At 32.4% G+C, this 142,825-nt stretch overlaps 16 protein-coding genes and 2 long non-coding RNA genes across 27 annotated transcripts; 12 read left to right on the forward strand and 6 right to left on the reverse strand.

Annotated features, from left to right (window-relative positions):
- Positions 1-2,286: 2,286 nt before the first annotated feature.
- On the forward strand, positions 2,287-7,444 carry LOC108319893 (gibberellin 2-beta-dioxygenase 8). Of its 2 annotated transcripts, XM_017551193.2 has the most exons (4): positions 2,287-2,431; positions 4,938-5,405; positions 6,487-6,808; positions 6,911-7,444. In XM_017551193.2, exons 2-4 carry the CDS (start codon positions 4,939-4,941, stop codon positions 7,160-7,162), a joined length of 1,041 nt encoding a protein of 346 aa, XP_017406682.2. In that variant the 5' UTR covers positions 2,287-2,431; position 4,938; the 3' UTR covers positions 7,163-7,444. The 2 variants fall into 2 exon arrangements, with proteins under 2 accessions (XP_017406682.2, XP_052725200.1); XM_052869240.1 differs by lacking the exon at positions 2,287-2,431 and having other exon boundaries at positions 4,643-5,405.
- A 3,699-nt stretch (positions 7,445-11,143) lies between these two features.
- Positions 11,144-15,296, reverse strand: LOC108319931 (uncharacterized). Of its 2 annotated transcripts, none has more exons than XM_052869241.1 (6): positions 15,044-15,296; positions 14,763-14,868; positions 14,517-14,678; positions 12,991-13,096; positions 11,909-12,134; positions 11,144-11,799 (listed from the first exon to the last, which is right to left on the reverse strand). In XM_052869241.1, the coding sequence occupies exons 2-6, from the start codon at positions 14,787-14,789 to the stop codon at positions 11,709-11,711; spliced, it is 612 nt and encodes a 203-aa protein (XP_052725201.1). In that variant the 5' UTR covers positions 14,790-14,868; positions 15,044-15,296; the 3' UTR covers positions 11,144-11,708. The 2 variants fall into 2 exon arrangements, with proteins under 2 accessions (XP_052725201.1, XP_017406738.2); XM_017551249.2 differs by having other exon boundaries at positions 11,145-11,799; positions 12,991-13,102.
- A 3,978-nt stretch (positions 15,297-19,274) lies between these two features.
- LOC108319947 (protein NDR1) lies at positions 19,275-20,269 on the forward strand. The gene has a single exon (XM_017551265.2). The coding sequence runs from the start codon at positions 19,510-19,512 to the stop codon at positions 20,227-20,229; it is 720 nt and encodes a 239-aa protein (XP_017406754.2). The 5' UTR covers positions 19,275-19,509; the 3' UTR covers positions 20,230-20,269.
- A 134-nt stretch (positions 20,270-20,403) lies between these two features.
- Positions 20,404-23,820, reverse strand: LOC108319946 (probable UDP-3-O-acylglucosamine N-acyltransferase 2, mitochondrial). Its single transcript, XM_017551262.2, has 10 exons — positions 23,614-23,820; positions 23,326-23,532; positions 22,721-22,797; positions 22,421-22,470; positions 22,203-22,267; positions 22,055-22,106; positions 21,910-21,980; positions 21,703-21,769; positions 20,754-20,825; positions 20,404-20,663 (listed from the first exon to the last, which is right to left on the reverse strand). The coding sequence occupies exons 1-10, from the start codon at positions 23,748-23,750 to the stop codon at positions 20,598-20,600; spliced, it is 864 nt and encodes a 287-aa protein (XP_017406751.2). The 5' UTR covers positions 23,751-23,820; the 3' UTR covers positions 20,404-20,597.
- Positions 23,821-24,972: 1,152 nt separating this feature from the next.
- LOC128194223 (uncharacterized) lies at positions 24,973-26,654 on the forward strand. The gene is made up of 2 exons (XR_008245569.1): positions 24,973-25,102; positions 26,489-26,654. It is a non-coding gene; the product is annotated as an uncharacterized LOC128194223 (long non-coding RNA).
- A 1,463-nt stretch (positions 26,655-28,117) lies between these two features.
- On the forward strand, positions 28,118-30,624 carry LOC108319898 (cysteine-rich receptor-like protein kinase 10). Its single transcript, XM_017551199.2, has 7 exons — positions 28,118-28,927; positions 28,999-29,099; positions 29,175-29,287; positions 29,388-29,598; positions 29,724-29,961; positions 30,045-30,195; positions 30,279-30,624. Exons 1-7 carry the CDS (start codon positions 28,122-28,124, stop codon positions 30,573-30,575), a joined length of 1,917 nt encoding a protein of 638 aa, XP_017406688.2. The 5' UTR covers positions 28,118-28,121; the 3' UTR covers positions 30,576-30,624.
- A 1,838-nt stretch (positions 30,625-32,462) lies between these two features.
- Positions 32,463-35,861, forward strand: LOC108319897 (cysteine-rich receptor-like protein kinase 10). The gene is made up of 7 exons (XM_017551198.2): positions 32,463-33,250; positions 33,948-34,004; positions 34,112-34,302; positions 34,399-34,609; positions 34,719-34,956; positions 35,223-35,373; positions 35,464-35,861. Exons 1-7 carry the CDS (start codon positions 32,512-32,514, stop codon positions 35,761-35,763), a joined length of 1,887 nt encoding a protein of 628 aa, XP_017406687.2. The 5' UTR covers positions 32,463-32,511; the 3' UTR covers positions 35,764-35,861.
- Positions 35,862-36,316: 455 nt separating this feature from the next.
- On the forward strand, positions 36,317-39,735 carry LOC108319944 (cysteine-rich receptor-like protein kinase 10). 2 transcript variants are annotated; one of them, XM_052869243.1, is made up of 8 exons: positions 36,318-37,225; positions 37,268-37,282; positions 37,534-37,671; positions 37,754-37,875; positions 37,969-38,179; positions 38,426-38,663; positions 38,879-39,029; positions 39,148-39,735. In XM_052869243.1, the coding sequence occupies exons 1-8, from the start codon at positions 36,454-36,456 to the stop codon at positions 39,475-39,477; spliced, it is 1,977 nt and encodes a 658-aa protein (XP_052725203.1). In that variant the 5' UTR covers positions 36,318-36,453; the 3' UTR covers positions 39,478-39,735. The 2 variants fall into 2 exon arrangements, with proteins under 2 accessions (XP_052725202.1, XP_052725203.1); XM_052869242.1 differs by having other exon boundaries at positions 36,317-37,282.
- A 2,104-nt stretch (positions 39,736-41,839) lies between these two features.
- LOC108319908 (uncharacterized) lies at positions 41,840-46,828 on the forward strand. 3 transcript variants are annotated; one of them, XR_008245571.1, is made up of 4 exons: positions 41,840-41,878; positions 42,581-44,130; positions 46,443-46,543; positions 46,652-46,828. XR_008245571.1 is itself a non-coding variant. In XM_017551209.2 (2 exons), exon 2 carries the CDS (start codon positions 42,639-42,641, stop codon positions 44,001-44,003), a length of 1,365 nt encoding a protein of 454 aa, XP_017406698.2. In that variant the 5' UTR covers positions 41,840-41,878; positions 42,581-42,638; the 3' UTR covers positions 44,004-44,217. The 3 variants fall into 3 exon arrangements, 1 of the variants encoding a protein (XP_017406698.2); XR_008245570.1 differs by having other exon boundaries at positions 46,443-46,828; XM_017551209.2 differs by lacking the exons at positions 46,443-46,543; positions 46,652-46,828 and having other exon boundaries at positions 42,581-44,217.
- Positions 46,829-47,866: 1,038 nt separating this feature from the next.
- Positions 47,867-49,599, reverse strand: LOC108319906 (uncharacterized). The gene has a single exon (XM_017551208.2). It carries the CDS (start codon positions 49,372-49,374, stop codon positions 48,127-48,129), a length of 1,248 nt encoding a protein of 415 aa, XP_017406697.2. The 5' UTR covers positions 49,375-49,599; the 3' UTR covers positions 47,867-48,126.
- Positions 49,600-52,771: 3,172 nt separating this feature from the next.
- Positions 52,772-53,635, forward strand: LOC128194326 (uncharacterized). The gene is made up of 2 exons (XR_008245747.1): positions 52,772-53,386; positions 53,469-53,635. It is a non-coding gene; the product is annotated as an uncharacterized LOC128194326 (long non-coding RNA).
- Positions 53,636-59,617: 5,982 nt separating this feature from the next.
- Positions 59,618-97,483, forward strand: LOC108319939 (serine/threonine-protein kinase TOR). Of its 2 annotated transcripts, none has more exons than XM_052869430.1 (56): positions 59,618-59,887; positions 59,986-60,324; positions 60,410-60,484; positions 60,712-60,884; positions 61,683-61,781; positions 63,078-63,237; positions 63,364-63,507; positions 63,651-63,820; positions 63,909-64,113; positions 64,240-64,434; positions 66,485-66,637; positions 67,367-67,488; positions 67,626-67,728; positions 67,807-67,893; positions 67,974-68,104; positions 68,409-68,511; positions 68,597-68,779; positions 68,863-68,955; positions 69,610-69,645; positions 69,760-69,858; positions 69,948-70,046; positions 70,130-70,292; positions 71,473-71,597; positions 71,724-71,776; positions 72,462-72,585; positions 72,696-72,878; positions 74,449-74,601; positions 74,679-74,831; positions 79,947-80,018; positions 80,201-80,335; positions 80,457-80,518; positions 80,624-80,721; positions 80,951-81,060; positions 81,130-81,303; positions 81,380-81,445; positions 84,123-84,191; positions 84,280-84,390; positions 86,802-86,942; positions 87,032-87,160; positions 87,242-87,407; positions 87,493-87,707; positions 88,681-88,887; positions 89,462-89,779; positions 89,897-89,977; positions 90,843-90,917; positions 91,000-91,066; positions 91,813-91,973; positions 92,096-92,269; positions 92,425-92,553; positions 92,641-92,724; positions 93,548-93,609; positions 93,689-93,761; positions 93,841-93,975; positions 96,540-96,713; positions 96,788-97,053; positions 97,256-97,483. In XM_052869430.1, exons 1-56 carry the CDS (start codon positions 59,774-59,776, stop codon positions 97,272-97,274), a joined length of 7,410 nt encoding a protein of 2,469 aa, XP_052725390.1. In that variant the 5' UTR covers positions 59,618-59,773; the 3' UTR covers positions 97,275-97,483. The 2 variants fall into 2 exon arrangements, with proteins under 2 accessions (XP_052725390.1, XP_017406745.2); XM_017551256.2 differs by having other exon boundaries at positions 67,629-67,728.
- Positions 77,834-79,563, reverse strand: LOC128194269 (uncharacterized). Its single transcript, XM_052869431.1, has 2 exons — positions 78,196-79,563; positions 77,834-77,959 (listed from the first exon to the last, which is right to left on the reverse strand). Exons 1-2 carry the CDS (start codon positions 79,208-79,210, stop codon positions 77,922-77,924), a joined length of 1,053 nt encoding a protein of 350 aa, XP_052725391.1. The 5' UTR covers positions 79,211-79,563; the 3' UTR covers positions 77,834-77,921.
- Positions 97,484-104,049: 6,566 nt separating the features above from the next.
- LOC108319928 (uncharacterized) lies at positions 104,050-105,905 on the reverse strand. Of its 4 annotated transcripts, none has more exons than XM_052869434.1 (3): positions 105,806-105,905; positions 104,927-105,046; positions 104,050-104,577 (listed from the first exon to the last, which is right to left on the reverse strand). In XM_052869434.1, the coding sequence occupies exon 3, from the start codon at positions 104,547-104,549 to the stop codon at positions 104,136-104,138; it is 414 nt and encodes a 137-aa protein (XP_052725394.1). In that variant the 5' UTR covers positions 104,550-104,577; positions 104,927-105,046; positions 105,806-105,905; the 3' UTR covers positions 104,050-104,135. The 4 variants fall into 4 exon arrangements, with proteins under 4 accessions (XP_052725394.1, XP_052725392.1, XP_052725395.1 ...); XM_052869432.1 differs by having other exon boundaries at positions 104,927-105,002; positions 105,805-105,905; XM_052869435.1 differs by lacking the exon at positions 104,927-105,046.
- A 3,789-nt stretch (positions 105,906-109,694) lies between these two features.
- LOC128194270 (tryptophan synthase beta chain 1-like) lies at positions 109,695-111,827 on the forward strand. Its single transcript, XM_052869437.1, has 5 exons — positions 109,695-110,042; positions 110,150-110,509; positions 110,592-111,025; positions 111,108-111,202; positions 111,289-111,827. The coding sequence occupies exons 1-5, from the start codon at positions 109,713-109,715 to the stop codon at positions 111,474-111,476; spliced, it is 1,407 nt and encodes a 468-aa protein (XP_052725397.1). The 5' UTR covers positions 109,695-109,712; the 3' UTR covers positions 111,477-111,827.
- Positions 111,828-117,589: 5,762 nt separating this feature from the next.
- On the forward strand, positions 117,590-119,139 carry LOC108319895 (F-box/LRR-repeat protein At3g26922). Its single transcript, XM_017551196.1, has 3 exons — positions 117,590-118,531; positions 118,618-118,776; positions 118,855-119,139. Exons 1-3 carry the CDS (start codon positions 117,590-117,592, stop codon positions 119,137-119,139), a joined length of 1,386 nt encoding a protein of 461 aa, XP_017406685.1.
- A 2,733-nt stretch (positions 119,140-121,872) lies between these two features.
- On the forward strand, positions 121,873-123,687 carry LOC108319924 (uncharacterized GPI-anchored protein At3g06035). The gene is made up of 2 exons (XM_017551242.2): positions 121,873-122,051; positions 122,925-123,687. The coding sequence occupies exons 1-2, from the start codon at positions 121,967-121,969 to the stop codon at positions 123,431-123,433; spliced, it is 594 nt and encodes a 197-aa protein (XP_017406731.1). The 5' UTR covers positions 121,873-121,966; the 3' UTR covers positions 123,434-123,687.
- A 13,398-nt stretch (positions 123,688-137,085) lies between these two features.
- LOC108319935 (protein FANTASTIC FOUR 3) lies at positions 137,086-137,814 on the reverse strand. Its single transcript, XM_017551253.2, has one exon. The coding sequence runs from the start codon at positions 137,812-137,814 to the stop codon at positions 137,086-137,088; it is 729 nt and encodes a 242-aa protein (XP_017406742.1).
- Positions 137,815-142,825: the final 5,011 nt, after the last annotated feature.

Consider the following 142,825-nt stretch of genomic DNA (forward strand, 5'->3'; position numbering starts at 1 on the left):
GGATATTTATGGAGGGTGGGTCCTGTGGGGAAACATTATTTAATTTCCCGAGGAAACGTAAGCGAGCAATTGCAGCCATGTCTATGAGGAAGCAAAAGGTGTGTGGATTTTCCAAAAGAAATGAAACATAAAGGCAGTTATACTGTTTGATGAAAAGTTATTAAAAAGATATTTTGATGGTTTGGAGGAGATGAGCCACGAAGGAATGAACATGCACATGTCCTTGCCTCAAACTCTGGTACTGCTGAAATGGAAATGTTGACGTGCATGTGACCCTATATGGAGCCATGTTTCTGTGCCGACATGGATTTTGGGAATAGGGTTAGGTCCCGCTTGTCAATTCATTGTCTTTCTTTAACTTTTACACTCACTCATAACCGATCAAAAATGTCACAAACTCCATTTCATACAGAGTATGGTTCTCATTCGTCCAAGTCTCTCCTTTACCATCTCTACTCTTCTTCTTCATACATCAAAGAGAGACGATTCATGATCAAGGAATAGATAAATGGCTTCATTTTCAAAGAAATTGACAACATCTAATCATCTATCACACCATATACACAATTTTGTTGTGTGGGTTTAATATAAACAAATTTATATATACTCAAAAGTTTTTTCTCCAAAAAAAATGTTTATAGTACGAGGCCGAACCTTTTTTATGTTAACAAAACTAGTTAATTTTGATATAGGAATGTTAGATCAACTGAATAGAACAATTGACAAGATAAATAAAGTTGCGTCTGAATACTTGTTTCAGTCATTGATCAATCGTATGTCCAACTGATTAAGAGCATATATAACAGTTATAAAAGATCTGATTAAGCCAAATAATTAGAAAAATTAAGAAACTGTTTGACTTCTCATTAATTTTAGAATTTCGTTTGGCTTTGGCGTCAAGGTTAATAATAAATAAAATAAACAGCAAATTACTTTTAGCCAAGAATTTGGAAGCGAAATGTTTGCTTATGGAATATACAAAAGAAAATTGAATTCAAGAAAACAATTAATCAATATTGGTGTATAAAATATACATAAAAGCAACGAGGGATTTCCTTCGATTTTCGAGATTGTTTTTGTTATAAGTAAATGCAAAAATTGATAGATATATGAGGGAGGCATTTGGGTGGCCCGACCAGAGATATAAAGGTTGTCTATATACTTACAAGATACGCTTGAAATTACTATTGCAAGATGCAAACGACTGAATCACATTAATTCAACGCTATAAATGGAAGTTGAAACGAAATTGCAAAACCACAAATGTTGTTTCCGAAAATAGGATTCCTTTCATGTCAGCCGCTTGTCAGACGTGTGTCAGCCGTGTGAAAAAGTAATAGGATTGTGGTGCCGCATAACAAATTGCTGAAAGAAAAACCGATTCTGATTGGTGAGAAAGTGTGATCAAGATGGTGAACATTGAGAGAGAAAAGTTGACGGTGGGCGACACTTCCTTTTCCTATATTTTTCTTTTTTTAAAGAAATTAAAACCTAAGAAAGTACAAGCATACCAATATAAGTATTCTTATCCGGTAATATGGTGCTCTGAATTAGCTTATAGTAATTAAATAAGAGTAATCATTCTTTCACATGTCTGAATTCTTTGTATTCATTTAATACTGTTCTATCTTATCTTTTACTTTTTTGTATTAAAAAATAAAAAATTATAGTTTTATGATATTTTATTTTATGTTATTTATTAAATGAATATTATATGTATACACTCAAAACCGTTTATTTACATCCGATCAGGACTTAAATATTAAACCGTGATAAACAATTCATAATTTAAGCATCGAAGTACTTTTTGCAGGTACCTCTCCTCATTAAGAATATAACCGAAGGATATCCAAAGTACAACCGAACGACATCCAGAATGCAATCGAATGACATCTAGAGTCCAAGTGAGCGGAGCATTCGATCCAGACGTTCGAAAGCAAAAAAAACACGTAAGAAAAGATTAGTATCTCGGTCTTACAAACTGTGGAAACAAATATAAAATTGTGTTATAATATTATTATTCTTTTTACAAATTAATAAAGAAACGGAAAACTGGGTGGGGCAGGAGAAGATGCAGGTCGACCGACTTGTGACCCATAGGATCCTTTCAATTCTTGAATGTTTCTTTACTTTTGTGTACTCTTCAAATGAAGTAAGTTCGCATGTTCTATAGTTATACATAAATGGAAAAGGAGAAAAAAATAAAAGAGAGGCAGACAATAGATATATTTTCTCTGATGGAGCCACGAGCCGCGTGGTCTTCTCTTCAGCATAGGCTTTCAATCATCTAAGTTTCCTTCACATTAATCTTCACAATAATTGATACACTTGTTGCCTATAAATTATCACCTTCTCCACCAATTCTCATACCACATTCTTCCTCACACACTCAATCGGAGCTTTATTTACTCATACGTACTATTCTTCTTCTGTAAGTAAACCCCTCCTTCTTCCTCTTTTTTCTACTTCAACTTTCTTTTCTAATTACTATGTCACACTGCAGAACAAAGTATTTATATAACATGTTTCTGTCATTCACGTGTTCAAATTCTCGCTCAGCATGTTAGTGTCAATTTATTTAATTATTTGCATGACATATCTGAAACTCTAGACGTCGTCATGCATGTAAAAACATTTATTTTCTACCAGCTTTTCGTCACAATTCATCGTAGGGTGTACTTGGGTATCACATGCTCCTCAGAACTTGTATGCAGAACCTCTGACATTAATGCAGCAGTCCGGCACATCTCATGGAACTTGCAATGTTAGCAAAAACATGATAAAGTAAACAGATTTAGGTCTCAGCTGATATATAGCTTCTAATTATAAATCCTCAACCGGGTATCTAATTTAGTTTGATATTATTTTGATTAAACTTCAACCTGACCTACAATTGATAAAACTTTTAAAGTCGAAAGTCAACGGATGGAGCAACAATTCTTGACTACCTAAGTCTGACCGATAAATCTACTTAGACGGGACCACGTGAATCTGTCAATTGGCTAACTTAGAAGTAAGACGTAATTAGTAATCGTATCTGATGTGTGTATTCGTAGATACGGTGTGTGAAAAAAAGAACAAAGTTTTCTTACTTCATCTGCAAAAAGTTATGTTCTTTTTGACCGATTAACACTTTTCATCATTATCGTTGTCTTGTTCTTACAAGGAATAATATATTTTGGGCATGGATAAAGAGTGGTCCATTACTGCTACCATGGGTTATCTGGTTTATATATATATATATATATATATATATATATATATATATATATATAAACAAACCCAAGCGGAGTGAGCGATAATATATATTTGATAAAAACAGACATTTCCACTTAGCCAATAATTTAACATGTTATGGAAAAATCCGAATCCATTGATTATAAATACAAAGAGAGAGGTTTGATGTTACCGTGCCTTGTCCAAGTTTCTTTTTAACGCTTCCATGGAGACGCAAATCTTTTATTCCTAGCTTAGATACAAAATACACCTGTCTCAAATTTTGCTATTTTCAAGCCACCACACATTAAATATTAGTTTGTTTCGTTGTAGTTGCCTGTTTTGGAAATTGGACCATGCAAATCAGAAAGCATGGCTGTTAAAAGGGTTTTTATTTCTTCAAATTTTTCGATAAGTTTTTCGGGAAAATATACTGTCTACTTCATTTTGTCAAACACCATAATATTTTTAATAACTTTTAGAATCAATTACAAGTTATCACGTATGTTCTGATAAAAAAATTTGTCAAAAAAAATTGTTAAAAGATACTTCTTTTTTTCCTTTTGAAAACCTACAGATATTTTTTGAAAGTGAAAAACTTGGTTGTAAAACCAACCCCACTATATATATATATATATATATATATATATATATATATATATATATATATATATATATATATATATATATATACGGATTCTACGCGCTAAAAGTGGGTCTCCGTGGCCTTCCAAAGGAGAGGGTAGATTCTAGGATGAAATCTTAGTTATAAAAATAAATCATTTATATTGAATAATAAAATAAAATCTAACTAAAGAATGTAATTAAGACCCTTGGATGATGACGGTAGAACCTTGCAATTACTTTTTAAATGCAAGGAATCTTGTACTGTACCAGCATCACCACTTAATTGAGCATATGCTCATTTGAATTGAATATATTCCTAGGTATTTCTTTTTTTAAATAAAGAATTTTTTTAGTCTGAAGAAAGAGAGACAGAGAAACATATTCATTAATGATTGAAAGAGTATGAATGCATGAAAAAGATGTGTAAAAGCAATAAAAGAAGAAGAAAAATTGTGCATAAAATAGGAGATGTTAAAAGAATATGTAAACCCAGTAGTTATTACAAGTGTTATACTAATATATATATAAATATATATATATATATATATATATATATATATATATATATATATATATATATATATATATATATATATATATATATATATATATATATATATATATATATATATATATATATGAAAGTGTATTACATTTATTAATGACGAAACATATACACAATCCTGCAATGGGTATAATGGTTGCTTGATTTATGAATTTAAAGAAGTTAGTTAGAAGATAAAGTAAATTGGAATAGACTTGAATAGGTCCGTCAGGGTTAGAACAAATTAATTGATGATCCTAAATAGGATTATATCCGTGGGTTAGAATTTTTGATATGTATTGAGTTTGAATTTGGCAGTGTGAAAGAGAAGATATAAGAATAAAGTAAATGAATGGATCTGTCTGAAGAAAAAGACATGAAGCTTTGCTTTGTCTCCAAAGTGTAAAGCGTTTTGATCGAAGGCGAAATAAACAGAAAAGTAGAAAGCAACCAAAAATCACCTGTCTTTATCTGTTTGTGGTGTTCATCAGAGAAACCCTCCACTCGTTTACTTTTTCTTTTGACATCCCCTTCTCACCTTTTCTATCAGAATGGATTCCGTTTCGGACCCACCCTTTCATGAAGCATACAAGATCCTATATGACAAGACCCGAAACACCATTCAAGAGAATAATGGGTTTGATAGCGATCTCCTGGTGGCTGCCGAGGAATGCGAGCTTCCGGTCATCGATCTCAGCCGCTTGGAGGACAGTGACGAGACTGTGAGAGAAGAGTGCAAGTCCCACATTGCCAGGGCTTCACAAGAGTGGGGTTTCTTCCAGGTGGTGAACCATGGTATTTCCAGTCATATTTTCAGCAGGTTGAGATGTGAGCAAGAGAAAGTCTTCAGGCAACCCTTTGAAAAGAAGACCAAAGAAGACAAGTTCTTGAACTTCTCCGCCGGAAGTTACCGTTGGGGAGCCCCCACTGCCACATGCATTAGACAGTTATCTTGGTCGGAAGCGTTTCATATTCCTCTTACTGATATACTAGGATCATCTGGATCAAACTCTCTCAGGTACGTCTCTTCACTCACTATACTCGCTTCTATAATCCATTCATTCATTAATCTTACCGTCCTTAAACCTAATATCAGTCCAAATATGTAAATTTCACTTTTTGCCGAAGCTGTTCTATACATGTTTAATTCATAGTAATGTACGGTATGCAGTTAATCGGGTTATGTGAATTCTTTTATGGGAGAACAACAATCTGTTTTCAAATAAAGTGAATCAATGAAATTTTTTAGGATTGTGACTACACATGACTACACATGTTGTTTAATATGCTTAACTTATGACAGATCCGAATTTTATTATTTAATTTTTTCTTGTAAAACCTGAATTGCATGTTGTATGAACACCAGTGAGAATTTATTTGGTGTGAATGAAGTTTGCACATATCAAGACCTATAGCTTGTTCTCTTTTGAGATTTTTCATAAACAAAAGCTGATATTTTCATTTGGCCTCTTTCAAACCTGTGTTAAAGTGTCATTCTCAAAGAGAGCAGAAGATCTTCTATTAGCGTTTCACTGAGCAAAGCAAAGCAAAGCCTAGATTTTACAAAGGTCGAATTTCTGTTTTGTCAACTTCTTCCGCCACCGCCATCACATAGGGCACCCTTAAAGCTGTTCGGTTCTGTAATGTGTTGACTTGCTTTATTACTGTTCTTAATCAGTTCCATGCATTTTTTATAATTATCTACAATGTAAATCCACATGACGCAGACATTGCTTTCTTCCTTGCCGCGAACTTGTTCACACAATTTTGGTATATGTGCACATGGCTGCTACTTTTATGGTTCCCTGACCAACACATTCCGTAGTGTCTCACGTGAATGTTGCCAATCAGCTGCAGCAGAAAACTCTACAGTCATGAAAGACTGACGACAGCATTCCACCTAAATTCTTGACTCTGTTAAAACATATACTATAACACACACACACACACACACATATATATATATATATACCCCACAAACAAAGAAAAAGTGGAATTAAAACAATACTATATAAGATATATTGTAATACGGTCATACTTTTAACATTCAGAGTGTAATAAATGAATTAAGCATGATTAATGAATTGATTTGGATGCAGTTGGACAATTGAACAGTTTGCTACAACAGTTTCGAGGCTTGCACAAACATTAGCCGACATACTGGCGGAGAAAATGGGTCACAGGTCAAGTTTCTTTAAGGAGAATTGTTTGCCCAACACATGCTATCTTCGACTGAATCGATATCCCCCGTGCCCTACAGCTTTTGGGATTCACGGTCTGATGCCACACACCGATAGTGACTTTCTCACCATACTACATCAGGATCAGGTTGGAGGTTTGCAGTTGGTCAAAGACAAAAAATGGATCGCAGTTAAACCAAACCCCGATGCTCTTATAATCAACATCGGCGATTTGTTCCAGGTATTTTTTTTTTTTTAATTATTCTCGTACAGTTTTGATATTGTTTGGTCTCGACTGAACGTTACTGGTTTTGGTTAACGTTGGCCTCTGGTGTGTGTATAGGCATGGAGCAACGGAGTGTACAAGAGCGTTGAGCATCGCGTTATGACGAACCAGAAACTAGAGAGGTTCTCCATGGCGTATTTCTTGTGCCCTTCAAATGACACCGTGATAGAGAGTTGCAGAGAGCCGTCTATTTACAGGAAATTCAGCTTTCGTGAGTATAGAAAACAAGTTCGGGATGATGTTCAGAAGCTGGGTTCCAAAATAGGCCTGCCCAGATTTCTCACACACGAAGGAAGTTCGAACGTATAGGAAGCACGTAATTATGAATGATTATGAAAGATATTGTAGGTTACGTTACTGAATATAAGAGTGAAGAAGGTTGAAGAGAGGGAGATGAATGTAGGTTTGCGTTAGCAATAAAAATTTTGCAGAGTGTGTCAGCATGGTAGCTGGTTTCAGTCTCCATGTTTGATGCTGTCTCGTTATGTCTGCTACCTGTAATATATATACCACAATTACAATTTCTATGTATTCAAATTCCGAAAATCATACGTGTTTATAAACCAAATACGTATTTATTTTGCATTATCATTGTGTTTTCATTATTGATAACATCTTTGTTTTGAAATACTACATGTAAAAGTTGGTGGACAGATTAAAGTGTTTTTTTTTTCAATGGAGGGATACGTAAACAATGAAAGTGAAAAATAACAATTAATAATAAAATCAAATATAATACAGTCAATTAAAAAATATAATAATAGAAAGAATTTTTTAATAATTAAATTAAAAACAGTTAAAAAAACTTAAAATTTAATTAAATATTTTGATAACTGTATTTACATCTGCAAGTTAATACGTGCTATTCGTTGTTTCAATAATATAACTTAGTAATTGCAGATGAATTTTACGGATAACGTTTTAAGGATATATTTTATCGATAAAATTTCAAGAAAAGATAAAAAAGTTTAAATTGCACTTATTTAAATTTTATTTATTTTAATTTCTTTAATAAACTAATTCCTACTTTTTCCATATAAAATTCTTAGTCTAGATAGAGCAATATAGTTTCTACTATTATAAAAATTTAATTTTTACTTAAAAATGTTTTTCATTGAACATTAAATAGTTTTAAATATACTTAATGTAAGAGAAGAAACATAAATGTGAGAAGGTAGGAAAGAAATTTAAGTTCGTATTTTTTAATATTGAAATTATACAATTTAAATAATAAAAACACTCTCACAAGTATTCAAATATCAATTTATTCTAAAATTACTTGTCAGAATAGCATGTTTCACTATCGAATTACTTTCTTAAATAGTTGTTATCCCACCACAAGATATAGTCATTTAATATAATTTTCATTATTCTTAATACAGAAATGTTTGAGAATTTGGCATTTAAAATGATATCTTATATATGAATATTCACACTATTAGTTTTGAAACTTCACTTTGCCAATAATTTTCTAAAGTTGATTAAAAAATTTAAAATTAATTGCCAATAATTTTGAAAGATAGGACAAGAAAAAAAAAACAGGGTTGAATGAACTTGCTCATTAAATTCTAGAAAATATGTTCTTTAAATGAGTGGTCTCAACACAAATCATTATATATTAAGTAGTTTTTGTATAACATATGTTATGAAAAAGTATAGTATATTTTAAGGACAATTTTGTTTTATCCTCAATAAGGTCTATTTGTATATATGTGAGTAGCTACCGTGACTAAGAGATTTTAATGTATCACTGAATATTGGCATTAATCTATAATAATAAGGTTTTAATTTATGTAGTCATTGTGTCTTTTGGGATGATTATTAAACATTACTTTATAACAACTTGATACAATAACACTTAAGTATTATATTACTTTTTTATTTACTTTCAAAAGATTGTTTTTCTTACTGTGTAAAGCGTTTGGTGAATATTTATCCTATCCAAATCAACGTGATTTGTAAAATTATTTTCAAGATGTTGTCACCTGTTTTACTAATATCAATTTCAAACCTGGTAAGAACACGTATAAAGAAAATTGCTATTAATTTGCCTTAAACTTCTTAATTTTACTTTTGAAATTGAGAATTTTATTGTAATACATACAAAGGTGGATTTTGATTTTAGTTGTACAAAAGGAATTGGTATCACATAATGGCATGTCACGAAACTGATGTTAAAAGACATAGTTGGATTATTGCTTCCTGCACCCCATAATAGAAAAGACTCAAACCCTTTTCCAGTACATCACTCTTATTGCTGTCGCTACTGTGACTGTTATCGCTAAGACTGCTTCCACCATTAATATCGGTTCAGAGAAAGAAGAAAAAAGCTTGAGAACATTCCATGTGAAGAAGAGAAATGCAAAAAAAAAAAACACTTAAGAGAGCTTTTTCTCAAACGTATTTATGTTTTCGGAATGACTGTTTCCTACGCCTCTAAACATTTCATTCTGCATTTCCAATTCCCAAAAATAATTTTAGAAGTTACATTTTCTTTATTAGATTTCGAATTTTGATCAGATTTTGAAATTCAATTAAGCACAAGAAGTAGAGTATAGGGTTTCTTGAATGATATAGAGCAGTTTTAGAATTTTAAAATTTTTGAAGATGCAGTGAAATTATTAGAGGTGGAGGGTAAAAATCTTTCAAAATTTTTGTTTTTGAAACATGTTTCATTTAATACGGTAAACATGATTTTAAAGACATATGGACTGATCATATGGCCTAGAATCCTGTTGGTCACTTATTTTTGCAACGTAAGACATTTGAGGTTACTCCTACACTATTCCATATGTTTTATTTTTTTACTATCATATTTTCTTTTTAAATTTTAAAACTATCTTCTATATTTTAAAAAATCCTACATCACTACTTTTTTTCTTCAACTTGACATTTATTGAAGAAAATTTTCTTCAAGGGGAGGATGTGGCCACATCTCTTATGTATTTTTATTTATTCTTTTTAATTTTTAATTTATTAATTTATTGTATTTTAAATTAATATATAGATATTATTTATTTTTTTTAATTTTGTACATAATTATATTTAAATTTATTTTATTTTATTTAATGAAATAATTATTATTAATTTAATTATATTATTTTTAATTATTTATGTTAAACGGATATGTCACGTTAATAACGAATATGTCACATATGTTTAAATTTTTTTTTCTTTTTTAGTTTATTAAAATATAATATTTTTTAAAATATAGAGTATTTAAATTTTGTTTATAATATATTACGTAATTATATATAAATGAATTTTATTTTATTTAATAAAATAATTATTATTAATTTAATTAAATTGATTTTTGTTTTATTTTAATTACGTATTATTATTTAATTGATTATTTAAATATTTTTTATTTGATTAGTTAAATGGATATAGGACGGATGTGACCACGTTTATTTAAGATTTTTTTTAGTTTTTAGTTTATTAATTTATTATATTTTAAATTAATTTATAAAGTATTTAAAATTTTTTGTTTTTTATATACAAATAAAATAAATTATTAAAATAAAATCTAAAATATAAAACAATAAACTAAATTAACAAAAAAAATTAAAAAAAATTAATCTTTTACGGATATGAAAATCTATTTACAGATATCAGTTGAAAATGAGACACATATCAGACAAATTGGGCATGGGTGGTGCAGGAAACATTTGGTGGTGGTGAAGGGAGTATATTTAATTTTGAGGTGCTTCCACTGTGTAAATGTAAAATGGCTTTGATTAATGGTAGACTGTAGCATAAATATGGATTAACGAAAGATGAGCAGAAGCATAAGTGCAAGCTCCACTTATGTCAAGCACCATAGTTCTCCGTTTTCTACCACTCCTTGTGGAGTTATGCGTAATTTAGTTGTCATATCAATCTATATCACAAGGTGAACATTGACCGCTCTCATAACTTAGATGAACATGCACTTTGAATCTCTCAGAGTGCTCACTATTCTTTCTTGGGAGATACCACCCACCCCAACTAAATAACGTGCCTTTTGTGGTCATCTTCTACTTCCAAATTACAATAATTAGTTTTATATATTAACTGACAAAAAATAACTATTTTTTTCTTTGTAATTTTAGTTTTAATTAAGAAAAAATGAATTTTTGTTTCTGTCATCTATCCTTTTATTGTGGATTTTGTTAACATTTATGTTAGCATTGGTTTTAATCAACCAGAACAACTTCTTGCTTATAATAATTACTAAAATCAATCAACGCTGTTAAAACTGATGATATGGAAGATGATTTGACATGCCTATAAGAGATAAGTGAAAAAAAAAAACTGAAGTATTAATGAATGGAGCTGTGGATTCCATTAGCCTAAGCAGGCATCTAAATGCGTTGGTGTCTACTGCCCACAGCCAAACACCATGGCATCATATCACATCTCCTGCTATTGGCTCTCTTTCCCCTACCCTTTAACCCTCTGCTCACATGAAAACTCACATAAATATATAAATATAAATAAGAGGAAACCAGAACAGAAAGACAGAGGGGAGCAAGAAATAGTAAAATGTGACTCTATGATACTCCACCAAACCCTGCGATCACGCAACATACAGATTATAAAGAGCCATGTCCTCCATGTGATCGTTTGTCTTCCATTTACATTAAAAAAATGAAAGATTCCTTCACTCGGACGAGTAAATTATGTCTTTCGTATTTATCTCCTGTTTGTAGTTTCCAAAGAGATGATGCCGAGAAGCAGATTTTAACTGACTCTGACATCAGGCTGGCTAAATTAGGTTAGCTTTTGTTACTTGTACACTTTTTTTCTTTTTAACTCCTAAGTTTTGTCTTCTCTCCTTTCTTTCCATCGTTTCCCTGATTAGAGGTACTTTCAGTCACTGCTTCCAATCACCACCATATTCATCTGGACTTTGCTTACTGCTGGAGAGAATGAAGTATATCAGCAACATTGTTCCCAGGCTAGACCTGCAATTTCAAGCATTCATCAACTGAGCAATTCACGGCAAAAGACAAAGTAGAAGCCAAGGTAATGGATCTGATTATTAAATATTAAAACAAGGGAGTTGAATCCTACACGGTGGCAAAGAAAAGGAGAACCCTTTTAGGATCAAGGGCCCATGAAGAAGGTCGTCTGAAACTATTTCTCCGAGTTATACTACATTTGTTTTCTGTGGGGTTACCAATGATGTTGTTGGTTGTCATAGTAATCTGCTGATAGACGAGTGGGTTGATAGAATGATCCATCGACCCTAATGCCATCCCCGCTGTCTTTTCGAGCGTGCAAGGCCCAACAAGTGTACCTACATATACAGATCAATGATATCCACAACCATAATTAGTATAAGGATTTGTATGCTCCTAAGTTGTTCAAACTTCAGATAATGCCAATTCTTGTGGCCCCAAAATGTGGGGTAGCCATAAACAACAAACATGCCATTGTATTGTACTTGTACCAAATTGATTCCCCCTAACCAATTTCCCTTTCAGTTCTACTAGGATTGACCAAGGACTCCATTTCACACAGGTAAAATGTTCCATTACAGCGACAGGTTCACGGAGTGGGTAGCCCTTTGAAATAGGCCTTCTGAAAGAAGGATAAAAATAAAACCATCCTAACTAATCTTCAACTACCAGTAAACAGCAACCAGGTCAAGCAATTGCAACATCCTCATAAAACTTAATTTACAGGTCACGTCTGTGTTTGAATGTGAGTCCAAAACCTAGTTATAATGACTTGAAAGAATAATAATACACATCATAATTCAGTAAAGACTTAACAATCAGGGGACACCCATCTTGTCATGACATAGGTACAGGTTGGTAATGAAATATAATATATCATTTACGTACATAAACTAAGGTATGGAGGAGACATTTCAATATGTCACCTGTGTCCTACCTACGTATAAACAAATCCAGATTCTATACTGATGAGCCACGTCCACAAGGGCCAGATAATGGAAACAAACAAACGTGTAGATAATTGTATTAAAATTCTCTTCGACCAAAGATACACAGCAGATGGAAATAAAAAGAAATCCTAAGTGATGGGATCGTTCAATCTACGTTAATAAAAGAATATGGATCTTACTATATTTATGTTGGAGTAAAATAATAAGATGAATAAGAATGTGAGTTTTGGAAGAGCAATGTGACCTTTTGGTGGGCATATGGTGGGAACGGTATCCTTTTCATAAAGTGTAGCACTGCTCTTCACCTTCCTGTCACCCAAACGCAGGGATCCCTTCCTGGAAAGACTCCTCTGCGACTTTTTTGAGAGTTCAAACAATAAAATATTAACATAAACTAAATTTAAAAGTAATAAAACCATTGCAGAAGTGGTCTTCAGAAGATAGTTCGTTCCATACGCATATTATGCCTGAAATAAAAAAGTGTCCTTCTTTCCTTTTGGTTACATGGCATGCCAAGATAGAGATTTGAATGAAAGTATTTTAAGTGGAACTGAATGAGAGTGAATAAAGTGCTTTTGGTAATTCTTATTTAATACTGGTTAAAATTGTTAAAAAATATATATTAAAATATAGTTTAATTAGTAATTTGATTTTTATATTTTTTTTTACTTTTAATATTTTTAAATAAGTTAATTTGGTTTTTTGTCTGTTTGAACACTTGTGGTTTGACATGAAATATCTTATAGATTTGGACACATGTGTCTTTCAAATCGAGTAACATTAATGTCAATTTAATATAAACATTAAATTCATTATATTTAAAAAATATTAAAATTTAATTAAATAAATAAATATAAAAATTAATAAATTATAATTCTAAATATATTAATTAAATTACTGATTAAGACTAAAATATATTGTTAATGCTTTAACGATAATTTTCAATAATTTCAGCATTATTTTTCTCAACAAAATATTTGTTAGTCCGGTATTAAAGATTATGTATGACTATAAGAAAATAGAAAAAAGAAAAATAGACTAAGAATGTTGAGTTGTTTAGTAAACTAAAAGGAAACGAGAAACAGAAAAAATATTTTAAAATATTTATATTTAATTAATTTATTAGAAAATAAAAAAGACATAAAATAAATAAAAAAATTAAAATTATTTTGCATCACCTTTCTTCCTATCAAACATCACACATTATTTATTTATTCCTTAAATAAACTGGCTAGTCAAAACCAGTAACAGGCTAACGGAAATAAAGAAAACACAGCTCAGAAAATTACAGAACTTAGGGATAACAAGATGCAGTTTCCAACTGCAGGCATTCAATTCAGAGAAGTAACTTCTCTCTTCGTTTTAAAATTTTGATTTCACCCCTTTCCTCTGTTAATGGTGATACAAATAAACGAATCACAGGGCACAATAAAGTGAAAAATGGTTAAACTAAATAGCCTATAGGAATAAGTAATGTTCAAAACCATAGTAAAAGCTAAATAATGGTTCATCCTATGGCCGCAAAAGTTTAATGAGTCATTGATAGCCTGTTGTTATTCTTTTTACTCTCACTTCAACCCCTAATAATGTCACGTTTATTATTAAGAAGCCTAATGTTCCAAAAATGCACAACAAATAATCTTTCTGGCTTTAAATTTTGTATTATAATTAGTTCCAGCAACAAACATAACACCCTGTTTTGTATCTAAGTTGAAAGTTCAAGAAATAAAAGAAGTGTAAATTAAGCCGTTTCTGAGAGAAGAGAAATACCGTAATTTTCGAATTTGCATTGGTGGGATCTTTGTGGTTGGCGGAAGAAAAGGCATCCATATCAATCACAAAGCTATCGCCTTTCTCGGCACTATACCGAAATGTGCTTCCTCTGTTTTTCTCTTCCGAAATCAAATCCTCGTAAGAAGATGATGACAAATCCTGAGAAACTCAATGCAAAACTAGTAAAATGAAACTGTCACAAACCAATAAGATTGAACAGAGAAGAAGTAAACCTATTCTTACCAACTTCGGGATTTCCGCCATCTCCATCAGTTTCCCAAGAGAAGAAAGAAAATTGAAGGAGTAAGTATGTTCTTGCGTAGGGATTGGGAGATAGCACAGGATATACCTGATTGGAGTCAAAAGTATATATTATTAATAATAATAATAAAATAACACTTAATAAACACCAATTAGAAGATGACCCGTGAACCGTAAATCTGCACTGAATTAGCCCATTTCATTGGTTAGGGAAACAAAAAAACCCCAAGAATTAATCAACAAAGAAAAGAAAACCCATTTACAGAGGCTAACGTAGCGTGCTCTTCATCTGGGTCTTGTCTTGAAGAATGGATCCTGTTTTCTTATGGAAATGAGATGAACAGAGAAATTGACAGAGAGAGAAAGAAGAAAGTGTTTGTTGTGCTTAGAAGGATGGTGATGCTAACTTATGTTGGGAAGGAAGAAAGAAATGTGTGAAATGAAAGAGTGTATGTATGAGAGAGAAACAGAGATAGAAACAGAGAGAGAGCATGAGAGCCATGATATTGGGTTTGGTTTGAGCCTTCTTTTTGTTCTCTGTTTTTCAAGTTTTTCAAGTTTTTCAAGCTTTCAAGTCTCATGCCATTTGCTCAAATACTAATTTCTTATTGTTTTTCTTAATTTCGTATTTAACTAATCCTAACTTTTAGTTTATTATTTTAATAAACTAAAATTTATTATTTATTTTTTATCATTTATCATTTATCATTTATAACTTATAAAAGATTAGATTATGAGGATATTGTTAACTTTGTCTCTATTAGACCTTATCCATAGAAGATTAATGAAATTAAACTTGTTTGATAAACAAATTTAGTCAACCATTTGTATTTTATTTTTTCTTTAATTATATATTTTATATTCTTCCTTATATATCTCTTTTCTTTTATTTATAAACATTTAAATTACATTTTATTGTCTTCTTTAAAAAAATATATAATATAGTATTGAAACACTAATTTATAATATAAGAGTAAACTTTCCGAAAATGATACCATGAGCTTCATTGTCTCCCTTACAGATAATTAAATCCCGTGGAAAATATTTCAGATATATAAATTTTACAAGAATTATCCTCAGTGAAATATATAAAATTTATATATTTAAATATATAATAAAAATGTAAATACGTTTGTATTATACATTTAAATCATAATTAGCAATGTTTTGAATTATATAATTAAATTTTATATTTATGACTATTTATGATAATTTATGATACTGAGACAAGGTTTTTCTTGATAATTTTTAAATATTAAAAATTAATTAAAAATAAAAGGAAAAGTAGTTAAAAATAATCTTTGAAGATATTTTAACCTAAAACATGTTCATTTTAATTTATATGAAAATTAATTTTATAATAAACAAAAAACATTTAATATAGCATTTTATATCAATAAAATTATTCAAGAATTAATTTACCAGAAAAACTACAATTTTTTAGACCTAAATAGATACTTACTATATGTTTCGGTGTACATATTGTTTGGTGTATCTTAATGTATCTTAGTTGTCCGAGATGCTTGCTCTTCTCCAATTGTTGTTGTCCAAACTCGCCAAAGGAGGGGGAGATACCTGCAAAGATACTCCGACGCTCAAGTCAGATGTGAATTATGGAGCTGAAGCTCTCAAGAGAATGATTATGATACTGCTCTGAAATATTATTCAGGATCTCTAGAGCATAAAGAGACCTGGACAGTGACTTTGACAAATATCTTAACTGTCTAAAATATCTAAGATATTTATGTTACTATACAAATCTATACAAATCTAATAAATACTTATTAATGGTGTCAGTTTTCAATAAATGTTGTGATGAGGATGCTATTGCATAAATGAATATACTAAAAATATTATTCTTAATAATATTAATAACCTTTTTTAAGAGAATACGTCTTAACAATAAAAAGTAAAATGCATATATACATATAAATTTACAATAATTTATTAAGTTTAATTTTGATGAGGTAGTAAATAAAAAATAATGGTTAAGCTCTTTTTATTTTAAGTTATGTGTTTTTTCAGTACAGTCCTGAAAAAAAAAAACTTCTTTGTGTTATATTGGGAACGTGACATTAATGTATTTCATTTTTTATTTGTATATTTAATCTATTATGATTATTTAAATGTTATTATTAACATAAGGATTATATTTAATCTATTATGATTATTTATAAGTTATAATTATCAGTGTAAACATAAGTATTATATCCTGTTTTCTTATTTTTTTTAAAAATTTATAAATTATTTAAATTTTAAAAGTTGTAATTAAAAGAACAAAATTATAAAATAAAAATGTATATATAATTATAAATATAGATAAAATAAATTTTAATTATTGAAATAAAAAATATTATAAATAATATTGAATGAATAATTTTTTATTATAAATTTTAAATTAAAAAAAATAGTTATAATAATAAAAGATTAAATAATTCTTTATAACGAGTAACTATTTAAATTAAAAAATAATTATTAAAAATGATAAAATTGGAAAATATTTTTTTATTATAAATAATTATTTAAATTAAGATGATATTTAATAATAATTAAAAAGATAAAATTAAAATAAAAAATAAAACACGGAAGAGTGTCATCTTTATATATAATTATATATATAATTTTATCATTTTTGTGAATATATTTATTTTCTAATTTTTCTTTTAGTAAGTATTTTTATTTAATTAAAATAATTATTTTTTAAAATATAACTATTTTCACTTCAACTGCTTTTAAGTTAATTATTTTTTAAAACTAAAATAGTCATTTATAATAAAATTAAATAAATATAAATTTTCTATAATAAAATCATAAATTTTATTTATGTGTATTTTTATAATTATTATTTTTTATTTTTTATAACCATGATGTAAATACACGTAAATACAGGTGTTTTCTCACCCTTATGATAGTAATGTAATAAAAATATAGTTCATTGAGATTTCCTTTAGGTTTTGACCAGTGAGATTCCACAGTGATTACAATTTTAAATTATTTAAGTGAATTTAAATCTGTTCCGTGTGGGTTGAAAATATTTCTTAACCTAATTAATCCACAAAGATTTGAGATTAAATGGACGTACGTAAACTATTTTTAATACATCGAAACTAAAGATTATTAAAATATTATTTTACACTGCTGCTTTTAATTGCTATAAAACAAGATAAAAAATACAATTTCAATGTTATTTTTATTTAAGAAAAGGTGTAGAATAATAAAAAAAGTATTAAGTTTAATAATAAATAAGTATTAGAAATTAAGAACAAATACCAATATACTTAAAATATTAACCTTCGAATATATTCTCACAGTTGTGAAATATTAAATTTATAAGTTTATATTTGTAGAAGATAATACCAATAATAATAATATAATAATAATAATATTATTATTATTATTATAATAATAATAATAAATAAACTCTAACTCTCAAATTGGTAAGTTTTGGATCAATACAAATTTAGGTCATCAAAATTAACTTAAACCAACTTGAAAATTTCAAAACTCAAGGGAAGTAATTAAGTAGAATCTATTTCCACAATTCTATCAAAAGTAGCATTAATTTATTTTAGTACAAATATATACTTCAAAATTATTTATTTATAATATAAACCCATCATAGTGTTAACACTACCTGGATACAAACAATTAATCTCGTATATAATTACAATTCCTATTATAAATTATAAATGCAAGAACTATATATTACAAATAAAAAATATTAATTTTGTACGAATGTGAATAAAAGTAATAACTATATTGGTCTTCCTTCAATTTAAATACTAAAACTCATTTAAGTTATTAGATAATACAAAAAATTCATATTAATTTTTCTTTAATTATTAGATTTTAACCTATTTTTAAGTAACATGTATTGATTTTTTTATTTTCATTTTTTACTTATTAATCTTATTCATCCTTATTTTGAAATATTTATACAATAATAACTTTTGTTGTTGACATTTAATAAAAGTTGTACCTAGGGATGAGAATGATGATAGATGAGAAATTGGTATTAAAACAAATATGAAGACAACACAAATATATACATACTCATTTTATTTTTATTTTCAATTAAAAAATAAAGTATTATCTATATATATCTCCATATCTAATCAATATAAATTTAATTTGAATACCTATGATGATAACTTACTCATTCATTTGCTATAAATAAACTTGACATGATTGTAAAAAAACAAATTAAAAAAAAATATTTTTTTGCACAATATTAGTATAACTTATTTCTCATATAAAATAATAACACTGTCCAATATTTTAAGAGCATCACAATGAACACTTTTCATGTAAAAATAGTAATTGTAAACAAAGTGAGAAAATTTAATGTGAAAAATAATCTAATTGTCAATTAAATACATATTTAATTATCAACATCCTTATTATTACATGTTAATCAAATTATTTTTCATAATTAATTATCAATACTAATTTTGCAATTTTTTCTTTTCATTTCTTACTTATATTTTTTCACTTTTATTATTACACGTGCACCTGATATTGTGGAGTATCATATCATACTTCTTGTACTGTACACTACTGATAACAATAGTCAAAAGACTATAATCAACACAGAACACATCACACAGCTATAATCTTGTGTTGATTCGGACACATTCATCAGATCAAGGGTGTTCAGAACAACATAACATTCTCTATATGAAGGTTGGATCACCTGAAGGTAGCAATTTCTGACTGTGACGTATCAGTCATGTTTAAGAAATGCATATATTCTTCCCTCGTTCATACTCAACAGCACATGCCAACCCTTTCATATCCTTTAACTACAATAACCTGCTGCACATTCACCAATCTAATGAAAATTAACAATCAGACATTTTTTTCAAGGATGTGTGAAGACATGAGTTTCTACAAATCGTTTTTAAAAGTGATAGGCGTGTTAGGCCTGTTAGGCCTTATTGTTCTGTTCTTATGGCTGGCCATAAGACCCAAGAGTCCCTCCTACTCTATTTTGTTCATCTCCGTAGAGATGCCCTCCAATTCAAATGAAAATGGTACCATCTTTTACAATCTTGAAATAGAAAACCCCAACAAGGACTCAAGCATTTACTATGAAGACACAATACTAAGTTTCTTATATGGGGAGCAAGAGAATGAGGTGGGGCAGAAAACTATAGATGGTTTCCATCAAGCAACTAGAAACAGCCGGGATGTATCTAACACTGTTAATGCCAAACCTCGACCATTCAAGCCTCTCTTGAATGCTATCTCAAACACAACCGCAGAGTTAAAAGTGGCTTTGATGACAAAATATCGATACAAGACATGGGGAATAAAGAGCAAATTCCACGGATTACACCTCAAAGGTATTCTACCAATTGAATCCAACGGGAAGCTCTCACGTAAGAAGAAAAAGTACCCACTTCACCGCAATTCCAATAAACTGGGGAAGTCCAAATTTTGGCACTGATACTACGATACCTACAAGATGCTTGCTTCCACCGCGGGTGTAAGCAGAAACAAGAATAACTTTAGTATCTGATGGGTTTGGGATTGATGTGGTTAAGTAGAAGTAAGGTTTTCTCTAGATCATAATATCTGTAGTACAGTGGAGACAGAAAACAAAGTATTAGGTACTTGTACATGTTTAAATCTCTAGTAATATGTACACATGTAATGGTGTGTTAATGAAATTACATATTGATTTCAGAATTTATTTTAAGTAATCTTACATTTCTCCAGATGAACAAAAATCTATCCGAAATCACAACCAAAAGTTCTTCTTGAGAAGAGGATTCAAACTCCACTAACTACCTATCAAAATAATATTTGCCGACTTCAAAGACTCCTCACCCGAGTCTGACATCTACTGGCAACTTGCCTGCGCCATTGGTGAATTGGAACCTGTCAAGCAGCAAATGAAGTCACTTTTATATATACCGAACAGGAAATAAACACACCATCTTCTAAACTTCAGTGTTGTTAAATCATTACAGCTGGAAAGCCACCATAGTCCCCAGGCTCTTTGATGTCCTTGGTGACAAAACTTGCAGCTGCAAGGCGAACCTGCAAATGCAGGGTAATCAGATATTTCTACTAAACCACGAGCTCCCAATTTCCTAAAAGTAAAAATAAACCAACAGCAACTGAATTTATATTTATTGCAATCAAATAGTTGATTAATATTTATCATCCCTTTAGTATAAAAAAAAAATAGAAGGAACAAAAAAAAGAAAGTTATAGATAAGAAATGAGAATAAAACATTATTTGGTTTAGAATGAATAAGTGGAAAGAAAAATATTTTTATTTACGATTAAATTTGTGGATTATTTATTATTGATACTATTACTTTTAATTATTTATTATTATTATAATAATAATAAAAACAGAAGAATTAAAAGATAAACCCATAATCACTTATGGGTGTTCATAACCGATCATGGTCTAAAAACACTTCAGTCCAGCATCCATGCATTTTTTTGCACTTATAAATGGAAAGGCGGCCATGAGAACCATACTTTCGTTCTCCTCTTTCTTTCAAATATAACTCCAACTCAACCACACGATTTATACTCATTTCCTTTCCCCTTCCCACATTAGCACTACCAAATGACTTAGTCCAGAAAGCAAAGAATTTCAGGTTGCTTTGAGTAGTGAGTACTATGCAGTTGCAAATTATGCTCCTCATAGAATACTCAGATGACAGAACAGGATATATGAGTTCAGATAACCAATCGCATTGTATGTATTCCCATTGTCTTTGAAAACTTATACTCTACTACTTTCCAAAACCTATCTAGCTAATTGATTGAGGATAGAATTGGTCTCGTAACATACGCATGATGTCCATTTATTCATTCACTAATAACTAATCGCAAGCCATCCTCAATGCACCGAGGTTATGAAAGGTTAGCATTGTGAGACCTGGAAACAAATACATACCTTTGATATGATAGATACATGATCTCGCACTGCTACCCTTCCTCCCATAGTCACATAATCTCCTATGCTGACACACACCAGAGTACCAAATTTGTAACTCAGAATAAATTCAAAAGCCTCATCTAGAAATTTAATTCCAATACAAAATGAATTTAACCACAACAACAAAACCAAAGTGCAAAACAAAAATGAATAAAGATGACATACGTTGCTGAACCTGCAATCCCAACTTGTCCACAAAGCAAACAATTCTTCCCAATTACTACATTATGGCCAATCTGCAGAACCAATCAGAACAAAAGAAAAATTCTCGTTCTTCCAATTAATAATTAAGAAAATCCTAAATGTTAACCTGAACTAAATTATCTATCTTTGAATTGTCCCCAATAACTGTATCTCGCCAGCTGCATAAACAAAAGCAAGTGAGAAAAAATAAAAATAAAAGCAGAACACATTTGTCACATGATTAAGCAAAAAAATAAAATTGTTAAATCACTAACCTGCCTCTGTCAATGCATGTATTTGAACCAATTTCCACATTGTTCCCTATTATTACATTCAATGTCTGACAGATTTAGCAACAAAATTTCAAATTAATTATTATGTCTAGGTCAAAATAAGCAAGGTGAATGTTAGATGTGTAAGAATATAGTTTTCGAAAGCCTTGTCAATATACAGAATTTAAAATCAATCACAGTAAGACTGACATACAACCAACCTGAGGCTTTTTTATCATGTTACCATCATCATCAACGTAAAATCCAAATCCTACATCTCAAATGCATCAATATCATCACATATAAACTGATCTTACAAAAGACATGTCCCACATTAAATTAATTTACTTAAAATATGCAAGTACCGGCTATTCAAAATTAAGCATCATCCTGAGAAAAAGGTAAAATATCTTTGAACTTAATATATTATAATTGTTTCACGCAATGAGGTAAGGTTCATACTAGGACTGTTATTCTTTCTTTAAGTATACAGACAAGAAGGTTAAGAAGTCCAGCTTTACCATCTTGACCAATGCAGACGCCATTATGGACTACACATGAATCACCTATACAGCAATTACTAAGTGAGACATTATACCTGGAAAAGTATACAAGTATCAAAACCACATCAGATTTACAAATACAAGTTATTTTGCATCAGATATGACTAACATAACTGTGATTTAAAAATCCATATAAACAACTGATTAGACGTAAGCACGGACATGAACCTCAATAAAAGAAGAAAATATCTTTCAAATTTGAGTTATAAATGTATAACCTTTACCAATCAATTCAAATCATTGACTTTCCAAGTCAGAACATAATGAAGCAGTGTACATTTAATGCCTCAAAGCAGCAGTAGCATCATATTGGTACTTTTAACAATCAACTTCTACCTTCTATAACACCATATCAAAATATGCTTCCATTGTATAGTATAAATCTACCAAGTAATAGCTAAACAAGCTTCCAAGTCTATTACAAATTAAAGGACACAAGCAATATTAAAGAGAAGCAACCAAGCTAATAAAAAGTTTAAAGCGAAAATGAAACAATCATCAAATAATGATACCGATGGAACAAAAGTTGCATAGGTCTGTGACACAGAGAAAGGAACGTGTACCCTATCTTAGTTGAATGAGCAATGGTAACAGAAGGTCCAACAATAGTTCCAGAACCTATACGAACATTTGGGCCAACAACAGATTCTGAATGAACTACAGCGCCAACCTCTACAAGTGCTGTGGAGTCGATGCAAGCTGACTCGTGGAAAGTGCCACCACCATTATGCCATTTAAGAAATTTATCACCAAAAGAATCATCCTCTAATCTTGAAACACAAGACAACTGTAAATATATTGAAAAGATGAAACAGAAAATATATTAAGAAATATATGTGATGATCATTCACCTGGAGAAGCAGAAAAACCGAGGAAAGCAAAAATACGTTGGAAGTTTATATTTCGATTGAGATTGAGAAAAAGGGGTTGAAGCGGAACAAGCAAAGGCAAATAACCTCCTTCCAGCCATAGTCATCGCATGATTCATTTGGCTTCGCACCTAGACAGCAACCAGAACAAGGGTTCGTTACAAGGTGGATGGAGCTCCGACCAATTTGGAGACTCAAATATGCGGGTGATCCGATCCAACTTGGGGTTCAGTGGGCCACCGTCATTACTATAGCCATTTGTTGGGCAAACTAGAGCCCACGGGTTTCAGATTGAAATAATGGGGGTGGAGGAAGAAATATATCTATTTATTTCTTATATGTCTCCACCTATGGTGATTAAAAGAAGAAAGTGTCCCTTGATCTCTATGGATTATATAATTTAAAATATACTTTCAAATTATACAGTCTAAAAGTTATTTTATTTATAAAAAAAATTAAGATTACATTATCCAAAATTTCAAAACAATCTTAACTACGAATGAGATAATGAATATGAATTTCACTTATTGTAATTATTCTTAAAGTAAAACTATATTCTTTTTTTCGTTCTCATGTTTAATCCATATTTGTTTTTATTCTATCTCATCTAGGATAGAGTCCTACATACTTTCTTATTATTTTAAATGTTAACTAAAAGTATTTAGAAAAAAATAAAAACCATAATAAAAAATACATGATATTATCACATATTTAATATTAGAATGATACACGTATAAATTTAAATATCAGGAAAAAACATTATGATTATATAAATTTTAAGTTAAAATATCAAAGAACAACTAAATAAAAATTAAATAGTTATAAAAAAATAATAAAAAGTGTTCCTTAAAATTAAGTTATAAAAAAACTGAAAGTAAAAAATTATAATAAACTTTTTAATTTAAAGAATAAATTAAATATGTTTTAATAATTTAAACTAAAAACATGGACTAGTACTAAAATGAGTATAAAGATGTAAGACCCTGAAAATTAGAAGAAAAAGTAAGTTTTGGGTCATTAGGAGACTAAGAAACTCAAAATGTAACAAGTTGTAACAAAAGTACAAAGTATAGTACAAAATACAATGCTGTCGACTTTAACAAGGTTTAGTATTTCAATTATATTTTTTTTTATAAATTAGATCTTGAGTTAATTCTTCTTCCATTAGAAAGTAGACTCGAATAGCTTCGATTCGAGTACTCATATGCGTAATTCCGACATCGGGAAGGGGTTCAACCGGACTGACAAAGTTGTCCCAGTGATTGAACACGTTTTTGACGCGTTTTACTGTTTAAACGCGTTTTATGCCAAATTTTTGGCTATTTAAGGACGTCCCAGGGGCTGGAATGGTTCCTAAGTTGAACCAGAGGCTAGAGCACGAAGGTTTTGGAGCAGAGGGACTTTAGAGCTATGAGTTAAGTCGGGGGAACGTTCGCAAAGTGTTTTCGAAAGGCTAGCTAAGGAGAAAACCGTAAGGGGAGCTAACCTTGAGTCTTTTTGTTTCTGTATGATTTTAAATTTGGTATATGTTTAGGATTTTGACTCTCTTTATGATTTTAGAATGAAATTCTGTTTCTGTTGTGTCTTTTGAATTGATCTACGGTTTGGAATCGGGATGTGCTTCTGTTTTTGATAATTTTGAAGAGATCTTGTTCGCATTAAGTATTTTGAATCGGTGGAAGTTTTTTTTTTGTATACGTAGAGATCGAAGAATTTGAATTTGTTTATGGATTTAAAAAGGAGACTAGGCTTTTGATATGAAATTTTGGACCGGGCTATTTATCCGCTACCTCTTTGTTAAATGTTTAGTTTAGATGATTATAAGATTTGGATGAATATGGGTTGTTGATAGGAGATGAGTTTTTGGACGTCTATAAAGCCGGTATGATGGAAGGAACAGTCGGTATAGTCCGGAAAGTGAATTTTCGTGATTTTGGAATAGTAAATTCGCCAGAGTGAATGAGTCAACTCGCTGGAGCGAGTTATGCGTGACAAATTTAGTGTTTTTGACGTTTTGGAAGTTCTGGATGTCCGTTTTGGGCGTTCTTTAGGTCGATATGAGAGTTTTTGACCCTTCCGGAGTCATCGGTGAGGGCATCTAAACTATTTGAACTACTTAAGGGTTCGAATTAATAGACCATAAATAGTTAGGTGTTAATAAGTAATGTTTTCTGTGAGGATGTGAAATGTCTGAGTATGTAAGAGTTATTTCCTTGAGATATGACTAAAGATGATAACATGTTGACATGTGTACTTATGAATGGAAAGTGTGGAATAGAGTTCCAAGGAGGAACTCCTGGTTGATTTTGTGTCAAGTACTGTACGTATGAATATAGGAACTCCGATTTAGTGGTTCATTCTTATGCTCTCAATAGTCTCAATCTCACTTAGAGAGAAAGCTATGTAGTGGAGAGTGGGAAATCCTTACCGAAGATCCACAATGGGGGACAGAGTAGGAAGGATGTAGCTTCAGTGGTTGTATTCATATCCGAAGATCCAGTTTGGGGGACAGAGTAGGATAGAATAATTGGGCTAGCAAATAACTGCATCCATATCCGAAGATCCAGTTTGGGGGACAGAGTAGGATAGGATGTAGCTGAGTAAAGTACCACTGCAAGTGTAGAACTAGCTAAGAGTTCAATATTCATACGATGATCCGGATGAGTGAGTTTACGATGGTTATGGTATGTTTATTGTATTATTAAGTAATATAACTGTAAGTTGGAAATTTGGTTATTAATTTAATTTACCATGACATTTTATGTTGCATTAGCTCACCCTTGCTTTGTCTGTTGTGTGGTTGTTCTTTTGTGTTATGTGTTTTGTCTGGCGATGATCATCCGGTGGATGGGAGCAGAAGTTGGTGATATGCCGGTGGAGCAAGCATTAGATGGAGGATCGACGAAAGCTTAGTTATAAGAATGAGCCTTATCATTTGTCTATGTTTTAAGTGTGAATTGTATTTGGTTTGAAATTTGAGTGTGAGTTTGTATAATAATGAGGAAAACTGTTATTCCTCCTCCTATCAACTGTTCTATTGTATCAATGATGTAAGAACTCTATTATAGTTTAATGCTATAATAATTGGGATGTTACAAAAGATATCTTCATTCTTATATCCAACTCAAAATAAAATTTAAAATTGATAAATGTTTCATTAGTCAATAATTGAAAAGTTGAAAATTTTCTAAAATTTAAAATGGATGTAAGCTATACAAATTTAAATATTCTGAATATATAAGATACTTAATTATTTTACTCGTTTTAATAATTGTCACATGCAATGAACGCTAAAAGTTATTAGTTTTAGAATGAGTTGAATTTTGTATGTGATTATAATATTAATTCAAAATATTTGTTAACTTTAGTGGTGGCTAACCTCTGTTAAAGAAATTGATCAACCCATAGTTTTGAAATCTTGTTTTTCTTCAATAATGTTTGAATCTAAAACTCGAAAAGTACACATGTAATTCCGTTCATACCAAAACCATGTTGGTTGATGAGTTCAGATTAAGTAAAAATTTTAAAACACAAAAAAAATATATTAGGATGAGTTGTTTTTAAAAAATATATTATTTTGGTATAAGTTAGAATTGGAAGTGATGGTAACTTAATTATCTTGATTTTTTTTAACAAAAATTATGATTAACCTTCTCCTTTAAAAGTAAGTAAGAAGAAGTTACAATTAACAAGGTTAAAATTATAATAAGAGTATCCCTTAATTAAAATTATATTTGACAGACTTTTATATTTATTTGAGACGCATTATAAGATTAAAATAAATAATAATATTTTATATTTAAAAAAATATCAAATGAATTTACATTAATTTGAATTATCCTAATTTAATTTTTATTTTTCTATTTCTTAAAAAAATAAATAAAATTATTTTTTTATAATTATTTTACCCTTGTACATATTTATCACATGAACACTGTAGCAGCTGGTACTGTTCTATCAATTGCATTCGGCAATGCGACCACTCTGTTCTGGTGAACCATGTTCTCAAACCAATTACCAATTTGTTTTCCTCGTCTCACTGTCAGTGCATCTTTTTCTGATCTATCATGTATTGAATCAAATGTTATTTATTTTAGTATAAGCGCGTCATTATCCGACAAATTGATTGAACCTTGTATACCTAATATTCAGGGTCAATAAAAAATAGTTCTTCAGCTTTCATTTAGTCAACTCTGAAATTTGGATATTACTTAACGTTTCAAACTCAGAATATCTTAATTTCCTCACTGACGTAGAACAAATAAACTCTGAACCTGTAATTGTAAATTATATTTTGGTTGAAGTCCAACCTTGTACCATTGCCGTTAGTTATTATTTGGTTTGACCAATTTCAATGAATCACCTTCTTAGGAGCTTCTGAGAAATTGTAACCTCTGTTACTGCATAGGTAATACTGGAAGAACAAGTATTGAAATAGTACTGCCAACTTCTAAACTATCATCGGAAGGGAAAAATTCATTTTTTCTCTAATGCATTCCAAACCCATTCAATTGCTGCTTCTTTGCACTTTTGCTTTGTTTTCAGATGTTATATTTGGTGATCCTCCGTATAATATTTGTTCTTCAAGCGGCAGCTATGTAAATGGCGGTTCCTTTGAAAACAATTTAAACAACCTGCTTTCATCTTTATCCTCCAATGCTTCAGACTCCAAATTCTATAATACTTCTAATGGGATTGCCTCTGACAGAGTTTATGGCCTCTACATGTGCCTCGACTATATTTCAAATGATAATTGCCAGAAATGCATCGCCACAGTTACAGAGGAAATTGTCAAACTGTGTCCTCAAGCAAAAGAAGCAATTGTGTGGGAAGAGTTGTGTCAGTTGCGTTATTCCAACATTAATTTCCTGGGTAGTTTGAATGTCACGGGAAACATTGGCTTAGATAATGTACAGAATCTTACAGAGCCAAAGAAGTTTGAGTCTGTTGTGAATGAGACACTAAGGAATCTTACTAAGGTAGCATCTTTTCATGTTTCGGCTAACATGTATGCTACTGGAGATGTCCCCTTTGGAGATCAAACAATATTTGCCTTAGTGCAGTGCACCAGAGATTTAGCTGCAAATGATTGTAATAGCTGCCTACAAAGTGCCATTGGAGATATACCAAGTTGTTGCTATGCCTCCATCGGGGCCAGAGTTTTGAGCCGTAGCTGTTATTTAAGGTATGAATTTTATGCATTTTATAATGGTGTCACAGGACCAACAGATTCTTCAAATGACAAGAAAGAAAGCAAAAGTAAGCAAATCAAATCATTCTCTAGTTTTAACAGGTGGTCTTAAACATATTATAAACTGCAACAATTAAAATCAGCATTGGGTTGATTCTTTATGCAGATAAGTCAAGCAAAACATGGATGATTGCTGGAATTGCAGTTGTGGTAGGCTTGGTCATAGTATTTTTCATTTTCGGACTGTACCTTTTCAGGAATAAAAGACATCGGCATGGTAAGTTGCACTACAAAAGTATGTTAAGCTTGTGAACTCTTTCCTTTTAGCAACTTATTTGATTCTTGTCTTTAGGTAAAAATGAAATAGAAAATCATAACATCAATCTTGAATCTCTTCGAGTGGCTACCAATAATTTTTCTGATTTGAATAAGCTTGGACAAGGTGGCTTTGGCCCTGTTTACAAGGTAAATAGAATTCAAGGTTATACAAAGTTCATTCCTTCCTGCTTGAGTATTAATTTTATCATAGGAAAGTTCAGACAGATCTTATTATATTTTTTGTTAGGGGAAACTTGGTGATGGCCAAGAAGTAGCAATCAAGAGGTTGTCAGCTTGCTCTGAACAAGGCTCAGAGGAATTCATAAACGAGGTTCTTCTGATAATGAAACTTCAACACAAAAATCTTGTAAAACTTCTTGGATTTTGTGTAGATGGAGAGGAGAAGCTTCTTGTGTATGAATTTTTACCCAATGGCAGTCTTGATGTCGTACTCTTTGGTAAGTATATTTTTTCAAAGCGACCAATTACAGAAGAGTAAATTAAACAAACAGAAAATAGGTTGATTGTAGCATTCATCTTACTGCATATTTTCATTTTTATTGGATGGTTGGAATATGGATAGATCCAATGCAACGTGCACAACTGGATTGGAGCAAACGCCTCAATATCATAAATGGAATAGCAAGAGGGATACTTTATCTTCACGAAGATTCTCGACTGAAAGTGATTCATAGAGACCTAAAAGCAAGTAATGTATTGTTGGACCATGACATGAATGCAAAGATCTCAGACTTTGGAATGGCAAGGATATTTTCAGGAAATGAAGGTGAAGCTAACACTGCTACAATAGTTGGCACATAGTAAGAAACCTTTTTCAGCATCAACGTTTCTCCTTTATAGGTATATTGACATCCTTAACAGTAGCTGTATTTCCAAATTGCAGTGGGTATATGGCTCCAGAGTATGCAATGGAGGGATTATATTCCATAAAATCTGATGTGTTTGGGTTTGGTGTACTATTGCTTGAGATCATTACAGGGAAACGTAACGCGGGTTTCTATCACTCTAAAAACACTCCTAGCCTTCTGTCATATGTATGTGACTGTGTCAGATTCTGAACTTACTAAACGTGTTGTGACCATTATTCATTGAATTACATGTGAACTTTGCATTGCAGGCATGGAGTCTATGGAATGAAGGAAAGGGTATAGAACTAAGTGATTCCTTGTTGTGTGATTCATGCCCTGGAGATGAGTTTTTGAGATACATGCAGATTGGACTACTGTGTGTTCAAGAGGATGCATATGATAGACCAACCATGTCTTCTGTTGTGATGATGCTGAAGAATGAATCAGCTACGCTTGGTCATCCAGAAAAACCACCTTTCTCTGTAGGGAGATTCCATGCTAATGACCAAGATTCTCAAGAATGCTCAGTCAATTTCTTAACCATGTCAGATATATTACCCCAGTAAAACCTCTTGTTGTGTTTACTGTAATAATGGCTATGCATTACTTTTAGGAGTTTTTTTGCATGTAAAATACATACTTAATTAAGAAAAAGAGACCAGACTTTCCTACATACATAATTACGTGTAGTTTTGAGGAAAAGATTACTCCCATTGTAGATGTTCTGGGATAAAAACACCACATAAAACAGAAACAATTAATTGAAAATATTGATGATGAGGTATAAGAAAAAGACGGATAGAAAGAAATGAAAACCAGTAAGAAGTGCTATTATGATTTCTTAAAAAAAAGGAATTATTATTGTTGTAGTCATGATACAATTTTTTATTTATTTTGTGCTTATCAGCCAAATTTCAAATTATTAATTCTTTGTCAAGTTATGAAATAGCATGCCATAAACATTACTTGGAACTTAGTTTATTAGAGTATAATTAACGATTAATAGTTAACAAATGACAGGTTGAAAGAGGAGTCAGTTAAACGCCATGTTGTCATTTTCCAAACTTATGAATATCGTGTTAATTCATAGAAGAGTTGGTCAGACTACAGAGTTTTTCTAACAAAAATTCCACAATGGCTTGCTAGGAAAATAAGCAGCAGGGCTGTTTGCAAGTTATGTAAATTTCTCCAACTCCGATTATTAAATAAAATTGACTTTTGCTATCCATTAAATGAAGGAATCAAAAGTAAAAGGTTTTCTTTAAAAAAAGCATATAATACTAACATTTTATAAATATTTATAATAGACTCATTAATAGCTCTTAAGGAGAACAATTAAAAAATATTTGATAATTACTTTTACATATCATAGAAAGTAAAGTTATTGATTTTTCAATTAAAAAAATAATCCATTAAATAATTTTGTTTAACTTTTTATTTTAAGTAAAATTATGTGTAATTTTTACTTCTAACGCTGATTTTTGGACAGTAAAATGTTTCATTAAAGTAGAATTCCCTTTAGAATTTTATGTTAAAAATCGTTAACAGCTAAGCAGCACTGTGCTTGCGTTTTTCGTTTTACTTTAAATTTTCATGTACAGTTAAATGTGTTGCATCATTAGGTTTCCTAACTGGCAGAAAAAATCCTAATATATTTCGAATATTATTAATACTTTTTTTTTAGAAAACGCACACTCAGACAATTATGTGTATTTATAGATCTATTTTTAATAAATAATATAATCATTTTCTGATAACTTTTTAAAAAAGGATATTTCATTAAAAAAATATCATTATTGTTCTAGATTTAAGTTGAAACATATGTAGGACAAACTTAACAGAGAGATTGAATTTGAAGTTCGAAATTCGTGAGAGGCCATTTCAAAACATCATTAGCAAGGTATTAACGGTAACAGATGCTTAGACTCAATTATGAATAATTAAGTATAAATATTAAAAAAAAAACAATTGTTTTTAAGTAGGCTCAATTATTCTAATTAGTGGTGCTAACTAGCAGATTCATATAAGCATTAAATATATCATGAAATAGGATTCCAGGAGAAGGTTTACGAAATGTTCCTAACGATGGATTATGCCGTCCCTTGACTGTGACTGAAACATAAGCATTAAATGTAAATTATTGACCATTTTATTAAATTAAATGAGAGAGGAAAAAAAGACTAACACAAGTAATTAAGAAAAAACATGGCATCATGAGGATGTGAAACTAATAATTAAAATTAATACCGTTTACCAGCTTTGTGCTGAACCAAGCACCTTGTTGCTGCAGCCATTTCATGCTATCAATAGTTAATAAAACCATCATTATTATATTATCATAACAACTTTCATTCATTTCCCATTTTGCAACCAAAAATCATCGATCTTAACCAAGCTGCTGTTAACATGTTTGAGTGTTGTCTTCTGTCCAAAAGGCTATCCATGATGAACATGGTCAAGCATAGACCTTCAGCTGTCCTTTTGTTCTTGTTCATCGTATTTATGTTTATGTCGTCTCTCAATCGCGTTTCTGGAGAAGACCCTGTTGATATTTTCTGTCCCAGTGAATCCCCACTGTACAACCTCAATAGTCCATTCCATCACAACCTCAACCTTGTTCTGGGGTTGCTTTCCTCCGACACCGCTTCAAAGGCTGGTTTCTATAACACTTTTATAGGAGAAGAGACAAACAGAGTGTACGGACAGTCACTGTGCAGAGGGGATATCGGCAACTCCACAGTTTGCAAAGAATGCATTGAGAAAGCAAGCCAAGATATCATGAATAGGTGCAGGAGTGAAAGTGCAATGATATGGTATAACCTTTGCCAAGTACGCTACTCCTTTCAGAGCTTTGATGTGGTGGCTTACACCGGAAAGTACCCCAAGCAGAATGATGAGGAGAAGAATGTTTCTGATCCTATTCGATTTAGGGAATACTTGACTTTTCTAATGAAGAGTCTCTCGAACGAGGCTGCTTTCAATCCTGTCAAGAACATGTTTGCGGCAGGTGAAATTGACTATCCTGGGAAGAAGACAATTTATGGGTTGGTCCAATGTACGAGGGACATGTCCCACGACGGCTGTAGCACTTGTTTGAGTTACGCCTTCACAGAAATCACTGCATGCTGCTCCTACAGAGAAGGTGGGATTATTCTTAGTCGTACTTGCAATATGAGGTTCCAAATGTCTCAGTTCTTCAATGCTTCTTCTGCGTATATGTTGGTTTACCCAACTTCCTCAGGTATGGTTTTTGAATCTGACGAAAAATACGTGTGCCCACTGCACTGAAAATTGTTCAATTCTAGTGCTCACTTTCGTTGCTTTGCTTACGCAATTTCAAAATTCCATCTTTTTCTTTTGGATAGAGTCCGGTGATTAATTCTTATTCAAGTTCAATCTAAATATATTTCTGCTATTCCTATTTGTTTATTCATGTTTGCTAGAGGATAATTTTGAAAAACATAGTTGGATTATTTATTCCGTTTTTTAGTTTATAAATAATAAAAAAAATGGTTATTATCACTGGTGATGTGACATTTCACATATCTTCAAATGCATGAGTTACTTTTGGAGTACATATACCTGGGAAGCGAAGTAATACCGCAGTCATCCTCCATACACTGAGAGTCATATTTCTTACTAGATAATCTTCTGTTCTCACAGTTATTTCACTTTTATTTTGTGGCCGTTCTTTAGAGTTTTTAGAAAAATAAATACAATTTATGAAAGTGAAAACTAGTAAGTTTTTTCAAGATTAAAATTTAAGTTAATTATAATTGTTGGACGGCATGAATAGGAGTTTAGATTGTTTGTATCGTGTTGAATTCATCTGTGAAAAAGGTATTGACAAAAGGATGCTTTTTTTTACAACTTACAAGGAGGGAAACGGAAGTCCTGGATTCTTGTGCTGATTATATCTGGGTCGATTTTTGTATTAGCACTTTTTGTTGGGTTGGGCATTGCATGCTTACGAGGAAAGAAAAATAGAGACAGAGGTAACTTCTACAGTGCAATTTGTTAAGTATCATAAAACCATTTAAGAATCAGGTTCAACTTTCTTTGCTTCGTTTCCATTTGTGAATCGTGACTTCGAATGAAACAGATGAAGAAATGAGTGAACGAACGCTATTACAAGAGTTGACTACCCCTAAGCATGTGGCAGTCACAGAAGAAGGTGATTTGATTAGTTCCGAAGAACTGTTGTTCATGACTTTAGCTTCAATCAGGGTTGCTACTGATGACTTTTCAGATACAAATAAGCTGGGACAAGGAGGGTTTGGTGCAGTGTACAAGGTCACGTATATAAACCACTAAAAGCTCTATTTGTGGGGCATGCATGGTTGATATATAGTCCTCTCGCTGTGTTTGATTTTGGAATCTACATTGCAGGGTGTTCTGGCAGATGGTAATGAAGTAGCAGTCAAAAGACTGTCGAGGAAATCTTGGCAAGGCATAGAGGAATTTAAAAATGAAGTTGTGTTGATTGCCAAACTTCAACACAAGAATTTGGTGAGGCTGTTAGGTTGTGCCTTGGAGGGAGAAGAAAAGTTACTGATATATGAATTCATGTCAAACAAAAGCCTTGATCAACTTATATTTGGTTTGTTCTTTTGCTCACCTTTAGATTCTTAAACCTTCTGCATGTGTAGCTGATTGGTTTTTCGTCACAGTAGAAAACATCTGACTGACTCATGTTCTTTATTATGAAGATCCAGAAAAACGTTCAAAGCTTGATTGGAAGACATACAATGGTATTATCGATGGCATAGCGAGAGGACTGCTTTATCTCCACGAGGAGTCTCGCCTTAAAATCATTCACAGAGACTTAAAACCCAACAATGTGTTGTTAGACCACGAACTGTTGGCTAAAATATCAGATTTTGGTATGGCCAGGATATTTTCTGAGAATCAGAATGCAGCAAACACCAAAAGAGTTGTGGGAACATAGTAAGCCAATTTCATATATGCACCCATCTATATTTCTTTTAATATTTTACAAACTTGATTAAATCGCCGCTACTTTAATTGTAAAATTTTAGTTGGGCATTTAAGATTGTAAAAAAAATGGTACCAAATTTATGAAAAGTTATAACATTTATCAAATTCCCAAAATCGTGATATTAAAAATGGTACAAAAATCTATATTTTATTGAAGATTGTTTTCCTTGAACTGAACTATGAACCCATGCGCGATGTTGATGTTCAAACAATAGTGGATATATGGCTCCAGAGTATGCAATGGAAGGATTGTTCAGTGTGAAATCCGATGTGTTCAGCTTTGGCGTTATCTTGCTTGAAATCATCAGCGGAAAAAGAAACAGTGGTTTTTACCAAACCGAACTTGCCCCGACACTGCTGGCATATGTAAGTGAAACACTTTCGTCGTAACATAACATATATTAATGATTGAAACAAATGATGTAGTTCTGTTTTGTTTAACTGTAACTTTGGCAGGCATGGCGAGTGTGGAATGAAGGAAAAGCATTGGACTTTGTGGATCCAGTGGTGTTGGAATCATGCCTTGCATCTGAAGTTGTAAGATGCATGCACATTGGGCTTCTGTGCGTGCAGGAAAATCCGGAACACAGGCCCACCATGTCAGCTGTGATGCTTCTCCTGGGAAGTGAATCAATGGTCCTTCCCCAACCAAAACAACCTGCTTTTTCTTTGAGTAGGGTGCTTCGTCTCGATCCATCTACAAAAACCAATCCTTCAGGAAATGAGATTATATTTTCTGATATTTTACCACGATGATGGGGAAGACTTGGTCTACTTGTCATGTTTCATGTTCTGATGCTTAACGACAGCAACAGTATTCTTGACCTATGGACAAATGTTCCTTTCATGGCTGTCCCCACCCAACCCATCCTCGCAGAGACTTTGGGTCATCGCTCATAATCACAGTAAATGACACAAATAAATAATAAATATCTTGCTTGACTTGCTTCATTGACTTCACACCTGCTTCTTTATTAACATCCATATTTCTAATTTATGCATTATTTTAATGTCACTTTTACATTATAAAGCTTATTCTCACACGCTGTGTTATTTTTTCAGAACAAAATATGTGCAAAATGATGTATGTGAATAAATAATAAATAGGACAAGAAAGAAGATGACGAGAAAAGGAAAAAAAAAGCTATTGAAAGAATGTTCAACACTGAAGTTATTTGATACATTTAATTAATTCATCAGTATCAAAGCTAAACCTATGAATATAGAGAACTAATCCTTTCAACAAAAGTAATTAATGATTGGAGGAAGACGAAATTATTATGGGCAGGTTCCAAATATTTAACAGTATTACAAGTCAAGGACATGTATTTCCAGTGAAAAGGAAGCAAAAGTATCTGCGAAAAGTCAAGGAGACTCCAGTCACTACTAAATAAGAGAAGCAACGGAAACAGCAAAAGGAATGCGTATGTGAGTGGTAAGCGAGAGATGTTTACGCACGTATCCATGGCTTCGCTCAAGCTTGTGCTGCTGTTGTTCATTCTCAGCTTCCTCAACTTGAACACTTGCAAAGCACAGAACCAACTGAGCGACGACCCTGTCTATCTGTACCATAACTGTTCAGGCGGCAACACCACCGCCAACAGTGCCTACCAACTAAACGTCGGCACCCTCTTCAGTTCCCTATCTTCAAAATCCATAGAATTCTCAAACGACACCGTCGGAACATCCTCCTCCGACAGGGTGTACGGACTGTTCATGTGCAGAGGAGACGTGCCCACGGCGCTGTGTCAACAGTGCGTGTTGAACGCAACGCGACGTCTCCGCTCAGAGTGCTCTCTGGCCAAACAGGCCGTGATATGGTACGACGAGTGCACTGTTCGCTACTCCAACCGCTCTTTCTTCTCCACGGTGGCCGTTCGGCCACGTGTCGGACTCCTCAACACTGCCAACATATCCAACCAAGAAGCCTTCATGAAACTGCTTTTCTCAACCATAAACACAACCGCGGATGAGGCTGCCAACTTTTCCGTGGGATTGAAGAAATACGCGACCAAGCAGGCCAACATTTCTGGGTTTCAGTCACTATACTGTTTGGCTCAGTGCACACCCGATCTGTCCCCGCAAGACTGCAGAAGTTGTCTCAGTGATGTGATTGGAGACCTTCCTTGGTGCTGTCAGGGAAAGCAGGGAGGAAGGGTTCTCTATCCTAGCTGCAACGTTAGGTACGAACTCTACCCTTTCTACCGCCAAGTCGCACCCGCGCCTCCACCCTCATCGCCCCTACTTCCGCCTCCAGCTTCCGCTAATTCCCAAGGTATAATCTTCACACTTCAATTCAAACACACGGTCTCTCCACTGCTAGGTCTATTGATACTGTTCTTCTGTGATCAAAATTGAATTTTTATAACAAAAACATATATTAAGGATTACACTGCTCATCCAGCTAAAATTTATATCCCGAGGAGGAGAGAGAAGAACATAAGTAACTGTATTAAGTTTGTATTGAATTAAATGTAATTTCTTTCGTGGCATTTGTTTTGATGTTTTCGATTGGGTTGGATACAGGAGGCGGTGGGATCTCAACTGGGACCATTGTTGCGATTGTGGTTCCAATTACGGTAGCCGTGCTTCTGTTTATAGTGGGAATTTGTTTCTTGAGTAGAAGAGCTAGAAAGAAGCAGGGTTCTCTAAAGGAAGGAAAAAGTAAGGATCCACCGAAAAGATCCTCGTTTTTTCCCTTTTTGAATGAATGATTTTATCTTAAACGTTTGTTTTGGGTTTCTAGATGTAGATGACATCACCACTGTGGAATCCTTGCAATTCAGTTTTGGCACGATTTCAGCGGCCACAAACAATTTCTCTGCGGAAAATAAGCTGGGGGAGGGTGGATTTGGTGAGGTTTTCAAGGTAAGATTCTAGCGTGCTTTTTTTGTTTCTGTGAAAGAAGCAAATGAGATCCATTCTAGGATGTGTGATTCAGTTATGTTTGGAAAAATTCAGGGTGCTCTTCCGACTGGACAAGAAATAGCTGTCAAAAGACTCTCCAAAAGTTCTGGGCAAGGTGGAGAAGAATTTAAGAATGAAGTGGTGGTGGTTGCCAAGCTCCAACATAGAAATTTAGTGAGGCTTCTTGGGTTTTGCTTGCAAGGAGAAGAGAAGATACTTGTTTATGAATATGTTCCCAACAAAAGTCTCGACTATACTCTCTTTGGTGGGATCAGACAATCCTTCTGAACTATGTTATATTTTATATGCTTGCTTTTTTTTCTCTTCTTGTTTTTGCCTTTTTGGCATCTTCTGGATATGCTTAATAGGCGACCACAATAAATAAAACTGTGCATAAAAATTTAATATATTATATGCTTCAAGTATTCAAAGTGTTGCGATGTTGCTTCTAGATTACTTCACTGTTATTTGACACTCTTCCTGCGACTTGAATGTTTTGTCCAATTTGTAGACCCTGAAAAGCAAAGGGAGTTGGATTGGAGGAGACGTTACAAGATTATTGAAGGGACTGCTCGAGGCATTCAATATCTTCATGAAGATTCTAGGCTTAGAATTATACATCGAGATCTTAAAGCAAGTAACATATTGTTAGATAGTGATTTGAGTCCAAAAATCTCAGATTTTGGCATGGCAAGAATATTTGGAGTTGATCAAACTCAAGGAAACACGGACAGAATTGTAGGAACCTAGTAAGTACAGATTTCTATCTTCCTCAGAGCACCTTTATTTGTGGAAGCACAGTTTCTAATTCTAACATATCGATCAAAATCATTTCAAATGTCTTGTAGTTTTAAACAAACATACAAAATTTAAACCCAGTTTGCATTACTGTGCCAGATTTCTGTCTTTTGTTTCCTGTGCTGACGGTTGTGTTGATTATTCAATCCGTGTTTTATTTATACAGTGGATATATGGCTCCAGAATATGCAATGCATGGAGAGTTCTCTGTTAAGTCTGACGTGTACAGTTTTGGAGTCCTCCTTATGGAGATTATAAGCGGCAAGAAGAATAGTTCTTTCTATCAAACGGATGGTGCTGAGGATCTATTGAGCTATGTAAGTAGAGCAGATATTTAGCTTCCTTGAACTAATTCATACAAATGTATTCTAGTGAAAAGGGAAAATATGTGGTGCTCACATCACACTGAGAACTACTTGATGTAACTTTTTGCAGGCGTGGCTACTTTGGAAGGATGGAACACCTTTGGAACTGATGGACCCCATATTAAGAGAATCCTACAATCAGAATGAAATCATCAGAACCATCCATATTGGTCTGCTGTGTGTCCAAGAAGATCCCGAAGACAGACCTACAATGGCAACAATAGTTCTTATGCTAGATAGTAGCACTGTTACTCTACCAACTCCTAAGCGGCCTGCATTTTTCATCCACAGTGGAACTGATACATACATGCCAAAAGGGCAGCAATTTGATCAGTCTATAACAAAATCATTACCAGTTTCTATCAATGAGGTTTCCATTAGCGAAATGGATCCTAGATAAGCTTGATTGCTTGGAGATTTTAGACTGTATCAATTACCCATCACGTACTTAGTTGTCGTAGTTTCGCATGACTAAATTTGGATATCTTGGAACACTATGTATTGTATTCTAGTTGCTTATTTTTCAGCTCGAAGTAATATATGCATGAAGGCTATTTTGTTTTCTCAGAAAAATATGAAACGTACATTTGGTGGCAGGATTCGTGAAATGTATCAAGCACAGTATAGTAAAGACTGATCGAGTTGCTATTTTGTTCAACATCTACAATTTTGAATCAACAAACTTATCTCGTATTTAAACAATGTTAATTAACATCCAAATGTGACTCTGCAAGTTCAAGTGTCTATGTGCAATAGAAAGAATTTTTCAACTTGTATTGATTTATGTTTTCTGGTTCTTGAATCTTTAAGGATTTGAAAATTATGAGTAATGTGCCCAGCCTAAAGAAACAAACATGCAGAAGGGGTTGAAGCCTGCCTAGGATGAGGTGAAAAAGAACTTTCCATTTGGTGATAATGCAACACAGAAATGGTACATTTGGGCCATCAAAATTGACTGAAACGAAAGATATTTATTTAGAATTGGGAGAAAAAGAAAGTCACAGCACAACCAAGTGCCAGTCTTCTTTCGCCATCCTTCTTAATCATCATTTTCCACTAAACCAACGTCTCGTACTCATATCTGCCTCAGGAATATTTTAACCACCAATTATTAACAAATTAAATGATTGGAAGTAGCCATAGGCTTGGAATACCATACTTCTGAATGTCCTTTATGCCTAGCCAATCCTTTCCATACTTTTTCTCGAGTCTCATCTTCCCCTTATGCCTATTTCAAACCATTTAATGAGATTATTGATTACTCAACTTATGAAATTTATGGCTCAATTAGTAACATCATTTAATTAGTAACATTATTTATGTATTTAGTTCTATATAGTATGATCGAGATGTTTTCAGATTGATCAAACGAGCAATGTCTTCATTATTGTTTATCTCACACATTAGACGACCTCCATTGAAGAGTGTGTAATCCTTGTTAATTTATCATGCTACAAATTAAATATGTTTATAGGTAAAGTATATTTATTCACTTTTTTATCGTGACTAAGTTTAATTAAAAACTAATTTAGAAATCTATAAATTTAAGTGTAAAGTAAGAAGACAAATTATTACTGTAAATTTAGCTTATTATGTTAAATTAGTTTACCATTTTAACTGTATTTGAAATATATCATGTGTCAAAATCATAAAATGAAATGTTATGTATCAAAATTTAAAAGATATTACGTATCAATGCAGAAAAATCTCATAAACAAAATTAGATTTCTTCCATAACAAAAGTTTGTAGATGTCTTTTATTTATAATGATAAAATTCTCACAAATTGAATTAAGATTATATTTCATTTAGGTAACATATGTATATTATTGTGAAGAAAAATCACATAATTCACTAAGTTATAGATGTAATTAATTATCTTATGAACTTGTTGTATTAGTAATAACAAGTGAAAAATAATAATAATAAATAAATTAATGATAATAATGACAGTTAAAATGAATTCATAAAATAATAAATTTAATAATAAAAAAAATCATAAACAATAATAATAACAGTAGAATCTTAAAGATAACAATAATAATGACCAATTAAAATAATAATATATAAAAAAAATCAAATCATAAACTAATAATAATAATAATATACTTATAGTCTAATACTTAATATAAATTTATTTATATCGAAAACGATAATTTGATGATATGAAAAGATTAATTGATGATGTCGACTAATGAAACTAAACATTTGTGCGTGTGACTACAACACGAAGGAATGACTCATGAACAAATTTGTTCTTTGTTCATCTTCTTATAGTCAATGGTTGCAAAACTTTTTTTCTTTATCGTTATTTTTTTGTAAAAAAATATAAAAGTATTTACTCAACTCTATACTAATACCCAATTTTAAAAATAAGATATTATTTATATTTATTCTGGTATTATATATCTTATAACACCTAAATTTATATTGAAAATAAAGTATAGGCTGATAAAAAAAATTAAAAGCATTGATACAATCTCATAAATATTGATTCTTTTTAATTTAAGTAATTAAATTAAATTAGAGTATTGTTGAGTAATGTGAATTTATCCTTTTAGTATACACATTTATTATTCAATTTTATCTTTTAATAAGTAATGTTTTTTAAATTAAAATAAATTAAACTAACATAATTCTCTATAATACAAAAAATTATGGTTTAATTTGGGAAGAAAGCAGTTGGAGTGAAGAAAAGCCTCGGCAAGCTATATATGGCTATAGTCTTCTCCTGAGTTAACAACTCAACTCGTTACTTGCTTCCACTCGTTACTTGCTTCCATTGCATTGCTTCTCATTCAGGTGATGTTCCTTCTTACCATTTATCTTCCTTTATGGAACAAGCTTTTGCCTTTTCTCTATTCAAACTTTCTTTTTTCTCACTCATAGAATGAAGGAATTCGGTTCATATCTATCAAGATTTATTTTCTTTCAAATTTTCTGTTGGTTGTGTTTTTTTTTTCTTTCTTTCTTTAGGGTTTGCTCTAAAACCTCCCACACAGCACTCATCGCCCTTCCACTGTTTTCTTAAATTGTTCTTTTTTTAGTTGCGTTTTCTTTGGGGAAGCATTTGTTTCTGCTGGAAAACCATAACCATCGGCCGATAATCTGGGTAGTGTTTTCTTGTTTAGAGTTGAGTTAGTATTTATAATTATTCTAAATGATTCTGATCAGCTTTTGTTGAAATTGAAATTTTCTTTTGACACTGTTATGGGTTTTTGCGTGAAATGTTTATTCTTTAGTTCTTTATTCCATCTTCCACCCTCCTTCCCCACTATTGTATCCTATCTGTGTTAAGATGTTCGTGAATGGTGAATAAATGTTGAGTTGATGTTAAATAGTTTATCTTTCTTTTTTTCATTTCTTGGAACTCTGAAGCTTTCTTTTTAAATACCGTTTGGTCGCCATTGATTTATACATGAATTTATGGGTTATTAGTGTATCTTTACATTACTGATAATTGTTCACCTAGTTCTTTAATTATGTTTTTCCAATTGAAAGCAGGGAGTCTGGCCTAGCCATTCGGATCAGTTACTATTAGGAGTTTCTGTGTAAGTTAAGCATGATTAAGCGGTCGCCAAGTAGGAACAGCAGAACCAGAGGCATCAAGGTAAAGCATATTCTGCAGATTATTCTGTTGTTGGGCGTTTGCTTCTGGTTGATCTATCAGGTTAAGCACTCGCGTGATAAGAAAAATGAATATGATGAAAATGATAGAGAAGTGTCAGTTGGAACTAAGACTGTGTATCCGACTCCGAAACTTGGTAGAAAAGATCTTCATCCAGGTAAGGATGAAGATAAACATGAACACAATGAACGTGAAGAAGAAGGAAATGAGCATGAATTTGAAGAAAATGATGACAAGCTTGGATTGAGAGTAGGAGGAGAAGAGGAAGAGGAAGATGAAAGCAGAAGCGATGAGATGGAAGATGAAAGGGGTGGAGGAGATGATGAAATGGAAGATGAAAGGGGTGGAGGAGATGATGAGATAGATGAGACTGATCAAGAGCAATCAACAGCAGATACTGATCGTGATGAAGATCTGCCCGACGATGAGGAAGAAAAAGAAGAGGAGAGTAATGAGAAAGAAAACAACAGTAAAGAGGAGGAAAGGGATGGTTCAGTTGAAAAACACAATAGTCATGAAGCTCGGGAGCAACATTACAAGGGGGATGATGCATCTAGTGCTGTGACTCACGATACTAGTACAACTAGCACTGAAACTGTGTCACTTTTAGAAAACCCTGATGTAAACTTAGATTTTAATAATAAAGAAGCTGAATTGGCGAGTGAGCAGTCTTTCAATGCGAGCTTGTCCAACGCTGTGTATAGCTCACATCTACACAATGTTACCACGACATTTTTGGACAGTCATTCAGAAGCAGGCACTAATCTGACAGTAGTGATTGCTGGAGGAAGCAATGAGTTGACAAGAATCAGTGCCAATACTTCATTTGAACTGAATAAAACGGTGATATTTTCTGAATCATACCAAACTCAAAATGGTACCGTGAACACAATAGTAACCGGGGTAGCAAAAAATATACTCACAGAAGGGTTAGTGCAGGATGGCAATAAGGTCTATGAAGAAAACCAGCCCGGTTCTAATTCGGCAGTTCCTGTTGAAATAGAAAAGGGAGATGCAGCTGCAGGTGAATCTTCTAATCTTGAGGGTGGTGTACTAGAGAACACTACAAAATCTGTGGCATCAAATGAAACAGATAATAACACTGAAGTGAGTGAAACTAACAATACTCAGAATATTTCTCATACGAATGAGAACACTGATTCTATTAAGGATGGATTCAAAGGTGATTCATCTGATTCTCACATCCTCAAGAGTGTCGCAGAGGACCGAACTGATCTGGATACGTTGCCAGATATTATAAAAGAAGGGGATGTTGTTGACGCCATTGCAACAGACTAAAAGCATGGTTTTTTGTTCTCAAGAAGAGCTGAGAGATTAGAGTTTTTGTTTCGACCCATGTTGATATTTGAACACTTTTTCCTGTCAAATAGATAAATGTCTAGGCAAGACCATCAAAGTTACAAAGGTAGGCTTGTGGATATTCATATCAAAGTTTGAATATGTAACTAGTTTTTTTTTCCACTATCTACTGCTGTTTTGCTGCTTTGTTTTATTACTTGCCCTGCAATCTTCTTTTTCCTTTTCCCCATTAGCCTTTATTCGTTTGAACAGATTATACTGTTCAAACGGGTTTGAGAGCGAAGAAATGAAACGCGATCGTGTTCGTTTCTGCTGATCTGCGAGAATGAATTACAGTGGATTTGCAAGATACGTCTGTATATGATCACTCGCATATATGCGATGATTTGCACTCATTGTGAATAAAATTTCACTTTTGCCCTTAACACATTTGATTCCATATGTGATTACAGACGCTGTGTCCAATTACAGTTATTAGAAAAAATATTGAATCAGTTTATTCTATTACGGGACTGCGTAATCGGTGCAGCTACAAATATATATGAATGGTGGATGGTGTATTCGATTACTGATGCTGTAATCGGTTACGCGTGAATATATAATTTGGATTTTTGTGTGAATCTATGCTTCATCTTTCTTTGTTCCCTTATCTAATAATAAATCAATCAATGAATTTAATTCTCTTTTCTTTTTCTACAAATCGATCGCTTTCGTCTGAGGAAAAACTGAAAAAAATACTCCAATAAGTTTGTTCCTTCTTCTATGCTTTCGGTTTTTATTTTTAAGCAAAATTGCAACAATATTTGTTTCTTTTTTGGTCCGTTTCAACCACTAAACTTTGAACAAAAAACAACATTTATTTGTTTCTTTTGTTCCCAAGAAGATTGAAATGTTTTGTAAATTAATTTTGGAGTTTTTCCAATGCATTTTAAAAAGAGAAAATAATTTTTTTTAAGTTTCTGTTTTTTCCCTTATTTTTTTTCTTTTTATTTTTTTTTCCTTACCAGCGACAAAAAATAATAAGATCAAGCTGAATTAGTCGTGTAAACTTTATCCAATTAGATTAATTTTGCGCAAAAAAGAGTTTTAATTTCATTTAAAAAAAATTATGTGTTTTCATTTGAACAAGTCAGCTAGTTAATCTAATTACTGTTAGTCAAATTTAATAATTACTTACTTTCAGAAACTAATCTTTTTGTTTACCCACGTGAAACATTTTAAACATTAATTTTAACAATTATTCATAATTTTTTTCTCTTCCTAAACATTTTTACAATTAAATATAACATTACAAAATAACATTTTATAATACTTTTATAACTAGGGGCAATCTGGTCATCTTCATTTTCTACCAATTAAACTAATTTTTAAAATCTATCACATAAATCAAATTCTACACTAATTCTCGTAAACTTTACTTCCAAAGTCACTCTTAATTACCCACAAATCCACTCAAAAAAACAACAAAAAAATTACACTCAAATCCACACAAATCCATTCAAATCATCTCTCATCTCCCCCAAATCACTCCAACCGAACACAGCTTTAGTCTTCTTGTTCCAATTTATTTCTTTTCTTCTTCTTTTATGCTTTGATACAGTGGAAAGAAAGGTTAGGAAAATATTAAAAAGAAATTAATTGAAGAAAAATGGAAGAAATATTTATACATATATATATATATATATATATATATATATATATATATATATATATATATATATATATTTTTATTTTTTTTAATTTCTTTTTTTAAAAAAAAAATTTAAGGCATGGTAGTAACATATTTTGGACACATTTTTGGCAAGCACTTAATTTCATTAATTACAAAAATATTTGAACTTTCAAAATTGTGCACTTTACTGGTTGGTTAAAATTCATCTATTATAAAATTATGAATAGGATTAATTAAATGGATTTGTCTTTATGTAATTTTATAATTTCCCATTGATATTAATTTCTAAAAGAAACATTTTTCTGTAATCATAATATAGTATTAGTGTGGAGTATTTGTTAATTATATCTATTATCTTTAGTAGAGTACTTGCTCTTACGGAATGTAAATCAAATTCTACTTAAAAAATTTGAAATCGATGGCACTATCGATGTATTAACAAAAATGATGGAAGTATGTGGTTGTGTGTGTATTAGTTTAGGAAAATGATACTTGAACAACTATTTTTGACAACATTTAGACACGTGCACACGTGTCAAAATCTGAGTAGTCCATTTTCATTTAATTTTTCCAACTGGACCACTCAGATTTTGACACGTGTGCGCGTGTCTAAATGTTGTCAAAAATGATTGTTCAAGTATTATTTTCCATTAGTTTAATATGATGAGTGATGAGTTGGCTAGATTTTGAAATGAGTAATTGGATGGTAGGGATGAGTTTATACTGTCATCTTTATCTGTTTGAAGCTGACAGAAAGGATGATTCTTGCGGGCCATGAAGAGGACATGTCCATTCCAGTTGTCCACAACTACATTTCTGCACCAAAATACAGCAGTTGAGTCATATGGTACGTCAAATTGAATTCAAATGGAGCCTTTTCGTCCCTTACAAATCACTGCATTGTATGAATACATTAATTAATGGATAATGCTGGTTACTCTTTCATCTTGTTCAGTGGTGCAATTGCAGGCCTCGAGCTGGTTTAAGCTCATCACTGTTGATTTGGATTAGATTCTTCAGTGGCAACTCAACTTCTCAATAATAGATGCACAAGTTTCTCTGTCATTCTACTACCTGTCAATGTACTACTGTCTTATAGAGTTTACTGTATAGGATATTTTACATGTATAACTGCCAATTTTAATATATGTATTTTTTAAAATATGTAGATGGAATTTTGACAAGTAATGTATGATTATTTTTAACTGTTATAGATTATTTTAAGAAGATTTTAAAATTTAATTTCAAAATTAATTTAAAGAATGAATTGAAAGAAATAAATAATTAAGAACATCATATATATGAACAAAGTTCAAAGATCGTGGTTTGAGAAAGATGTTGAGCGAATTTAAAATTCAAATTAAAGTGAACTCTGTTGGAAAGTAGTGAAAATTATAACCTTGACTTGTTATCCCTGTGGAAAGAGAAACAAAGGAGATAAAATTTAGTAGAGTAAGCTTGTTTGTATTAGGTTGAAATGCTTGAAAATTAAGAAAAAGTTTGTAATAGATTTGAGATTTATATGAAAGAATAAAAATAATAATTAATTAAATAATATAATGAATTATATATCAAAATACCCATTAATATAATGAATTATATATCAAAATTGTTTGTGCCATGTAATAATCAACTTAAATTGAATATCTTTATAAGATATAATCCATCCTGCACCATAATCGATTATCTCTTTTTTTTAATGTACCTGACATTATTTGTCTATATTATTAATTATTTATACGTCAAAAGAAAATTATTCCAACCAACAAATTACTTTCACAATGGAAATAAACTCTTATACTCTCTTAAACATTAAATAATTGTACAATTTTTGTACGTTAATATTGATTATTTTGGAAAAAATAAAAATAAAGGTAACCCTTAAAAGCCGTTAATTGAAGTCAAGAAGTTTTGATAGTGATTTTGATTTCTTTTGAAATGTGGCTATAAAATTGGAAATATAATATCAAGGTTTGATGTGGACAGAAGCATTTTGGCTGTCTACAGGCTGGCCTAATGCTTTGCTCCTTCTCATCCCATTATTATTACTTTTGGCTTTCCAAATATTTACATTCATTTCTTTATTACGAGAAGGTAAGAAAATAATACAGGTAAATTCTCGTATCAGAGATCACGCACTCGTGCATAGGATTCTGATGCACACCAGACATCAATTAAAAACTCTGTACAGAGCAACTCTTCATAAAAAAACAACGAAGAATAAAAGAATACAAGATCATCAAAAATAAATTCAAAACTTTATGTCTGTACTAAAAAAAATGCCAAATAATTTCCTAACTGTACATCTTCACTCCAACTCAAAAAAACTGAAAAAAAAAAAAAACTGAGTCTTGGTCTCTCCAAAATGATCACAGAACATAGCCTTAAGAATGACAGAGGAATTCACCTCGAAAAGACAAAATCCAGAATCTACTGCCTTAACTCCTTGCGGAGTTTCTGGGAGAACAGCTTGCAAGCGTCCATACTCAAATCCAGGGCCGCCGCGAGAGCAACGAAAGCAGCAGCATCTTCCGTGCAAGTCACGTGCTGTACCCCAACCTCCACTTCGGGCTTGCTACACTTCCCTTCACCGTCCACTGTCGCTGACATCACAAACCCCTTGTTAAAAAGCGAATTCGGTTCAAATCCGAAATCCAAACTGGACCCGGACCCGGACCCGAGATCCCAGCTGCCGCGCGGAGTGTTCAAAGGAGTGACGCCGGAGGTAGCGTCGATGGTGAATTTGCCGCCGTGCTGGGAGCTGATGGTGGACCCTGCGAGGGTGACTGGGTCAGCGGTGGCGGGGAGGATTTGAAATCGGTAGCCCACGGCGTTGGAGTTGTTGGGCTCGCGCCAGGCCTCGAGGCGGCCCCAGGGCTTCCACGTGCCGTCTCCGTCGGGGCGGATTATGAGCCAGGCTCCGGGGTTGGAGCGGCTGACCCGCTGCGAACCCGGGGAAGGGACAAAGGGCGTGGCCATGGAGGCGGCGGCTACCGGCGAGCCGGAAAGGTCGTGAACGGTGATGGACCATCCTTTTCGCTCCGCGGTACTGTTAGCGTTGGGCGAAGGGAAGTGAGCGGGATTCTTGTCCCTGAAGCTGAACTTGCAAGTGAAAACGGGTTGCTTGACGTCGCCTTTGATTTGGAAAACCTGAGGGCTACACTCCGGTTCGCCGTCGAAGCGGAAGACGAAGCGCGGGTCCGGGTCGGCCCGGATAGTTAAATGAAGTAACTGGACCCGATTGGTGGTTTTGGTAAGGGGGAGCCAACCGTTGTGGAAAGTGCAGGCGCGTGATTCGGCGAGGGTGAGATCGAGGGGAATGGAGATTTTGCCTATTAGTTTGGCGGAGGTGAAGATGCAGGAGGGAGTGGCCGCCCCCTTGTACACCCATATCTTTATCTGGGCTTTCTTAGACGCTTTCATGATTTTGGGTTTGGAGAAATCGAAGGATGCCGCCAGCGACCGAGGATGTGGATCCAACTCCGTTATCAGAGGAACACTGCACACGTTGCTGCCTGAAAGAGATTCCTCACAATCCACTCCCTTCAGTTGAATCTTGCAGAATAAGGAAGAAGTGGAAGGGTGCACCTTGCCTGAGAACGAAGAAGGTTTGGACGACGCCGGCGACTTCACGGCGAGGTTTCCGACGAGAATCCGCACGAAGGGGCACGGATCCATGTTGAATGAAAGAGTGATGAATGAATGAAGCTTGAGGGTGGATTCGATTAATATGAGAGAGTAGCCAATAGATTTTGGCGTTGAGGAAGCAACTGCTCACTCATATTCATATATTTGTACATTGACAGCTGAGGTGACACTCAACGAGAGAGAGAGAAAGGAGAGATTATCAAGGAAACTGAATATGACAGCCTGTAACCTGTTGGAGATTCATTATTCTTTCTTTCACATTTCTCATTCTTTCTTCTTTCTCTTTTATCATTAATTACCAATTAATATTTTACTTCCATATTTTACAAATAATAATATAAATTCCATTATTTTCTTTTAATATACTCTATTACTTTTATTTACCATCAAAATTTATTTATTTTGCTTTCAGGTTTTGATACAGAGAATATACTCTTCCCTCTTAATTACCCATTTATTCAATTTAAATTCTCATACATGAATCAACAAGTTCAATTAAAAATAATGGCTACAGTTTTTATTCCCCACTCTTTTATTTTAATTAAGTCCACCATATTTCATAATTCATAATTCAAAAACCTCTAGTAAATGGTAAATTAATAAAAATAAAAACAGCATTAATAAATACCTTTCTCCATTATTACCAATTCAAAATATACCACATTTTGACTGTCGCTTATTCTCATCTAACATTCACTCCTCTCCTCTGTTTTACCAAATAAAAAACACCAACTCCTCTCTGATCTTATAACATCAAAATCACCAAATACGGAAACATTAACAGTGGACGCAGTGATTTGCTTAATTTTCTTTTATACGTAATATAAGCCATAAAATTTAATTAATTGTTGTTAGTATAATGTATATTATCTTTAACTATTTTTCCAAATACAACTAAGACATTTTCTCCTTCATAATATTTTATCATTCCCATCAGTCAATAATCTCGATTAAGAAAATTTAAATATCATTTCATTCAAATTAGTGTTGATAACAACAATTAATAAATGACCTGGTATTATAATACATACATATTCATAAAAAATAAATAAATAGAAAGGTGAAATTAATCATCTAGCTGGGTTTTCTCAATGCTACTATAATATTTTTTTTTAGTTTCGAAAGAAAAACCAATACAAATAAAAAGGTGTACTTAATCATCTAGATACGATTTTCTCTATACGATGATATTTTTGAAAAGTTTTCAAGAAAACCGATATAATATTCATTTTTAAACCAGCACAATATCACATGTTTATTATAATTCTTAAAAATAAGATAACTTTTACATTCGTTCTCTTTTATTTAGGCGTGTTTTTAATGACAGAAAATTACTGGTTTTTTATTGACTAATTAATCAAATAAAATCAATAGTTTATAATTTGTTCATTTTTACCTGATTTTCAACTACCTTGCTTAGTTATATATTAAATTTTTTCCTAACGAAGTTTTTATGCTAATGCTTAAAATAATAACAATTAATTCATTTTCAAATTTTCTTAAATTCAATATTCACTTTTCTCTTGATCCAGAAAATTATTTATAGAACCTCTCCGCAGCATATAAATTCATAATAACTATGTTTTAGTCTATTGAATTAATATGATGTAATGATTGGAGTGGTGGTGATAAAATGGTGTTATCTGACGTGGCGGGATGGAAGTGATACAGTTGTAACACAGAGGTAACAGAAAAAGTGTTATGAAATTGAGGCAATGAGCTGTAGAGAGAGAGAGAGAGTGGATACCAGCGAAGCGTGGTTGGCCAAAGGGTGTCGTGTTCAGAGTGCGCACGTACGCCGTCAACTTTGCGTACATCTATGTTTCTCACACCTCTGTCGGAGATCCAACTATCACACACCTGTTCCAAATATTCAATATTATTTTTTAATAAATATATATATATATATATATATATATATATATATATATATATGTTTTTACTCATATAAATAAATAATTATAATTAGAAGAATATAGTCTAATGATAACAAGAAATAAAATAAAGACGTTATTTTATTAATTGTGATTTATTACGAGATGGTCGTAGATGCAAACTAAATCTAACCTCTTCTATACCTATAAGTTTATTTTGTTGTTCACCAACTATTGATATATATAATGAACAATTTTAAGCTTGCTAAAGTTCCAAAAATATATATAATATATACAGTTTCCACTTTATTCAAATTGTTGCTTCGAGAATATGGTTGGGTTCTAGAATGTAAAAGACATCATAAATCAATTAATTCCAAATTTGAAAGTTTTATTTGTTTATATGAAAAATAAGTTTCTTAAGTGAGACGTACCAAACTAACAAACGTAATCATAAATTTCAAACCGGACAAATACAATTAGAAGATAAAAATATAATACAAATAAATATATTATTTTCTATTTGTCAGAAAATAATATTTATTATATAAATATATTTTACTAATTATAAGTAGTGTCGCTGCTTTATCTATATCTATATATATATTCTTTTTTTATCCATATTTAACTTTCAATTTATCCTTTAAATAAATAAATAAAATAAAATTTTTACTAATTTTACTTTTTAAATAAATGTTTTTTATTTTAAATTTAACCCTTTTTCTAACTTAATCATTTTTTAATTATGAATCTACTTACAAAATAAATAAAAAACATTTATCTTTACAATAAAATTATAGAAAATATTTTTTATTATAATAAAAAAGAAAACTTTAAAGCATATATTTTCACTAGTTATTATTAAAAAATACTGGAAATATTTATTTTATAGTATAGTTTAAATTACTCAACTTATTCCCAGTTCAATCACAGCTGGTATAGATCGTAAATTTGATAATACTTAACCCAGTTAAATTTAATCTGGTTGAATAAAAGAGTATATCAAACTCAACCCAGTCCAGGTCAGTTATACCTCTTTATAAATATTAATAATACCTATGAGTTTTGCATTATTATTATTATATATGTAAACTTAAATACATGAATTATATATTTTATAAAAGTACTATATCACGTAATATTAAGAATAATATAATAATATATTACGCACTATATACTAACCAGCCAGCTTTAAAATGACTTTTCTTAATATTTTTACTCCCACTTACATACGACGAGTTTGAAAATGTTTGACGTCCTTTTTCTGGTTGAAAGCTTCTCCTTAAAGTACTGCATACAATTCTTTTTATTAGGAAATAGTCAATTAATATTAATGGAGGAAAATGACAATCGTATGCAGGCAATTAATGATATTTTATGTGTGTTGTTACGATCTGCCGTTCATTCTCTCACGTAACATCACCACTTTGGAATTTAGGGTACGTGACAGCTATTTATGCTTTACTTCTACACACATTATCTTTTCAAAAACCCTCTTTTTATATTATTCTAAGATTGTACAACAATTTTATTAGAATGGGAAATAAGGATAGGACTAGCAAGTACATGTCTTTAATTTAATTAATATGGAAAGCTCAGACCGGGGGCATTAGCGTAAATATCAGCATGTTTGGTGTCGAAAGCATCGTAAGGCCCAAGGGTAAATCCAATGGGCCCGGGTCCAGTTACTGTTGGCCCAATAGTAGTTTGGTCCATGGACATTATTTGAGTAGCATATTTTGCAACAGTGTTTTTCAGTTCCTCCAACGAAAACATCAGATGCTGTAACTCTTGCAATCCAAGTTCGTTAACGGGGATCTCCCACCAGAATTGGCTCTGTCTCGTTTTCCACGCTCGATCTAGCTCTTCTCCTCGCCTTTTCTCCATCTCTAGCTCGTTAACAATCTGAGTGAGTTGCGCGTTGAGATTACGAATATTAGCACTGCGATGAGCCTCAACGAGTTGGTGACCACCACCACTGCGATTATACTCTGGTGATGAGTTTGAAGTTACGTAAGAATCAACGACGGATTCAACTTGCGGGTGGCCGAACGAAAAGGCCTTGTCCGCGGGAGAGAAAACGATGATTGCGATTTCTACTCCACAGAGTGTGCAGAGCTCACTCGCTTTTTTGAAGAGTCCCGAACGACGCTTCGAAAATGTTACTTGTAAGTGACTCTTTTTTGGTATTTTCTCAATCGGAATCCTTTGCCGACCTGAACTGCACTTTTTCTTCATCATGCTTTGAAGGTGTTTGCGATTTGGCGTTCTGGAGTTGGAGAACATAATGCACTATTTATATTTCACGTTTAAGGTGTGCCAACTCACAAACTTAACTCTCCTATCATAATGCTTTATTACTCTTTATAAAAACTCCAGGATTAGCAAGTTATCAAATCCTAAATCTTAATGCTTCATTATATCATATCTCCAATCTCTTACTTCGCCTTATCAGAAGATTTTCACTTTTCTAAAATTAATTATTTTAAACCTCTATATATGTTATATATTTTATCCTAACATTTACTTTCTGCATCAATTTTGTACAATTAACTATACACTGTTATTTTTCTTTTCGGTTGAAATATTGGTCATAGGATGAATTTCATTAGACAATACACGTTAATGGTAATATAATTACATTATAAACTGAGAATAAAATCATATAAAGAAACATCGAGATTTAAGATTGAGGAAAAGAAAATTGACGATGTTACCCAGTGAGACGTTTTAACTGTATTGAATTCTGATTTTCTAGGTTTATTCTCTTTCATTCCATTTGGGGTTTCTTTTGTAGACTTTTATTTCATACATATTGACGTACTTTTCATTTTATGCATTATATTAAAGAATTTAATACCCATATGTTATGGGTATAAAAGTTTTTGTACTATTAATTAATCAAAAATCATATTTGATATATTTTTTAAATGGTTATTATTAAATTAATAATATTACCATACAAATCATTAATAGTTCTTACAACTATCTTCGGACATATTATTTATTTGACATAAAACTTTTGATGACTAAAACAGTGTGAACAATTGCCTGTGTTGGAATATGTAAAACTCTTGGCCTTTTTAATATATCATTTCAAAAAACTAATCGTTTGATCTTTAAACTTTGATCAGTTTTGATATTTGTGGATAAAAAATTGCAGTTGAAACAAAAAACTCAACTTAAAAACAATAATTTATATTCCTTAATACTGATCAATGATAAAGTTACTAACTATTTTACATATATGATGAAAAAATGGGTTGAAAGAGAAATGAAAAAAATAATACAAGAAAAAAGAAGATAGAAAATAATTTATTAAAAAATTAATTATTAGACTCTTAATTGAGTTTTCATTTCAAGGATGGAGTTAATCAGGAAGTTATAAATAGTTAATCTCCATGATGAATATAAAATAACATCTTGTGTATAACTTCTTGTTATTTAAAGCTAATGATTATCTTCAACATTAAATATATACTTATCACATCTTTTTCTTTTCTACCAGCACACTTAAGCCGGAAACTCTAACCATGGTTCGTGTTAGGCTTAAAATTATATTGGTTTACAAAATTTTGTAATTTTTAAGATATATAATTACATTGAAATTAAATTTTTTTTTTTAAATTATTTTATTTTTAAAATATTTTGTTTGAATAGAAAAAAATAATGAATTTTAATTATTTATTTAAATAAAGTATTTTAATTATTATTATATATAAAAATTTAGTTAAATGCTAAATAGTTGTTAAGAATTAAAAATTATAAAAATTAATTATTTTATATAGTCGATTTGGATTGATGTTTTATTTTTGTCAAAATTTGTCACTTTTTTTTAACCAATATTTTAAAAAAAAATTATCATGTCGAACACAATTATTTATGTTGACATTGATCAAGATTATTTATATGATCTTGATAATTGACGGTTTTTTTCTAACTATTTTTATTAATGTCAAGTGACAATTTTCCAAGTATATTGATAAAATAACAATTATATATTAATGTTGGCTCATAGTTTTTCAATCTAATATTGAAAAAACAAACAAACTGTTGACAAAAATTAATATTTATGTTGATGATAACAAAATTAATTCAAGCATCATTAAAAAAATAATCACGAAAAACATCAATTGAAAAAAAAAATACACCCACGACGAAGTAGTCTCCTCGGACATTGGTCTATAAAATTATAATTAATATCAAACAATAAATATTATTGATCTACAAAAATATATTATAACAACTTAAATTGAAAAATTAAGTGTATATATCAATAAAATAAATAAATAAATAACTCAAATTGGCGTCAACCAAAATAATCATCTTCATTGTGTCTTGATTTTAGTCAAAATAGACTAACAAAACCAAAATAAAAAATTAAGAAAATATATGAAAAATAAAATATGAATTTGAAAATGTAAAAATTTACATATTCTTATATTTGAGAAGAAATTTGAAATTTACTAATTTTAAGCAATTTAACTATTTCGTGAAATTATGTCTTAATTCTTTTTTTATATATTATTGTTACAATTTTATTTTATTTTATTCAGAATGATTTTTAAATTGTGTTAATATTCACGTTTAGCAAAATGAGCATACTTTTTTGTAAATCACCTGATTTATTCACTTTTTGGTCAGTGCCCACTTCTTTCGTTGAGTATGTTGTTTTAAGACACTAATTTTTGTTGAAAAGAAAAACAGATTAGAGTATACAATTAAATATACAAAAACAAAAGTATGAAAAATAAAATAAAAAAGGTAAAATAATGTGGATGGTTTATAAAGAAATGAAGGTGAATTGAGTTGCTCTTATAAATGGATAACTTTATAAAAATTTAAAACCATATAATGTTGAAAGGTAGAGATCTCTGAAGTTTGGTAAAGTTTTTTTTATGATCAACTTGTTAATGTTTTTTTTTTCTATGTGGCTAAATTGTTAAGATTATATTAAATTCATGTAAGATTGACGGTTGATTGTATATAATGGTAAAATTGCATAAATTTAGTGTAGTGTTATTGTCTTATTTGATTAAGTATAGTTCATAATATGTTAAAATTATTAGGTCTAAAAAGGAAGAAGTTTATCTGGAATACACAATCATCAATGAGACCTGAATCAAACCATACAAAATAATTGACACCGTTCTCTATCTAAAACCTTGAGACAATTGGTTAAGATTTTTCATTTTTGTATAATGCTCTTCTTTTTCATTTTTATTCAATATGAGACTTAGACTCACAGTTTGATTCCCAGCAAAATTGGGTCACAGACACACCAGGGATATATTCTCTTTGTTTTAATTGATTAAGGAACTAAACTAAACGATTAAAACAGTTACTAAAGCCTAATCAATTATGAAAATAACATGATCGGTTAAATGCGTCAATTTTGTAGCTAGACTATATATGTGTTCTAACTCATTTTCAAGTATAAATAACATTTTAATTTTGTTTAAATTAAAACAAAAACACGTCCAGAACTGTATTGAACTAATAATTTTGTTATGTCTAACTATGATATCTACACTTATTGGTGCACCCAGGTTACCATTCTTGTAAATTGTTTTTGTCTTTGTTAGGTAGGCAAGACTTTAAGAGGGTGTGTGTATAGTCTATTTATATTAGAATTTTTGTGTATTAGAGTGTGATGAAGATACATGGAGAGAGGTTATTGTATTATCGACTATTATAATCGAGTGAATTTTCTCTAACATGTTATTTAACTCATATTGTTGGAGGATGATTGGATGTAAACTCAATTCAAAGTTAAACCAATACAAAATTGTTGTGTTCTTTTGCTTGGCCATACATTTTACTTTACTGGTCAGAAAAATCTTTTAAAACAATGTCAAAAGTTTAAATAGTTTAAAAATTGTGAAAATCTAATTCACCCTTATTGAAATTGAGATATAAGAGTTTACATTTTGACATATAATTAACAATTTAAGAATGTCATACTAATCTGTACTATTTAAAAATTAATATAAAACACTTGTAAATATTTATTCACGAATGTATTCTATTTTTTTATTTTATATATATATATATATATATATATATATATATATATATATATATATATATATATATATATATATATATATATATATATGGGGTTTACTAATTTATGTAACGTCTTTTTTTAGTGAATATATTTTAGCAAAGTGTACAAAATTTTAATAGACAAAAAAATCTTAGAAAAATATACCTTAAACCAAGGATATTTTAATAATTTTAATATTTAATTTAAAATAAAAAATTTGTTATTTAATAACTATCTTTTATTTTTTTTATTTAGTTATTAAGTCATGGATGGATGATAAATAATTAACTTTTATTTTTTTATTTTTAATTAAATGTTAAAATTATTAAAGTATGTTTTTCTTTAAATAATAATTTTTTTGTCCATTAAAACTTTATTTTGTTAAAATGTATAGACTAAAAAAGACCTTAAGTATTTTATAAATATTTTGTTATTGTAATGAATTTATTTTATTATGATATCATTTTATACTTAGTTGATTAAAGGGATTAGATATGTTTTTCTTTTTAAAATAATACATATGTTTATGTACATTATGATTAGGCAGCCATGATGATTATGGGAGTAGATTGGATGGTGCCAAACTCAAACTATTTTAATTAGAAAGTGTACTGCACAGAGACTGATCGGTCATGGAATGAACTGAACTGAACGGTTAAGATTAATTGTCGCAAGGCAATAAAAAACATCACAATTAAATTCATAATCAGATTTAAAATAATTTAAACAGTAGTAAGTCGACTCTAATAAAAAATCTAATAAAAAATTATAAATAAAAAGTCTAAATAAAATAACATGTTATATATTATTTACATATTTATTGTGTATGCGTTAAGATCTGAACTAGTTTTATATTATTCTCAATTGGTGTGATGAACAGAAAACAAACTTAAAGACAACAAAAATTTGAATGACAGTCCATTGGAAGTGATTGATAGCTCCTACTTTCATTCTATCTTGTAAACATTTTTATTCAATATAATTAGGTTCACATTATTTCAAGGACATTATAATTTGAATTGTAAATATTTTTATTTAATATAATTAGTTTGACAGTACTTTGAAGACATTATAATTTGAATTGTAAACTTTTTATTCAATATAATTAGATTGACAGTATTTCGAAGACATCATAATTTGAATGACAAACATTTATATTCAAAGTATTCCGAGGACATTATAATTTAATTACATAAAAACATATTTTGAAATGAACTCGTAATAATTAATTACAAAATTTGGTTGTGTATTTTTAATAACTTTAATTATTGTGAACTATTTGGCTTTGTGATAATTAAATTTTAGGAAGGTTACATCACAAACAAATTATTTATTTTTCATTTAATTTAAAAATTTAAATTTAACAATCTCTTTGTTATATATATATATATATATTATTTTATAATTTATTGAGAATATTATTTATAAAAATATATCCCTTAACTTTTTTAAAAAAATTATTTATATTTTGTGAGTATATTAATTAGATTCAAGGCGTACAATAAGACAAATTGTTTAATATATTAATTTGAGCATAATAAAAATACACACATAGGCTTGGAGAATGGTCATTTGTTTTAACAATCATTTAAACATCACACACACTACCTATAAATTAAAATATAAAAAAGTTATAAATACAAATATATAATAGTAAAATTTGATAATAGTTGACTTGTTAAGTTACAGGGTTACAAATAACTTATTAAGTTTTTTTTTATTAAGGTAGAATAATGAATTCAAAATTTTATTTACATTGAAAATACACAAAAATATCCATTGTTTACTATTTTATGTGGTTTTAAGTTGAATAACAATTTGCATGTTATTAATATTTCTGTTCATGTTTAATTTAGAAATATTTTTGTGATAAAATAATTTAGATTAAACTTATGCGATTTTTTAAATTTAAGTATAAAAAATATGTTTTGTAAATCGTGGTCATGGTATTAAAAACATATATGATGGTGTTTTGAAAAATACCTTTTGAATACTATGATTGTATTGCTTTTTAGAAAGACTTATATTAATATTGTATTTTTACATTTATATATCTAAATTAACCCTAATTTCTTATTTTGAGAACTTTATTTTATTTGATTTTTTCTAAAAAATACTTAGTATTTTTTTTATATATATACCAATACAATTAGGATATAAAAGTTCTTAATAATGATTAACATATAATAATATAACAGTTGTTGTTGGTATTAAAAATAAGATAAAAATAAAACTAGAAATGAGAAATATATATAGTGAAGTTGTTGGTGGGTGTGAATTACATTCGAGGGTGTGATACCCAGAGGTAGTCCACCTGACGACTTCCTTATTATATACTGAATCCCTCACTTGAGAAGTAGGTTTGTCTGAGTGGCAGGCGATGCAACGATGTCGGACTGTAGACTACCCTTCCCTCCCATTCTGAAATATTCTCTCACTCTTCTTCCTTCTCATTAATACTTATACACTCTCTCACTAATTTAGGGCTCAGCTTTTACCCGAATAAATGGCAACGGCGTCTCAGTCCCACCGTTACACAGGCCCGCCCTCCGCCGGACCGGGACCCGGCGATGCTCTCAACCGTATCCTTGCTGATTTATGCACTCGCGGCACTCCCAAGGCAATCACATAGTGCCACTCTTTCTTTCTTTCTTTCATTCTTTATACGTCAATTCAATTCGTATCATATGGATCACTTTACTTCACTCCCTTTCTCAGGAGGGTGCTTCTCTTGCACTAAAGAAGCATGTGGAGGAAGAAGCTCGTGACATTAGCGGCGAAGCATTTTCTCGATTTATGGATCAGTTGTATGATAGGATATCCTGCCTTTTGGATAGCAGCGACGTGGCAGAGAATCTGGGAGCGCTGAGGGCTATTGACGAGTTGATAGATGTGGCGCTTGGAGAGAATGCTTCCAAGGTCTCCAGATTTTCCAGCTACATGCGAATTGTCTTCGATACAAAGCGTGATCCTGAAATCTTGGTTCTTGCTAGTAGGGTTCTTGGTCATCTTGCTAGGGCTGGCGGGGCCATGACCGCCGATGAAGTCGAACGCCAGGTTCTTGCTCTGCATCTTTTTTCTTTTCTCTTCGACTTCACTACACTCTGCTGATTTTTATTTTTCCTCTGCTCTTCCTTTTCAGGTTAAAATTGCCTTGGATTGGCTTCGAGGGAATAGAGTGGAGTATCGTCGATTTGCTGCTGTCTTAATCTTGAAAGTAAGTACCATTACTATTGTTCTTATTTTGATGAGAATTGCTCGATGTTTTGATTCTTGAGTTTCATCTTCTAACGGGTGAGTTTTATCCTGCCTGTTTTCATCATTTTGGAATTTATTTATTCTCAAATTCTTTCAATGAATTTCGAGTGTGTCTTAATGTCATCACAACTTTAGAACCGCTCTTTTCCTAAGAATATGTACCATCTTTTGATTTTGGTCATGCAGGAAATGGCAGAAAATGCTTCCACTGTGTTCAATGTCCATGTGCCAGAGTTTGTCGATGCTATCTGGGTTGCTCTGAGAGATCAAGCGTTGCCAGTTCGTGAGCGGGCCGTGGAGGCATTACGAGCTTGCCTTCGTGTTATTGAGAAGCGCGAGACACGATGGCGTGTGCAGTGGTTAGTTCTTAACTTGTTAGGATGTGTAACATGTAAAGCTATAGTAAATACGAAGCTGGTCGGCGGTAGTAATGCTTTTTTGCCGCTAGCCTCTGGTGACGGTTGATGTACTTAGATTAGATGAATTTCAAATAAACTCTCTTTCACTTAGAAGTTTGAAAAATCAAATTAAAGGTTGATTGTATACATGTAATATTATTCAACAGCTTGCCAGCTATAGTCAGTAGACTCAATCAGTGAATAGACTTTGAAAGCTGATGTTCTCATCATAACCACGAATTATTGATTATGGCAGCCATTTTGTGATAATTTATTTCTTCGTGATAATGATAAAATGCAATTTCATTCAACTAACAATGTCAAAGTTGTTTGTTATTTCAAACAAGGAGTTCTTCTGTTTGCTGCCCCAGATAATGCTTGGTTCTGCTGTAATAAATTGCACCAAATTTGTCATTAAGTCATTGAGCTTTTTACTTTGTTGCGTGTTCTCCATGCTGTTAATAAAAAGTATGGGCTGGGCCAGTAATCAATAAAAGTTTAATATAATTGGCCTGTGAGTAACTACAGAAAAGGGTATATCTTTGGTCATTTGAATCCACATTGATGGTTATGCTGTTGATATTGAGGGATCAAGCAGGCCAGGGCTTTCTGTGTGGTTTTGATTAGCATAAGTATGCTGTTGTGTTTCCGGAAATCTATTTATATCGCTTTCATCCTTCATTATGCATGTTGATTATATGATTTATTGCACAATATGCTTTACTAGAGAGGAATCCTTCATTTTCTTTTTGATGATAGGTACTATCGAATGTTTGAAGCAACGCAAGATGGGTTGGGTAAAAATGCACCTGTGCACAGCATACATGGTTCACTTCTTGCTGTTGGAGAGCTTTTGAGGTTAATAGAATTTTCAACATACGCATTGTTGATGTGCAGATTTTTTTTTTGATATTTTCAATCTAGAATTCTACATAAACAGTGTCTGTTTTCCTTTTTGTGATCATTAGTTTATCATATGCTTGTGTATGTGGAGTGCATGTGTGTTTTGGTAGGAAAAAAGGGGTTTCCGAAAAGATCACAATCTCCACCCCAAACAATGTTGTTAGAAGAGGTCACCATGTCTTTTTGAAACTCATTACACTAGTTCTGCTTTTTGGACACAATTGGTGCTGCAATAGCCTCTACTGAAAACAGATCTGTGGTTTGGATTTTTAATCTTGTTGTTTCACTATAATGTGCTATTGGTGACTGTTACCATCGCTAGGCAACATGTGTGGCACCAAATGTTTTGTCCTTCACGAAATCGTGATTTAGACAAGAAAAAATTATGTTGTAATGTATGTTAAACATGAAATGGGATCTAAATATCAGTTTTACTGACTATACAGGACTATTGTTGGAACTATTTGATTTTTGATCCTATTTGAAGTATTAAAATCCACCTCTGTTCTTTCAATTACCCGATTTCTCTTGATGAAAGCTTAAAGAACTCCTGTGAATTTGTTATCATCTATCAACTGTGATTGAATTTACTCTTTGATTTAGTACGTATAGTCATCAACCAAGGGTAATGTGTCTTCTTGACATAGCCAATGATGGAGATAGTGTTATCAACCATATATTGCAAATTTGTAAATAGTTAATTTATATAAGAATGCAGTAAAATCAAGAGTTGGTTTACTGTAATAAATTTATCCTTTTTTTTATATACTTGAATTATGAAATTTGTTGCAGATACTAGTTATTAATCTTTTCACACTATTTTGTTAGAGAATTGGATAATATTTAGATGAAGTAGAATAGAAAAATAAATAGGAACTTTATTGATTTTATTCTGTTTTCAAGATTTAAATAACAGAGATATCACAGGTCCAAGACAGAAGAAAACCAGGAAGTGTACAAAAGGGAACTCAACACTTAGGAAATTTGAGAGTCCTTGTTCTCCTTAACTTTTCTCTACAATTTTCAGTCAATACTCTATTAACCACTGAACAACTATCACATAGTGGTCAAAATTTTCTAAACTAACTGACAGCTTAACCAATCATTTCTCAAATCATAACCATCCTTGCTGTTATGACGACTGTAAAAAAATTAACTACCCTGGTCCCTGAATGTTTTCTATTCTTTATAGTAAGAAATCTCTTACCGTGGTGTGCTATCATTCATATATCTCTAATTATGGCTGTGCAGGAATACTGGTGAATTTATGATGTCGAGATACCGTGAAGTTGCTGAAATTGTTCTCAGATACCTTGAGCACAGGGATCGCCTTGTTCGCCTGAGCATAACTTCATTGTTGCCTCGCATTGCACATTTTCTACGGGATCGTTTCGTCACCAACTACTTAACTGTATGTGAATGCTGCTCTATTACTTTATTATGCTTTCTTTGTCTAAGATGACTTGGAAAATGAAGACTATTGAGGAAGTTCAAAATTTATTTGTTTGAGTGCCCATGGAGATGAAATTCCTTGCAGATATGCATGGATCATATTCTTTCTGTCTTGAAAGCACCACAAGATCGTGATAGTGGGTTCATTGCACTCGGAGAGATGGCCGGGGCACTGGATGGGGAACTCATCCATTATTTGCCGACAATAACTACTCACTTACGTGAGGCGGTATGTTTCAGTCACTGTTATTGGATGTTAGTTTTGTGCCATAATTTTGTTTTTGTGCATTGCATTTGTTATTTAGAGAAGTGCTTGGTAATTTCGTCCTATTAAGGATCTGAATTGACAGTTGGGTCATTTTGTTCATGTAGATTGCTCCACGTAGGATCAAACCTTCACTTGAGGCCCTGGCTTGTGTTGGAAGTATTGCTAAAGCAATGGGCTCAGCAATGGAACCTCATGTACGAGGACTTTTGGATATAATGTTTTCTACTGGCCTCTCTATGGTGCTTGTAGAAGCCCTGGAGCAAATAAGTACCAGGTATAGTGTTGGCTTAGAGCAAAGTCTATAACCTTTATTGTGATTGATTTTGAAAGGCATATTTATCATTGTTTTATTTTTTATGCAGCATTCCGTCTCTGCTGCCAACCATTCAAGACCGGTTACTAGACAGCATATCTATGGTTCTTTCTAAATCCCATTATCATCCGGGGAAGTCTTCACAAAGTATGGGCAGAGGGACAATAGTAAATACACCTCAGCAAGTCTCAGAGCTTAATGGCTCTGCTCTTATACAACTTGCTTTGCAAACTCTTGCTCATTTTAACTTTAAGGTTTTGAATGCTTATTTTCTTTATTGACATTCATATTTGTTAAAAAAATTTATTTTTGTTTATTTTTTATTTACAAGTTGGGAATCACTAGAGGTTTAATTTCATTTTATTCTGTTGACATAATAGGGCCATGAGCTACTTGAGTTTGCTAGAGAATCAGTTGTTGTCTATTTGGATGATGAGGATGGGGCTACACGAAAAGATGCAGCTCTATGTTGTTGCAGATTAATTGCCAGTTCTTTCTCTGCTATAGCATGCACACATTTTGGTTCTAGCAGGCTGACTCGTTCAGGGGGGAAGCGCAGGCGCCTTGTTGAGGAGGTTTTGTGATTTCACACATTTTATATCTTTTGTTCAGTTTCATTTTTAAGAAATATTACTACCCGTTCTTTAAGGTTTTATTTTCTGGGAGAAGCTTTTTTAATTGGTGTTCTTTACTTGGTTTTGGTCATTTGATTTCTAACTTTGATAGGGTTTTTGCTTGTGAAATTGGATTGTCATATTATATAGTTTATGGTGAACTGTGAACCTATTTAAGCTAGCAGAAAGAAGTCAGAAGTTGAGACAGTTTTTCTTTGTTACTTTTAAAGGTTAGCAAGTTCGTGAAAAGAATGACTAAGAAAATGAAGGAAAGTCAAGCAACGTAAAAACCAGAGTATTATTTCCACTAAGTTGTGTATTTCATATTGGTTGAGCCTAATGTTGAGTTATTAGGTCATGTAAGATATGCTGATAAAGTTAGTTCTCTATTAGGATTGGTTTCTTTGAACATATTAATCTTAAAATAATCCGAGAGGGAATACAATTTGATGCTACTGGTTCTGAAGTTAGACAAAGAGTAGAAGAATTATTGAACCCTATGTTCAAACCCTGTCATAATATGAGTATGTATAGCACTGGTTTACGGTAGATTACAAAGATGGATACGCTCCCATGTACCCACTAGAAAAGTGACACCCCCTTAATTTGCTTTTATTGTTTATCGGATTTCCTTGTTTAGTAAATTACAGTGATATCTGCCAGTTTCCATTCCTCTTATTATATAGATGTTATTATTCCCTGCATACCTCTTGACTCTCCTTTGGTAGACCTGCTTAAACCTATTACAATTTCTCTCTCTAACGAGAGTCATATCAAGGAGTGGATTTTAAGTTTAACTCAATCCTATAAAACCGATTTATAAACTGAGGTTTATATCTACACACACATAATATTCTAAATTAGTTTTATCTATAATCGATGGGAGATTTTCAATAGGTTATATGGATAATATTTTGCTAGGGTTTGTGTTAAGAGCAGTTGGTTTGTAATCTAAAGAAGTTATTGGTGCATGGTGCAATTTCATAATTATATTTGCAAATCCATTTTCTAAATGTTGAATTGTGGAATAGGTTTTTATTCAAAATTTGTTAGGAGTTAGCTAATATATATTTCTCCCCCTATGTATGAGGTGCTGTTGGAAAGAAATGAATTCCCCCAGCTTAGTTCTCTTAATTTTTGGGGATGTTCAGATATGTTCCTATATTTAAAATTGTTGTAATTGGATGCCCAGCATAATCCTCAGCAATATTCTTTAAAATTTGTAGTGGGGTTCTAACTGTTCTAGTATTTGAGCATCATGATATTTTCTAATTGTAGGATGAATTCAGTGACCTAATCAGTTTTTCTTTTTACTATATGGGTTTTAAATCCAATTCATCTGGTTTACAGTTTCAACATCTACTATATGGCAGGGACCTTTTTTGAAAATTTTAAAACCAATGGATTCATTTGAACATCCAAAAAATATAGGGGCGTGCAGATTTATCTGCCAATATTTTTTCAAAATAGTTGTGTTCCACCAAAGTACTAATTAATTAGCTTTGTAAAGGTTGTTAAGGAAATCATGGGCTTCTAGAATTGGTTTGGTAATTTTGTCAAAATACGGTTAATGTTGCTTTCTAGGTGTGTTGCATTTTTTTATGCTTTTTGTTCTTTTATTAGCATTAAATATTACGAAATGATTGGATATGAAGAGACATTTATCTGACACCTATCATGGATGAGATGTTAGAAAATTGGTTAAGGTAGTTTCGACACATGTAAGAAGGTCACATGAGGCACTGGGGAGGAGAGTAGATTAAATGGTTTTTAATCCCGTGAAAAGAAATAAAGGGAGCACGAAAATGAATTTAGAGGAAATCACTAAAAAGGGATCTCGTATAGAAAAATATTCCTGAAAATATGTACTTTGATGGAGTCCAATGACGATGTGTGATCCATGTGACTGGCCTCACTTAGTGGGATAGGATTATTGTTATTTTGTTTAGTCCCTTTTTTCTTATGATGATATATGATATGCTTGTTGCTAACTGGTTTTGACTTTTTGAAGCTTGTGGAGAAGCTTCTTATTTCTGCTGTTGCAGATGCTGATGTTACTGTTCGACACTCTATCTTTACTTCTCTCCATGGGGATAGAGGTTTTGATGAGTATTTGGCCCAGGCTGATAACCTGAATGCAGTATTTGCTGCTTTAAATGATGAGGTATTAGAACTAACATACCTTGTATTGGGATGATGCTATTTTTCCTTTAGATTTATATTTTGTATTGTTTAATCTTCAGTAGGCTCTATTGGCTGATTTGTGTATGGGCAGTTGCCTTGAATTTTTCTTCAAGGGTGGTAATTGGATATTTTGGGGATAACACATCTGTTTTTTTACTTCAGAAATGGTGCATGATGAATAAGTTGGCACACAGCTTTTAGTGGCCCTCTTGTTGTGTTTGATGCTGAAACTTTATGTTTCCTTCACTTTTTAAATAATAATAACTTTTTTGTAATGTGTGCCTATGGGGAGAAACATGCTATGGAAGAAAATATATACTCTTAAATGGTTTAAATCTCTAAAAGGCACAAACATTGAATGTTTTTTTCTTTTAATTTTTTAATTTTTTTAATTTTTGGGTAGTATATATATATTTTTTTTGAATAAGAATTTTCTATTTTTATCTTCTCATCTTGTACCCATGGGCACACATTAGGAGACCCCTGTTCACAATTTCCACATACTTGGCTTATGAACCAAATGGTGTTATTCATTACTTGAAAAAGTATGCACAACTTCAATATTATGGCTCCTTTGCGCTTGTATAGCTGTGGTTATGATATTATCATATGGCCTGGTATACTTAAGTACGATCTTATTTTCCAGTAGTTAGGTGTTGGCGCTCCATTATTTTGCTTTATGTTGATGTTGAAGTATCTAATTCTACAGGATTTTGATGTTAGAGAGTATGCAATATCTGTGGCTGGTAGGTTGTCAGAGAAAAATCCAGCTTATGTTCTTCCAGCTCTTCGTCGCCATCTTATACAGTTGTTAACATACTTAGAGCAGAGGTAATGTTGAAGTATTTACTTTATTGGTAGCTAAGCTAAAGGACACATATGGAAAGATTCATCGTTTTGCAGTTCATTGATTGGAAGGATGAAGAGATTTTCTATTACATGTCGATTTTATTCTCTTGTTATGTCAGCAGTGCAGATAGCAAATGCAAAGAAGAAAGTGCAAAATTAATTGGCTGTTTGATAAGGAATTGTGAGCGGCTAATACTTCCATACATTGCTCCAATTCATAAGGTTTAATGAATTATGGTGTTAAAGATACATTCCTGTTTTATTACATTTTGCATCTTAGTGATTTTCTGATTATATCAGGCACTCGTGGCCAGACTTATTGATGTTAATTCCAATACTGGAACTATTAGTGGAGTCCTTGTAACTGTGGGGGATCTTGCGAGGGTGGTCAGTAAATTTCCCTCTTTTGACTTGCTTGTCTTTCATATTTGTTGTTAACAAAACTTATTTGGATTTTGGTTGTTTAGGGTGGTTTTGCAATGAGGCAATACATTCCAGAACTCATGCCTTTAATCGTTGAAGCTTTATTAGATGGAGCTGCTGTCGCCAAACGCGAGGTGGCTGTTGCTACACTTGGTCAAGTTGTGCAAAGCACAGGGTATGTGCATATTTTTGTTAATATATAAAAATAACCACTTGTGTTTTTGTGTATCATTATGACTTTTTTATGAATTTTTCCACTAATAATATGTTAAAACTGTAAAAAAGGTAGTAGCTGTGCAAATTTCTGGATTCAAGATTTTATATATATATATATATATACACACACACACACACACACACATATATATGAGTTTATGTATTATATGAGTTTAGTTCATATTCATATGAAGAATAAGTCTGAGTAATATACTCAATTTTTTCTGTATTAATGTTGCTTATATCTATTTTTGTTTTGACAGGTATGTTATAACTCCATATAATGAGTATCCACAGTTACTGGGGTTACTCTTAAAATTACTGAATGGTGAGCTAGTATGGTCCACCAGACGAGAAGTATTGAAGGTATCATAGGAATTAGAATTAAAGTAGAGAATTCGTTTTGATATAGGCATTTTTACTTAATTAAATTGTACTTGGGTTTTGCCAGGTTCTCGGCATTATGGGTGCTCTGGATCCTCATTTGCATAAACGAAATCAGAAAACCTTGCCAGGACCTCATGGCGACGTTACCCGCCCTACCAGCGATTCAAGTCAACAGATTCAGTCTATGGACGAATTTCCCATGGACCTTTGGCCTTCTTTTGCTTCTTCGGATGACTACTACTCCACGGTAGCTTATGTACATTATTGTTAATATTGTTCTGATTTTCCCCCGTTGTTTCAATATTTATGACTTCTTTTTTGTGATTTAAGGTTGCGATTAATTCTCTAATGCGTATATTGAGAGATCCATCACTTGCTAGTTATCACCTAAAGGTTATTGGTTCTCTTATGTTCATATTCAAGGTATGCAGCACAAAAGATGCATATAATGCTTTCTTTCTTCCCTCTTTTTTTTTTGTATTGCATTGTTTAAGAAGTATTTATGATCCTCCTGACTTGTACTCTCTGGTTTCTTAATGGATTTTAAGAAGGGGAAAAGAGAAGAAAGGGTGTCATATCTGTTCTTGGTAGTTTATCCCTCTGCTCCTGTACTTCATAACAATTCACATATTTTGGTGGAGTTACTAGAGGTGGTTGTGGACCTGAAAATTGAGCAGGCTGAAGCTTGAACCTTGTTTGTGTTTGATGAAAACTTGAACAAATGTTTGATACAATAGTGAAGATATTATTTTTCTGAGTTCTCACTAGTTAGTAAAATTTCTCGTGATTTTAATTTTTAATCTAAGTGTCAGATAATGGAGAGCTCATCAACCCTTTTGCATTACTTTCTAAAAAGCCATCTTAGATCACAAGCAAATAGACATTTTCACTACACCAGAATGCACTTTCATAGCAGTGATTGCATGTTTAAGATTTCTTGTGTATCACTTTGGGCCTTTCACAACTAAACAATATTATGCTTTCTGTTTCATTAGCTGGATATTGTTGAATAACACGTCAGTTCCATATATTACTGATATTCATTTCCGAAATGTTTTTGTTTTTGTTTGAGGTCAGTCGATGGGACTTGGCTGCGTTCCGTACTTGCCAAAGGTTAGCTCTTATTCTTATTCTTAAGTTTTATTTTATATCTGACTTGATACATTGATTTATTGCATTTGAATTTGTATCCATTTTTTTTTCTTTGCTTTTGCCCCCTCCTTGTAGGTTTTGCCTGATCTTTTTCATACTGTTCGCACATGTGAAGACAGTTTAAAGGACTTTATAACCTGGAAGCTTGGAACTCTGGTGTCTATTGTGCGCCAGGTAGATTTTATTGTCTTTAAAATATCCAATTTTTTATGATTATTATTCTATTATGTTGACAAGCTCAAGTATGATGTGTGGTTGTGCAGCACATTCGGAAATATTTGCAAGATTTGCTATCTCTAATATCTGAGTTTTGGACAGCATTCACTGTTCCAGCAGCTTCTCGTCCTCCTCTTGGCTATCCAGTTAGTGTTGTTTGTTCCCTGGTTTAGTTAAAACAATCAAGGGATATATTTTTGTGGTCTATGATCATTATTTGTTGTTGCAGGTTCTTCACCTGGTTGAACAGCTTTGTCTGGCTCTCAATGATGAATTTAGAACATATCTTCCAGTTATTTTGCCAGGTTGTATTCAGGTCCTTAGTGATGCAGAACGCTGCAATGACTACACTTATGTTCTTGATCTCCTTCACACTCTAGAAGTGTTTGGTGGTAAGTAACCTTTCCTGTAGAATATTGAGTGTATTTTTACTCAAGAGCCGTACTCAAAAAATACTCCTCCAAACACACTCTTTACTATTAGTTAAATTTTTTTGAAAATTTAAAATCTCTCTTTATTTGGATTTATTGCATAAAATGTGAGAGCCATAAATTTGTGATTTCCATTAAATCTTAGTCAGTAATAGTGTGTCCAAGAGAGTGTAGCTCTAGTTTGTCTTTATGCAATTAATCAATTACAAGACTCCCTCAACTTGTTTTCATTTCCAGCTTACCCTTTTTGTGCTTCCGTTTAATGTAATCAACTTCGTAAACTAAGGTCGTGTTAATTCCAGCATATGACTATTCTGTATTTTGGTTTCGATTATGGACAGAATGGTGCGTGAACATTTATTGATCTCAGCTAGCAGGTCATAGCAGCCATCTCTGAAAATGCTATAGTGGGATGATCACTGCTTTAAATGCTAAAAATTAACAAAATTATTATACTGCACATTTAAATACTGAAAAACAAAAGACCCAAAATTAAAGCAATTCCTGTTGAGTATTAAGTTATTAAATTACACACAATCATGATCGATCTAGGATGAATAAGAACATAATAATAAACTAAAAGTGAAAGATGCTGGTGAAATTAATAGAAAAAAGAACGGAAGATGAAAATTTGCAGAATGTGAACAGGGAAAAAAACTTAGGTTGATGTTTTTTGATGCTGAAGGAAGTGTTTTGAAATCCTCTTATGTTTCTGAAGCTAACATGCTTCAAAAATAGGGAAGAAACTAAAATTTTACCCCTCAAACCCCTAAATAGTTCTGTTTACATGGTTGTAATGGATTTTTGAAGTCTATATCATGGTAGTGTTGCAATGGTGCATGAAAAGCCAGGATGGCCCCAATTGGAAACTACTCCACTTTTTTGAATCGTGTAACATGCTTTGCTGCTCTTCCTTGCTCCATTGTTATAGTACATTATTGTCTGCTATGGGTGCATGTGAAGGGCAATTGTTTGAAATAGACCTGGAATTTAGTGGAACAAAAATTGCGGTTGCCACTACTATTTGAAACAGGTTTTATACATATCATATTAATTTGCTGTGCATAATGGAAATTGTGACACAAGTAATTGTTATGGTTGGGAATGGCAAACCATAACACTTTTGTTTTTGGTTGTATAGGTACTTTGGATGAACATATGCATCTGCTTCTCCCAGCTCTAATACGACTGTTTAAAGTGGATGCCTCAGTGGCCATAAGACGCGCTGCAATTAAAACATTGACAAGCTTGATTCCTCGTGTGCAGGTTAGTTTCTGTGCTTGCTTCTATTCACCCTCAATTTTTTAAAATATACAGTTATACTAGATAATTCAATGTTTTTATTTTCCTTGTTTGGTTTGTGATTGTTCAAGTCTATTATTTGGTCATCAGGTTACTGGTCATATATCCTCTCTTGTGCATCACTTGAAGTTAGTTTTGGACGGGTGAGTGCAAATTCTGAAATTTCAAAATATATTAGTAGTTATCAGGTTGTTGCCCCAGCCATTCATTCTTGTTATGAAAGTTTATTTGATTATTTGTTTCTGCAAGTGATAAGTGATTATTGACATATGTAAGTCAACACATAGGGAACTGTGAAACAAATGTTTGTAAATCCATTAAATCATTACTATTCAATATTAGTATTTTAATCAAGTGATGGACAATGCCTTAATGAATTGACGATTTAGGGGTTTTGTTGTGGTATTTATTTTAATTCAATATTAGTGATTTATCCTGGATGAATCATGAATTTATATTTTAACCAAAAATAGGTTTCTTTGAGTTATAAATTCAGGTTGCTGTTCTTGGAGATTCAACGTCATTTGGGAATCCCAAATTAGTCATGCAATCTCTTAGGGTTGACAGCTTATTTTATCCAGTTTTGATATCATTCCCTTCTTGTTTCTTCCTCGATTTTATTTTTTAACACCTGCTTATAATCTTGGTTGATAAAAGTTGTCATTTCTTGGTTCTCTTCTTATTGTAATTGATACTTGCCATTAAAACAAGTAGAAGACTATTATAGTTCTTGAATAATTTGATTTGCTCATTTCAATTCTATTATAATCTTTTATATTCTTCCTAGGTAATCTGCTGATCTCTATTTATTGAACTTATGTATTACAGGAAAAATGATGAGCTCCGAAAGGATGCTGTTGATGCACTTTGTTGTTTGGCCTATGCACTTGGCGAGGATTTCACAATTTTTATTCCATCAATTCACAAACTTCTACAGAAATATCGATTGCGGGTCTTATGTTTTTCCATCTTTATTTTTTCGTTTCCTTCTTTTGAGGTTTGTGTAAGATTAAGTATTTTTTGTATCACAAATGTCTAAGGTAAGGTAACATAATATTGCAGCACAAGGAATTTGAGGAAATTGAAGGACGTTTACTGCGACGGGAGCCACTGATTCTTGGGATCACAGCTTCACAAAGACTGAATAGAAGGCTTCCTGTTGAGGTCATTAGTGATCCTTTAGATGATGTGGAGATTGATCCTTATGAAGATGGATCTGACTCTCATAAACTCAGAGGCCACCAGGTACCATCTTGTGTGTTAAGTTTTTGTTTTTAGATCTCTAGGAAATATAGCTATAAGTGGATATCTCACATTACCTAGAGACAACCATATTATATTATATAAGTGAGTGTAAACTTCATCTTACATGTTGACCTTTTAAGGTTGATTTAGATTGGAAGTTTCGCTTTTTGAGAAGATTTTTGAGTCTATCCTAATAGGGTTTGTTAGGTTTATCATGATGTCACTTACTATTTGACTACCCATGAATATTTATCTCATTTTTGAGATGTCCAATCCTCGGCTTGGGAGGATGAGTCGTAGATCTCATATTGATTAGAAATATGTTTAAATTATAGTATATAAATTGATGCAAATCTCACTTTATAAGTCAATTTTGTGAGATAGTTAGACTTAAAGTCTATTTTCAAAGGCTATTGATTATTGAGCATGCTTTAAGTGACTTAAGTGCCAGTGTTAAACTTACCAAGGAAAGTTTGAATGTTGAAATGCTAATCCCCTGTTCATTGCATGATAGGAGAGCATGAGGTGGTCTGCTCAACACTAAATAATAATTGACATTTTGTAGTTTTGAAAATTAATTCAACAATAGAATGCAGCCATGCAAGAATATCTCTTCTATTAGATTGCGATTTTATTTGTTTTGCAAAATTAGCTAAGATTTGTTTATAAGGAAATATAAAACTATGATTTTCAAAGCTTATCGTGGATAAAATTTTCATCACTTCAATTCATTGTCATAATTGCAATTTAGATGTGTGTGTGTGTGTGTGAATTTTAGTGTACACATCTTCAATCGATGGTTGTACTTTTATTGATTTTTTTCAAAGGCAAAAAGCTTCATATTTGGTTCTGCATCCTTTTAATTCCAAAAGTTGCTTTATTGCATCTCATGTTGGTGCTGAACATGCAAAAATTAAAAAAGGTCTCCAAAACCCTAAACCACCAAAGATTAATTATGTGAACGCTTGATTTATATATTGCCATACTTAGAAAGACATACACAATCTGCTAATCCTTTTTCTAAATCTTTGTTGGAACAAATATTGATGAGCGTGACATAAAATGAGAGGAAGAGATGGTATGTAAAAAGCTCAAAATAAGGTAAGGTGCTTAAAAAAAGAACAGTAAACAGGATAAAGAAACAATTAGTTACAATGAAAATTAACAAAGTAGTTGTAAGACAGATAGACTGAGAAATAAAAGGAAAGCTGAGTGATATAAAGGTTCCAGGGACCTGTAGAACAAACAAATATAAAGGTTCCAGATCAGATCAACATTTTCATAGTAATTGGAAAAAAAAATATTGAAAGTCTACCTATTTATTACAGCATATTTTTATTTCCTTTTTTAAAGGTTTTGTTTATTGCATATAATATTATGAATTGAATATATTGATTGCATACCATTATGTTCAGAGAGATCTCTTTTTATAATTTAGTTAAGTTACAAGGAAGTTGTAACTGTAACTAAAGCATTTACACTAACAACTGATGCCTAACCAGAGATAACAAACTACAGCTGACTAACTGACATATAGAGTTGGAGTCACACTCACAAAACATCCATGCAGGTGAATGATGGTCGATTACGGACAGCTGGAGAGGCTTCTCAGCGAAGTACCAAGGAAGATTGGGCTGAATGGATGAGGCATTTTAGTATTCAACTTCTAAAGGAGTCTCCTTCTCCAGCCTTGCGAACCTGTGCCAGGCTTGCACAATTGCAGGTTTCATTCTCTACTGACATTTTCATTTTGGCATTAGTATTTTGCTTCTGATTTTCCCCTGTCTCTGAATTTTACAGCCTTTTGTTGGGCGAGAGTTGTTTGCAGCTGGATTTGTCAGTTGTTGGGCACAACTGAATGAGACTAGCCAGAAACAGCTAGTTCGTAATCTAGAGATGGCATTTTCATCTCCAAATATTCCTCCAGAAATTTTGGCTACACTTCTTAATTTGGTATGACTTCTCATCTCAGTGTGTATATTCAGTTCGTGAATATGGGCTTTTACATCTCATTTATATATGCTATTAGAGAATTTAGAGAAATAAACTCTCACACTTTATTATTTTCACTCTTTACCTCTAATACACACTAACACATACTTATACAATAATGGAGAAACAATAATCAACAATCAACAGTAAATAGTAGGCTCCTACAGAGCCTATATCTAAAAACATATTACATTTCAACACTCCCCCTCAAGCTGGAGCATATAAGTCATATGCCCCAAGCTTGGAACATATGAATTGAATTCTAGGCCCCCTTAGAGATTTGGTCAACATGTCTCCGAGTTGTTCATTAGAATTGACAAATTCAGTAACCAGTTCCTTTGACAACAACTTCTCTCTAATAAAATGACAGTCAATTTCTATGTGTTTCGTCCTCTCATGAAACACAGGATTGGAGGAAATGTGTAGAGCTTCTTGATTGTCACAGTACAGTTTCATTTGCTCATTTTCACAAAACTTCAATTCTTGAAGAAGTTGTCTAATCCACACAAGTTCACATGTAGTTAGAGCCATAGATCGGTATTCAGCTTCAGCACTAGATCGAGCAACAACATTTTGTTTCTTACTTTTCCAAGATACAAGGTTCCCACCAAGTAAAACACAATATCCTGTAGTAGATCTTCGATCAATTGGACTACCAGCCCAATCTGCATCACAATATCCTTCAATCCGAGTGTTTCCCTTGTTCTCATACAACAGTCCCTGTCCTGGGCTTCCTTTTATGTATCTGAGAATGCGAAGTACTGCATTCCAATGATCAACATGTGGATTTTGCATAAATTGACGCACAACTCCAACTGGATAAGAAAGATCAGGTCTTGTTATGGTAAGATAAATGAGTTTTCCAACTAGCCTTCTATATCTCTCTGGGTCTGAGAAAGGTTGACCCTGATCCCTCATTAACTTTTGATTTGGGTCCATGGGACTATCAATGGGCTTGCAATTTGTCAGACCTGTTTCCTCTAAAATGTCAAGAGCATATTTCCTTTGTGAAATGATGACACCTTCTTTTGACTGTGCCACTTCAATACCAAGAAAATATTTTAGACGACCCAGATCTTTAGTTTGAAAGTGATTGAACAGATGATTCTTTAACTGATTAATTCTAGTGATGTCATTCCCTGTAATAACAATATCATCAACATACACCATGAGATAAACACATTTGTCAGGAGAATAGTGACCATAAAACACTGAATGATCCGCCTCACAACGTTTCAATCCAAATTTTTGCACCACCTGACTAAATTTACCAAACCAAGCTCGAGGTGATTGCTTTAAGCCATAAAGGGAACGACGCAACTTACAAACTAATCCAGACTCCCCCTGAGCAACAAATCCAGGAGGTTGCTCCATGTATATCTCCTCTTCCAGATCACCATGAAGGAAGGCATTTTTAATGTCTAACTGAAAAAGAGGCCAATGACGAATGGCAGCCATAGCAAGCAAAATGCGAACAGTACTGGTTTTAGCCACAGGAGAAAAAGTATCACAATAGTCTTGGCCGTAAACTTGAGTATAGCCCTTAGCTACCAGTCGAGCTTTAAGGCGATCAATTTTACCAGTAGGACCAACTTTAACAGTATAAATCCATCTACAACCAACAGGCTTCTTATCAGGAGGAAGAGGGACAAGATCCCAAGTGCCATTGTGTTCAAGTGCCTTCATCTCATCAACCATGGCTTGTCGCCATCCAGAATGAACAAGTGCCTCATGAATATTATTTGGAACCTTAGTCGATGATAATGAGGAAACAAAAGAGAAATATGTAGGAGACAAATGATGATAACTCACAAAATTATAAATAGGATATGGATTGCGAGTAGAACGAATACCTTTCCGGAGGGCAATGGGCCAGTTATCATCTGAATCAGTAGAAGGTGAAGATGATGAAGGATCCATGGTTTGAGGATCTGATGCAGAAGGATCTGAGTCTCGAGGATCGTCAGTGTTAGGAGTTCGAGATTGGGTTCGACGCTGATATGTGAGAAGAGGTGGAGGAACAATGTTATTTGGATTTTGATTTTGAGGTACAGAATCAGGAATAATTAGAGGATCACATGTTGGAAAGGAAACATTTGTTGAACAGAGGAACGATCCTCCATGGAGGAAGGGAAAAAGGGTGTATCCTCAAAGAATGTGACATCAGCTGACATATAATATCTCTTGGTGGAGGGAGAATAACATTTATACCCTTTCTGAAGACGAGAGTATCCTAAGAAAACACACTTGATAGCTTTTGCTGAGAGCTTATCAAGACCTGGAGAAACATTATGAACAAAACACATACACCCAAATACACGTGGGGAAACATGGTATAAAGTGTCATTGGGAAAAATGACAGAGTGAGGAATTTTATTATTAAGAGAGGAAGAAGGCATCCTATTGATAAGAAAACAGGCAGTGAGGACTGCATCGCCCCAATGATGTACAGGAACATTAGTATTCAACATTAAGGAACGTGCAGTTTCAATGAGATGTCTATTCTTTCTTTCTGCAATGCCATTTTGTTGTGGAGTGTGAGGACAGGTTGACTGGTGTAAAATTCCTTGGGAAGATAAGAATGAAGAAAATGCTAGAGAGAAGTATTCCTTAGCATTATCACTTCGAAGAATTTTAATTGTCTTCCCAAATTGGTTCTTAATTTCAATAAAAAAAGACTTGAATATGGACAAAAGTTCAGATCTCTCTCTCATTAAATAAACCCAAGTACATCGAGAGAATTCATCAATAAAAGTTACAAAATAATTAAAACCAAATGAAGTAACACGACTTGGTCCCCAAATATCTGAATGAATTATTGAAAAAGGAGAATCACACTGTGTCTCAGATCTTTTAGGATAGGAAGATTTCACATGTTTTCCTAATTGACAAGATTCACAATCTAAGACTTGGATGTTTTTGAGACTTGGAACCATCATCTTCAACTTGAACAAACTTGGATGGCCTAGACGATCATGCAAAAGTTTGGGGGATGAAGTGGTAAAGCAGGAATTTGAGGAATGAGGTTTTAAGAAATAAAGTCCTTGAGACTCATGTCCTTCTCCAATCAGACGACCTGTCCCATGTTCCTGTATAACAAAAGAATTGGCCGTAAAGGTTATGGAACAATTTAAGGTACGAGTCAACTGACTCAAAGAGATTAAATTGTATGGACAATTGGGAACATATAACACAGAATTTAAATTTAGTGAAGGAGATAAGGAAACTGTTCCAATTCCCTGAGATTTCACTTTTGATCCATTGGCAACGGTAATGAGATGAGGAATTCTTGGAGAAGACAATGAAGAAAATGAAGGAATGTTACCAGAGATATGGTCTGAGGCACCTGAGTCCAGAATCCATGGATTATGACCTTCCACAGATTGAGATAGGCTGGCTGTAGGCACACTAGTCATGACAGAGGATTGGCCAGGATTAGAAGGTTTTCCATACTTATAACGTAAAAATTCTTCATACTCTTCATTTGAAATTCTGGATTCTAGATCACCAGATTTAGACACATGAGCAACTTTGTCTGGATATCCATGTAGAACATAACATTTGTCTCGAGTATGGCCTAGTTTCTTACAGTATGTGCATTGAGGAGGAGGACGTATGCTACGACCACCACGTCCTCGGTTGCTTCTGCCTCCTCCTCTTCCTTGTGGCACTCCTCTTCCTTGTGACATTATCATAGCAGATGTTCCAATAACATCAATTGAATTCTCATCTTTCACCAATGGAGGTACTCGAAGAAGTCGAGTAACCAAACCATCCATTGAAGGGATTTGATCACCAGCTAAAACTTGATCACGTACATGATCATAATCGGAGTGTAAACTTCTCAGAATTAGGACCATGTAAAACTTGTCAAGCTTTTTATTGATCCCTTCTAACGAATCAGCTACAAAGAAGTTCTTCAATTCTTCTACAGCAGCCCGAGCCTTTGCTATATGAGAAACCATGTCATGGTTGACTTGTTTTAGAGAAGCTACTCTTTGGGTAGCGTCAAAAAGACGTTGTACATCATTAGCAAAAATATCTTCTGCCCTTTTCCAGAATGATGAACATGTTTTATAGGGTCTCAAAATATCTAGAACCTCTTGCTCCACTGACTGCCATAAAATTGCGCATAACTGAAAATCCAATTTTTGCCATTGAGATTTTTCTTCATCTGGAACCATAGAGATATCTTGTTCAAGATGATCATGGTGTCCTTGACCAAGGAACCATAATTCCACTGCAGAAGACCAAGATAAATAATTTTTCCAATTGAGTTTTGCAGATGTGATGATAGGAGTTGCAGATAAAGAGGAATTAATTCCAGTAGTAGATGCCATTACAGATCTGGAAAATGAACCAGACTTAGACTTTGAGAGATATTCAACTATTGGAAGAGAGAAAACCCTAGGTATCAACTACACCCCCTAAAACAGTGAAGTAAGGTCCGAAACAGGCTCAGGAGAGTGAGGCGAGCGGAACCCTAGGTGCGCGGTGAAATTCCGACCAGCGTAGGGCGGCGCGTGAACAGTACGCGCGCGAGATTTGGCGGGCTGCGGCGGCGCGTGACGGCGCGTGAGGACGATGCAGGGACTGCGACCACCAGGGTTGGGTCGCGCTCACGGAGGCGCACAAAACCCCTAAATTTTTCTGAGAAAATGAGGTACCGGCGGCGGCGACGACGGCGGCGGCGACGGCGAAGGCGACGGCGGCGGCGACAGTGGTCTGACGGCGTCTACAGTAGAGAGCCCTGGAGCTTGGCTCTTGATACCATATTAGAGAATTTAGAGAAATAAACTCTCACACTTTATTATTTTCACTCTTTACCTCTAATACACACTAACACATACTTATACAATAATGGAGAAACAGTAATCAACAATCAACAGTAAATAGTAGGCTCCTACAGAGCCTATATCTAAAAACATATTACATTTCAACATATGCTTCCTAAAGTTTATTGATTATTTGATACATCTTTTTTTATTGATTTTAAAAATGCATGAAGATGGATGAAATTATGACATTCTGCTACTCTTTAATTTCTTCTCTTGTTTTCATTGACTGAAATTGCAGGCTGAGTTCATGGAGCATGATGAGAAACCTCTTCCTATTGACATACGCCTTCTTGGTGCTCTTGCTGAGAAGGTCCTTATCTTTTCGTTTTTCTTTTGTGTTTTCGGGAGCATGTGTGTATTTCTTCATCATTCATGCATGCCTTTGTTCAATGCATGCTGCTCTTTTAAACAACTTCTTTACTGTTATGTTGGATTATTTCTTTGACTTTGCCTTATACCTTTCACGTGTTGTTGCTTTGCTATGGCACACAGTGTCGTGCATTTGCAAAAGCCTTACACTACAAAGAAATGGAATTTGAAGGAGCACGTTCCAAGAAGATGGATGCTAACCCAGTTGCTGTAGTTGAAGCTCTTATTCATATAAACAACCAATTACACCAACACGAGGTTCAGTTGAAAGAAATGAATATAATTTTTTAGCAAGTTTATCATTTTTGCTGCTGCTTTGGTAGTTTTAACTTTGTTATATGGTATCTCTGCATTTCAATAAAACATTTGCTTTCTGTAGGCTGCAGTTGGAATACTCACCTATGCCCAACAGCATCTAGATTTCCAACTTAAGGAGTCTTGGTAATTTATTACATTTAATTTCTGAGTTCAGCATCCCTTCTTTTTCTTATAGAATTTTAGTTTCTATCTTTGGGAAGGTAGAGACTGATAGTAGATTTCTATTAGGTATGAGAAACTGCAGCGATGGGATGATGCCCTCAAGGCTTATACTGCAAAGGCTTCTCAAGCAACAAGTCCGCATCTTGTCTTGGATGCCACTTTAGGTCTGTACTGATGACTTTACCTTCATTTTAACTTGGATGTCATCTTGTCTTGCATTCTCTTGTTCTGTTTCCATTATATTCATATTACAGTAGCTACTTAATTAAAGAATATTTCTGTTCTTTTAAGTTTGAAATATCCTAGTACTATATTACCAGTTTGGAGTTTCAACTTTTTAGGGTTTTTTTTTTCTTTCTTTGGAAGTGATTGATCTTGGAACTTGCTTTTCAGGTAAAATGAGATGCCTTGCTGCATTGGCTCAATGGGATGAGTTGAATATCCTATGTAAAGAATTTTGGACCCCAGCTGAGCCAGCTGCTCGTCTTGAAATGGCATCAATGGTTGGTTATATCCCTTTCACATGTGATTGATATTTTCCCCTGCTCGTGCTAATTGTTAACACTCTTTAGGCTGCAAGTGCTGCTTGGAACATGGGAGAATGGGATCAAATGGCAGAATATGTATCTCGGTTAGATGATGGTGATGAAACAAAACTTAGAGGTTTGGGGAATACTGCTTCCAGTAGTGATGGGAGTAGTAGCGGTACTTTCTTTAGAGCCGTTCTATTGGTTCGAAGAGGAAAGGTATTTTAATTTTTGGAATATCAACCAGGTTTTAATGTTTCTAGTTTTAATTCTCGTGAATCCAATCTGATGACAGTATGATGAAGCACGCGAGTATGTAGAAAGAGCTAGAAAATGTCTGGCAACTGAGCTGGCTGCTCTGGTGAGTTTCCTTTATAAACTTTTCTTACTGACTTTTTATTCTAAGCATTGATATTTGATTTTTTGTTGTTGTTTCATTGTATTTGGCATCATTGCTTAGTTATATGGTTCATTGTCATTGGATAACAAGAAGTTTAATCTATGCAATGTGATTGTACGGTGTTTTAGGAAATGAGATAAGGAAGTTTTACGGCATGCTGTACCAATATTTGTTCTTCATCTTCATATGCTTACTATAATGTAACCACACCTTGAGAGTGCATTTAATGCTGACATTTTGGTGTCGTACTTTATTAAAAGTGACATTTAGTCTTCCAATTTCTAAAATCAGAGATTTTAGTCCAGTTGTTCAAATTAAGACTGATATCTGAGATAGTAATGCCATTTTACACTTGGTACACTCTAACTGTTATTCTTCGAAATAAACAAATATTGTATGATAGAGCGTGTAACATGAAAGTCATTAATATCTTAATACTTTAATGTCTTCATTGGATGGTTGGACTAAAGTTGCTAAATTTGAAATTTTGAGACAAAATATCTATTTTAAAATGAGGTGACCAAATTGCAGATTGGAGAAAATAGTTGGACCAAAATTGCAGATTGGAAAAAATAAGTTGGACCAAAATTGTATTTGAATCCTGTGTCTATAACAATTAATAACGTGGATTGCTTTTGATAACTGTTTTTTTAGGGTTTCTATAACAACTTATAAGTTTTTATACATGTGTATATATATTATTTATACATATGTATATATATTAAATATTAAATAATTATATAAGTATGTATATGAGGAAAGATGGAAAAGAAAACTCATTCTTTTACATATCATCATTAACAGTAAAAACTCAGTACTTGAACAAATATAGAGTATAAAGTCAAGGAAAAACAAATATAAAGCCTAAATTGCCAGCTTATACTATTTCAATTCAAATAACCAGAAACAAAAATCGTAATTAAATAATAACTGATATAAGTCATGATCAAATATTGAGTAAAAAAAAGTCCAGAAATCAAGATCATTAGTAAATAAAAAAATAATAACAAATATTTAGAAAGAAAACAGAAACCAAAATAATAAAAAGAAATGGAAACAAAAAGAATAAGAAAAAGATGAAGAAAAAAAATGAAGATAAAGATTAAGAAAAAGAAATCTCACATGCACTCCGAAAAACTTGGGTTGGTGAAGGAAGGTGGTCATAGATAAGAGGCTAACTGAGAAGCAGAGAAAACATTTTCAGGAATCACTGCTGAGGGGGCTAACTGGAAATCAAAGGAGAAAATGTGTTCAAGAAGAATGCATGCTTTGTTCATCATTAGCGGGCTAATTATAACATAAAATTGTAAATTGCAAACAACTGAAAACCCTATAATACCCTCACAAATCACCGTTAAGGGTAGAACATTAGGGTTCATGATTCTGTGACCCACAACACTCTAGCAGCATCTGAAAAACACTATGCAATTTGGCTACTTTCACTCTATAACTTGCCTTGCATTTGGTATTGATTTAGAAATATTCATAAAATTAAAAAGCCCTTTTTGAGCCTTCTGTTAACAACTTAAGAGTGTGGGATGAGGTGACCCTTGTTTTTAAGGTACGTAAACCTTGTGCAATGATTTGCCTTTAAGGTGAAATCATTTACTAATTTTTCTCATTTTTTTTAATAATGATGTCTTGTATGCCTATAAATATGTCTAATTTCATTGAAATTCATAGCCAGTGGATTTTTAGGTGTAACTCAATCTCTCAAATTTGGTTTGCATAAAATCTCCAACATACTTTCTCACACTAAGGATTGAACATCTAGAGCAAGAGATTGGATATTTGTGGGTGATCTGGATAACATGTTAGGCCCAACAAATCTTGTTAGGATAAACTTTGATATCAGATAGTGAATAACATGTTTTTTGGGTCCATCTAGGCAAGGTTTGTACGTGCTTATATACAATAATTTGTTTGTATCATTAGTCGACGTGAAATCTTTAATAAAAACTTTAATAAAATCATATTGCTATATTCTTGTATTTTTTGGGCGTGCTTCATTTCTATTTTAAAACACTTGTTTACTTTTTAAAAAACAAAGAGAAAAGGCCTTACGCATGTCGAAAATCCACCTTAGTTCTGGCCTCTTTGGAGCTTTCTTAATTGCAGCTTCAAGAGTGGTGTGTTAGTTCCACGTCAAATAGTGATATGGTTTACTTAGAGCTCATAAATCTTGGATACTTAGTTTATGCCAAGGTAGTGAGGTGAGTTAGAGTGTAAGTCAATATTCGAGAATACACCTAGATCATGCTTCACCACATGCAGCACCACTCTACATGACCTACACCTTTGAGCCAAGACCACAAAACAATAGAACAGGATGGGAAAAATCTTTAAGTGTTTCTGTGTTTTGGGTTCTAAACCACTTGTTTTGGAAACAAACCCCAAAAGTTATTTGAATTTTTTTTATGAAAAATGATTATTGAGTTTCATGGAATTATTTTAAAAATGCTTTTAAAAGAAAACTAAAAAGGTCCTCAATGTGTAGCCCCAATTGTGGATTCAAGTAGACCAGTTGATTTAAAAGTGGTGCATCAGAATGTCATGGATTGAAACATCAACATACATAGTCATTACTGTAAGCTCATTTCCTTTCACAGAAATCTGTTATATAATTTTTTTTTTGCAGGTTTTGGAGAGTTATGAGCGTGCGTACAGCAATATGGTTCGCGTCCAACAACTATCAGAACTAGAAGAGGTTAACCTCTAATATTACTTTTAGTTCCTTTCCTTTACTCAATGTTATTGTCATGAATATAAATTGAGAAGACCTTCCCTTCTTCCAGGTCATTGATTACCGTACACTTCCTGTTGGAGACCGAGTATCAGATGAGCGGCGGGCTCTCATTCGCAATATGTGGACTCAGCGTATACAAGGAGCCAAAAGCAATGTAGAGGTAGATTGATTATTCCTACTTAAGATGTATACGTATGAATAAACATTATGATTATTTTATGAATTAAATTTTGGAGGATTGTTATAAGAGTGTTTTAACTGGATGCATTCATTTTATTTCATTATTGAGTCTACCGAAAGCCCTGGCCATTAACATTGAGTCTACCGAAAACAACAACTGGAACTTTTGTGCCCTGGCCATTAACATTGAGTCTACCGAAAGCCCTAATCATTACTGTTTCACTGGCTTTATCTCACCCTGTCAATAGTTGTCTTTATTGGTATGATCGCCTATATCAACTGATTTAATGTAATGGTGCAGAAAGAGGTGCGAGCAAAAATAAACTATTTTGAAATAGGACATACATACTAATTTTCAGTTCAACAAGTGGCAGAGAAGATTGGGACAAAATATTTTTAATAGACAATTATTGTTAAGCTATAGTACTTTGATTCTTATATTTTTGTTAGCTTTTGATCAGAACTATCAAATTCACATGCCTGGCAGTACAATGGCTTTGTTCAATTCAATTAATACACGATAACAAACCATTTATGTGCAATGGTTTTAATTAATATTCTTTACCATGGATGTTCAATTATGTGCTAAGACTAGTTAATCAATAAATGCAATTGATTTAGATCACATGCAAAATAAGTGCTTAAAACTAAAAAGTACTAAAAAATTAATAGTTTTATCATTCTTTATGTTTAACTCAACCCCACAAAATCAACTTTAAGGTGAGGTTTGCATCCACATATATATTTTAAATTGGTTTTATTTTTAGTTGATGTGTGACTTCCAACACACCCTTCTCACGCTTAGGTATATACATCTCGTGTTTGGGACTATACGTTAATGAGTGGTCCGATGGCGGCCCAATAACGCGTGGAACAATATCCCTAACAAATCTTACTAGGATAGGCTCTAACAATGACTATGATACCATGTTAAATATAGTGAAAACTATGTCTGCAATTAATCTCCTTTGTTTTGAATATACACATAAGATACTATATTTATCATAGAAGAAATATGGACTAAACTCAAAATACAAATAAAGAATAATAATAAATTAACTAAAGATAAAGATAAGATAAGATATCTATCTAAGATATCTAATAATCTAATATATCTAACACTTCCCCTCAAGTTGGTGTATACAAATCGTATGTACCAAGCTTGTGACAAATATAATCAATTCTCGGTTCCGTAAAGACTTAGTGAAAGGGGTCCGCGTAAGCTTGTGACAAATCGTATGTACCAAATTATTAATGATTTTTGAAAACGACATAGAAAAACCCTAAAATTCCAAGATTCTCCAATCAAGGCACTAAGCACAAATCCTGAAAGAGAAGAAAGAGGCGACCTCAATGATTTGAATCGCTGTAGGAGGAGATCGGATGCCCCCACCACACATGGCGGAAAAGGAAGCAGATCCTTAACTTCAAGAAGCAAGTGAGAGCACGTTGGAGCTTTGATGAAGGCGTCCTTGAAGGCAAGGCGGTTGCCTAGCTGAGAGGATCAAAACCATGTGGTTGCCGGTTGAAATTGGAACTCTGGTGACAGTGGCGGTAGACGGCGCCTCCACTAGCATCGACAGCGAGGGCAATGGCAAAGCCAACGATAATTTTTTCTAAAAGAATTTGACTCTAGATACTATGTTAAGAAGTGAACTTTAAGACTAACTCAACCCTATAAAATTGATTTGTAAAGTGAGGTTTGCACCCACATATACTCTAAATCGGCCTTATCTCTAATCGATGTACGACTTCCAACAATATGTTGTCCAAAGTCATTACTTGGACAATAAGTTAGTAATAAATAGTAAGCATAACAAAACCGAGGTGGTGGGCTTGGCAAGGGATAGATGAAAGATAATGAGAAACAAGTTGTTATGAAAAAAGGCTAGGGCATTTGGCAGCTAAAAGGTTGCTAAAACTGATATAAGCTTGGAACTTGTCGCAACGTCCCTATGACTTTGATGGTCTTTTTGACTCTGCTGGGCTTTTCCAGAAAGAACAAATGTTGCAACTCCTTACAGTTGATCTGTGCTATGCCATGGATTTTATGTGAGGATTAAGCTTTGAAATGGATATTTCATTTATAAAACAATTCAATTTTTGAAGATTTTCTGCAGGAATAAACCATTATAGTGATTTAAATCTGAAACAAGATGTTACAAAAATTCTGGAGATTGAAGGGCAGCTATACAAAGGTCCATTGTGATACTGTGGCTATTTTTTGTGATTTAAAACTTTCGACTTTGATATTGAATATTCAGTTTAAGTCTCATAACCGGAGTTCGTGTTGAGCTCTTGCAATCTCAGCTTAAGTGTATCCTTGGAATTAGCATTTTGCATAACTAGGATTGGTTTTTCTTACTCTAACTTTATTGTGTTTGGTGGCAGGTTTGGCAGGCACTTTTGGTTGTTAGAGCACTTGTGCTGCCTCCTGTGGAAGATGTTGAAACCTGGCTCAAATTTGCTTCTCTTTGCAGAAAAAGTGGGCGGATTAGCCAGGCAAAATCTACTTTAGTTAAGCTTCTTCAGGTTTGTGCTATATATCAGATCTAAGTAGTTTGCTATATGTTACTCCTTATTATTGTGTGCCCAACTGAAGTTATTGTTCATTCTATCAGTATGACCCTGAAAAGTCTCCTGAAAATGTACAATACCATGGCCATCCTCAAGTAATGCTGGCATACTTGAAGTACCAGTGGTCTCTTGGAGAGGATTCAAAGCGTAGAGAAGCATTTATTAGGCTTCAGGTATTATGTCATTCTATTGTATAGAGGGAGCTTATCTGAAATTAAATATTTTCCACTAATTGCGTGCATTCTGTGACCTAGAATTTATCTATGGAACTTTCAAGTGCACCCAACATTCAACCAGTTAATCCATCAAGCTTCACAAGCGGTTTGAATCCCAGTATTCCTCTCCTTGCTCGTGTATATCTAAATCTTGGCTCCTGGCAGTGGTCACTTTCTCCTGGGCTGGTTGATGAATCCATTAAAGGTTCTTAGTTATCATAGTTTTGACTTCAAACATAAAATGATGTTCATTATTATTTTTTTTTCTAAATTTAGTTTCAATTTTGTAGATATTCTTAATGCCTTCACAAAAGCTACTCAGTATGCAAATAAATGGGGGAAAGCTTGGCATAAATGGGCGTTATTCAACACAGCAGTGATGTCTCATTACACTTTAAGAGGTTTCCCTGATGTTGCAGCACAATTTGTTGATGCAGCTGTAACAGGATACTTTCATTCTATAGCATGTGCAGCAAATTCCAAAGGTGTCGATGGTAGTTTACAGGTAAGCTATAATTTCTGTTATGATATGAAATCATCCACACATTTATCTATGAATTTGGCAATACTGGCAATGATGAAGAAAATTTGGGTTCAGGAGTTATACACTGTTAATAAGTGTATTCAAAAGATTGCAAAAACTCTTATGTTCTCGTGTTTGATTCTTTATTATAAATTTCAGCATTGCTTTCTTGACTTACCTGTAATATCTGTTCTTAAAATTGTGAAGATCTTGAGTGCAAATAATTGGTGCTTAGAATCTGGCAGTTTGCCAAGGCTCATGCCGAATGACTGATTGTAACCTGACTTCCATGTGAAGAATGTTTAGGGCTATCAATATGACTTAAGCATCACATTTCATTGGATTCTAACATGTCTCACATATAACATTCCAAAGTATGCTTTTAGCTGCATGATAGAATTTGTTGTGCCTGTGACTTTAGCATCTATTTTTTTCAAGGTAGACAATATTTCTCATCTATGAATTCGGATTTAATAAAGAGGAATTTTTCATAATGATGTGATATTTCTTACGTTTGTATTTCATATTTGGAAGGGATGACGTTCTGGCATTTTTAGCTGATTTAATCAATTCGTTTTTGGTTTTATTTTGAGTTTCTCTTGTTTATATGAGATAGCAAGTAATTATTTTGATGGGTAACGTTGACATAGTTAAGATGGCTCATTTATTTTATGCCTTTTGGTTTTCCTTTTTCATGTTTTAAGCGGAACATACGCATTTTTAAGTAAGTTTGTGGCATCTTTTTTATTTTTCCTCTATAGTGCAGCCGTACTTTATTGAAAATAGTAAAACAGAAATTTACTTTCTACTTGGTTGGTTATGTGGTTATTATATGTTGCGAACTACTTTTCTTCTGACTGAATTTTATGTGATATCTTAGTTGGGTGTAGTCCAAGTGGAATATGATAATATTTTTCTTTTGAATCTTTAACTTGCTGTTGCATGGGCTGTGCAGGATATTCTTCGACTTCTGACATTGTGGTTCAACCATGGAGCTACAGCAGAAGTACAAATGGCCCTAAAGAAAGGATTTTCCCTAGTTAATATTAACACTTGGCTAGTTGTTCTACCTCAAATAATTGCCAGGATACACTCTAATAACCATGCTGTGAGAGAGTTGATACAATCACTATTGGTTCGGATTGGGCAAAATCATCCACAGGTATATATGACTGCATGTTGAACTTGGACTTGTTTCCCTGTGATATTTTTAGAAATATCAGTTTGTAGATTTCACCTTGTTGAGATATTTTAGGATGTTTTAGATTTTATTCTGTCGACATATTTTAGGACGTTTCAAATTTTATTCCTTTAATTCTTTATATTGGTTGTATCTTGGTTTTATTACTAGCATATCAATCCCGGAATCTCAGGTATTGTTTCCTAGAATAGGCTGTGCTTGTTTCCTAAATTATCCAATGAGTGTATGTGTATATACGTGTTTTCTTCTAATTTTGAGACACCTCTGAACACAAGATATTGTGAACATGTGGAAGCATAAAATTTTTATGCTTGGATGAATACTGCACATTTGGTCCCCAAGTTTCAATTGTGCTAGTTGGATACCTTTGATGTCATAAATGCGCAATTTTAATCCTTCATGTTTTTATAGTCAATTGGCTCTCTTGGGCCCCAACCCAATGTGCAAATTTAGTCCTTCAGAATGCCATGAGTCAATGTCATGTCAATACATTTCAATTGATTTAGATGTCAACATTGTTTAATTTCTTTTGTAGGCTCTCATGTATCCTTTGCTCGTGGCCTGTAAATCAATAAGCAACTTGCGGAAGGCTGCAGCTCAGGAAGTTGTTGACAAAGTTCGGCAGCACAGTGGTGTACTAGTGGATCAGGCTCAACTTGTATCAAAGGAACTGATCAGAGTTGCTATTCTTTGGCATGAACTGTGGCATGAAGCTCTTGAAGAAGCTAGCCGTTTGTATTTTGGTGAGCATAATATTGAAGGGATGCTTAAGGTGTTGGAGCCATTGCATGAAATGCTTGAAGAAGGAGCAATGAAAAACAATGTCACCATAAAGGAGAGAATTTTTATTGAGGTGTTGAAATCTTTTGTTTGTTGTTATAATATATTAACCATTTTGGAAAGCAAGCTTACATTTTCATAGTTTTCAACCTTGGTGTTATCACTTTAATTTTTTTTATTGTTATTTCAGGCCTATCGACAGGAATTGCTAGAGGCTTATGAGTGTTGTATGAATTATAAGAGAACTGGAAAAGATGCTGAGCTGACCCAGGTATCAAAATTTGGACTTGTAAAAAATTGTAGCAGATTACTAGTTATAACGATTATTTGAAGATATTGATATTGGAGAGATAGAGAGAACGAGAGACAGAGGTAGATGACTCATGTAGAAGGATCCGTGTGCCTTAGGTATACAATGAATAATGTTGTTTGCAAGTGACTTATAGCAGGAGAACCTACGTAATCTACATTTGCAGTCCCATGACTGTCACATTCCAGAGTCCTCTGCAGTGGGATGAGAATTAAGAAATTGACTTACCAACTAATTGCAAAGTTGATTGGATGATTAACAACTAATCAATCTTTTGTACCTGTTGGTCTGAGTAGTTGCCCTTGGTTTCACAGAAGTTTGACATTAGGGTCCATAGGACTGCAATAAGTTTGATACCCATGAATCCTATTGTCCAAGATGTTCATTGCGTATTTGTTCTTGGAAATTGTATCACAATTCTTGGGTCTTGCCTCTTTGTCCCCAATTTGTATTGAAGTCTGCCAAGGTTTTGTTTGAAATTGGCGACACAGATCCTGTTTTACCAATACACTGGTGATTGATCACTGCTAGTATTGTATGACGGTATTTTCTGTACACACTACTTGTAAAATACAAGGTAAACATGAGTCACATACCAATCATAATCATTCTGATAAATATCAGGACTAGAGTTAAATTTAACTGTCTGACAATGATAGTTATTGTAACTGTAACAATGCAACTGTAACTCACAAAACTAGATACAAGTTTATAGACTATACACAGAGAATACCCGGGAAGATTATTTTCCTACATACTGTATCCTTAAGAAATGTAGAAATGATGGACTTCAAAGACGTTAGTTTTCTAATAATTTCTTTATCAGGCTTGGGATATATATTATCATGTATTCAGAAAGATAGATAAGCAACTTCAAAGTCTTACAACTTTAGACTTGGAGGTACGAGTAATACTTATTCACTCACTCTTTAATTTGTTTTGTCATTGTTATGGACCTTCAATATTATGCATTTTCTTTGTAGTCTGTTTCTCCGGAATTGCTAGAATGCCGTAATTTGGAGCTTGCTGTTCCCGGGACATACCGTGCTGGTAAATTAGTTTCATTACTTCCCTTATGCTGGATTAGATTCGTTGTTATCAAATGGTGGTTGTGGTGGTGCCATTGTGGTAAGGTGACAGTTTTGCTAGTCACTGTCATCCGCTATTTTGACTTATGTCGTCTTGTGTCATTTTCACCTATGTTGGAATATTGGGCTTTCCTTTATTTGTTTGTTTTTCAAAAACATGATTTTGGGTTTGGCTCTATTTCAAATAACTCAAAGCCTCAGATTAGCTCTCCTTTACAAACATGAACCTTCTTCTTCGGTGACCAAGAACACTAGACTGTGAAAGCATTAGAGAATTAGTCTTTCTATGTCTAGTCTCCTTTGAGTCGTCTATGGCAGTAACTTCTATTTCTTTTATCCTTGTTTTTTCTCTCCTCTTTCCATATGCTCATCTAGTTGGTGCTCTTTTTTTTTTTTGCAAAATTTCATTACAAAATGACATACTCTAGTTATTATGAATCATGTTTAAGGTTTTGTGTGATGACAATTACGAGAATTTTATAAATTTTATGAAATTAGTTTGTCATCATGCTTTTCTTAATGTATGTCATTTTTGTTGTTTTAGTGTATAAATTTTTCTGTCATGACTTTCCACCATAGGCTGCATTACCATCTTCGATATTTATATGGCCGATTTTTGGCTCCCCACCATAGGCTATTATCTACTACTGATAGCTTTTATTGGATTCAATCCTTTGGTCTACTAACACATCCATATCCTCTTTCCAGATGCACCGGTGGTTACAATTGCATCATTTGCTCGTCAACTTGTTGTCATAACATCTAAGCAACGACCTAGGAAGTTAACCATTCTGGGGAGTGATGGTGATGATTATGCCTTCTTATTGAAGGGTCATGAGGATTTACGCCAGGATGAACGAGTCATGCAGGTATTTCCATTTCAGTGGTTGCCTTTGGGCATATGTTGTTATTATATATATGTCACCTTGTAATTTTTTCTAGGTTTATTATTTTGACAAATTAACAAACATTCTACCATTACTTTTGCTAGCTTTTTGGTTTAGTGAATACTCTGCTTGAGAATTCTCCCAAAACAGCAGAGAAAGATCTGTCTATTGAGCGATATGCTGTAATCCCTTTGTCTCCAAACAGTGGTTTAATTGAATGGGTCCCAAATTGTGATACCCTGCATCATCTTATCCGGGAGTATAGAGATGCCAGAAAGGTCTGTTACAATCCCTTTTCTTCTATCCATTTCTTTCCATAGTTCCTGTTGCATTCACTTACTAATGATTAGGCATAAATGTAGTTATAGTCAACTCATAAATATGATATTTTCCATGATTAAGTTGCTTGAATTGTCTTATCCTTCTTGTACAGATAACCTTGAATCAGGAACACAAATGCATGCTCAGTTTTGCGCCTGATTATGATCATTTGCCTCTTATAGCTAAAGTGGAGGTGTTTGAACATGCTTTGAACAATACAGAAGGAAATGACCTATCAAGGGTATGTCATGTTTATGCTAATTTCAGATATTATACTTTTACTATCTCATAATACTTACCCTACGTTTCACAACATTCCAACTCCTAGGTACTTTGGTTGAAAAGTCGGACATCTGAGATATGGCTTGAGAGGAGGACAAATTATACAAGGAGTTTGGCAGTTATGAGCATGGTGTGTTCTTACTACGCATAAGCTGTAATCTTGTATCTACCTGCCACATTTTTTATATACTCTATAATCCACTGGTGTCATGTAGAAGGTTGAATGCAGAACATATGCTTCATTGAAGCTTTTATATTTATGAACTTGAGATTTTATTATATTTTGAAAACATTTTAAGATGTCCCTCCAAGTAACTTTTTCAAACCTTTATATACGACAAAATCCTTATCTCACTAGGACACGCAGAGTTTTATGCTTGCATAACAGCTATTATGAACATATTTTTTTTTCTACTCAATTACTGATTTATATATGTACACACAGACACACATATATATTGGTGAATTTCTCAATTGTTGATGAAAAGTTTTGCTTCTTTTATCTGTTAAAAAGTTGAAATGTTGAATTATTGTTGTGTTATGACTATCACGTTATGCATATCTTTCATTAATAGATTTTTTAATATTATTTTTATATTAGGTAACTTTTCTGAGTTTACAGGTTAAGTCTTTGAAAACTTAAGGAGTTAAATAGACTGTTCTGCTGTCCAACCAATCATTTCGTTTTTGCACAGTTTCCTACCATTGAAATTGATCAGTTCTAAAATTTTGGCATGCTTTTCTTTGGATTTTCTATCTAATTTATACATCCTTCAGCAACCAATGTAATCAGATTGGAAATTCCTATTTCTAGTATCAACTTTTATCCTTTTTATTACATTTTCATAAGATATCCTGGCTTTACTATTCTGAATGAGTTGCCAATCTCAGTTATACTTCTCTATTCCTGTTATTGTTTAATATGAACTAAAATAGTGATTGGATTTTGCTAGGTTGGATACCTTCTTGGTTTAGGCGATCGCCATCCAAGCAATCTTATGCTACATCGGTTTAGGTAGCATTTGATAAAGAAAGTTTGGTATATTGTCACTAGTTAAGTTTTTCTGGTGTCTAATACTTGTGATGTTCTGCAGTGGGAAGATTTTACACATAGATTTTGGAGACTGTTTTGAAGCATCAATGAACCGTGAGAAGTTCCCAGAGAAGGTGCACTCATAAACTAACCATTTGTAACTTTGGATGATGGTGATTATTACCGTGTCTTATCTTTTAAGTCATAATTTAGGTCCCCTTTCGGTTGACAAGAATGCTTGTGAAAGCCATGGAAGTTAGTGGTATCGAGGGAAACTTTCGCTCAACTTGTGAAAATGTTATGCAAGTTCTCCGAACAAATAAAGATAGTGTTATGGCCATGATGGAGGTATATATGGCTTACATCCCTCTGACCTCTCTTTGATTATCTTCAGTTTATGAATTTCTGAATGATGAAAGCAGTGTAATGGGATGATTTCAGATTTTACATTGAAATTTGAAAGTAATTATTAAGTTGAGAGTAAATTCTGGTTTAGAAACCCTACACATTCCATTTGTTGAGGAAACATTCTTTCCCAACTGATGTGGCAGTGCTGGTCAACATTGCCATATCATCAAATTTGATGTGAAGAAATAAAATCTTTTAAAAATATTGCGTTATTTTTTATTATTTAATAAAATCGAATTGAGTACTTGATGGTGCTAATTTGGCTGTCACATCATTTGGTATAAGTATTGGGAGGTTTAGCACTTCTCGATTTGGCTGCTAATAGGTATTTTGGCTGAATTATACAGGAAAATTGAAAGAATTAACAAAGTCTCTTGATCCTTAATATATTGGTTGATTTCTTTCATAGATACATTTGTGGTTCATAAGCAATGTATATATATTTCTTTGTATAAAAGCAAAGTATATTATAACTTTAGGTCTTTCTATCTTTTTCCTTTCCATGGAATTTCTTTTTAGTTTTGCATGGATGGTGTTTTGACAACTGACAAATATCACAATTAAAAGACTCAATAGACTCATTGGTAAACAAATGGGGAAATAAGAACTTGATAAGATTGAATGAAGGATGTCCAAGCCTTTTATGTAGTCATATTTGGGAATTTGCCCACGTCTCATATGTAACTTGTTGGCTGATTAATATTTGTTTTGCTTTGGTCATCAAAGTCCAACATATACAACCTACTTTGCTCCTTAGCAGTTCAAATCCTCTTCCCTGTGACAAGGTCCTAAAAAATACAATAAGTTGAGAAAAATGTTATTGAACAATTTAAATCCTTTGAGTTTTTGCACAGAGATAAGACTTGACTAATTGTGGAACATATAAAACATCTTAAAACATCCTTTAATACAATAGATGATTCCAAACTTATATTCCTAGAGTGGCATATCGGTATATCCTGACCATTCGCAATTGCAATAAGTTGTTCTCTATTTGTTTTACCATATGAGTTGAAGGACACATGAGAAGGTGTCATGTGATAAGTTGCTCCTAAATCAAGAATCCAAATACTTTGAGACACAAGAGCAACAATAATGAGACAAATCTTACCTTTCATGGACATAGTACATGATCTAGAGGGCTACTCATTGATTCAACCATTGCTTTCAAGCACTCTAGTTCCTCCTTATAAGCTCTCATATCAATATCTGATGGTGGTGAATTACTAGATTGATTGGTGACTTCCTATTTTGAGGTAGTATGATATACCCGTCTTTGAGCAGACCCTTTGTTGTTTATCATGTGCTTGAGAACATTATTTCTTTCATGGAGTTTGAAACATGTTTCTTTCGTATGTCTAGATCATCTACATTATGACCAATAGTATCCACGATTACCTTTTTCAAAACGACTTTCCTTCCACATTTGCTCTCTTGTGAACTCCCTTTCCATGAAACGCTTGTGTTGGAGATCTCCCCATCAAGCATGACAACTCTTCGAGTTTCTTCTCCTCTTACCATAAAATATACTTTTGATAGGGTTGGCAATTTTTCTCTTCCTAAGATTTGTACCCGGATTGGATCGTACTCATGATTCAGGCCATGGAGAAATTTAAAGATTATTCCTCTTTCCACGACTTAAGCATGTGCGACAACATCTATTTTACACACCTTTATTGTTTAGTATTGATTTAATTCAATTCAAAGTCCATTCAGGATTTCGTGATATTCTAATATGGAAAGGGAGCTCTGTTTGTATTAAATATCAAGCTTTCAATGTCATAGCATGAAACAAAATCCTTTTTTAATGATAAGGTACTTTGTAAATCATCCCATATTTCTTTGGCAAAAGAATGAAACATATATATTTGACTTATCTCAGGAATCATGGAATGTCACATCCAAGTCATAATTAATGAATCTTCATTGTCTCAAATTGGAAAATTAGTGTCGTCTGGTCTTGGCCCTTCGCAATCTATGTGATATAGTCTTGAACGTCCCTTGAGAATCCTTTGAATGTACAGACTCCATTGTAAGAAATTTTGACCATCCAACCGATTTGCACCCACCCCATTTGGAAGATCACTAGGATTCAAAGGAATAATTTTTCCCTTAAACATCCCTTGGAACGCAATCAATAGTTATAAATGATAGGATAGTAAACAACGGTGGTGGTGGCTATTGTTGCAGCGGAAACACAGCTCCCAATCGGGAGCTCTAGTACCCCCATCTTGAAAAGAGAATGAATTTATTATTATCATTAATTTCTATTACATTTTCCTTACCTTTATTTGTAACAATATAATATTCTAAAAACGGGAAATAAGGAAAAAATAATCTAAAAGATCCTACAAATATTTTTTCTAATTAGGAAGATTTTATGGATATTTTCTCTAATTAAGAAGATTTTCCTTTAATTACAACAATAACTTTTCACAATGTTATGTTTGCTTGTTGAGAATTTTTATAATAAATAATGGATTATTTCTTTTTCCGGTATTCAGGCCTTTGTACACGATCCTCTCATAAATTGGCGTCTTTTTAATTTCAATGAAGTTCCACAAATGTCTATGCTTACTAGCAATCATGCACCTCCTGTTGTAAATACTGAGGAATCTGCTCCAAATAGAGAGCTTCCCCACCCTCAGCGTGGTGCCCGTGAAAGGGAACTTCTACAGGTATCTTCATACTGTATTATTTTGTTGCTTGCTTTTTGATTCATGTTGCTCATTTTATATACCTTTGCATATAGGCTGTTAACCAGCTTGGTGATGCCAATGAGGTTCTGAACGAGCGTGCTGTGGTTGTCATGGCTCGCATGAGTAATAAGCTTACTGGCCGGGATTTTTCAACTTGTTCTTCAGTGTCAAACAACTCCCTTCAGCATGCCGCAGACCATAGTAGCTTAATTTCTGGAGACACTCGGGAAGTTGATCATGCTTTATCTGTTAAGTTGCAAGTTCAAAAGTTAATTATCCAAGCTTCCTCACATGAAAATCTGTGCCAAAATTATGTAGGGTATGGTCTCTTAACTTAGAAATTTTCTATCAATTACTAGGCTCTTGTGTGTGAAGAAGGCAAGTTAGAATTGTGATATAAAACCATGTGTAATTACCTAACCGCTTGAGCTTTTAAAATAGTTGGTTTGCTATAGATTATAAACCTTTATGTCTTCTTCACATTATGACTTCTGAATTTCTGATTTCTCTACTTGTTTCAGGTGGTGTCCTTTCTGGTAAATCACGAGGAAGTAGTAAATATTGTATATAATCTGTACATAATAGAAATTTGCCAGAGATCCATGTCGATTTTCCCCCATCATTCCCCTCCTTTCTTTTACCTAGCATCTTTAATGTATGTATATGTACAGTCATTTGTCTTTTGACATTGCAATGAAAAAATGGAAGCATTACATATGCTTGGTCTTGTAGATCAGACCACATTTTAACCGAGTCTTTGTAAATATGATCTTTTTATTGGGAATGTGTCTAGTAATCTGTCCCGTACAAGATGGACATAGAGCGAGGTCATAGGCGCGACAAGGCTTTTGTTTTATATGATATTTGATATCAGATGAGGCATGCTTAAATGATGATTACACTGATGTCGTGCTGGTCATGAATGCGATTTCTGGGTTTCAACTTTGAATTTCTCTCCATGCATTTCATTTTTCTTTTAGTAAATATCAACCAACTTCTACAATAGCCAGGAATGTAGTGATGTAATCTTATTTTAACTTTTACTTGAAAGCTTTCAGCACAACCAGAGTATGTTATATTAATCTGGAGCTTACGTGTACAAAGAGGCACACTTAAATGCAAGGCCACTTGGGCACAGAGGAAAGAAAGAAGAAAATATGGGATAATAGTCTGATATAGCTCACCGTTGTATGTTATTTATTTATTATAATAGTTTCACTTGAGAGAGCATATTATAATCTATTGGTCTACTATAACAATTATTAAGTGGGGGCACCTTTAAACTCACCAGTTTCAAATAAATTTTGAATTCATTATTTCATTCTATTATTTTAATGACTTCAGCAAATTGCTTCTAGTAAGGTGCATCATGGTGGGGAAAATTAGCTAGTCACCAATATTCATGATAACAATATTGGTAAATTTTGTACTACATTTTGAATATTTTTCTTTGTAAAATCTTATGTTAGAGAGCTACAAACTGAGTTCATACTTTAAATCTCAAATAAACTATCATTTTAGTTACTGAAAAGACATGCACTGCCACTCTACCAAACTGTGCCCAAAAGTTTAAGCAAGAATGGTTTGAGGCTATCACGTAACAAAACAATATATTATATGTTTTTTGTTTTATTTTTTTAAAACAAATTCAAAGAGAAAAAGATAATGATTTTAGACCATGTGACGCAACACAATTGTGTCCCCCACAACGACACGATTTGAAAATAACGTTTTGTTCAAAATATTGATCAAGATTTAACCAATTAATTAAACTTAATGTAATATATCTATTTCGTGTGGAATCTCACAATGACATAATTATAAAAATATACCTATTACTAAACATATCTCTAAAAAATTGTATATAAAAGAGGTTTGTTAGACAATAAATTAATAATTATAAAATAAAAGAGGGATAAATAAATTGAAACAAAATAATGAAAATTTAAATAACTAGAAAAAAATGATAAATAAATTGAAGCAAAATAATGAAAACATAATTAACCTACAGTCTATTAAAATAAAGAAAATCTAAATGACTTAAACAATTTAAAATGAAAATGCATCCATTTATAATGATTATAAGAAATTGAATCATACTATAAAAGTGAATGACAATGCTAAGTTCTCAATTAAAATTAAACAAAAAAAATCATAAATGAATGAAGATGCCTAAAACTATTTGAATAAATTCTTAAAACGTCACTTTGATACTGGCTGAAATTGAAACCACGGAAACGCTCTTTGAACCAGATCAGGATCACCTTTAGGAAAACACTTGAAAACATCCTTTTGATGCGGTTGTCAGCAATTTTTCATCTAAAAAATGTCTTCCATCTAAAATATGTTGAAAATCATATTAATAAACAGAAGGTTGTCCTCCTATCATTTTGGAGAATTAAGAGAAAGAAACTCTCTTTCTTCATATTATTATCTTCACACTAAACACATACTTATACAATAATGAAAAACAGTAATCAACAATAAACAGTAAACAGTAGGCTCCTACAGAGCCTATATCTAAAAACATATTACATTTCAACACTCCCCCTCAAGCTGGAGCATATAAGTCATATGCCCCAAGCTTGGAACATATGAATTGAATTCTAGGCCCCCTTAGAGATTTGGTCAACATGTCTCCGAGTTGTTCATTAGAATTGACAAATTCAGTAACCAGTTCCTTTGACAACAACTTCTCTCTAATAAAATGACAGTCAATTTCTATGTGTTTCGTCCTCTCATGAAACACAGGATTGGAGGAAATGTGTAGAGCTGCTTGATTGTCACAGTACAGTTTCATTTGCTCATTTTCACAAAACTTCAATTCTTGAAGAAGTTGTTTAATCCACACAAGTTCACATGTAGTCAGAGCCATAGATCGGTATTCAGCTTCAGCACTAGATCGAGCAACAACGTTTTGTTTCTTACTTTTCCAAGATACAAGGTTCCCACCAAGTAAAACACAATATCCTGTAGTAGATCTTCGATCAATTGGACTACCAGCCCAATCTGCATCACAATATCCTTCGATCCGAGTGTTTCCCTTGTTCTCATACAATAGTCCCTGTCCTGGACTTCCTTTTATGTATCTGAGAATGCGAAGTACTGCATTCCAATGATCAACATGTGGATTTTGCATAAATTGACTCACAACTCCAACTGGATAAGAAAGATCAGGTCTTGTTATGGTAAGATAAATGAGTTTTCCAACTAGTCTTCTATATCTCTCTGGGTCTGAGAAAGGTTCACCCTGATCTGTCATTAACTTTTGATTTGGGTCCATGGGATTGTCAATGGGCTTGCAATTTGTCAGACCTGTTTCCTCTAAAATGTCAAGAGCATATTTCCTTTGTGAAATGATGACACCTTCTTTTGACTGTGCCACTTCAATACCAAGAAAATATTTTAGACGACCCAGATCTTTAGTTTGAAAGTGATTGAACAGATGATTCTTTAACTGATTAATTTTAGTGATGTCATTCCCTGTAATAACAATATCACCAACATACACCATGAGATAAACACATTTGTCAGGAGAATAGTGACCATAAAACACTGAATGATCCGCCTCACAACGTTTCAGTCCAAATTTTTGCACCACCTGACTAAATTTACCAAACCAAGCTCGAGGTGATTGCTTTAAGCCATAAAGGGAACGACGCAACTTACAAACTAATCCAGACTCCCCCTGAGCAACAAATCCAGGAGGTTGCTCCATGTATATCTCCTCTTCCAGATCACCATGAAGGAAGGCATTTTTAATGTCTAACTGATAAAAAGGCCAATGACGAATGGCAGCCATAGCAAGAAAAATACGAACGGTACTGGTTTTAGCCACAGGAGAAAAAGTATCACAATAGTCTTGGCCATAAACTTGAGTATAGCCCTTAGCTACCAGTCGAGCTTTAAGGCGATCAATTTTACCAGTAGGACCAACTTTAACAGTATAAATCCATCTACAACCAACAGGCTTCTTATCAGGAGGAAGAGGGACAAGATCCCAAGTGCCATTGTGTTCAAGTGCCTTCATCTCATCAACCATGGCTTGTCGCCATCCAGAATGAACAGGTGCCTCATGAATATTATTAGGAACCTTAGTCGATGATAATGAGGAAACAAAGGAGAAATATGTAGGAGACAAGTTATGATAACTCACAAAATTATAAATAGGATATGGATTGCGAGTAGAACGAATACCTTTACGAAGGGCAATGGGCCAGTTATCATCTGAATCAGTAGAAGGTGAAGATGATGAAGGATCCATGGTCTGAGGATCTGATGCAGAAGGATCTGAGTCTCGAGGATCGTCAGTGTTAGGAGTTCGAGATTGGGTTCGACGTTGATATGTGATAAGAGGTGGAGGAACAATGATATTTGGATTTTGATTTTGAGGTACAGAATCAGGAATAATTAGAGGATCACATGTTGGTAAAGGAAACATTTGTTGAACAGAGGAACGATCCTCCATAGAGGAAGAAAAAAAAGGTGTATCCTCAAAGAATGTGACATCAGCTGACATATAATATCTCTTTGTGGAGGGAGAATAACATCTATACCCTTTCTGAAGACGAGAGTATCCTAAGAAAACACACTTGATAGCTTTTGCTGAGAGCTTATCAAGACCTGGAGAAACATTATGAACAAAACACATACACCCAAATACACGTGGGGAAACATGGTATAAAGTGTCGTTGGGAAAAATGACAGAGTGAGGAATTTTATTATTAAGAGAGGAAGAAGGCATCCTATTGATAAGAAAACAGGCAGTGAGGACTGCATCGCCCCAATGATGTACAGGAACATTAGTATTCAACATTAAGGAACGTGCAGTTTCAATGAGATGTCTATTCTTTCTTTCTGCAATGCCATTTTGTTGTGGAGTGTGAGGACAGGTTGACTGGTGTAAAATTCCTTGGGAAGATAAGAATGAAGAAAATGCTAGAGAGAAGTATTCCTTAGCATTATCACTTCGAAGAATTTTAATTGTCTTCCCAAATTGGTTCTTAATTTCAATAAAAAAGGACTTGAATATGGACAAAAGTTCAGATCTCTCTTTCATTAAATAAACCCAAGTACATCGAGAGAATTCATCAATAAAGGTTACAAAATAATTAAAACCAAATGAAGTAACACGACTTGGTCCCCAAATATCTGAATGAATTATTGAAAAAGGAAAATCACACTGTGTCTCAAATCTTTTAGGATAGGAAGATCTAACATGTTTTCCTAATTGACAAGATTCACAATCTAAGACTTGGATGTTTTTGAGACTTGGAGCCATCATCTTCAACTTGAACAAACTTGGATGGCCTAGACGATCATGCAGAAGTTTGGGGGATGAAGTGGTAAAGCAGGAAACTGAGGAATGAGGTTTTAAGAAATAAAGTCCTTGAGACTCATGTCCTTCTCCAATCAGACGACCTGTCCCATGTTCCTGTATAACAAAAGAATTGGCCGTAAAGGTTATGGAACAATTTAAGGTACGAGTCAACTGACTCAAAGAGATTAAATTGTATGGACAATTGGGAACATATAACACAGAATTTAAACTCAGTGAAGGAGATAAGGAAACTGTTCCAATTCCCTGAGATTTCACTTTTGATCCATTGGCAACGGTAATGAGATGAGGAATTCTTGGAGAAGACAATGAAGAAAATGAAGGAATGTTACCAGAGATATGGTCTGAGGCACCTGAGTCCAGAATCCATGGATTATGACCTTCCACAGATTGAGATAAGCTGGCTGTAGGCACACTAGTCATGACAGAGGATTGGCCAGGATTAGACGGTTTTCCAGACTTGTAACGTAAAAATTCTTCATATTCTTCATTTGAAATTCTGGATTCTAGATCACCAGATTTAGACACATGAGCAACTTTGTCTGGATATCCATGTAGAACATAACATTTGTCTCGAGTATGGCCTAGTTTCTTACAGTATGTGCATTGAGGAGGAGGACGTATGCTACGACCACCACGTCCTCGGTTGCTTCTGCCTCCTCCTCTTCCTTGTGGCACTCCTCTTCCTTGTGGCACTCCTCTTCCTTGTGGCATTATCATAGCTGATGTTCCAATAACATCGATTGAATTCTCATCTTTCACCAATGGAGGTACTCGAAGAAGTCGAGTAACCAAACCATCCATTGAAGGGATTTGATCACCAGCTAAAACTTGATCACGTACATGATCATAATCGGAGTGTAAGCTTCTCAGAATTAGGACCATGTAAAACTTGTCAAGCTTTTTATTGATCCCTTCTAAAGAATCAGCTACAAAGAAGTTCTTTAATTCTTCTACAGCAGCCCGAGCCTTTGCTATATGAGAAACCATGTCATGGTTGACTTGTTTTAGAGAAGCTACTCTTTGGGTTGCATCAAAAAGACGTTGTACATCATTAGCAAAAATATCTTCTGCCCTTTTCCAGAATGATGAACATGTTTTATAGGGTCTCAAGATATCTAAAACCTCTTGCTCCACTGACTGCCATAAAATTGCGCATAACTGAAAATCCAATTTTTGCCATTGAGATTTTTCTTCATCTGGAACCATAGAGATATCTTGTTCTAGATGATCATGGTGTCCTTGACCAAGAAACCATAATTCCACTGCCGAAGACCAAGATAAATAATTTTTCCAGTTGAGTTTTGCAGATGTGATGATAGGAGTTGCAGATAGAGAGGAATTAATTGCAGTAGATGCCATTACAGATCGGAAAATGAACCAGACTTGGAGAGATATTCAACTATTGGGAGAGAGAAAACCCTAGGTATCAATTACACCCACTGAAACAGGGAAGTAAGGTCAGATATAGACTCAGGAGAGTGAGGCGAGCGGAACCCTAGATGCGCGGTGAAATTCCGACCAGCGTAGGGCGGCGCGTGAACAGTACGCGCGCGAGATCTGGCGGGCTGCGGCGGCGCGTGACGGCGCGTGAGGGCGATGCAGGGACGGCGACCACCAGGGTTGGGTCGCGCTCACGGAGGCGCACAAAACCCCTAAATTTTCCTGAGAAAATGGGGTACCGGCGACGGCGACGGCGGCGGAGGCGGCGGCGACGGCGACGGCAGCGGAGGCGGCGGCGACAGCTGGTGGTTGATGGCGTCTACAGAAGAGAGCCCCAGTGCTTGGCTCTTGATACCATTTTGGAGAATTAAGAGAAAGAAACTCTCTTTCTTCATATTATTATCTTCACACTAAACACATACTTATACAATAATGAAAAACAGTAATCAACAATAAACAGTAAACAGTAGGCTCCTACAGAGCCTATATCTAAAAACATATTACATTTCAACATATCATAATAAACAGAAGTACTTAAATAAAAGTTATATTTTTTTATCTAAAATATGTTGAAAATCATAGTCTGAAAAAAATTGTGGCAAGTATAAGAGCACATCCCTCTATGGAATTGAAGGGAAGATGCGTGACTGGGGAGATATTATATAGTCCTGGATATAATTTTTAGAATTACTTGGGTCAGGAATCCAATGAATCTCACTCATGTTTGGTACCTCAACATAGGACATGGTAAACTCTCCAATCTTCTCTAGCTTCCCTCTCTTGCCTGCCCTGAGTATAAGATTACCATGTTGGTAGGAAAAAATTCCTTTGGTCAAATGAATTATATCGCCTGAATCAAAAGCATCGCATTCATCTCCCCAAAGCTGAAGATGAACTGCCGCTGTCTCATCAGCTACAAGAGTCAAGCATATCCTATTCTTCCCTTCTAGCGTTGTGCTGCCTTTCTCCAAAACTATAAACTTAGTCTCTATGTTGTTCTGAGCTGCAGGCACAATGTCTTTAAGAAGAACCATCTCTGATTTGTTCCTCAAAGGACATCCACTTCATTTAATATCATACAACATGCCATGAAACAGTTTTTGGTTTAGAATGAAAAAAAAAACAATCAGCTATCAAAATCAGCACTAGTGTAGTACTATTACACTCAAAAAGGTTAGTCAAAGAAAACATAGAAATATGATTTCATTTTCAAATGAAAAAATAACTGCAGTAATAGCTTTTCTTCCCCCACATAGTGCTAAAAAGAAGATAGGATGATACGGAATAAAACATAAAAACTTAACTACAGCACGTTCAATCGTTCTCTAATTGTTGAAATGACTATGTTGACATTGAAGAAGATGGAAAGCAGACTCTATAGGAAATGAAGTAGAAGTGGAAGGAAGCTGACCTGATGAAGTAGGTCTTTGGCTTTGTGGCTCTCTAAACACACAAGCACCAACACACAACCCTACTGCATCTTCTTCCTTGCATAAGGCAAAAGGAATGGATTGGGGTAGGTTCCGATTGACTGAAGAAGACCGTAGGAACAAACAAACGTTCACGCGAGGGTTTTTTATTACACAGAAAGAGAACAGATTTTCTCATTTGAAATAAACACAGCTAGAATAAGAAATTTCAATAATTCATTAAGAATCTTTCTCTACGTTACGACTTCGGCATGCATTCTGTTCTGCGCAACCTTATTCAAGCTCATTCTCACTACGCTCAATCTAAACATGTACCAATAGAAGGAAACTTTTTCTTTTATTTATTTATAACTTTTTTTTTTTATTTGAGTGACAATTTAAAATACATAATTTATTTTAAATAAAATTTACCCATAAACAAAACTAAACTTATCATAAATTAAAGTTGACCGTATCAATCTTTTACCTTACAGCTTGGCGCCTTGGGCATTTGGGATCATGCTAGTAATCACGATTAGCATTCTAAAAAATTAATTATATCAGAAAGAAACTATTATAATGCTACCGGCCGTGCCCTGACCAAACGTCACCAATGCTACCGGCAACGTCCGCCTCCCTCTCCCGCCTCGACCTTCCACCGTCGGCGAGTCATTACCACGGTACCGGCGACGTCACCCCTACCGTCCCAAGCAATAAACGGAGCTAATCCCTAGCCCTCACTGTTTTCCTTAATTATTTACTTGTTTGTTTCTTTCTTAATAGCCACACATCGCAAAATTATAGAGAGCAATACGAAACTATTGTCTACCTAATTCATCTCTCTCAGTGAAAGTTCCAATGACAGTGAATAGAAGAATTACCTTTGCAATGCCCTGTCGAATCTTCTTCTGGATTTGTTCTTTGTTCCGTGCTTCCGCTGATTTTCGTTGCTCTCTGCTGAAACTGAGTAGAAGAATGGTCATGAATTCTGGTGTCACGAACGGCTGTTGGGCTTGCTGAAAATATGTGGATTGTGTAAAATTCATGGGCTTGGCCCAAATGGGGTGCAAGAATGAATGATGAAGTGTAAAAATAAAATAAATCTATGTCGTGCTGGTTAGCCCTAAAGGTGTGAAATCAATCTCTTTGGACCAGTGGGGTGACAAATGTAAATCTGGGAGTAACAGTGTCCTTCAGTAAAATAGTTATATTTTTTAATTTTTAAACTTTAATATTTTTAAAAAGTATTTTATCTCATCGATTTATGTTTTAGTTTTTTTTAAATAAATTTTCTTTATTAAAACGAAATAATACTTTTCTAATTTATGAAATAAGTAAAAGAATTTATAACCTTAACTTAATATTAGCCTAAGAGGAGCTTAAAAACATTGGATAAAAGACTCTTTCAATTCTCTCTAGAAATCATACAACTATTCATCAAAATCACAATATATCTTTCTATAAGTACGAGGGAAGGAAAAATATGGTATAGTCGTTACAGAATCACCATAAAGTGCATTCTCTTTTTTACAAAATTATTAAATGGTATCCCATTGTTTTTTTTTTTCTAATCACTTTACACTCGTTATTTTATTTTATTTTTTGTTTTTCAACCATTAAAAAAATTGTTTTTTAATTACAGTATTTTTGTCACAAAAAGGTTGTCAGTGTTAAAAAACATAATCTCCTTCAAATTAAAGGAAATAGTACAAATTTGAAGTAAAGAGGATAAGCGTGTGGTGGCAGGTTGAGATTTGAACTTGTTTCTGTTGTCCCGAGAAAAATATGATAACGCAATTGTTGTCTCCAAACACGTTTAAAATATTTATGTGTCCAAATATTTATGTTATATCATTAATGTTTTCTCTTAGTCGTCTATTTTTGAATGGTAGTCTCTTTAATGTGATATTGAGAGCTTACGAGACTATTAAATGGATCGATAGTTTCAATAACAGGTCATATTATATATAAAAATTTACATAATTTTTTTTACAATATTTTAATATAATACACTTGTATTTTTTTATTAATTTATTATTATATTAACGAACTCATTAAAAACATGACATATTATATCAAAATATTATAAAAATATATATTAATATATCACTACATTTTTCTTTTTTTTTTCTTCTCGTTTGTTTGTTTTTGTGAGTTTATTAAACATACTTTAAACGATTTGATAAAAATAGGAGGAAGATACGTAAAGCACTAAAGAAAGAAACTAAATGGAGTAAGTAGATGTTTGATTTTTACTAAATAAAATAATATAAAATAAGATTTTTTTTTTGTGGTTAGTGATGTTGGTGTGGTCCATTACTGAAATGATTACATTACTGTGATGGAGGTGAGATGGGAAGCCTAAGAGGTCAGTCAGTCAGTCAGGCAGGAGTCAAATCAGAGATGGAATATTTTCTATTAATAATTTTTCATAATAATTAAGATATTATTGCTTACTTAGGTATAATTAATGTGACATTGATCTGAACATGTGATTCTTCGTGCACCTCATTGCTTTCGTCTTGTATTTTCAAAACATATTTTAATTCTAATGATATTCTTTGTCTTTTATACATTTAACGAATCAGTTTTTCCTCTTTTTCTCTTCCTTATTCTGTTATTTTTCTCTTCCCCGTATTTTGCCATTTTTCTTTGGGCTCCCTGTGCCAAGCTGCGTTCATGTCGTGCCAAGCGTTCGTCCTTCGTGCTTTGCGTTCGTCCGTGTTTGCGTTTGTTGTGGTTCGTCTGTAAAATCTTCCATCTGCTTTTTTTGTTGTTCTATGCATGTGCTTGGTTGGGTGTTTGCTTCGTGCGCCGGAAGTTGGTTCGTGTTCGTCGCCAGAGAACTTAAACGTCGTTGGAGTTGCTGTCACAGACGTCCGCAGTTGGAAGTGCGGTCAGGTGCACAAAGAAATCGCATTTCGAACTGCGACAAAGACAAACCGCAGTTCGATCTGCGGAAAGCACAAACCCACCCACTGCAGTTCGAAATGCGTAAAGCATGGAGATCCCACCGCATTTCAATCTGCGGCTGAGACTAACCGCACTTGGAAGTGCGTTAGATTTTTAGGGTTTAGTTTTTTTATTTTTTTATTAGGTTAGTATATATTTATTTTATTAGGTTTTATTTTTATTAGGTTAGTATAATAAATTTAATTTTTTATGTTGGTTGTTAAATAAAATTTTTTGTTTTAATATATTTTGAATTATTTTATTTGTTTGTTAAATTTTGTTGAATTTGTTATTTTTCAACATATTATTATTTTCGTAATATATTATTTATTATGTATTTAATTTTATTTAAGTTTTTTAATTCTTTTATGAAATTGAAATAATTATTAAATTGTTTATTGAATTAAATAATAATTATTATCTGTAATGTTAAATATTATTTTGGATTTATTTGTAATAATTTAATTATTATATATGTAATTTTTTTGGAATTCATAACATAAAAACGTAAAACGCACTTCGAAATGAACATAAATATATAAAACGCATTTCAAAATACCGCACTTCCAAACGTGGTTAGGAAGCAATTAATTAAATTTTAACTTTTTGTTAAATAAAAGGTAAAAAAGTAAAATTGTACATGCATGAATCACTCTCAGTTCAACTTTGTTTAAAGCAATTACATCTAACTTTTTGAAATAATAAAAATAATGATGATAGATAGAAAGCTTGTATAATATTTGTAAACAAAAAATAGTATATGAGAATTAAAAGAACACGAAGAACTTTCACAGTTTTACTAAATTTTAAGCGTAATTAATGTTCTACTGACACAAACGAAAAGATGTTGATTAAAAAAATGGATTTCGTTCATTCTAATACACCTCCACCTTATACTAAAAGTATAATTTAAATAATTATATACTGATGAAATATTAAATTATATTTAGCATTCAGTTGATTCTATATGGATAAACTTTTATTAAAGAAACATAAATAGATAACAACTTTAAATTTTTACTAATTATTATTAATAATACGATTTCATACTTTTCAACTCAAGTAAAAAGAGCATCTTTTGAGCCTCAGAAAGGCCATTTGAAAGAAGAAAAAGTTAAATGTATACAAATTAAAATAAAGGTAATAATATTACGTGACTCAAAACTATTTTATCTATAATTTCTTAATTGAAAAAGAAAATTATTGCGTTAATCTTCTTAAATAAAAAATTATTTTATTACTTATTTCACTCAGAATTCATTTACATGTATTTTTTTTATTAAAAATATCTTTTACATATTATTAAATGGTATCCCATTGTTAAAATATATATTTTTTAAATAAATTTACATGGTTTCTTTTTTTCTAGAATCACTTTACACTATTTATTTCATTTTATTTTCTATTTTTTCAACAATTAAAAAGTTTTATATTTTTTAATTACAGTATATTTTTTTTCACAAGTGTTCAAAAAGATGATCTTGCTTCAAATTAAAGGAAATAGTACAAACTTAAGGTAAGTAGGACGTGAACGAGGATAGGTGCTTGGTTTGGTTGAGATTTGAACTTGTTTCTGTGTGTCCCCACAGAGGATAACGTGAAAAAAATGAAAAAGCAGTTATTTTCTCCAAACACGTTTAAAATATTTTTGTGTCCAAACGTTTTGTTTTCAAGGACAAAGGTGAGTCCACGTTCAATATTTAACTCCGTGTTGAAACAATGACGCTAAACCATGCACACTATAAAGATAGCCTCTTAGCAGACATTCTTGCAACCAAACACAACTCTCTCTCTCTCTCTCATTCCTCACTCAAACAGAAAGAACATAATATTGTTATGGCCTGCAAACTGCAAGGGACACTCATCAGCTGCCATTCCAGAACTACCAAGTTCGTAGATCAGAAAGACCGCGCTGCCTCTGTGGTGCCTCAAGCTCTGCTCACTCACCAAACTAAGCTCCCTCAGTTTAACATTACCTACGTCCCCTCTCCAACACCCTCGATGGACAATATCCCTTTCCAAACTTCCCACACCAAGGAAATTCCCATCTCTACTTCCGGAAAGTTCGGTAGGTTTGGAGGCAAATTTGTTCCCGAAACAGTTGTAGCTTGTTTGACCCACCTCGAAGCTGAGTTCAAAAAATCCATGGCCGACGATGCTTTTCAGGTTAATTAATCACCCAAGTTCATCAAATTAACTGTTAATAATTGCTTGATGTTAATACAGAACAATTGAAAGCCATTTATTAAAACCTTAAGTGGTTATTCCCACAGGCAGAGCTGGCGGAGGCGTTAAGAGACTATGCTGGGAGAGAAACACCTCTGTATCACGCGAAGCGATTGTCTGAGTATTATAAGAGCATGAACAACGGGAAAGGACCCGATATATACTTAAAGAGAGAAGATCTCAACCACGGTGGCTCTCACAAGATGAACAACGCCCTTGCTCAAGCCATGATTGCTAAACGGATGGGTTGCAAAAGCGTCGTCACCGCCACTGGCTCTGGACAACACGGCCTTGCAACGGCTGCAGCATGCGCAAAACTCGCTTTGGAGTGCACGGTTTTCATGGCCGCCAAAGACATCGAAAGACAGTATTCGAACGTGCGGTTGATGAAGCTGCTGGGAGCTCAGGTATAAACCATATTCTATTTTTTTAAGAAACATGTGCGGGTGAAAAGAAGCGATTACTGATGGATGGTCTGTGGATGCGTAGGTTGAAGCAGTGGATGGAGGGTTCAGAGATGCAGCATCGGATGCGTTTAGGTGTTGGGTGGGGGATTTGGAGAATAAATACCACCTGACGGGTTCGGCGGTGGGACCACACCCATGCCCGAGCATGGTTCGGGAGTTTCAGTCGGTGATAGGGAAAGAAACGAGGATGCAAGCGTTGGAAAAGTGGGGAGGGAAGCCAGATGTTCTGGTGGCTTGCGTGGGGACAGGATCAAACGCTTTGGGTCTGTTTCATGAGTTTGTAGGAGATGAAGATGTAAGGTTGATTGGAGTTGAAGGTGGAGGTTTGGGACTCGACAGTGGCAAACATTCTTCAACGTTGACCAAAGGAGAAGTTGGCGTCTACCATGGGGCCATCAGCTATTTACTACAGGACGAACACGGCCAGATTATCCATCCACATTCCATTGCTGCAGGGTCAGTATAATTAATTATTTAATATTTGATATCTTTCCCTCGTCAGTAACACTGAGCTTAAATATTTGATATGAAATTGCAGGATGGAATATCCAGGAGTTGGTCCAGAGTTAAGCTTTTTGAAAGAAAGTGGGAGAGCTGAATTCTTTGCTGCAACTGACGAAGAAGCTCTTGACGGTACTAGTTTCGCTTCTTACTATTTGAGTTGTGAAAAACATAATACGAGGGTTATTGATTAACTGATTAACTGATATAACGTGCAGCTTACGAAAATTTATGCAAATTAGAGGGAATATTTCCATCCCTGGAGGCGGCACATGCATTGGGTATCTTAGATAAATTGGCTCCCACACTCTGCGATGGTACTAAAGTGGTTGTGAATTGTAGTGGTCGTGGTGATAAAGATGCTGCTATAGTCTTCAATCGCCGACTCTTGGACAAACAATCATAGAATCAGTAGTAGTCACCTCAGTTACCTAACTCTTGTTTCTACTTAAGCTCAATACCACCTTAACTAATGCTATACCAAAAATATACATATACGCATACATTGGTATAGCCTAGGAAATGGTCGTAAATAATTATTTTCAGACCATTCATATCATCGTATGTTTATTTATTTATTATAGTAAAAGGGTCTAAACGAAAAAGAGATCAGATCTTTGCTGAGATCTATTGTAAATCAATTCAGAAAGTCGTAAATCCATTTCTTCCTTAGAAAATGAATAATGGCAATAATTGTATTCTAGGACCCCACATGATTCTAGATTTGTTAAATAAATTAATAGAATTTGGTTGTATATATTGTTTTCTTCTTCTCGTCTCTCTCTCTCTAATATACAATGAAAAAGAGATATCATCTTTCCTCGGAAATTTATGCATAGTTACTGTTCAAGGACCACACGCACTAAATTTGTTAAATAAGTTAATGAAAATGGTTTTTTCACTTTCACTTTCACTTTCAAAACTCATACAAAGGTGAAGTATTCACAAAATGATATAAACTTTGATATTTATTAAAAGTAGTATTAAATTGGTGTAAAAGAGTTCTCTCATGCTCACTCGTGAAAAAGAAATATTTTTCTTCCTGTTGATTACATTAGGTTAGATACTTAGTAGGTGACAAAGAATTGCTAGCACCCTACTAATTTGACGAGTTCGATTTCTCAGCGTGTTTTCTTTAGGTAAAAATTAAAATAAAAATAACTTAAAAGTTAGTTTATATTGATCGGACAACAGATAATTTTTCAATGAGAAATATTTTTTTTTACAATTAATACAACTATTTAACATTAGTTTTTAAGGATAATAAAGTCATTTAAAGAAATGAAGTTTAGTATTGGTAAAGAAAAAGAGAAATAAAGAAATGACGTTTATTAGTGGTAAAGAAAAAGATAAATAAAGGATAAAAAAAAATGAATGTGGGTAGGTGTAAAAGTTTATAGTGTCAAGGTAATGAACCATTTTTCAATGCATTTGAACAAAATCATGGTAAGGAAAACTTATGTAATCGAAATTGTGATAAAACAAAATTCATTTTAGGCCTTTAACTGAATTTTAAGTGAAATGAAAGAAATAAGAAATTTTCAAATTAAAAAAAGTAATGACAAAATAAAATAGCAAAACAATTTTTGTTAGATTGTATAATAAATTATGAATATTTTAATAATTTAATATGGGAATATAAGGATGATACATGTATATAAAAACAGATGTAAAGATGGGGTGAGACAAATGTACATATATATATATATATATATATATATATATATATATATATATATATATATATATATATATATATATATATATATATATATATCCTCATTTCATGTTATACCTAATTTTTTATTTTCTGCCTAAGTCATAATGACTTCAGACTATACATGCAACAATATATTGATGTCATCTCTAATTAAACCTCAACTAAAGCTTATTCTGATACATTTAATAAAACTATACATCATTTAAAAATTTAGATTAAAGATAATTAAAATATACCTTTCACCTTTAATTCTTTAAAATATTTTTAATGACAAAATCATGCGAAGCAAACAATATCACAAATATAATGATTGAGATGTTATCTTAATAATAAACTTAAGTTAAGAAGAGTAAGCGTGTTTTTTTTAACATGTTTAAGATAGTTTATGTTTAACTATCCAAAACAAGTTAGTTGAAGTAAGTAAAACTAATTTAAAACATAAAAAACTAACTACAAGTACTAACAAGTGTTAAAATAGCATATTAAGTCATAAGTATTTAACAAAACTATTTATTTAAGTATTTGAAATGGTAAAATGCCAGAAATACGCTTGTTTTGTATTATATAAAATCTAATAATTTTATAGATAAAAAATTATTTGAAAGAATTTATAGTATTTTGTTTTCAACATAGAAGAAAGACCCCTTTTGATTATCATTTAACCGATCACTGAAAAAAGAAATTCTTAAATAATAATCAATTTTAGTAACTAAAAATAATTAATCATAAACATCAATTCAGATATTAATTTAAAAACTAAAAATATTGGTAATTAGAATAATTTTTATTATAAATACAAAATTATAATTAATTTCTAAACTAAATTAGTTTCTAAAGTTATTACTACTATTAACTATTAAAAGAATTATTCTTTAATTAAAAATTATTTCTAAATTAGGTATAAAGATATTTTTTATCATTAAAATTAATTATTATTTGAAAATTTTATTGTAATGAATAAATATGATATAACTTTCGTATATTCTATAAACATCTTTTATTTCCTTTATAAGGAAATTAAGGTATACGTACCTATCCTATATATAATTTTATTCTTTGCTAATTCAATTTATAACATTATAGAAACTAATTCCACTCCTTTAAAAATTAGTTAAATTAATTTAAAACAATACGTTGATCAATTATTTATATTATTCAAAAATAATTTTTTATTATAAATAAAACAAAAAGTAGTAAGCTTTGATATCAATAAACATTGTATATTCTCAATTCAGGTTAAGAGATTAATTTTTTTTTTTGTTATTTATTTAAAAAATATGGTATTATTCTATTGAAAACAAGTTAACTATTTAAGGGTATTTAAAAACTAATAATAGTTATTGTATCATTCAACAAGCAAAAAAAAAGTCCTAAAAAATGTGACAACAGTTTATTTATTTATTGAGAAAAAATGTTTTATATAAAAGTTTATTTAATACTTAGTTACTTTTTTCCAAAATAAAATATTTAAATGTAGAATACAATAACTGCATTTTTATTTTAACATACTTATCTAATATTTAATTTAAGTTAACAATTTTCAAACTTCACAATTTAATTTATTCAAGTGCAATAAATATAATCAGAATGGATGACAGAAATACAACTAGATTGTCAAATTTAACTGTTCTATACATATAATGTATAATTAAATCTTTGTGTTATAATAAATTTGCATAACTATTATTTAATATAAAGAAACATTAGTTTTGAGTATAATGAGAAAAAAATGTAAATGTTTACAAAATAACGGTTGTAAACACTTCTTCATTAACTCTTTTTTTTTTTCAAAATATTGTATAATTTAGAGTAATAAATAATTTAAAACATTTGTTGTTAATAATTATACTACTTCATTAAATATTTTCCAACTAAACAATCATTGTTTTTATATTTATTATTTTTAAATCTATTTTTATTGAATTGATACTTTTGATATAAAGTAATATTTTTATAGCATGTTTGGATAAGGTTTCAATTTAATATTATAGTTCAGTTTGATATAAAATTAATCCAACTTAGTTTGATAAGGTTTCAATCCAAAGGTTACAAGTAAAGAAAAGTCCAACTCAACTTGACTAGATTTTATTGGATTTGTCTCGATTTAGGTCTAAGCTGACTCAATCGATTTAAACTCAACTTGACTTAGTTTTGATTGAATTAAACTTAATTTAATCTTGGTCGATTTAGGATCTACTTGAGTTTCTAACTCAATTGAATATAGTTGGTTCTTGGATGAATGTGGACTAAGATATGAATCAACTTGATATGACCTAGACATTAATTTATTTAACTTGTTTAGACCAACTCAATTCAATCTAAATATAAGCAAAATTGACTTAACCTGATATAAATTATATTAGGACCCACATGGACCTAACCAAAATATTTTAAAAATAAAATAATTTAAAATGAATTTAATTTAAATGTTTTATAAAGTATGAAATTGTCTATTCAAATCAAGGTGTAAGTGAACAGAAAGAGGAAATTAAGAAATGCGAATGTCACACAAATTATATCAACAACTTTTGGTATCAAATCGTATTGTTGTACATTTAATTCTTGTTATTCAATTTTTACAACATTAGTTTATCTATCAGTAAGTAATTTCATTCAATACTTCCAGATAGTGTCATCTATTAATAAAGATGAAATCTACCACATTTGTTAAATTAAACTTCTATTTTAAAAAATAATATTTCAAAAATTATTACAGATTACTAACAAAACTTTTGCCTGAAATACTACTAATAAAATCAAACAAAACAATAAAAGAACTAGAAACTAACAAAATGTACATAAAGCGTAACCTTATATTTCAGATTGGTTCATTGTTTTTTTCAAAAAACTGTTAAAATATAGAATGCAATCAATGCATTCTAACCTGAAAACATTTCTCAAATATTTAATTTAATATAAAATAATTTCTCAAATTGATTATTTAATATGTTCAATTATAAGTAAATATACCACCAATGGGTCTTGCAAATACCAGCAATCACATCGGTAACGGTTCTACTTCTACATTATATTATATCCTATATACAATAAAGAGTTAAATATATTATTGTTGTGATAAATATACATTGACGTTTTTTTTTCTTATCATCAAAGGACATTAATATTGGCTGTAATAATTTAAAAAAATTACACATATATTACAAAGTAACTGCTAAATCCACTTCATTAATTGTTTTTTTTTCTTTCAAAATATTGTAAAATTTAGTGTGTAATAAATACATTTTGATCATATTTTCATTAATAATTTAATTATCTGAAACAGTTTCCGAATTCAAATATTAATCAATCTTTTCAATTAATCATTTTTAAAAACAATCTTAGTTTAACTGGAAAATTGACAACTATCTAATCTTTTCACTAAATGGGTCTGTTTGGACATTAAGCTAAGAAAACGAGAAACAATTTATATAATTTTTTTGGAATCAATATATATATTAATTCATTTAATTCTTGTTTTAAATATATCATTAATTAATTATTAACCATTTGATTTTGAAAGTTTTCCAGTATTAAAAAAAATAAATTAAAAATACATCAATTGAAAATTCAATCAACAGTTATAAATAGTGCCTTGTAAAACATGTTTGATCACATATTATATCGCAAGTATCACTCGCTTCCTCGCCATTGGCGCTGAGAAGTGAAAGTGTCGTCTACTTGTTACCATCGTCACTTTCCAGTGAAATCTGCTACTTGTTCTTTCCTTCCCCTTTCAGGTTATCACTTCAACTTTTGTTTCTCAATTATATTTATTTTATTTCTGCTTTCGCTTACGTATAATTCTTGAACCGTTTACACAGTGTCTGTGATTCTGTTAATGAAATCGCCACTTTTTGTGTGTTTGTCGGAAGTTGATGAAATTCTTGTGAAGGTAGAATCTCATCTCATGTTAAAACAATGAATTTTAAGCCAAACTTAACATGGTATAATCAGTTTTCAAGCTGAGAATTTTACACTCTGTCGTGGACGGTGATTTTGCATGACCTCGGTGGATTACAAGGTGTATTTATGGGTATACTTACTTGAATCTTTTGGTGAGACTTTAGATATAGAGTGATCCTGTATTTATATGAATCCATAATCAAGATTAATTGTTGGTCTTTTAGAGAATTAAAATTTTTATTGAAAGAGACGTGACCAATAAAATCTGATTTCAATACACACAAGAAATCTGGCATCATTTCTAACCAAAATCTTAATATTACTGTATGAATCATCATCCTTGTTGCTTTCATTTTCATTATGAAACTTAAACTCGTGTTTGAATGCATGAGTCTTCGTCCATGTAGAGCTTAACTTTGTCATTTCTGTTTCTACTCCACATGAAAATTAAACCCTTGAATTTCTGACATATGTTACTGTTAAGGGTTTAAAGATTGCGCTTTCCCCAATTTTCTGACTCAACCAGGGAAACAGTTGAAGGGGGATGGAAATGAGCATTTGTGGTTTAGTCCTGCAATCCACATAGGCATAGCTAACGTGTTTGCGATCATTACTTGCAGTTTTGTGAAAAACCCTAATGAATGTTTTCCTTAGTCTGTGTATATTTTGGTGTAAAACTGTACTTTTTTGGGGAGGGGGCAAGATTAACGTGTTAATTAAGGCCTTTTTTCTTAATCCTCCGACACTGAAAACAGGTAAATAAGTCATATATATGTATAAAGCTGTTGCATTCTAAATGTGTAAACGGTTCTGCTGGTGAATTTAGTTCCTTGCAGGAGTTTCTCTGATGGGTTTTGCTTTCATTTTAATTTTACTAATGCTTATTGGTTGCAGGGATGGATGTAGATTCTTTGACCGGGAAGCAAAAGGAGGGAGAGACAAACAATGGTGCCGAATTACGTGATCTACCAAACGAGATCCTTCAAGAGGTTATCTCCAACCTGCCCATCAAAGAAGCAATTCAAACTGCTGTCATATCCAAAAAATGGAGGAATCAATGGAAGCATATCTCAAAGGTTACGTTGGAAGAAAAATTACACAGGGAGAAAAAAGAGTTCAATGACTTTGTGGACAAACTGCTTGCGGTTTTGAATACCTCGTGTATTAAAGTATTCTCTCTCGCATGCGACGTTTGCGAGGAAACTCATCTGGTTAATGGGTGGCTAAGTGGTTTCATCAAGCCAACGATTCAAGAACTAAGCCTTGAATTTGGAAACCTTGATGAGGAACCACTGGTCTTCCCTGATTACCTGTTTAGCTCCAAAGACTTGACAAATTTTCATGTCAGCATGCCTCATGTTTTCGTGCTCCCTTCCTCCATTTCTTTTCCGAGTCTCAGCACTTTGAGCTTGAGAGAGGTTATGTTCCCTGATTCTTTATCAACGCAGCGACTTTTCACTGGTTGTCCCTCCCTAAAGCAGCTGACCTTAATTGATTGCAAATGGAACAACGTTGAAACTGTTCACATTGCTTGTCCATCGCTTCAGATATTGATCATCAGGGAGTGGGAAGATGACGAAAACGATTTAATTGCTGACGATGATGATCCAACTAGCTGCCGAATAGTAATCACTTCGAATAACCTGAAAACATTCTCTTATGACGGGGACCTCCTAAATGACTACGCCTTGGATTGTAACACATCATCGATCACCAATGGAGCTGTTGAGGTTCACCCACCGCCCAGCGACGGCACGGACGCTGGTCTTTTCGTGCTCAGAATTCTTAAGGCCCTCTCAGAAGTGGAAAGGCTATCAATTTCAGACTTTGCTGCTGAGGTTTGGTCACACAATTAGACTACACGCTTATGATACTGATTTGTTCAGAAGACTGTTCTGAAATCTTTTGTTTGTGCATGTCACAGGCTCTATGTCAAGGACCATTTTACATCCCGGAACTTCCTTTGTTCAACAATTTGGTTGAGCTTCATGTGGAGTCAACAGATCCAATGAATATGGCATGTGATGCCCTGCTGACCATATTGCGGCGCTCACCTCGTCTCGAAGCTCTTTACTTCGCCATGGTACGTAACTTCAAACCCAGAAATCGATTCTTCATTTGCAAACAAAATGCTTATGTTATGAGTTTCATTGATATCCAGGGCGTCTTTCTGCATAAAAATTGTTTAAAGAAGGTTGATCCATTGCCATCGTGCTTAGAAACAAACCTGAAGACGTTAAGGCTATACGGGTTTACTGGGAACAATGACGAATTGTTTGCCATTAAAGTTTTGTTGAAATCAACGCCATTGTTGGAAGCAATCTGGATTTTCAGCAACCCTTATGGTTTCGACAGTGACGAGGGATCAGACAGGCTACACAGGTTGTACATGAAGATTGTCCGTTTTCCTAGAGCTTCAGTCGATTGTGAGTTATATTTTGAATAGAGAGATTGAAGAATCATGTCTTTAAAGCGCGTTCCTTTCAAGCTTTGTGGTCTGTTGTTTTTGTATTTTATCTTTTTAAGCTTAGTTGCACTGTGCCTTTGGGTTCCTCCTACTCGAAGAGTTATCATACATGTTTTGTTTTATCTCTTGGAAGAAGAAACCAATAGATATCTTTGCCTGAAATTTATGGTAATGCAACATCTGTCTCAAATTATTATCAATAATAAATAGTTCTTTTTTATTATATGATCTTATTAAAATCATTCCATCCTTTTTGTGAATGTATTACGTTTGTGTGATTGTAAACTAAGAAAAAATAATTAACATTATGTACTGAAAATATGATAACATTCCGCAAATGTTAAATCTGTAAATAATCTGAGAGAAATAATATTTGAAAAGATGGTATATTAAAATAAAAAATGATAGTTTGACATTCTGTAAAAGAAAAACATTCATTAAACCATTATAATAATATATATTAATATTTTAAAATAAAACATAAAGAGACTATGATTAAAATATGTATTTGTTGAGTTATGAAATAAATATTTTTTTTATTGGTTTCTAAGATATTAACTTCCTATTAAAGAATAAAAAATTATAGTATCTTAACAATTTTGCATAATAATTTTTTAACCATTAATCATGTGTCACTGTTTTATTTTAATTTTAAAACAGATAATCTTGAGTCACATGTAAACGATGTAAAAAAAATTAAAGTTGTTAAAAAAATATTTTTCTTTATTAAAATTTCGGATGATTAAAAGGTTGGAGTCGGAGGTTTTATTATGACTGGGATGTGGGGCGCACGCGCACCATATGTGGCCCGCTATTCAAGTCTCGCTTAAAAAGAGAGTGAGATGGTTCAAAATTTGTAAAACGTCTGTTTTTATAAATGGTGTGAGGAAGTTTTGTCTCACTATGAGTTGTTTTTTCTAATTTTCAGTTATTATGTCAAATTATTTATGTGGTGGAGTATTTTATTCATTAGTTTTTTATTATTATGCCGGTGAAAAATGAGTCCAGTATTTCTACATTTTCAAAAGATAATATTAATAATAGTAGTTACATACAAAAATAATAAATACTGATGATAAAAAACATAAAGACTTTTTTTTATTATGATTATTAAAATAATAAATATTATTAGATTTTAAAAATATATTTATGAAGAGTAGTACTAAAATGATAAATTTTATGTTATCTGATTTGTATTAAAAATAGTTAGTTCATTTAAAAAAAATACTTATAAAAATTAAAATATAAAATAATAAATGAAATATATTAATAAAAGGTAAGATTGATATTGAACACAGTGAACGATTATATGAGATTAATTTTTGTGTGTAAAAAATAAAAATAAGTTCCTTTATTTATAATAGTAAAGAATAATAATAAAAATTATAAAAAATAAATAATTGAAAATAAAATATAAATATAAGATATTTAATATATTTAACATTCTCTATTAAGTTACTATATATAAAATTTATTTGTACCGACTATAAATATAATTGGTACGTAAATACTTAATAAAAATATCTACTAACTACTGGTTAGAGTTAACAAACTCAATCTTGATATCTTCAAATATATATAATATTTTTTTCAAATGAAATGATAATTAATTTGTTTGATTTTTTTTCATGAAATATAGGAAATAAAATTAATATGAAGAGTAGTTTTATTGTCACACATAAGTGTCATTTAAGTGACAACTTCAAATTGTAACATTATCTTGTCATAACACTTTGATTCTTGCTTTTTCAATAAATGAAGTTACCACTATTATTAGAACCATATAACAATCATTTTTTAGAAGATAGATTAATGTACTTTAATATACAAATGGTCGCATTTCAATGATCTTGATATGGGAAATTAAGAAATTGACTTATTACATGACTACATAGGAAATGTCAAGAACGAGGAATTGTAAAATAATTAAATTTTTCAAATAATATTTTATTTTATTTAGGATCTAACATAGGATCTCTCTGATTTGATAGGAGTTAGTATTAAGATTTATTGATGTGTCAACACATATTGAATTCATCGATTTAGTTTCTTCCAAAATATTCCATGCATATTTTTTGAGATATAATAATACTATGTTTGGATTGTGCTACCTCAATATCCGAAAAATATTTGAGTTTGTCGAAGTCTTTAGTCTACAAATGGTGATAAATATATGGTGATAAATATATTGTTTTATATGAGAGATATTATCAATATATACTTTATAAATATTAAATTGTTAAATAATAATATTAAAATTTTCAAACAAGTCCCTAAAGAGACATGAATCTACTGTATCATATTAGCAAATGAGAAATAGAACAATTCAGAGAGTGAGATCATCAAAATCTTCTCTCAATTTGTTATATTAAATTTGTTAGAAGACATTAATAGAGTGCTAAAGTTTTATAGGTGGAAATTCTATTAACTTCCTTCAAGATTACTATTTTAAGGTAATTTATCGATATACTATGATAAGAATCATGCATGAATCACAAATTCAGTATTTTGTCAAAGATCATATTATATTGATTAGATTACTATATTGGAAAATAAAAAACGGAAATAAAATCGAAAGATAAAAATAGAAGAATCATTCTAATTTTGTATACAAAAAACATTGATATGTAATTATATTTAATTACACATTTTTACAGAAAGTAGTTGAAGGATGAAATGGGTGTTACAGTGTGTAATGCAGATGAAGCTTTTACTTAACAAGGAAACAGAAGAGATTCTTCACCATTTCAACTCTCTCTCTCTCTCTCTCTTTCTCTCTCTCTCCGTGCTTTTCAAATTACAAACAATGGCGTTAGTTCGCTTCCCTCTGATTTTCACACTCATCCTTTCTTCCATTCTCTTGTCGAATCACTCAGTAAAATGCGACCACGGTCAGTACTATAATGCTCTCAATTTTTCCAGCTCTTGTTTTTCTGCTTACCCTCAAATGGGTTTCTCTCGTTATTCTCAAACATCTATTGTATGAGTATTTTCTCTAACTGTCTTTTACTGAATTTTCTTAACTATCATAAAGTTTACGATTTTAAGCGTTTTCTCTCTGGGTATATGTTTTTATCTGTCCTTATTTTTCACCCTTTTCTTGTGCCTGAGTTTCTCAATGGACAGTCTTAGATCTGTATGGGAGAACGATTGATCTGACATCACCGAATCGTTAGGGGTAGTTTATATATTCTTTCTACATTGACCTTGAAAAGATCTGCTCATTTGAGTTGGTACCTACTGAATAACGAAATTTGAAATTGCATAATGCGGTTGCTTGTCAATGCAGAATGATTTGAATTTTTATATTCTGATTTATGGATCAGTAGGTTGACTAGATGGTCATTGAGTAGCTTAATCGTTTGCTACCATAGGGTTCCATGTTACTAGTGATGAGGTTTTTCATTAATCTTGTCGGTAAAGCTTTCTGCGGTTGCTGCTGAAGGTCAGGAAATCTTCTTCCACACAATTCACGTATAATGGAAGGAATTAAAAGAACATGTAAATCGAAGAGCTATATTTCATATAGATTTGAATGCAACTTATATAAATACAGGATTATACCATGTTATAGAATCTATGTTATAGAAGTTGAATTAGATTTGTGTTATATAAAACAATAATTTTTAGATATTTGAATGCCTTAGTCTTCAATGTAGTTTGTGTTATAGAGTTGAATTAGATTTAAAGTACATAACACCAAACATCCACACACACACTGAAGTTTACATTTTGAGGTTGCACTGATCTTAATCCACTTGCAGGTGAGGAGGATGATCTTTATCAGGAAATCAACAACTATAGGAAAACTTTAAACTTGACATCTCTGACAAAGAATGAAAATGCAAATTGCTTTGCTGATGAAATGGCTGACCAGTTCAAGAATCAACCTTGTACAAATACCACAGGTGCTAACACAGTCCCAGGTACAGAGCCTCGGTTCTCCAACTACCCAGACCTTTTAAACAAATGTCACTTGAATATTTCTAACACAAGGGATGGAGCTGTAATGCCTGTTTGTGTTCCTGGCCTGGTTTCAAGCGTTGTCCTTACAAATTTCACACAATCTCTCTACTCTGGTAATCTCAACGACTCCAAGTTTACAGGAATTGGTATTGGTTCAGAAGATAACTGGATTGTAGTCGTACTGACCACAAACACTCCCGAAGGAAGCTTTGTTCCTGATACTTCTAATGGTGCTAATTTGATTTCTAAATTTGGTTTGATTTACTGCTCAATTTTCCTATTAGTCGGTAACTTTTTCCTGTTGTAAACAAGAGGATGCCACTGTTCCCGTTTTTTTCAGTATTGTCAATTTGGAGGCATTGTACTAATCTGTGTCTGGAGAAACTGAAAATAATGTAGAAAGGTGCTTTTCTAGTGAAACAGACAGCGGTTCAGGTTAAGTGTTGTATGAATACTGCAAATGTCTGTAGGATGCTAGCGAAGAGGAATAGGGGGAACAGCATTTTTAGACCAGGGTTGTTGTATTACTCTTACCATAATCAACATATTGTTTTTCTTTCCTTTCGTTCTGTTTTTGAATGCTTTACATTTGCCAAATCCGAATAGGAGGCAATAAACTGTAGCATTGATGAGCACACCAGTGCTTTGGTTTCGAAATGGAAATTCTGTTGCTTATTTGATTTGGAGGCTGCTTAGATTGCTGTTCCCAAACCATATCTAATTTAGTTCAAAAGTGTTTAAAATTCTGAAAAAAGAGAACCACAATTGCTAGTTTTTTAATTGAGTCCTTCTGGTAAATATCAATGTCTGAATTTTTGTTTAATATCTTTTATGTAAAGATAAATATATATTAGTTGTTATTTAATTGTAAAATGTTAAAAGAACGAACTTTTTCATACAATATATCTTTTTATTTTCCAAAAATATATTTTCAAACCCCTAAAATCCCAACATTACACCTTGAATGTTCTCATCAAAACTGATTACCTCTACTACAATTAGCACAATAATGTAAAGTACTAGTAATTAAGAATACCCATTTAAAATTAGTTCTACAACAGGGTTTATAGAGCAGTTTTGGGTGCCCAATATGGATTTCAAAAGCTTGGGCTAACGCAGGTTTAAGCTGATGACATTGCTGGTGCACTGGTTCTCATGAAGATTACTAAGCTAACATCCATGACGTCTGATATGGCATTGGTGGTGCACCAGTGCACTGAATTGTCCGGTTTAGTAATATTCGATTGTAAACAAATACATTATAAAAAAAAAAGTGTATTGCACAGATTTATGTTCTTTAAGAGAGCTTGAAATCATATTGCAAACTTCATTGAAACCAACAAGTGTATATAAAAAGCAGAGGGATCCCCCAACCCATATTTGCAGCTTATTGCAAAGATGATAACCTTCCCATTAGTAGAAAATCCACAAACTTTCCGTCAAGAATTTCCCTAATTGAGAAGTGATAATTTCACTACTCGTGCACTGTTCTTGACAAGAAAAATATATGATAAAAAGTCCATGACCTCGCCTTGTCAAAAACTAAGCCAAGCTCATTTAGCTTGTAGTGGACATTCTCTTTAGGGTGATACTTCCTGCATCCTATCGATTTTCTTCCCACACCCCATCAAAGTTTTCGAAAAAAATTTCAGAATAGAAGTGAGTGAGTGTCTTCCAGAGAAGTGAACGAGTGTCTTCAGAAAAAAAAAAATCTTTCCAGAAATGATTTAATGCGTTTCGGAAAATAAAATCCCAATGCGGGAAGAAATTTGATGGAGTGCAGTAAGTAATGGATTCCCCTTTGTGAGCTAAGGATTAAGTAAAAATAACCATCTTTCGTATTAAATTAATATTTAGCAGTTCGATTAAAGAGATTTTACTCTCTTTAATTTTGTTATTTTTCTTACCTAAGATGTGATGATCTAATATTTTGTTAAACAAAGCTATACTTGATATTTAAATAAAAAAAAATTAAAATGCCTGTTTCTTTATCACCGATACAATATTCTTTTATAGTTTATGTTTTCTCAAGTATTTCTTATTTTATAATATGTTATAATATTTGTAATACAATATATAGAATATTTGATAATTCGTTGATTGAATATCAATACGGTGTCATTCCACATGCACGTTCATGCTACTGGAAAAGTTCAGCCTATATATCTATAGGTGGGATGAATCAATCCTGCTTTAAGCCACGCATGTGTTCTTTCCACTCTCTTTTTCATGAACTTGTGCTATATTTGGCACTGTGACTGTAGAGGATCCAAGTAGTCAGAGATAGCAATTACCCAAGTTTTAGGCTTAATTGGTGCTCGACATCATGTCAAACAGTTAGGAATTTCATCTTTGACATCCCCAATTCTTAGTATTACAACATTTTCATCAAAAAAAAGAAAATTACGTGGACTTGGAATGTTGGTATCTGGCATGTCAACAGTACGAGAATGTCGTTCTAAGTAAATTCAAGATTGGACTTTGAATACAAAAGGAGTGACACGTTTCTGAAAACTATGAAAACCGTTCCAAAGAGAAATTAGAGAAATTGACAACCTCTTTATCGAACAACCTCTTAGGTTCTGGTTGTTTTCACTCTCACTGTTACACGTTTGTGTTGAAAGAGGTGCATTAGTGACGTCAGTGAAGAAAATGATTAATGTGGGAGTTGAAGGGGCAAGGATGTTTTAATTGGCATATGTTACCTACGGGGTCACCCAATGTTGTCTGTTTGGTTCCCAGATAAAGCTTAATTTGTATTATTATTAGATTCTGGCTTGGCTTAATTTTCGTTAAGTAAGATCGTTAAGAAATCCCCATTAATTCTTTTTGTTCCCCGGAATCAATGAAGGCGATCCATTGGGATCTCTTTTGAAATTAGTGTTTTGGTCAAAGAAATGGTGAAAGCGCAACTTTTTGTTGATATCTTTTTAATCACACAGTGTTGATGATCAAAGTGTCAGGAGGACCCCCAACAATGAAAGAACAGATGAAAAGGAAAAGAAAAATTAGGAAGAACATGGGGCTGAATTTTCAATTATAAGAAAAGACTAATTAAAGTGAATGATAAGATGGGTCGACGCTTCTTTTTTGGGTTGGAAGCATAATTTCAAAGAGTTGGATTCTGAGATATCTACCTGATACGGAAAAAGATGCATGCAAATATGATTTCAGACACCAACATGAAAGAGATGAGAAAAGCTGTCACTTTCCACACTATCAATTTCAATTTCACTCTCAGCAGCATTTAAATCCATTAGGTAGCAGATTAAGATTCTTGGCATTTCTGAAATATTCTTGCCTAAGTTTGAAACATACGTGAATATAAAACGGTTCCTTCTGCTTTGAAAATTATGTATGTTAAAAAGTTGTTTGATCCAGCAATCAGTGGACAGACAGAAACAGAAAAAAGAAGGAAGAAAGAAAGAAAGAAAGCAGACAGACAGGTCGAGGAATCATCACAAAATCTTGTGAATATGGTCTAAAGCATACATGGGACCGTTATGACCAACATAATGCTACCAAAGGAAATGAAATAATACATGGAAAAAGATTATTCCTTAATAAAATATCATACCAAAAATAAAATATTAAATGTAAAAACTTTTTGCGTCAAAAATATTTTTGTCATTTGTCAATTATACCTACAAATACTAAAAAATGTTACTATTTTCTTTGATAGTATCACTTTGCAATATATTTCAAGTTTGTTCTTGGCAAGCACAACATAGCCATATTTAATCTTGGGCCCTATTCTCCAACACCCTCATACTCCTTCGTGAAATCTAAAAGCAACGAAAGAGAAAAGAAAGAGAATCTGGGCCACTGATTTGCTTCTTTTGTAAATCACCCACATAATATACTTTTGATTTACGAAAAATTAAACTTAGATGTAAGTTTTCAAGTGTTTTTCTTCTCATTTTCCAACGACGAAAAATACCAACATCTTTTCTTTTACAGTTAATTTACTTCTTAAATATTGTACTAAACCTTTTTACCTTAAAGAGGGGAATAATGTTAATTACATTGAAACATTCCAACAATATAGTATTTAACTAAGTATCACATATTGTTTTAAACTAGAAATTATCGGATAAATAGATAAATTATGTTATAGTGATTGATTAAACATTTTTTGATTGTGAAAAAGATGATTTAGGAGCTAGAAAAGATAAAGAGAAAGTAGAGAGAACGAGTTATAAAAAGATAAATTGTGTTTTAATTAACGAGGAATTTAAAAAAAATTATTTATATTATCAAATTATTTTAAAATAAAATATTCAGTCTCGTTTTTTTAAACACATGTCAATTTTAATATTTTACTTTTTAGGTTCTTACAATCTATCTATAATCAAACTATCTATTTATATATATATATATATATATATATATTTATTTATTTATAAATACATTGAAGTAGGTATATTTGTAGGTTAAACAATATAGAAACTCTTGAATGTCGTTCACCCTTAAATAAGATTAATTACAGAGTTTCTTATCTTTTAAGATGAATGCACACAATTAAAGTTTAATGTACTGTACTTTTTTATATAGGATAAAATATTCTTGTTGGTCTTATTAAAGGGTTCAATTTACAGGATGTATAACTACAATGAAAATAAAGGTCCAATTAACCGGAAAGGTTGATATAAGACTTTAATAATTTGTTATATTTTTTGAAATTCTTAATTTGAAATTTTGGTCTTTGAGTTATCTTATACAATCTAAATATTTGAAGAAATCATCTAAATAAAAAAAATGTTAAGAAATATGTATTAACATACTTGTTAAAATTATCTATTTAGTTAATTACACTACAACCACAACTTTTTTAAATAAAACTATTGAATAAGCAAGAGACATATGACTCAACAATGAAAGAAACATTTTAAAAAATATACACGTATAACTGTTCACTTTTAGAGATTTAAAATGTTTGTAAGTTATTATTTACTTCATTAAGTTATTTGACTTATAAATGAAAGAGTTTGATTTATTTTATTTTTCTTTAAAAGCTCTCAAGTTCACTTTTACTCAGAATATTCCTAAATTGAATCAAATATCTTGTTTAAAACCTACGTTATCTCAAAACTTATTAATTAAAACATCAATTTTTACCAAAATATAAATATACAGAGAGAAATTGTTGTTCATATCTCAGTCATACACCTTATAAAATCCTTCAAATTTTATAAAAAATTACTAAATTTTATAAAAAATTACTAAATTTTGATACTTTAAACTTTAAAATTTATTTCATATTTAGGCGTGACTTGTATGGACATAATTAATAATTTAACTAAAAATTTATAAATTAATTGAATTCTCGTAGGCTAAAAATTTAATGCAAAATTGAAAGAAATAGAAATGGAAAAAAAGATGGATAAAGATAATGTTTTTAATTTGAGTATCCGAAATCGGTCGGTTTACAACTCAGCTTCATTAAGAAAATTAAACCCGCACCACCATACTTCATATTAACATAGTCTCGGAAACTTGACTAAAGTCTAAAACAATTCAATCAATGTTTGATACAACTCGATCAATATATGAAACAATTCAAACAAAGTTTTAATGACTGAAATTAGTTTAAGAGGTCAACATCACCCAATTTTCATGAAAAAAACAAAATAAAATTCAACATATTTTCATGTAATATTAGAATTTTGATGACAAAAAAAATTGAATCCACTCAACCGGTCAAGTTATAAAATTCAACCTGTTTTTGATTAGTAAACATGTCCAACTTAATCCAATTTTAACAAGTTAATATGAACCAGACTTAAACAAATTGACCTATTTTATCATCTTTATTAATAAATGTAATCACCATCATCATTTTATATGCCGATGTAGGAATAAGCTGATGTATATATAACACACCGCGTAACTAGGATTGGTTTAATGCACCATCACACTCACATGCTTATCCGTTAGGGTAGTGAAGGACAGAGAGAAACCTCACTATTTATGCCATACCTCACAACTTTAAAAGGATTTAACTCTTTTCCTTTTCTTTACATACTGAAAAAACAATACTCGAATTGTAACAATCATCCATTTTCTTTATTTCGATTTATCTTTTTCAAAATTGATATGGTCAATAACACTCCGCGTTCAAGCTCGCATGTGGCTTATCGATTTTCCCAATGTGTGAAAATATAAATCCTAGAATTCATTGATTGTATTATCCACACCCAAATTACGACTGAATTGGTTGACTTCTCAAATTTTGTCCCCTTCAATGGCTATGTGGTGGTGACCAAGTTTTGGTGGATGTGGTGGTGGTGGGGTCTAAACCCTAAAGGTTACAAAACCAGGGAAGATGAAACAATGCTTTTCTAGCAAATGTTGTTCCTTTTGTTTGTGACGCCATATTGGAAGTTAGACCCACCAATAATGGGGGAAAAATCTCTACTTTACAAGGCTCCATCTTTATTCTCCTTTCCAAGAAATCAAAGCATGGGTCTTTATATTTTTTGTTAGTTTATTCATAACTTTTTTTTTTCCTATTTGGAGTTCAACAACACTACCTTTCTATTGATTTAAAATTGGAGGTGCGTTTATATTTGCCATTCAAAAAGCTGCTCAGACGTTGAATTGTCCATTTGTTGGAAAGCTTAACTTACCAAACTAAGTAATGAGGAGAAGAAAAAAAGGAACTAAAGAAATTAATTAATAATTAAAGTCCCTTTTCAACGTCACTCGGTGGAAATAGTTTGGAATAAATTGCCAATCTTTTTGAAAAAATAATAATAATAAAATTTATTATCTTTTCTTTGTGCCCATTGAGTGTAGTTGCACAAATGGCTTTCCAAAACTTTGTGGAAGGAGGAAGGAAAGTGTTTATTTATGTTGCTACAAAAGAAAAAGGCTTTCTGATACTTAACAAACAAGAAAAACCGATCCAACCTTTGCAAGATGAAACAAAATTCATTTTGATGTCATTGAGCATTTTAGATTTTTCAAGCAGCACATTTTTTTTTTGTCCAAAATATTCCTTTGTAACTTATAGAAGAATTCTAGTGGGTTGAAAGTCTTATTTTAGTTAAAAATAAAAAATATTTATGTATTCTATGGACTTTCTTCACAATCATACGATTATAAGAAGATTGTTGAAAGAACTAACTAGTCGGAATGATCAATATTATTAAACATCATTTAATTAAAATTATCACTAAATTATGTTTATTAGTCAATGAGCCTGATTAGAAATTCGTTAATTCTATTTCCATCTCGAAACCTACAAATACAATAAGAAAGTAAAGTTATTATATTTATTACGAATTTAAAATTTTAATGTGACTTCAATTGGATTAATCACTAGTTTTAGCGTCAGAATACTTTCGACGTGTACACTTGAACGATTTGAAGCTTAGACAAAAAAATATTTTAACTAAAAGTGTTCAAAATAACCTAAATTACTCAATCGAAAGTATGAATAAATAGTTTGTGGAGATCTCGATCCTATACCCAAAACAATCTATAAAATTATTATTTTAAATTAAAAGTGTGTCTTAATTTATTATATAAATTTAATTTGCATGTGTTGTTAGTATTAAACTTAAGAAGCAATATATATTTTGTAAGGTAAAAAAATGAAAGTAAAAGCACTTGTTTTGGCTTATGTAATACCAAGAATATGGCATCTGCCCATTCTTTAACACACGGCAACATGTTGATGATGAGTGATATTTTGCATGTGTCATTGGATCAACTGGATATTTATTTTAATGCCAAAAGCTGAAACAGTTTCAATATCCAAATAATAGATTCAGAATACCCACAAATTATCTTTACTTTCTCTTTGCTTTTATTCAACCACGTCAGCAGTTTTAAAAGCTTTCTCTTATGTCATAATTTCGATTTTACAAACAATCTAAATGTTAAATTCTCAAGCTTACTTTCGCAACATATTAAAAATAACAATTAAGGATGTGCATCGTGAAAAAAAAAACATTTAATTATTTAAAAACTTAAATCAATTTCTCTTATGTTACCAAAAATAAAAACACTAGAGAATTGATTATTTAAGCTTCAAAACCGATTATTTAAAGGATATTTTTTCTAGAGCCATCAAAACGGGTCGATCCGGCCTGACCTACCACGGGTTAGTCATTTAGTGAGTCAACTCAATCCGACTCATTTATTAGCGAGTCAGAAAAATTCGAATCCGACTCGACCCACCACGGATTGGTGGGTAAACGGGTTGGTTTAGTGACTCACTTAATTATAATTTTCTTTTAAATAAAAAAAATTACAAACTTTCAATAATTCAAATCTAAACAAATTTCACTCCCGACTATTTAATTAATTTTGAAAATAAGAAACTTAAATAATGTTTTCAAACAAAAACAAAATAATAAATATTGTTTTGTAAAATTAAAATTAAATTTTAATAAAATAAAATTAGGTAGGTAGATTGATAGGCCAACCCAACTCACCACAGATTCAACCTGCATGAGCCGGGTTTAAATGAACCGGATTGAAATTTGACCCACATAAAAACATACAATTTTTTAAACTCAATCCTACTCAAATCCGTGGTGAACCAGATTAATCGCGGATTGTAACTCATTTTGACCAACGTAGTATTTTCCCTCTACGAATTCTTTTTTACAATTCTTTTTTACTTTCTTCCTTTCACCTGTATGGATATAGATGTACACCATTCTCAACATGTTACTATTGGCACGTGTTTTACGTTCTGTGATACAGTACACGGCCCCCTTTCCCAGCTTTTCTGCCACTCTTGAAAACAATGGATAAAAATAATGTTTATAGAAAGCAATTTATTCTCCTCCGATTTTATCTAGTCTTATCCAGATGAAGTGTGGATTTTGTTATGAAAACAAACTACTAAAAAATTTGAAATTCATGAGTAAGGATCACACTCAAAAAGTATCAAAGATGTTATCTTTAATCGAAAATTTGAGACATTATAGAAGTTTATAATATACATAATGATATTTTATATAATGTATGGTTGCCCGATGTATTTAAGATTATATCACAAATATCTAATAAATCGATCGACTAAATAAAGTATACGTTAGTTTTAAAAAATAACTAAAATCAATGATTAACTTAAATTAAAACAAAATTATTATCAATTTGAAACTCATTCTCAAATTTATAAATATTTGAAGTATTGAAATAAATTAATTATATTTAATATTACTAAAGTTGACCTATATCTAGTAACTTTGATATTAGAGTCAATTCAACTTAAAAAACTTTAAAATCTTTGTAATTTTGAATCCGTAAATCGAAAACTTTTAAATTTATATTTAAAATTTTACTTTATAATTTTCCTTATCAGCTAAAAACTAACATATACGAGAAAATGCCAGCAGTACGTCTATAATATACCAAAAAAAATGACTAGGTACTTATTCATATTTTTTTAATTAATTAGTTCCAAAAATATACCAATAATTAAATTGCATAGGATATATTGTTTACCGAACGATTATTAACGGTCAACATCAAATATAAAATATTTAGTTAAAGATATTGGATATGTTGTTTATGAGAAACCGACCGAATTTTAAAGTAAGTCTGTTTATATTTTATTGGGCCTATATCATATTAGATCCATGAGATAACTTATAAATACAAGGTCAGGGTCATCAGCCAAGTATGCTCAATTCACACTCCAAACGTCACTCTACTGAGTTCATAATACTCAATTACCATAATATTCATTTGTGAGCAACAACTCCTTCAACAGACGCCTAACTTGAGCATCGGAGTGCCTTTACAGGTACCTTCCCCTCTCTGTTGGTCCCACAAAAATCTTAACCGAAACATTTTGACGCCCACCGTAGGGCCAGGGGGCATCCTACTGAAACCGCAAGGAACCAGACAAGGACGCAGTCTCACCATTCGGCCTCGCAAGTATTAGGTTGTCCTCACAGGAATTCGGTCATTAGGCCACAGGTATTTGGCCTTCAGCCTCAATTATTAGGTTATTCAGCCTCACAGGTACTCGCCCATCTGGCCTTAGGTATTCCGCCATTCGGCCTCACAGGTACTCGGCCAATCGGCCTTACAGGACCGTCCACAAAACTCAGGGAACGTTCCAAACCGAACTCCTAAGTTCAAAACCGAACGGCAAAGACAGTTTCCCATGGACTATAAATCAGAGACAGTCCCCCATGGACTATAAATCAGAGACAGTCCCCCATGGACTATAAATCAGAGACAGTCTCCCACAGACTATAAATCAGAGACAGTCCCCCACGAACTATAAATCAAAGACAGTCCCCCACGGACTATAAATCAGAGACAGTCCCCCACGAACTATAAATCAAAGACAGTCCCCCATGGCCGAATGAAAAATACAGTCTCCCATGGACTATAAACCGAACGGTAAAGACAGTCCCCAGATGAAGGCTCACTCACATGTATTCAGCCCTTCGACTTCTCAATATAGGTGACAACATCCTACGCACAAACCGTCCGGCCTCTTTCAAGCTCATAAGTCCTATAGTTAATCATAGCTAAAAGCCGAACGATTAACTCAGACTTGGGGGGCGTGTATCGGATATAGTATTTACCGAGGTAAGTCTGTTTATATTTTATTGGGCCTGTATCATATTAGATCCGTGAGACAACTTATAAATATAAGGTCAGGGCCATTAGCCATGTATGCTCAATTCACACTCCAAAACGTTTTATTCACATTCTACTCAGAGTTCATAATACTTAATTACCATAATATTCATTTGTGAGCAACGTCTCCTTCAATAGACGTCTAACTTGAGTGTCGGAGTGCCTTTGCAGGTACCTCCCCCCTCTCTGCTGGTGAAGGAGAACGAATGGTCCAAATCGAAGAAGCGCGAACGATCCATCAAAGGACGAGTGTACGGACGAGTGTACGGTCTATAATGCAGAAGAACGAGCGGCAAAATCATCCAAAAACAAAAAAATCACGTGTATCGGTCCCACAAAAATCTTAACCGAAACATAAATTATTTATGAAGATTTTTAATTATTTTCATTACTTTTAAAATTATTTAAAGGAAAAATAAAATTAACTTTTCATTCTGTGTATATGCAGAACACGCGTTTTACAAAATTATAAACGTTGGTGTGATATTTTGTAACCCACGAAGACTAAAGAAATCACGTGACAGCTAAATATATTATTATTTTAATATTTATTTTTATTTTTTAATTAAAAATTAATATATTATTAAAATAGAAGGAGGGTTTTTTTTTCTTGAAAGGTGTGATGAGTATATTTTTGACAGAAAAAAAGTGTACCATACACGTACTGTCTCGGATAAAATGATAATCCCGAATTATTGTGTTCCTTTTATGCGATTTGACTATTGTGTCTAATTTTTAAAAATTTATTTTTAAAACAATTTTAAAAAATAATATACCCGTACCAATGTTACTACTCATATTTGTATGTTTTAAATATTAATTAAAATTTTTTTATATATAAAAAATCATAATATATCAAAGATTTCATATATTGTAGAAATGAATTAGATTAAAAAACTTTCTTTTTAATATAACAATAAAGTCATTTTTAAAGTAAATTTTTTATTATGCCTATATGACATCGATTATGGAGTGGCTTTAAACTATCCACAGATATCTATAAACTATAATTATATAAAAAAAATAAAAATATCAAAATGTATATTAGGTTTCGAGAACCATACAACGTTATATATATATATATATATATATATATATATATATATATATATATATATATATATATATATATATATATATATATATATAATAAACTAGAGAGATATTTTAATAATTTAAAACAATAGCTCATCAAAATCGATTCGGGCTTAAATGATATAAAAAAAACAGTTTGATTTGTCATTTCTAATTATACTAATGATAAATCTTATCATTAACCAACTCTAAACTTCAATTGATAAATTTTATCATCAACGAACTCCAAACTTCAATTGATATAAATAATTCAGTTATATATTTACATTTCAGTAATTTATATGCATATTGTTATTCCATATATAAAACATCAGATATTATAAATTCAAAATCTCTATATGTATTAATCAGTTTCCATTAAATAAAATCTATATCAACGAAGGAAAAACTAGCTATAACCCCCTTGAGTGTATAAAATTTTGTTTGTAAATGCATGAAGTGACGTAACACTTTGTTCTAACTCTGACTAGAACACGAAAATGGACTAACTACACTTTGGCACAAAGCAGTCCATACAGTTTTGTTTCACACGAGAATGTCTGTATGAAATGTTAACTACCAACATAGACATTGCTATATATGGTTAGATTGCATATCTAACAGTGTATGTTCGTAATGTTAGTTTGATGAGATTTTAACGAGGTTTATCAGAAGGTGGGTTTTTAAGTTTAATTCAACTCACAAAACTGTTTGGTAAAACGAAATTTATATCTTATTTATATATTATAATTTGATCAAGTCTCAGATAAGAGTGGAGTAACATGCAGAACAGTGTGCTTATTAAGAAAACTGTACTGGGGAGTCATATGAAGTTGATGTTGTGTTGGCAAACACATGAGAAGAAAAGAGTGGAGAGTGCTTTTCTGTGATACATGTTGGTGCACAATGCACATGGTGATTGGGAGCATGCGACCCCTCTTACACCAACATCCTGCACCACCAACCTCACTTTCACTCATAATCCACAACACAACACAATAAAGACACGATTATGGTTTTGATTTTGTTTCAGACTCGCGGATCTTTTTGGTCCCCCAAATTGGTACGACACGGATACGAATCCTGTTCCGAGTTTGTGATAGTCCATGTATATATATACACTTCTCAATTTGCATGTGTATTTCTTGTACGTGAGTTTTTGCTTTATCTATAGATCTAGTTCAGTTGAAGAAAAATGGATTTCATTTCATTGAAATGGACCGTACAAGCTGCAGAATTGTAGTGCAGAATCAACCAAATCTTCCCGAGATCACTGACAAGCTCTTTTTATTAATTTGTGGACGTGCTACTTCCTTTCTGTTTTCCCTTTTTCTCTTATCAATCACATCGTTTCTTCTATATATAAATGTTTCTTACCCAAATCACGTCTCTTCCACTTTATTTACTAGGCCATCGCATTTTACTATACATAGGTAAAAATCAGGAAAAAGTTCTATCCTTTCGATGGCGAAAATGGAACCTTTCTCTTATTAATATGATTACACTTTTAGTCTGTTTAATTAATAAAGGGATTTTTTTATATTTGCTTATATAAATAATAATAATAATAATAATAATAATAAATAATTGTAACAATAAAGATTTCAATATTTAAAGTACAAGACTCAGAAAAAGGAAAAGGAAAGGAATAAAAAGCAGAGAAAAAGAAGAAAAATGAAAAGCTAACGTTTCAAAATGCGCCTAACTACTGTTCCGCGTTATATCGCCCGCATACTTTTAGTTTTTGTCTTCATGCTATTTTTTTTTTTTTGCCTGACACATTTAATTAGATTGATATGGATTATGCAAGATTAAAGATTCAAGACATCATAATCAAAATCAAGATCAAAGAAATTATGAAATGCAAACCAAAAGTCTGTCTTCTCAGGAATAAAGAGCGTTTCCTCACATGTTTTAGGCTTAAATTCCCATTATTTGGATAGTACAAAACAAAATGGCTGATATGGCTGAAATTATATAAATAAATATAACCCAAATTTATTAAAAGGAGTTTTTTTATTGAATTGATTCGTAATCCTTACTATTTTAACATTTTATACAGTAAAATTAATTAATTGTGGCAATTAATGCAGTCATGAGTTGTCACACTAATTTGTTACTGTGTTTTGTGATTGTAGAAGAGACAGAGAGAATAACGATAATAACTACCAAGTAGATGGAAGTTTAATGGGGAATAAACAAAATAGATAGGAATTGACTAAGAAAATTGAGAAAAAAATGTAGAACTAGGTTATAGATAGATCGAAATTAAATAGAAATTAAACGAACTGGTTCCCCCCAATATATTATCAAATCATTAATGTTTTCATGTTCTTCTTCCTTGCACCTGCTGCTTGGCCACTCGAACTTGGTACTTTCCACTCTCACCTGCTGCCGCTGCTTGCGCTCTTTTGTATGTTTCTGGAAGAGTTCCCATTCACACTCGTTATTCTCAGGATCAACACCGTCGTCATCATCATCAACATCATCATCATGTTGATGGTCTTGTGTTTTTTCTACCTCATCTTCTTGATCATCCTCCACCGCGTCTTCAATGTGGTGGTGGTGGTGATGTTGCATTTCAGTCCAAAAGCAGAGGCGAAGACGACCGGGGCTTCTCTCTGCTCGGAAAGAGGATGGGACCTTAATGAGCTGGAGCACTAGCCTCCCACCTTCTCTGTGGGGCCTCACTCGTATGGATTCGGATCCTGTTATCGTTGTCAACGGCGGCGGAAAACTCCGACCTTCACGCGCTTTCCTTTCTCGCTTCTCCCTTATCATCCCCGGACTCACTTCACCGTCGCCACATTCCGATGAATGGGAAGAGAGCAGCTCAATGCCGCTCTCTATGATGTCGCTGCCCGTCTCGTTGCCCAGGTTTTCGGTGCAGAGCTCCAGACTCTTGGGGCTGAGTCTGTGTGATGACAGGATGAGTCTGTGTATTCTGGAGTCGACGAGTTGGGACTCCATGTATGAGTGGCAGAGAGTTGTAGCCATTTGTTAAGGTGAAGAAAGAGCAGAGTTGAGAGAGTGATGAATGGAGAGAAAAGAAGAGAAGGAGCATGGCATGTGGGAGAAGTGAGGGGGAGGGACTCAATTTGTAGTTGCAAAAAGTTAATGTCTGGGCTGGGCCACAACTTCGGATTGGGTACGGGGCCTTTTTCTCCCACTTCCTTTTTAATTTCACTATATATTCTCTTTCCTTCGTTTTTATCATGTTATTCGTCAAAATTATATATGTAATGTATGTATGTGTGTGTGCAGGTGTGGAATGATTCTTCTCCTTTTTCTGCCATTTGTTGAATTCAACACTGCTGATTGTTGTATGCAAAAGATGTTCTTAAAATAAGCAGAAGGGTAAAATAAAAGGAGATCCTTTGTTGGTTGTTGTATCTTTGTTTCTTCTGACTTAATTTGACTGAAAATTAATTAACTGATTAATTTTTTCGCTCTAATCCGCAAAACTGAACTGAACTCAACCTTAGGAATGTATGTATACGTTCAAATTTTATATTAGATAGAAATTAGAAACTAAAACATCGTATAAAAATGAAAAATTCATTAATATATTTTTTTAATGTTTTGGATAAAGAGTGACGTAAATTTGTTGTAGTAGTATCAGGTAAGAGGTTTGGGTTTTTGTTTCGCTGGAAAATCAAAAGCTTTACGAATTACCATTCGTTTCCAAAAGAAAGGCAACAAAAGGGGCAGAGGACTAGGGATTCTCCCGAATATTGGGTGATTGATTATATCAGGTTTTCTATAAATAGTTTTTTCGAGGGAATCCCAAATTCTCTCTCTATTGTTCAAATGTGGTGAGAGTCAGATTTTAGGGCAGTCAAAAAGTGATCGGAGGAAAGAAACGGAATATTGTGGGCAACGAAATATCAGACACAAAAGAGTGTTTCACAGATTTACCATCATAAATTTTCGACACCATAAATGTCCTGTTTCGTGCATGTTTTGGAAGACGCTCTGCCGCTACTGTTTCCTGTTATGTTTATGATTGCGTTTGGGAAAATTTGAACTCACTCTAAGGTGGCATGACCCATTCTCAAAACATGCGCATATAGTTCATGCTTTGCAGGAAAATTCAGTGTGTTACTAATCGCACAGCTTGCATCGATATCACTTCGTTACAACTACCTCTGATAACTTTACTCTCCCAATAATTTAAACTCTATTAAAATTAAAAGTGTCCTTTCTTTTAATATCGTTATAATATGCAAATCTGGAGAATTGTCCATCATCCCATGGGCGAAAGACTGGAATTCGAAAAACAACATTTATCAACTGCTTTTATTACCTTGATTCTTTCCAAGAGATCATGATCTCCTTTCTCTTGAAAAAAGTAGAAAAATGAAAGAAAAGATTCTTTCGGTAGCTCATGCATAATCTGACCTTGCTAAAAAAATTACATGTGAAAGTTAAAATATTATTGAGTAAATTATAAAGAATAGTTTTTGTTTTATTATTATTAAAATTATTATAATATATTAAAACAATGCATCTGTTTAGCTCTCGTCGGATTGGTGTTTACATTTTTTCTAAACGAGGTACGGTGCTATGACATTCATTTGATATATAGGATAAAGATAAAACAGTCATAAAAATATAAATTTTTATATTCTTTTGAGAAATAAAAAAATAAAAAATAAGAAAAAACAGTGTAAAATGTAAAAAATTGATGTATGTTAAATATCACTTTTCTTCCTTTAAACCGAGAGGAGCAAATTTGTCCTACCCACTTCACCTTAACGTACGGTATCCCACAAAACCATCCCCAAAAGCCATTCGAAAAGGAAACCACTGATTCTCCACCCACACCACTCCTTACCCACTGTCGGCTAAGATTAACCAATCAAAATCCAATAATTTAAATATTTTTTACCAGTTAACATTTTTTAAAAATTATAAGCACATAGATGCAAAACTATTGTCTATTCAATTATTTATTTCATTTTATTAAAACATAAGAAACCAGACAACATATAAAACCATAAAGTTTCTAAAACCATTCCAAATCCTAAGCATATGCTTCTTTATCTTAAGAAAGTTAAATTAGTTTAGTTTGGTGTTTGTCCGTCTGCATCAATTGGTAACTTTTGACGAGAGACAACGCGACGAGAATCAGCGGCGGACGATTAATATTCTCAGACTTGCAAAATTCTATTGGCACCAAGGTAATAAATAGGTCACAAAATCTTACATATAGCACCAAACAAAACTAAACCATAACTACCTAGTAAAAAAAACACTTTATTTCGGTTAGTGAGATCGAGTTTAGGTTTTTTTATATATTTTATCTTTCAATTTCAAGGTCACAGTTTGGTCTTTAAATTTCTTTGTATTGTTCGGTCTGATTGGGTGTCATATGTAAAAAACACTCTGACACTTAAGTGAGTGTTTGTCTGGACAATTTAACAATAAATACGTAGTAAAAGTAACCAAGTACCTAGATATCAAACATGTATCTATAGTCTTTCGTGATGGACTTCTGATTAAGGTTGACTTAATTACGATCCATGCACCCATCACTTGATTTAGGATTAACCTAATTACTTTCTATTGTTTATGGTCTTACCGATTGTTTTTTCTGGTCGCTTTATTGCTAGATGGTCGACTGCTCGGTTCACGACATATCGGATAGTCATACGATACACAATGTATCCCAAAATTCCTAACCACATTTGAGTAGCACCCAATAGCTGATGAAATTGTAAAAAATGAGTGTCTATGAATCTATTATGTCTTTTATATCAAGAAATCAATTTTAAATCTAATTTAACGATACAAAATAGATTTATAAAACAAATTTTATATTCATTTATAAATTATCAGATGGTCTTATCTTTATTTAATATAAAATACTCAACATTTTCTCCTCGTATCTAAATATACTCATAAAATTATTTTATCTTTACTTACTATTCGGCATCTCCTCACACTAAAATATATATCTTTTGAACGTAAAATTAAACATCAGATGGGTTTGCTCTCAAAATCAAAATCTGATTTTTTACATATACGAAACTATACATCAATAAAACTAGGCATTAAAGTTTTTGTCAAAAAGTAAAAATATATTTTGATCATATCTGTATCAGAAAAAGCTAGGAAAGATAGAGAAAGAACATGACATGGTCAACTTTTTGCATATATATTATCTATCCGGGTCTCTGTTTTTCCATTTATAGGGCTTAACTCCAGCTAACAAGCTACGATATTCTGTATGAGAATCCATATATTTACTAGCTAGCATGATCTTTAGCATTAGTTATAGTAATGGAGAATCTTTAACGAAGTATACGTCATGTCCCTTTAATTAAGTGAAGCCTAAGAATACTTGTGTTTTGAAATGTGTACTGTGTCGCAAAGAACTTTTAGTGTGAGAGACAGCAAGAGAATCGAATTCATGGCTTACATAAGCAATAAGCAAGTAAAAGCTATACAATGTTCCCCCGACCTATCTTTTTGATCATGTGTGAGTGCGTCACCATTCTCTTCTAATAATTTCAACCATTTTTAAACCTTCAACTTCCTTCTTTTCAACATAAATAACTCAATAAAACCATTACGTAATGGATGACACCATGTCAACTAATTGGTAACCAGTTAAAATTAACAAAAAAATGAAAACAAAAGAAAAAGAAAAGTTATATTGTATTAAGATAATGATATTTTAACAACATTTTAACACCATCTACGTATCATTTTGTGATTGATCCATGTTGGTGTTTATGATTATTATTATTGATCGTGAAATAATTTTGGACCAATCACATAATGATACATAGATAATGTTAAAATATTGTAAAAAGATGTTGTCAAAGTATCACTATCAATTGTATTATGAGGTGTTTGATATCTCAACAAAATATGCATATAAATGTATAAAGTGATTGTAGGAAAACATAAATTCTGTTCATTTCCAATAAAGACAAACCTGTCATTGATAATATCATTGTCTCCTTTAAAAAAAATGGAAAACATCTTCTTTTTATTGACGTAGTAATAATGAAAATTAGATTTTAGATTAACTCAATTTTATGCAATTAATTTTCTATGTTTATATTATATTTAGTCATATTTTTTTTGGATGTGGATCTTTAACGTATACTAACTCATGCTGCAAACACGAAACATGATAGTAAAATGAATTTTGACAATAATATGATAGAATTAAAAAATATATATTATGACAAATTATGATACCTAATTAACTATAAAAATAGACGTTAGACTTATGGTTTGTTTTTTAAAATGATATTATAACCTATTTAATTAAGGATTGTTGAATGTATTATAGTATCCGATCCATTTCTTTATATACTTATATTAGGTCATTGGTGTGAAAAAGTATATTGAAGATTATACGTGTTAATGAATTACAATATATAAACTTTACCTTTCATGTCAAGTTTTTGAAAGAAAATTAATTTAATGTTTAAAAATATGACATACTTAAATGGTGAAATAGATAAATGTATAAAAATGGAAAGAAGAAAAATATATACCGACATTCTTTATGAAAAAAAAAATCTAAATCATCTCTTAACTGAGAAATCATCGATTTGGTCAACTATAACATTTACAAAATAATTTTACTAAATTGTTTAACCATTATCATATTGAATAATTTAATAAGAATAATATGATACTTTTTCATTAAAAAATATTTTAAATTAGAAAAGTTATTTTCGCACCTGCCCCACAAAATTGTTTTCGCTAAAAAATTGGTAAGAAATATTTCTTAAAAAATTATTTTTGGGTATTTTTTCTAAAAAAAAACTGAAAATAGCACAACAAACCTACTTTTTCTAGATTTAGAGTGTCGACAAAGAATTAATTTTTGTTTCACCAGACATTCTCTTAGGATTTCTAGTAATAAATTGATTTCTCTTTCTCTTTCCTATCACCAAAAAGAATTCCATAATTATATAATTATTCGATACTCAAACTTAATTACTTGACACAATCATTAAACTTAAAAGAAAATTGAAGATGT

This window comes from Vigna angularis, chromosome 10 (assembly GCF_016808095.1).
Source record: "Vigna angularis cultivar LongXiaoDou No.4 chromosome 10, ASM1680809v1, whole genome shotgun sequence".
NCBI lineage: Eukaryota > Viridiplantae > Streptophyta > Magnoliopsida > Fabales > Fabaceae > Vigna > Vigna angularis.

Coding starts and splice junctions, on each gene's coding strand:
- LOC108319893 (XM_017551193.2), top strand. CDS start 4,939: ATGGATTCCGTTTCGGACCCACCCTTTCATGAAGCATACAAGATCCTA. Junction 5,406..6,486: donor TCTGGATCAAACTCTCTCAG/GTACGTCTCTTC, acceptor ATTTGGATGCAG/TTGGACAATTGAACAGTTTG. Junction 6,809..6,910: donor ACATCGGCGATTTGTTCCAG/GTATTTTTTTTT, acceptor GTGTGTGTATAG/GCATGGAGCAACGGAGTGTA.
- LOC108319931 (XM_017551249.2), bottom strand. CDS start 14,789: ATGGAGATGGCGGAAATCCCGAAGTTG. Junction 13,103..14,516: donor ATGCAAATTCGAAAATTACG/GTATTTCTCTTC, acceptor CTCTCAAAAAAG/TCGCAGAGGAGTCTTTCCAG. Junction 12,135..12,990: donor CACCATATGCCCACCAAAAG/GTCACATTGCTC, acceptor CTGTATATGTAG/GTACACTTGTTGGGCCTTGC.
- LOC108319947 (XM_017551265.2), top strand. CDS start 19,510: ATGTTTAAGAAATGCATATATTCTTCCCTCGTTCATACTCAACAGCAC.
- LOC108319946 (XM_017551262.2), bottom strand. CDS start 23,750: ATGAATCATGCGATGACTATGGCTGGAAGGAGGTTATTTGCCTTTGCT. Junction 22,107..22,202: donor ACATGCATTGACAGAGGCAG/GTTAGTGATTTA, acceptor TTGTTTATGCAG/CTGGCGAGATACAGTTATTG. Junction 20,664..20,753: donor ACTATGGTGGCTTTCCAGCT/GTAATGATTTAA, acceptor GCTGCTTGACAG/GTTCCAATTCACCAATGGCG.
- LOC108319898 (XM_017551199.2), top strand. CDS start 28,122: ATGCATTCCAAACCCATTCAATTGCTGCTTCTTTGCACTTTTGCTTTG. Junction 29,288..29,387: donor GCTTTGGCCCTGTTTACAAG/GTAAATAGAATT, acceptor ATTTTTTGTTAG/GGGAAACTTGGTGATGGCCA. Junction 29,962..30,044: donor GCTACAATAGTTGGCACATA/GTAAGAAACCTT, acceptor TCCAAATTGCAG/TGGGTATATGGCTCCAGAGT.
- LOC108319897 (XM_017551198.2), top strand. CDS start 32,512: ATGTTTATGTCGTCTCTCAATCGCGTTTCTGGAGAAGACCCTGTTGAT. Junction 34,005..34,111: donor AAAGAAAAATAGAGACAGAG/GTAACTTCTACA, acceptor CGAATGAAACAG/ATGAAGAAATGAGTGAACGA. Junction 34,610..34,718: donor CCTTGATCAACTTATATTTG/GTTTGTTCTTTT, acceptor TTTATTATGAAG/ATCCAGAAAAACGTTCAAAG.
- LOC108319944 (XM_052869242.1), top strand. CDS start 36,454: ATGTTTACGCACGTATCCATGGCTTCGCTCAAGCTTGTGCTGCTGTTG. Junction 37,672..37,753: donor TTCTCTAAAGGAAGGAAAAA/GTAAGGATCCAC, acceptor TTGGGTTTCTAG/ATGTAGATGACATCACCACT. Junction 38,664..38,878: donor GACAGAATTGTAGGAACCTA/GTAAGTACAGAT, acceptor TTATTTATACAG/TGGATATATGGCTCCAGAAT.
- LOC108319908 (XM_017551209.2), top strand. CDS start 42,639: ATGATTAAGCGGTCGCCAAGTAGGAACAGCAGAACCAGAGGCATCAAG.
- LOC108319906 (XM_017551208.2), bottom strand. CDS start 49,374: ATGGATCCGTGCCCCTTCGTGCGGATTCTCGTCGGAAACCTCGCCGTG.
- LOC108319939 (XM_052869430.1), top strand. CDS start 59,774: ATGGCAACGGCGTCTCAGTCCCACCGTTACACAGGCCCGCCCTCCGCC. Junction 68,780..68,862: donor CGGATGACTACTACTCCACG/GTAGCTTATGTA, acceptor TTGTGATTTAAG/GTTGCGATTAATTCTCTAAT. Junction 87,408..87,492: donor GGTTGATGAATCCATTAAAG/GTTCTTAGTTAT, acceptor TCAATTTTGTAG/ATATTCTTAATGCCTTCACA.
- LOC128194269 (XM_052869431.1), bottom strand. CDS start 79,210: ATGGCATCTACTACTGGAATTAATTCCTCTTTATCTGCAACTCCTATC. Junction 77,960..78,195: donor TGCCTCAGACCATATCTCTG/GTAACATTCCTT, acceptor TTTGTTATACAG/GAACATGGGACAGGTCGTCT.
- LOC108319928 (XM_052869435.1), bottom strand. CDS start 104,549: ATGGTTCTTCTTAAAGACATTGTGCCTGCAGCTCAGAACAACATAGAG.
- LOC128194270 (XM_052869437.1), top strand. CDS start 109,713: ATGGCCTGCAAACTGCAAGGGACACTCATCAGCTGCCATTCCAGAACT. Junction 110,043..110,149: donor TGGCCGACGATGCTTTTCAG/GTTAATTAATCA, acceptor TTATTCCCACAG/GCAGAGCTGGCGGAGGCGTT. Junction 111,203..111,288: donor TGACGAAGAAGCTCTTGACG/GTACTAGTTTCG, acceptor TATAACGTGCAG/CTTACGAAAATTTATGCAAA.
- LOC108319895 (XM_017551196.1), top strand. CDS start 117,590: ATGGATGTAGATTCTTTGACCGGGAAGCAAAAGGAGGGAGAGACAAAC. Junction 118,532..118,617: donor TTTCAGACTTTGCTGCTGAG/GTTTGGTCACAC, acceptor TGCATGTCACAG/GCTCTATGTCAAGGACCATT. Junction 118,777..118,854: donor AAGCTCTTTACTTCGCCATG/GTACGTAACTTC, acceptor ATTGATATCCAG/GGCGTCTTTCTGCATAAAAA.
- LOC108319924 (XM_017551242.2), top strand. CDS start 121,967: ATGGCGTTAGTTCGCTTCCCTCTGATTTTCACACTCATCCTTTCTTCC. Junction 122,052..122,924: donor CTCAGTAAAATGCGACCACG/GTCAGTACTATA, acceptor ATCCACTTGCAG/GTGAGGAGGATGATCTTTAT.
- LOC108319935 (XM_017551253.2), bottom strand. CDS start 137,814: ATGGCTACAACTCTCTGCCACTCATACATGGAGTCCCAACTCGTCGAC.